The sequence below is a fragment of the Lampetra fluviatilis genome, chromosome 23, assembly GCF_964198595.1.
Source record: "Lampetra fluviatilis chromosome 23, kcLamFluv1.1, whole genome shotgun sequence".
In the NCBI taxonomy this organism is placed as follows: Eukaryota; Metazoa; Chordata; class Hyperoartia; order Petromyzontiformes; family Petromyzontidae; genus Lampetra; species Lampetra fluviatilis.
Genome location: NC_136297.1, coordinates 4,903,207 through 5,047,385, shown reverse-complemented (window position 1 = coordinate 5,047,385; position 144,179 = coordinate 4,903,207). Strand labels below are relative to the sequence as shown.

The window sequence follows — 144,179 nt, the reverse complement described above, 5'->3', positions numbered from 1 at the left end:
GGACGGCCCCTTCGGCTTGTAATCGGGTAGCGAGGTAGGTCACGAGGTGTATCGTGGCCTAGCTGGGTAGGCGCCAGGCAGGTAGGCAGGTGGGTGCTAGGCGGGTCGGGAGTCGTTGGTAGTCAGGCGTCTTACTTGGTAGCTCGGCAGATACTCGCTGTTTGGTTGGGTCGGCAGGTCCCAGGCAGGTCCCAGGAAGTTCCCAGGTAGTTCCCAGGTAGTTCCCAGGCAAGTTCCCAGGTAGTTCCCAGGCAGGTCCCAGGCAGGTTCCAGGCAGGTTCCAGGCAGGCTCCAGGCAGGTTCCAGGCAGGCTCCAGGAAGTGGGGGGGGGGGGGGGGGGGTGAGTGGGGGAGGTTCCAGGCAGGTTCCAGGCAGACTCCAGACAGGTTCCAGGTACGCACCTAGACGATTTGACTCGGGGCGTCTGGGATCCGTACGGAGTACCCTCCCTGCCTTGGGGGGGGGGGGGGGGTCGCGCCCCCCAATTGTGGGGGGTGAGTGGGGGGGGTGAGTGAGGGGGTGAGTGGGGGGGTGAGTGGGGTGGTGAGTGGGGGGGTGAGTGGGGGGTGAGTGGGGGGTGAGTGGGGGGGGGGAGGTGTAAGAGTGGGAGGCACGTGGGGGAGGGGGGGAGGAGGTGGGGGGGTCACGGCCCCCAATAGTGGGGGGTGAGTGGGGGGGAGGTGTGTGGGGGGTGAGTGGGGGGGGTGTAAGAGTGGGAGGCACGTGGGGGAGGGGGTGGGGGCGAGTCAGCGGTTCCTGAATGCTTATGCAGCATCTCGCTGCTGCTGCCGCTGCCGCTGCGATGATCAATGGCGCAGCGCGCGGGAAGTTTGCAAAGTCCACGGGTACACACGGACACACACGGACACACGCGTGTGTGTGTGTACACCCGTGTAAGCGGTGCACCTAGCCTGGCACAGGCGCCGTGGTATACTGTGCAAGCGTAAGCACAGCGATGGGAAACGTTGACGCTGCGAAGGCGGCGATCCAAGTTCGATTCCCCAGCAACGGACATCACCGGTGACGATTATCCGGACCGGTCCTGGGCATCCCCTAGGTTGACTCCGCCTCTGCGTAAATTTCAGCACTGGGGAGACAAAGGCGGCCGGGCGTGGTGCTGGCCACCCACCCACCCCCTCGTGTGCCGTGCCGGCCTTCGTGGGGTGCTGCTCGCTAACAGCACTTGCCCCTACAGTCTGTTAAGGCTACACGGGGGACATTTGCCTTTGTAGACATTGGAGACAAAGGCGGCCGGGCGTGGTGCTGGCCACCCACCCACCCCCTCGTGTGCCACAGTGCTGGCCTTTCATTGGTGCTGCTCGCTAACAGCACTTGCCCCTACAGTTCGTAAAGGCTATAGGGGAAGGGGATGGGGGATCTTTGTCTTTGTAGGTGAGTCCACCTACCCGCGCCTCCCCTGTCCCCCACGCCGTCGCGTCTGCCCCAACGTGCACCTAGCCTGGCACCGTGTGGGCGGTGCACCTAGCCTGGCACCGTCGCCAGCGGTGACGTCGCGGCGTCGTCAACCGCCCCCCACCCCACCATCGGTGCCTCATTTGCCGGTAAAAAAATATGATAATTGTTTTTTTACCCTTTTATCTGGCAACAAAAAGGTGTCAATTTTGTTGCCCCCCACCCACCGCCCCCCCACCCACCGGAATGAATAGGGGCTCGCTTGGCGCCCAACAGGTCGGGTGCCAGGCTACACCGGGGGGCTGGGGGTGTGGAGGCGACATTGGGGGGCTGGGGGTGTCGTGGTGACACTGGGGGGGCTGGGGTGTGGAGGCGACATTGGGGGGCTGGGGGTGTCGTGGTGACACTGGGGGGCTGGGGGTGTGGAGGCGACATTGGGGGGCTGGGGGTGTCGTGGTGACACTGGGGGGCTGGGGGTGTCGTGGTGACACTGGGGGGCTGGGGGTGTGGAGGCGACATTGGGGAGCTGGGGGTGTCGTGGTGACACTGGGGGGCTGGGGGTGTGGAGGCGACATTGGGGGGCTGGGGGTGTCGTGGTGACACTGGGGGGCTGGGGGTGTGGAGGCGACATTGGGGGGCTGAGGGTGTCGTGGTGACACTGGGGGGCTGGGGGTGTCGTGGTGACACTGGGGGGCTGGGGGTGTGGAGGCGACATTGGGGGGCTGGGGGTGTGGAGGCGACATTGGGGGGCTGGGGGTGTGGAGGCGACATTGGGGGGCTGGGGGTGTGGAGGCGACATTGGGGGGCTGGGGGTGTCGTGGTGACATTGGGGGGCTGGGGGTGTGGAGGCGACATTGGGGGGGGGGGGGCTGGGGGTGTCTTGACGACGGCGGCGGTGGCGACGGGGTCCCCTCGCCCTCGTGCACGGAGGCGATTGTGGGATCCTGTTTCACGCTGCGACGCGACACCCACGAGATTAGCCCCCCCCCCCGCCCCCCCCCCCCCACGTGTCTATTGCACGCACGTGGTGGGTGTGCGTTGCACTTCGTTCGCGCCGTACGCAGCCTACCGGGAGGTGGCCTCGTGGGAAGGTTTGCGGGGAAGTTGTGAGACGAGGCCCCTGGCGGCTCGAGCGAAAGACAAAGGCTGGGACGTCAAGCGCAAGCCACGGACTCACACGCAGAGACCCATGGAATCACACAATCACGGACTCACGCAGAGACCCATGGACTCACACAGAGAACCACTGACTCACACAGAGACCCACAGACTCACAGAGACCCACTGACTCACACAGAGACCCATGAACTCACGCAGAGACCCACAGACTCACAGAGACCCACGGACACACGCAGAGACCCATGGACTCACACAATCACGGACTCACGCAGAGACCCATGGACTCACACAGAGAATCACTGACTCACACAGAGACCCACGGATTCACACGCAGAGACCCATGGACTCACAGAGACCCACGGACTCACACAATCACGGACTCACGCAGAGACCCACGGACTCACAGAGAACCACGGACTCATGCAGAGATCCACGAACTCACACAGAATCACGGACTCACGCAGAGACCCATGGACTCACACAGCGACCCACTGACTCATGCAGAGACCCACAGACTCACACAGAGACACATGGACTCACACAAAGACCCGTGGACTCACGCAGAGACCCACTGACTCATGCAGAGACCCGCGGACACACGTTGAAAACCACATGATAGTGGCGATGGAAGTAGTGGCGATGGTGGTTATGGTGGTGACGGTGATGACGGTAGTGGTAATGGTGGTGGTAGTGATGGTAATGATGGTGGCGATGACCGTGGTGATGGTGGTTATGGTGGTGGTGATAATGGTTATGACTGTGGTAGTGGTGGTGATGCCAGCGGTGGTAGTCGTGGTAAATCGTAGTGGTGATAGTGATCACGGTGACGCTGGTGGTAGTGGTGATAGTGGTGATGATAGTGATGATGGTGGTGATAGTGGTGGTGGTGATGATGGCGATGGCGATGACGGTGGTGGTGACGACGGTGGACACAGTGGTGGTGACGATGATGGTGTTGATTGTGGTGATCATGGTGGTGGTGTTGGTGTAGATGACAATGGTGATGGTGTTGATTGTAGTGGTAATGGTAATCGTGGTGGTAGTAGTGATCGTGGTGATGATGGTGCTGATGGAATTGTGAGTTGAGTAGCAGCGATCGTCTCGCTTGACGACTGTCATCCACTCACCGTCACCCTCGACTCAAATAAAAACAAAACATGAATCCCACGTGGTTGAGAAATATCTTCGATCGACAATTTCCATTACCTTCGATAAGCACGGTTAGCTACGTACGGCGCGAAAGAAGTTCAACATACGTACGTCCAAGTACAGGAAGTCCTCGGCTTACAAAAGCCCGACTTACGACCACCCGTACTTACGAACCAGGTTCCATGAAATATTTAAAAAAAAAGTCCACACTGAGCATAACAAAGTTTTGCCCCACTCCACACACACATACATCGTGCACGTTGAAGCCAGTTGGCTGGGGCTAGGGCTGTTAGCGAGCACCTATTAAGGGCGACACTACCACGCCCGGGTAGCCACGCACCGGTGTGGTATGTGCACAAGGCCCTATGAAATGTAATATCACGGGGCCAGAGTAAAAATATTGACCCGCGGGTTTATTGTCATCGATTTGCGACGTCAATTGTTACGTTTTGGACGGGGTTGGTGGATTTACGCGGGGGTGGGCGGAGGTTGGTTTTGGGTGGAGAGTTGATGGACGATGTGATAACGACGCGCTACAAAAGACAAAGATCCCCCGTAATGTCGAAACAGATTGTTAGTTTCTATGAACTAACTCGGTCCCAAATCAGAACGTTCGAAAAACACATCGTGAAAGACACAACGCAGAAGATGCGTCCGTTCAAACGGAGACCCACTAACTCACAAAGAGACCCATGGACTCACACAGAGAACCACGGACTCACAGAGAGACCCACGGACTCACACAGAGAATCGCGGACTCACACAGAGACCCATGGAATCACACAGAGAACCACGGACTCACACAGAATCACGGACTCGAACAGAGACCCATGGACTCACAGCGACCCACTGACTCATGCAGAGACCCACATTATCACACAGAGAAGCACGGACTCACGCAGAGACCCACGGACACATAGAGAACCCCATGGACTCACACAGAGACCCACATACTCACACATAAAAGCACGGACTCACGCAGAGACCCACGGACACATAGAGAGACCCATGGACTCAGACAGAGACCCACATACTCACACATAAAAGCACGGACTCACGCAGAGACCCACGGACACATAGAGAGACCCATGGACTCAGACAGAGACCCACTCACACATAAAAGCACGGACTCACGCAGATAACCACAGATGATAGTGGCGGTGGAAGTGGTGGCGATGGTGGTCGTGGTGGTGATGGTGACGACGGTGGTGGTATTGGGTGGTAGTGGTGGTGTTAGTGATTGTGGTGGTAATGACGGTGGTGATGACGGTGGTGATGGTGATTATGCTGGTGGTGGTGGAGATAATGGTGATGACAGTGGTGGTGGTGGTGGTGGTGGTGACAGTGGTGGTGGTGACAGTGGTGGTGGTGGTGATGACAGTCGTGGTCGTGGGTCTTGATGGTAATGGTCGTCGTGGAGATAGTGATGATGGTGATGATGATGGTGGGAGTGGTGATGATAGTGATGATGGTTGAAAGTGGTGGTGGTGGTGATGGTGGTTGTGGTGGTGGTAATGATGGTGTTGGTGATGATGGTGGTGGTGATAACGGTGGACGTAGTGGTGGTGATGATGATGGTGTTGATTGTTGCGATCATGGTGGTGGTGGTGGTGGTGTTGGTGTAGATGGTGTTGGTGTAGATGGTGGTGGTGGTGTTGGTGTAGATGGTGGTGGTGTTGGTGTAGATGGTGGTGGTGGTGGTGTTGGTGTAGATGGTGGTGGTGTAGGTGTTGGTGGTGCTGGTGTTGGTGTAGATGATGGTGGTGGTGGTGGTGTAGATGGGGGTGGTGTTAGTGTCGGTGGTGGTGGTGGTGGTGGTGTTGGTGTAGATGCTGGTGGTGGTGGTGGTGTTGGTGTAGATGGTGGTGGTGGTGTTGGTGTAGATGGTGGTGGTGGTGTTGGTGTAGGTGGTGGTGTTGGTGTAGATGCTGGTGGTGGTGTAGGTGGTGGTGGTATTGGTGTAGGTGGTGGTGGTGGTGATGGTGTTGGTGTAGATGGTGTTGGTGTAGATGGTGGTGGTGGTGTTGGTGTAGATGGTGGTGGTGTTGGTGTAGATGGTGGTGGTGGTGGTGGTGGTGTTGGTGTAGATGGTGGTGGTGTAGGTGTTGGTGGTGCTGGTGTTGGTGTAGATGATGGTGGTGGTGTAGATGGGGGTGGTGTTAGTGTCGGTGGTGGTGGTGGTGTTGGTGTAGATGCTGGTGGTGGTGGTGGTGGTGTTGGTGTAGATGGTGGTGGTGGTGTTGGTGTAGATGGTGGTGGTGGTGTTGGTGTAGGTGGTGGTGTTGGTGTAGATGCTGGTGGTGGTGGTGGTGTAGGTGGTGGTGGTGGTATTGGTGTAGGTGGTGGTGGTGATGGTGTTGGTGTAGATGGTGGTGGTGGTGGTGGTGTTGGTGTAGGTGGTGGTGGTGGTGTTGGTGTAGATGGTGGTGGTGTTGGTGTAGATGGTGGTGGTGTTGGTGTAGATGGTGGTGGTGTTAGTGTAGGTGGTGGTGGTGGTGGTGGTGGTGTTGGTGTAGATGGTGGTGGTGGTGTTGGTGTAGATGGTGGTGGTGGTGTTGGTGTAGATGGTGGTGGTGTTAGTGTAGGTGGTGGTGTTGGTGTAGATGGTGGTGGTGGTGTTAGTGTAGGTGATGGTGGTGGTGGTGTTGGTGTAGATGGTGGTGGTGGTGTTGGTGTAGGTGTTGGTGGTGGTGGTGTTGGTTCGCCACTAAGTGGCGGTGACGTCACCACGAGGCCTGGCACAAGCGTCGTGGTGACGTCACCGCCACTTAGTGGCGAATGGCGGTTGTTGTTGTAGATGGTGGTGGTGGTGGTGTTAGTGTAGGTGGTGGTGGTGGTGTTGGTGTAGATGGTGTTGGTGTAGATGGTGGTGGTGGTGTTGGTGTAGATGGTAGTGGTGGTGTAGATGGTGGTGTAGATGGTGGTGGTGTTGGTGTAGATGGTGGTGGAATTGTGAGTCGAGTCGCAGCCATCGCCTCGCTCGACGACTGTCGTCCACACAGCCACCCTCGACTCACATAAACACAAAACATGAATCCCACTTGGTTGAGAAACATCTTAGATCGCCAATTTTCATTGCACACAACGCGCTTGCCACAAATGAACCACAATGCCCTGCTGCTGATCTTGTCAAGGAGCAGAAAGCACCACTCGAACTCCTGTGGTCATCCTCACAACAGCAGCAGCAACAGCGACTTTTGGCTGCGGCCGTCTGGAACGCTCTTCCACCCGATATTACGAAACCCCTAGAGCTATGCCTCGTTGTCCTCATCTGGTTTGATAACTCGTTTCTTGACAACTGCTTCTTATCTACAGCTTGTTTTCATTGCCCCCGCACCTCCGATTAGCACGGTTGGCTACGTACGGCACGAAAGAAGTTCAACATGCGTACATCTAAGTACAGGAAGTCCTCGACTTACAAAATCCCGACTTACGACCACCCGTACGTACGAACCAGGTTCCATGAAATATTAAAAAAAGTCCACACTGAGCGTCACAAAGTTTTGCCCCACTCCACACACACACACACAATGCGTGCACGCTGAAGCCCGTTGGCTGGGGCTAGTGCTGTTAGCGAGCACCTATTAAGGGCGACACTGCCACGCCCGGGTAGCCACGCACCGGTGCGGTATATGCACAAGGCCCTATGAAATGTAATATCACGGGGGCAGAGTAAAAATATTGACCCGCGTGTTTGTTGACATCGATTTACGACATCAATTGTTACGTTTTGGAAGGGGTTTTGTGGATTTACGCCGATGAGGGTATTAGGTGGAGAGTTTGATGGAAGTTGTGATAACGACACGCCAGAGAGGCAAAGATCCGCCGTATCGTATTAACAGACTGTTAATTTCAATGGAGTAACCAGATCCCAAATCATAACTTCCTTAAAACACCTTGTTAAAGCCGTAACGCAGAAGATCCCTGGATTCAGTCAGAGGCCCACAGGCTTACACAAAGAACCACGGATTCACACAGAAACCCATGGGTTTAGAGACACCCACTGACTCATGCAGAGATATACAGACTTACACAGATAACTACTGAATCGTGCAGAGACCCAGGGACTCATACAGAGACCCACGGACTCACACAGAGCTCCATGGACTCACACATATACCTACGGACTCACACATAGACCCACAAACTCATGCAGAAGACCACTGGCTCATACAGAGACTCACGGACTCACACAGAGACCAGAGGATCACACATAAACCCACGGACTCATACAGAAACCCACGGACTCACACAGAAACCCACAGACGGCAGTGGAGGTGGAAGTTGTAGCGGTGGTGTTCGTGGTGGTAATGGTGGTGGTGATAATGGTGGTGATGGTAATGTCGTGGTGGTGATAGTGATGACGGTGATGATGGTGGTAGTTGTGATAGTGGTTTTGATAGTGATGATGGTGGTGGTAGTGGTTTATAGTGGTAGTGGTGATGATGGTGTTGATTGTGGTGATAATGGTAATAGTGGGTGGTAATGGTTATTGTGGTGATAGTGGTGATGACGCTCATGATGATAACGAAGGTGGCAGTGGTCTTGATGGTGGTGATAATGGTAATAGTGGTGGTAGTGGTGATGGTGGTGATGATGATGATGATGGTGGTGGAATTATGAGTTGAGTAACAGTGATCGTCTCGCTTGACGACAGTCGTCCACTCAGTCACCCTCGACTCAAATATACTCGGTGGAGAAATATCTTTGATAGCCAATCTTCATTGCACACGAAGTGCTAGCCACAAATCAACCACAATAGCTTGCCGCTGATCTCGCCAAAGGAACAGAAACCACCGACGGTTTTTGTCTGCGAGCCACTGAACAAAGACGGTGGTGGTCACCGCATCGCGCGGCGCTTTCAGATGCGCTTCTGCGACCGTCTGGAACGCTCTTCCTTCCGATATTCCGAAGCCACTGGGAGCTATGCACTTTTACATCATCTGGATTGAAAACTAATTTCTTTCTTTTTAGGTTGTTGTCCTTGCCCAGCACCTCCGATTGGCACGGTTGGCTATGTACGGCGCGTAATGAATTGAAGATAGATACGTACAATCAAAATTTCGATTCAAAGCTTTCGTGACTGCAGGGATTCATCTTCTTGGTTCTTTCGGTAAAGTCACGTAGAAGGGAGATAATACAATAATAAAAATAAAACATTATTAAATAATAAAAATAAAACATAATAAAATACAATTCTCACGACGTTTCGTTGTGGCCGAAACGTCGTGAGAATTGTATTTTATTATGTTTTATTTTTATTATTTTATTATTTCCCTTCTACGTGACTTTACCGAAAGAACCAAGAAGACATACAATCTAGTTAACAAAGTGAACACTCAGCGTGACAAAGGTTTGCCCCCCTATACACACACACACATACAGACAGCCCTCGACTTACGAACACACCGCACTTACGAACACCCCGCACTTACGAACCAGTTTCCATGATATCTCATATTTTTTAACATTGACTTTAAACGCGAACTCGCACTTGCAAATTTAACAGCGGAACTATTTTGTTCGGCTGAGCGATCCTCCGCGAGATGTAAACGAGTCGGCCTCGTGCTAGCAGTGAGTGCGTGTGTGTGGCCATTTAAATAGGGTACATTGTTGTGTCCCAACTTACGGACCCTTCGACTTACGAACGGGCCCGAGGAACGAATTGTCATCGTAAGTCAAGGAACCGTCCCATCGTGCACGTTGAAGCCAGTTGGCTGGGGCTAGTGGTGTTAGAGAGCACCTATTAAGGGCGACACCACCTTGCCGGGTTAGCCACCCACCGGCGAGGCATCTGCACAAGGCCCTATGAAACGTAATATCACGGTGACAGAGTAAAAATATTGACCTGCGAGTTTTTGTTGACATCAACTGTTGACATCAATTGTTACGCTTTCGATGCGGTTTGTGGATTTACGCGGGGGAACCGGCGGTGTGGGGTTGGTATTGAGTGCATGATTTGATGGAAGTTGTGATAACGACACGCCACAAAGCCAAAGATCCTACCCCCCCCCCCCCCGTATCGCATTAACAGACTCTTGGTTTCTATAGAATATCTACGTCCCAAATTATAGTTTCCACCTTGTGAAAGACCCAACGCAGAAGATCCTTGGATTTGGTATTCAACGAAGCTCATGGTTCGCCCTGAACCACATCCACTGCACAAATTATGTAAGATGTGGATGCCTTACGATGGACAAATGGAAAACTCTCCAGTAGTAGCGTGGCGACTGTGGTCATCCAGAACAGAGGCCGTACAAATTGTACCGACGCAATGCCCCGATCCACAAATACGAAGGTAGACATCACCTTAGCGATGATTCACGACTCCTCTGCTACTGCTCCTGACCGCGTTTGCCTGCTGGCTTGACCACCTGAATGTGGCATTTGAGCTGTTGCTTTGCGTCTGCATCATCAGTCATCGAAAAGAGGCATTTAGTTATTACCCCATGTGTTAAACTACCCAGTGGGTAGGCCTTTTGGCGTCGTCTGGTCCAACACCAATGGAGACTAGGCTCTAAGAAAAGCTGTCTCGGGTGTGGACCAATCAACTTCAAGAACCGTGCATATCATTATCATTATCAGAGTTGTTTCTTTTTGTTTGAATTTTGACTGCTTGTGTTGTTGTTATTGCAAACATGATGCCTTGTATAAAGGTGTCAGTTTTTGTACCAGTTGAAAGGGTAAAAACCTATAACTACCCTGTGGGTGTTTTACGTTCTTCGAAATAAACCAAACCAATCCGAGGTAGCCCTTTCCCGAATCGTTTGTGAGCAATCCCCCACTCCCCCCCCCCTTGTTACTAGAAGGTCAATTGCCTGAAACGTCATATATTATGGGGTCACACAATATTTCCTATTAAGGCCACACAGCGTGTTTGACAGATGTGCAGATTTTTGTTAAAATTATTCTCTCAAAAGCGAGCAGCCCGTACGTCATTGTGACGTCACGTCCGTCCCGCCGGAAGTGACGTGACGTCAGCCAGCCAGCCAAACTTGTGGCTTTTACCATTACAAAGGGTTTCTCAAAAGTCAGGAGAACTCGCATATAGGGTTATTTCATTCATTTGTAAACACACGTTCGAACTGACTGCCATTAACATTCATGCGCGATGCATGATCGATGTTATTAAATAAATTTAGGACTTAAAAAAATATTGCAGCCGTGTCATCTTTGAACATTCATCAATCGTGTTTAGTCGTCTCAATAAATTGGTTCCGGGTTCTTGGTGGAGTTTTGTAAACGACGCATTTGAAGTAACCCCCACAGGAAGAAAAACAAACAACAATAATGAGAACAGATGAAGCATTCAACTTAAAGAATACACGATTGCAATGATTAATGGCAGTGTTAAAATAAATTAAATAATCCTATGTGTCCTGACTTTTGGGCCACCCTAGAGTATGAATTAGTTATCGCCATCATCATTGTCATCGTTATCATCGGCATCGTATCATAATCGTAATCTTCGTCATCATTGTCATCGTCTTCATCATCGTCATCATCATTTCATCGTCACCATCATCTCATCATCATTATCGTTATCATCGTCGTCGTCATTTTCATCGTCAATATCAGCGTCATTATCATGATCGTCATCATCGTCATCCGAGTGCACGCAACCATCCTGAAGAAACAAACACGCATCCTGAGATTCAGCGAGGGCTCTGCCGGGGCTGGCACACGCGGCATGATTCTGATCGCACATCTCCCGTCGTCCGGTTTAACTCCATCGAACTCTCAATCGATGGAGTTACAGCCGAGAGAGAATGTTCGTGTGGATACGAATTCAACGCTCCGTCTAAGAACGCGCGCGTGTGTGTGTGTTTGTGTGTGGGGGGCGGTAGCAGAGGTGGGACAAAGTCATTGTTATGCAAGTCCAAGTCGAGTCGCAAGTCATCAAATTCATGACTCGAGTCTGACTCGAGTCCAAGTCACATGACTCGAGTCCACATCTCATAGGTGGGACAAAGTCATTGTTATGCAAGTCCAAGTCGAGTCGCAAGTCATCAAATTCATGACTCGAGTCTGACTCGAGTCCAAGTCACATGACTCGAGTCCACACCTCTGGGCGGTAGTGTAGATGTTAGCGCTACGCTGCGCTACGAACCTGGCGACCCCGGTTCGATTCCCGCTCACGGCCAACAACCAGTGACGATTTTCTGAACCGGTCCTGGGCCTCCCCTAGGTCGACTCAGCCTCAAATGAGTACCTGGTGCGGTGTGTAAACATCGCCACAGGGGAGACAAAGGCGGTCGGGCGTGGTGCTGGCCACCCACCCCCTCGTGTACCGTTTCGGCCTTCATAGGTGCTCGCTAACAGCACTTGCCTCTACAGTCTGTTAAGGCTATACGAGGGATCTTTGTCTTTGTGTGTGTTTGTGCCGCTACGAACCCGGTGACCTGAGTTCCATTCTCACCCACGGCCACCAACACCGGTGACGATGATCTGAACCGGTCCTGGGCCTCATCCCCTTAGGTCGCCTCAGCCTAAAAAAAGAGCACCTGCTGCAGTGTGGAAACATCGCCACTTGGGAGACAAAGGCGGCCGGTCGTGGTGTTGGCCGCCCATCCCCATCGTGAGCCGTGCCGGCCTTCATAGGTGCTACTCACTAACAGCACTTGCCCCAACAGTCCGTTGCAGGCTACACGGGGCCTCTTTACCTTTGTGGCCGGGACACACTCCGCAAGTCACGCTCAGTGAGTAACGCGACGCGGGCAGTTTCTGTTGCTCCAACTCCGGTTTATGGGAAACGCGGTGAGCGGCCAGGGCAGCTGAACACACACACACACAAAGATAAAGATCCCCCGTATAGCCTTAACAGACTGTAGGGGCAAGTGCTGTTAGCGAGCACCTATGAAGGCCGAAACGGTACACGAGGGGGTGGGTGGCCAGCACCACGCCCGACCGCCTTTGTCTCCCTATCGGCGATGTTTACATACCGCACCGGGTACTCATTTGAGGCTGAGTCGACCTAGGAGAGGCCCGGGACCGGTTCAGATAATCGTCACTGGTGTTTGCCGTGAGCGGGAATCGAACCCGGGTCGCCAGGTTCGTAGTGCAGCGCGCTAACCACTACACTACCGCTCCCCTACCACTAGCACACACACACGCACTCTCACACACAACAACAACAACAACCGCCATTCGCCACTAAGTGGCGGTGACGTCACCACGACGCTTGTGCCAGGCCATGTGCACCTTGAGGCCACGTGAAGTGTCGAACGCCCGCTGGCAGGAGGTCACGGGGCAGACCCAGGTGCCACGGGTCGACTGACCGAGATGACCGAGATGACTGGCTGATGCACCACCTGTGCCCCCTACTGTGCCAACTTGCTGTGCTTTAGCCACCCGGCGCTCCGCTCGTTGTTGTGAGCGTCGCTCCTCCGCCCTCCGTTGTTGTTGGAGGGCGACTGCCTCCAACTGCCCAGTAGCGTCCTTCACGAGCCTCCTCCACTGAGGCCGATCTTGACACCGCTGGTACCAGTCATCGGCAAGTCCACTCAGCTCCACGTCCTCCTGTACCACATCACTCCATCTCTTCTCTAGCCCGTGCCGCGCCCGTTTAGCCCCCTCGATCCGGCCGAACAAAAGCTGTTTAGGCATGCGGTGGCTGGGCATGCGGGCTACATGACCCAGCCAACGCAGCCTTGCCTGCCGGAGGAGCTCACTGATGGGACTTTGCCCAGATCTTTCAAGGACTTGTGAGCTCCTCACACAATCCAGCCTGGTTAAACCCAGGATGGATCGTAGGCAGGCCAGCCTAAATGTTTCCAACCGGCGAAGATGCTCCACTAGGGGGGTCCACGTTTCGCAAGCGTAGAGAAGGGAGGGAATGACCGTGGCCGAGAAGACCTGAAGCTTCGTGCGGAGCGACAGACCAGGTAGCTTCCACACAGCGTTACGCAACCGATGAAAAGATATTGCCGCTCGACTGATTCGGAGTGAGACCTCTGCTGATAAACTGGAGCCGGTCATAAGCACACTGCCCAGGCATGGGAAACTCTCCACTCTCTCCACAACTGCCCCATCACCGATTGGGAGTTGTGGGGGTGGAGTGCCCGATGGTACAAAATACCCAGGCAGGTGCTTAGTTTTGGTGGGGCTGATGGTAAGGCCCCACCTCTTAGTGGCACGCTCCAGTCTCAGCAGCAGCGTCTCCAACTCCTCTTCTGAATGAGCAGCTATTACCAAATCATCGGCATACATAACGTGGTTGACCAATAGGGAGCCATCCCTTGATCGCACCCGGGCGTCGATCAGCCTCCCATTATATCTGTACCAAATGGTAATTCCCCCGGTACAGCTATTGAAGGCTTCACGAACTACGCAGTCGAAATAGATGTTAAATAATGTGGGAGCCAGAGGACATCCCTGTCGCACCCCAAGGTGTAAAGGAAAAGGCTCCGACTCCCGGCCACGTAGTTTTACCCGGGCCCGCTCACCATCATGAAGGTCCTTAATGATCGTCAGCAGAGGGTCAGGGACTCCGAAAGCACGAAGAACAACCCAGAGCCCAGTCCTACTGATGGTATCATAGGCCTTGACCAGGTCAATAAAGCAGAGATGTAGGTCTTTTTGGAATTCCCTACACCTCTGCTGTAGCAGACGGACAGAAAATATGGCATCTGTGCAGGACCGCCCTTTCCTGAAACCGCATTGGGGCTCCGCAAGCCTCTCCTCAGCGTGCCTAGCAAGGCGATGTTGAATAATCCTTGCCAGGACCTTACCCGGCACACTGAGGAGTGAGATGCCCCTGTAGTTGTTACAGTCGGTACGGTCCCCCTTCTTAAAGAGGGGGACCACCAGGGCATCCTTCCAGTCCTGCGGAACCCGTCCAGTGGTCCAGACTGTTGTTATGATGTCATATAGGGCAGTCTGTGCACAAACGCCACCCTCCCTCAGCATTTCGCTTGGGAGATCATCTCTGCCCGGTGCCTTCCCTGGTCTCAGACTCCGGATCGCCCTCAGTACTTCCTCAACAGCTGGTACCTCAGCCAGCCACTCACAGGGGGTGACCTCTTCCAATATTTGAGGCACCGCAGCCTCAGCAGGGTTATCCCCACTTTGTGCCATGATGTTTTCCTGGCTGAGAGATTTTCCCTCCCCCAGGACCTCACAGAAATGCTCAGCAAATCTGCAAACCTGTTCCTGGGGGTCGGAGATTGGATCACCGTTTTTTCCTCTAATGATGGTAATAGGTGTGGCGCTGCAGGTTACTTTTTTGATGGAGTTAAATAGTGATTTGTGATCGCGGGCCACTGAGGCAGACTCCATCTCCTCAGCAACCCGCGACCACCACCCATCCTTACAGCGCCTTACGGCTCTCCGAACCTCCGAGCGAAGGCTGCGGTAAACCTCCTCATTCTCTGACGTGGGATGCTGTAGGCGATGAGAGTGGGCCTGTCGCTTTTTCTCAATTAACCTGAACACCTCCTCCGTCAGCCAGGGTTTCTGGGGAGGTCTGGACCGCGTACCCAAAGCAGCCATTGCAGCTGCATGAGTCACAGTCTTAAACCTCGCCCATTAACCCTCAACATCAGGTGGAGTGGGGGACGATGCCAACCCCAGCTGCAAGCAATGATGAAATTCTCGCTTGCAACTTTCATCAGCTAGCTGAGACCAGGCCACTTTTAGTTGGAATGGGGTCCTGGGTGTACACCCACCACCGGAGTGGAAGAATGGCAGGCGCATCTTACAGATGACTAGTCGATGGTCAGAGGTCAGATCAGCTCCACGGTAGGTCCTGGTGTCAAGGACATGGGCTCGCATCCGCTGGTCCGTCACTATGTAGTCCAGCAGATGTTCTTGCTTGGACCCGGCATGTATCCATGATGTTGTGTGGATGCGCCGATGCCGGAAGAGCGTGTTGGTAATTACAAGCCCATGGGCTGCACAAAAATCTAGCAGCCTCCTACCGTTATTATTGAGCTGATCTGGCCCATGCCTTCCAATCACTCCAGACCAGGTGCCAGCATCATGACCAACTCGGGCATTGAAGTCACCCAACAAGATGACTCTGTCCCGAGTGGCCACTTTAGCCAGCACCTGTGACAGGAGGTCATAGAAAGCGTCTGACTCATCGGCTTTGCCTGCATCCCTCCACGGATGTTCGTCTTCGGTGGGGGCATAAGTAACCACGACCACCACTCCTCGCCTCTGGTTGATGGGAAGGCGAGCCCAAAGTATCCTGGGGCTTACAGCTTCCCACACCTCACCGCCACGCTCCCACGCCCCCTTCATTCTTTTGTTCAGAAGAAGAGCCACACCCTGTTGTTTGGCAGTCTCCTGCCCCGAGTAGAGGACTGTCCACCCCTCATGGTGGCAGGAGCCAGAACCGGTCCACCGGACCTCCTGAATGCCACAGAGATCCAGGCGGTACCAGTCCAGCTCCCGACAGAGGAGTGGCAGCCTCTCCTCCGCAGTGAGCGTTCGAACATTCCACGTGGCCATCCGCAATGGTTTTTCGTTGTTTCTGGAGGAGCCCCGAGGGTGAAAATTCAATCTCCTGGCTCCGCCAAATGGGGTTTGGCCAGGAGACGTCATAAAAGCCTGACTCCCCGGGGCCTCCGGCACAAGCTTATTAATTACAGGTTTATGTTTAATTCGTAGTTTAGTGGTGGTTAATTGAAGGTGGAGGGGTTACCAGCCCCTCGCACCCGTCCAGAGCCCCCGTTTAGCCACTGTGGTGGTCACAGACGCCATGAGGGGAGAGGCCAATGGGCATTGGACCTCCCCCCACAGCACTGCCCACGACAGTGTTGCCGTCCGGCACCGCGAGGAGGTAGGAGGTTGTTTTGCCGGACTACGCACACACACACACGCACACACACGCACGCGCTCGTTCACGCGCGCACGCGTTCCAATCTGCAACAACAACAACAAAAACACAGAAAACAACTCCCAGGGGGGGAGGGGGGGTGGGTACGCGCCGTCGGGTTTGCGACGCCTTGTTTGTGGTTTTAGTTTTAGACCTCCTCCATTTGCTCACTCGGGGGTGCGTCGTTCGGCTTAGATCGCCGCGAAGTTGACATCGTTCTGAGTCCACGTCGGCCTGCCGATGGTTGTAATTCGTCCCTCGGGCTAAAGACCACGAGGGGTGTCGCGGCGTTTCCTTACCGACGGTCGCCTCCAGAGAAATATCGCCCGTTGTGTTGAAAACGACATCCTCCTGAAACATCGCCTCTTCAGATTGGCCTTGAAGTCGGATGCTCCGATTGTCGTGCTTATTGTCAATTTTTTTTTTGGTTTGTTCAATTAACTACTTTGATTTCGATTTAAAGCTTTCGTGACTGCAGGGATTCATCTTCTTGGTTCTTTCGGTAAAGTCACGTAGAATGGAAATAATACAATAATAAAATACAACATTATAAAATAATTCTCACGACGTTTCGGCCACAACGCAAGCAGCCGTCCTCAGGTGAAGACCAGGCCTGTCGGGGAGATAGCGTCTGAATGAAACAGCACCATGCGTTGTGGCCGAAACGTCGTGAGAATTATTTTATGTATTATTTTATTATTTCCATTCTACGTGACTTTACCGAAAGAACCAAGAAGATAACTACTTTGAGTTCATTATAATGCTACGTCTGTTTTTTTTTACGCACCAATCCTTCTGTTGTTTCAATTGTGTCAGTCGCTTTTAATTTGTCTTGTAAAGACACTATTGCATTGCATTTCATGTACGAGTTGTCCTACATAAGCAAAGTTGGATTTCGTTTGCGCAAGCCGTACGTAGTCGACCGTGGTTGATGGGAGTTGCGGCGGGAGGGAGAATCTAGTCGTTAAATTTAGATGTTTAAAGTGCAAAGGCTCCCCACACGGGCTTCCGAATATCGCAAGGAAAGAGCGTTCCAGACGGCCGCAGAAGCGCACGATAGTTGGTTTACGTTGGGCTGAGTTCGACCTGTGGGGGGGGGGGGTACAATGTCCGCTTTTGAACTTCCTCTATGATCTTCTTGGTTCTTTCGGTAAAGTCACGTAGAATTGAAATAATAAAATAATACAAATAAAACATAAAAAAAAAAATATTATTTTATTATGTTTTAATATTATTTTTTAAAGCTTTCGTGACTGCAGCGATTCATCTTCTTGGTTCTTTCGGTAAAGTCACGTAGAATTGAAATAATAAAATAATAAAAATAAAACATAATAAAATAATATTAAAACATAATAAAATCATATTATTTTATAAACATAATAAAATGTTTATTAAAATTTGGTTGGTTCAATTAACTACTTTAATTTCGATTTATTATTTTATAAACATAATAAAAGAATATTATTTTATTATGTTTTAATATTATTTTATTATGTTTTATTTTTATTATTTTATTATTTCAATTCTACGTGACTTTACCGAAAGAACCAAGAAGATGAATCCCTGCAGTCACGAAAGCTTTAAATCGAAATTCCTCTATGATGTTTTGTTTTATTTTCGGAATCTGTTTTGCTTCTCTCGTAAACATCTTCTCCGGGACAGCGAACTTTCGAAGCGACGCTTCTAAGATTCCGACTCTCAACATTTTGAATCGCTTCGATCCCGGTCCGCCTTCGACAATTATAATTATTGCCCACAAGGTGATCGAACAAATCCTCCCCGATGCGACCTCACATTTGCGCCAACGTCCGACGGACGTCTACAACCTTTGAGCCGACTTGGTGCCAGTCGTCGTCGGCTGATGTCGGCTAAGATTGTTGCGAGCGGTATAATAATGCCCCTTTTATGGGACCTCCTTTGCCAGGACCACAATATGAGAAGAGGTTTTCCGCTTTTTCTGGCAACAAAAACAGCTGTGTTAAGATGTGCACCGTCCACCGTGCACCCTGCACCCTGCACCGTGCACCGTGCACCCTGCACCCTGCACCCTGCACCGTGCACCCTGCACCCTGCACCGTGCACCATGCACCCTGCACCCTGCACCCTGCACCCTGCACCCTGCACCGTGCACCCTGCACTGTGCGCCTTGCACCGTGCACCCTGCACCGTGCACCCTGCACACTACACCGTGCACCCTGCACCGTGCACCCTGCACCCTGCACCGTGCACCGTGCACCCTGCACCGTGCACCCTGCACCCTGCACCGTGCACCGTGCACCCTGCACCGTGCACCCTGCACCGTGCACCCTGCACCGTGCACCCTGCACCCTGCACCGTGCACCGTGCACCGTGCACCGTGCACCCTGCACCGTGCACCCTGCACCGTGCACCGTGCACCCTGCACCGTGCACCCTGCACCCTGCACCGTGCACCCTGCACCGTGCACCCTGCACCGTGCACCCTGCACCCTGCACCGTGCACCCTGCACCCTGCACCGTGCACCCTGCACGGTGCACCGTGCACCCTGCACCTTGCACCGTGCACATTGCACCGTGCACCCTGCACCGTGCACCCTGCACCATGCACCGTGCACCGTGCACCCTGCACCTTGCACCGTGCACCGTGCACCCTGCACCGTGCACCGTGCACCCTGCACCATGCACCGTGCACCTTGCACCGTGCACCCTGCACGGCAGCTGCAGCTCTGCAACCCGTTGCCCCTTCGAGGTCAGGGCGACTTCCGAGGAACTTGACACAACTTCAGACCGCCACTAAAAAAGATTAACCCGTAAAAACAAAGTTTTTCACTATAAATCCTTTATATGCGTGGCTGCTAGAGTCCTCTCGTCCTCTGGCTTAAGATGGCTGCCACCTATGGGTCAGATGATTGCCTGGCAGCATTAAGCAATTGGAAATTGAATATAATTCTTTTTCCTAAAAAGTGTAAAATTGTGGAAAAAAATTTTCACGAAAATTAATTGTCACGCACAACGAGTCTGTGTGCAAAATGTCAGCTCGATTGGATCACGGGAAGTGGGTTAAAAAACGACCGAAAGATTTGCATAGTCGTAAGCAAGCAAGCGCGCAAGTGAACTTAATATAAAGAATTTAAAAGATCTCCATTCAAATCAGATTTTTCTCCTCAGTTATTTTCAAAAGTCTTTCTCGCTTCTTCATCTTTTTTCTTTCCTCGGTTGTTGTTAAGTTATTTTTTCTTTCCTTGGTTTTTGTTAAGCTATTTTTTCTTTCCTTGGTTGTTGTTAAACATTTTTTTCTTTCCTTGGTTGTTGGTAAACAATTTTTTCTTTCCTTGGTTGTTGGTAAACTATTTTTTCTTTCCTTAGTTGTTGATAAGCTATTTTTGTATTCCTTGGTTGTTGATAAGCTATGTTTTCTTTCCTTGGTTGTTAAACTAATTTTTTCTTTCCTTGGTTGTTGTTAAACTATATTTTCTTTCCTTGGTTGTTGGTAAACAATTTTTTCTTTCCTTAGTTTTTGTTAAACAACTCTTTATTTCCTTGGTTGTTGGTAAACAATTTTTTCTTTCCTTGGTTGTTGGTAAACTATTTTTTCTTTCCTTGGTTGTTGTCAAACATTTTTTTCATTCCTCGGTTGTTAAACAATTTCTTCCTCGGTTGTTCTCAAACTATTTTTTCACCTTTCCGTGGCATAGCGCCACTGAGAATGACCGCTTAAGGGGGGGCGCTTTTTAAACATACATTATTATTCGAGTGAATTCAAACTGCACAGAGCGAATTTGGGCTCTACATATAGGGCTGCCGCATGTATATGGGATTGCGAAATCGCACAAAGTGAACCCCGCATAGAGCGAGGCAAAAACCACGACCTCCTGTGTACCAGGTGAGGTATTTAACATCTCACCACCGTTCCGGTCTTAACCTGGTAAACTCAAACAGTTTTAAAATAGTTCATAGTAATCTGCCCCCTTGTTTAAGGCGATAACAAATACAAAGATCCCCCGTGTAGCCTGTAACAGACTGTTGGGGCAAATGCTGTTAGCGAGCACCTATGAAGCCCGGCACGACACACGAGGGGGTGGGTGGCCAGCACCACGCCCGGCCGCCTTTGTCTCCCCAGTGGCGAAGTTTTGACGCACCCCACCAGGTACTCATTTGAGGCTGAGGCGACCTAGGGGAGGCTCGGGACCGGTTCAGATAATCCGTCACTGGTGTTCGCCGTGAGCGGGAATCGAACTCGGGTCGCCGGGTTCGTAGCGCAGCGTAGCGCTAACCACTACACTACCGCTCCCCCACACAGACACACACAGACATACAGACACACACACAGATACACACAGACATACAACAACCGCCATTCGCCACTAAGTGGCGGTGACGTCACCACGACGCTTGTGCCAGACTAGGTGCACCTTGAGGCCACGTGGAGTGTTGAACGCCCGCTGGCAGGAGGTCACGGGGCAGACCCAGGTGCCACGGGTCGACTGACTGAGACGACTGAGATGACTGGCTGATGCACCACCTATGCCCTCTACTGTGCCAACTCGCTGTGCTTTAGCGACCCGGCGCTCCGCTCGTTGTTGTGAGCGTCGCTCCTCCGCCCTCCGTTGTTGTTGGAGGGCGACTGCCTCCAATTGCCCAGTAGCAGCGTCCTTCACGAGCCTCCTCCACTGAGGCCGATCTTGACACCGCTGCTACCAGTAATCGGCAAGTCCACTCAGCTCCACATCCTCCTGTACCACATCACTCCATCTCTTCTCTAGCCCGTGCCGCGCCCGCTTAGCCCCCTTTATCCGGCCGAACAAAAGCTGTTTAGGCATGCGGTGGCTGGGCATGCGGGCTACATGACCCAGCCAACGCAGCCTTGCCTGCCGGAGGAGCTCACCGATGGGAATTTGCCTAGATCTTTCAAGGATTTGTGAGCTCCTCACACAATCCAGCCTGGTTAAACCCAGGATGGATCGTCGGCAGGCCAGCATAAATGTTTATAACCGGCGGAGATTATACATACACACACAGACACACACACAGACACACACAGACACAGACACACAGACACCCACATAGACATAGACGCACACGCAGACACACACACACACAGACACACACACAGACACACACACAGACACACACACACAGACACACACACACAGACACAGACACACACACACACAGACACACACACACACACCGACACACACACACAAACACAGACACACACACACACACAGACACACACACAGACACACACACACAGACACACACACAGACACACACAGATACACACAGACACACACAGACACACACACACAGACACACACACAGACACACACAGACACACACATACAGACACACGCGCGAGGTGTTATTGAGCACGAAGCCACGGCGCCTTGCACTTGGAGGGAGCATGGCGGGCTTGGGGGGGGAGGAGGGGGGGGGTGTATGGGGCGTAAATAAATAAATAATGCGCGAATAAAGGAAGCGGGTAAATAAATAAATCGACACAAATCTCGGGGCGCCCAGAGGAGCGCCCCGACTTCGACTGCTGCTCCACTCCCCCCATCTCTCTCAAGGCCGTGTGGACACACACACACACAGGTGCACACACACACAGGTGTACACACAGGTGCACACACACACAGGTACACACAGGTACACACACACACACAGGTGTACACACAGGTACACACACACAGGTGTACACACACACAGGTACACACACACACAGGTACACACAGGTACACACACAGGTGTACACACACACACAGGTGCACACACACACAGGTGCACACACACACAGGTACACACAGGTACACACACAGGTGTACACACACACACAGGTGCACACACACACAGGTACACACAGGTACACACACACACACAGGTGTACACACAGGTACACACACACACAGGTGCACACACACACACAGGTGTACACACACACAGGTACACACACAGGTGTACACATACACACACAGGTGTACACACACACAGGTGTACACACACAGGTGTACGCACACACAGGTGTACACACACACACAGGTACACACACAAGTACACACACACAGGTACACACACACAGGTGTACACACACACAAGTACATACACAGGTGTACACACACACACAGGTGTACATACACAGGTGTACACACACACAGGTACACACACAGGTGTACACACACACACACACGTGTACACACACACACAGGTGTACACACACAGGTGTACACACACAAGTGTATACACAGGTGCCTATAAATATACAAGTGTACACACACGTGTACATACATATACAGGTGTGTACAAACAGCTTTAGACATATATAGCTGTACACACACGTGTACACACACACACGTGTACACACGCATATATGTAGGTACACGCACAACACTCATACATACATCGCCTGCACATATGCACCCGTCAATCCACTAATTAATACATATACACGCAATACACACACAGCACGTATACACGCGCTCATTAATATATACACACACATACACGTAATACACCGCACGTACACACATATCACTTACACAGTTTTCAACAAAGACAAAAACACAACTATCACCTTACACACAAAGACCTACACACAAACACATATATATATACATAACAAAGACATACACACACACAGACCTACACAAAAATATCACCTACACACACATATATATAACACACACACAGACCTACACCTACACAAATATATATACAAAAACATATACACACAGACCTCCACACAAATATCACCTACACACAAACACATATACAATCATACACACACACACATCGCTTGTACACACACACACACATATACCCACATACACACACACACATATACTCACACACACACACATCACTTGCACACACACACATATACTCACACACACAACTATCACCTACAAAGACATATACATTCATACACACACATACATCACTTGCACACACACACATACCCACACACACACATACACACACACATATACTCACACACACACACACATCACTTGCACACACACACATATACTCACACACACAACTATCACCTACAAAGACATATACATTCATACACACACATACATCACTTGCACACACACACACATACCCACATACACACACACACATATACTCACACACACATCACTTGCACACACACACACATACCCACACACACACATACACACACACATATACTCACACACACACACATCACTTGCACACACACACACATACCCACACACACACATACACACACACATATACTCACACACACATATCACCTGCACACACACACATATACCTACACATATCACCTGCATCATCATCATCACTTACCGTGTTCCTTTTTCTGTAACCCTGATTAGAGCTTCGTTAACTCCACCGACGAACGAACCCAGCGTTGTTAATTCGTAGCTGCGGTACACGTGGTACACAAGGGACGGATTGTACGTATATGTAGTATATTATGTAGTATATTATGTAGTATATTATGTAGTATATTATGTAGTATATTACGTAGTATATTATGTAGTATATATGTGAGCACGTCTCCTTAATATATATCGGCCAGACTCTAGCAGCTTGGCGACACACAACAGCGGCTACCAAACCACGGTCGTTGGTTCGTTCGTCGATTTCGTTCATTCATTCATTCGTTTTTATAGTTCAATTGTTCGTTCAACGGTTTGTTCAGCCGTTCGATTGTTCGTTCATTGCGTCGTTCATTGGTTCGCTCAATCGTTAATTCGTTCAACGGTTTGTTCAGCCGTTCGATTGTTCGTTCATTGCGTCGTTCATTGGTTCGCTCAATCGTTCATTCGTTCAACGGTTTGTTCAGCCGTTCGATTGTTCGTTCATTGCGTCGTTCATTGGTTCGCTCAATCGTTCATTCGTCCAACGGTTTGTTCAGCCGTTCCATTGTTCGTTCATTGCGTCGTTCATTGGTTCGCTCAATCGTTCATTCGTTCAACGGTTTGTCCAGCCGTTCGATTGTTCGTTCATTGCGTCGTTCATTGGTTGGCTCAATCGTTTATTCGTTCAACGGATTGTCCAGCCGTTCGATTGGTCGTTCATTGCGTCGTTCATTGGTTCGCTCAATCGTCCATTCGTTCAACGGTTTGTCCAGCCGTTCGATTGGTCGTTCATTCCGTCGTTCATTGGTTCGCTCAGTCGTTCATTCGTTCAACGGTTTGTTCAGCCGTTCGATTGTTCGTTCATTGCGTCGTTCATTGGTTCGCTCAATCGTCCATTCGTTCAACGGTTTGTCCAGCCGTTCGATTGGTCGTTCATTCCATCGTTCATTGGTTGGCTCAATTGTTAATTCGTTCAACGGTTTGTTCAGCCGTTCGATTGTTCGTTCATTGCGTCGTTCATTGGTTCGCTCAGTCGTTCATTCGTTCAACGGTTTGTTCAGCCGTGCAAGCGTTTGCTCATTCGTTTCGTCAGTTCATTAATTCGTTCGCTCAATCGTTCATTCGTGAAATAGCTCGTCCATTCAATCGTCAAATTGGTTACTCGTTGCTTCATTTGAACAATAATCTGTTCGTCCGTTCATTCAATCGTTCATACATTCAACAGGCCGTTCGTTCAGTCGTCAATTCGAGACATGAGCAGCCCAGACACTGGGTACGCGAGCGACGAACACGCGTGCCTGCACAGTAACGCACGCGCACAGCCACACGCGCACAGTCGGACACACACGGACACTCACGGCCACACGCAGGCGCACGGTCACACGCGCGCTCACAGTCACACGCAGGGGCACAGTCAGACACAGGCGGACAGTCACACACACACTCACAGTCAGACACAGGCGGAGAATCGCTCGCAAGCCGCTCGGCAGCCGCGTCCGCAGTTGGCGATGAGTTCCTTCAACGCCCCATCCTGGATGGACTCGCATCAACCGCAGGACATGACCGTATCAACCACAGCTGCCACCACTACCACCAACAACAACAGCAACAACACAACAACCAACATCATCAGCATCATCAGCAGCAGCAGCAGCAGCAAGGGCGGCTGCGGCGCCAAACTACGAAAGTTCCAAAATGGAAAAGTTGGCGACATCGAAGAAGAGGAGGTTGGGGTTGTGGCGGAGGACATGGAGGAGGACATTGAAGAGGACGTTGATGATGTGGAGGAGGGTGACGATGATGATGATGATGATGGTGTTGGCGGCGGCGGTGACGATGGGCACGTGGTGGTGTCGATGAGTCGCGCGGAACACGCGCTCGGTGGCAGCGTAGCGACCGGCAACTTGGAATCGACTTTTCTCACAGCGCAGCATCTTCACCATCACCAGCAGCAGCAGCAGCAGCATCATCATCATCTTCAACAGCATAGTCTTCATCATCATCAGCTTCAGCAGCAGCAGCAGCAGCAGCAGCTGGGATCTGTCGGGATTGCGACGCCACTGACGACCGGCGGCGTCGTCGTCGTCACGGCTGGAGCCGGGCCCGGCGCGCGCAGCAAACCGGCGCCGGAGCCGCGCATCAGGAGACCCATGAACGCGTTCATGGTGTGGGCCAAGGACGAGAGGAAGAGGTTGGCGCAGCAGAACCCGGACCTGCACAACGCGGAGCTAAGCAAGATCCTCGGTGAGAGGGGCAGACTCGAGTTCGTCGGGAGAGATTTGGGGAGTGAGATTCATTTTTGTTTCACCAAGTTTAGCTCAGTTTTTTTAGAAGCAACGATGATGCTGTTGATGATGATGGATAGCCGCGCTGCGTGTGCGTGAGTCTGTGTCTGTGTGGTTGAGTCTGTGTGCGTGAGTCTGTGTCTGTGTGTGTGAGTCTGTGTCTCTGTGAGTGTCTCTGTGTCTCTGTGTGTCTCTGTGTGCGTGAGTCTGTGTCTCTGTGTGCGTGAGTCTGTGTCTCTGTGCGTGAGTTTGTGACTGTGTGCGTGAGTCTGTGTCTGTGTACGTGAGTCTGTGTCTCTGTGCGTGAGTCTGTGTCTGTGTGCGTGAGTCTGTGTCTGTGTGTGTGAGTCTGTGTCTTTGTGTGTGTCTCTGTGTCTCTGTGTGTGAGTCTGTGTCTCTGTGTGTGAGTCTGTGTCTCTGTGTGTGAGTCTGTGTCTCTGTGTGTGAGTCTGTGTCTCTGTGTGAGTCTGTGTCTCTGTGTGTGAGTCTGTGTCTCTGTGTGTGAGTCTGTGTCTGTGTACGTGAGTCTGTGTCTCTGTGCGTGAGTCTGTGTCTGTGTGCGTGAGTCTGTGTCTGTGTGTGTGAGTCTGTGTCTTTGTGTGTGTCTCTGTGTCTCTGTGTGTGAGTCTGTGTCTGTGTGCGTGAGTCTGTGTCTGTGTGCGTGAGTCTGTGTCTGTGTGCGTGTGTCTGTGTCTGTGTGCGTGTGTCTGAGTCTGTGTGCGTGAGTCTGTGCGGCCCAAGTTCGATTCCCGCTCACGGCAAACACCGGTGACGAATATCTGAACCGGTCCTGGGCCTCCTCCCCTGGTCGACTCAGCCTCAGATGAGTACCTGGTACGGTGTGTAAACATCGCCACTGGGGAGACAAAGGCGGTCGGGCGTGGTGCTGGCCACCCACCCCCTCGTGTGCCGTGCCGGCCTTCATAGGTGCTCACTCACAGCACTTGCCCCTACAGTCTGCTAAAGGCTACACGGGGAATCTTTGTCTTTGTATTTTTCATAAGTGCGCTGCTCACTAACAGCACTTGCCCCAACAGTCAGCTAAAGGCTACACGGGGGATCTTTGTCTTTGTATTCTTCATAATTGCCGCTGCTCGCTAACAGCACTTGCCCCAACAGTCAGCTAAAGGCTACACGGGGGATCTTTGTCTTTGTATTCTTCATAATTGCCGCTGCTCGCTAACAGCACTTGCCCCAACAGTCAGCTAAAGGCTACACGGGGGATCTTTGTCTTTGTATTCTTCATAATTGCCGCTGCTCGCTAACAGCACTTGCCCCAACAGTCAGCTAAAGGCTACACGGGGGATCTTTGTCTTTGTATTCTTCATAATTGCCGCTGCTCGCTAACAGCACTTGCCCCAACAGTCTGCTGAAGGCTACACGGGGGATCTTTGCCAAGAGTGGGCCGGCACACAACGGCCCACTCTTGGCGAACTACGCCACGGGGAATAGGTGGGTTGTTGCTGCATTCTCGGTTAGCGACGGTGAGAATCGGTGAGGACAACGGGCAGAGCGAAGCGCTGATGCTGACTGCAGACGGTCTCTCTGCTTTTTACGACGGTGCGATTGACGAGATCCGCATTTACGACGCTTATATGACCGTATGTTTTTACTATTTTACAAGGTAAGGCCCACGAAGCGACCTGGCTATCACAAATGATAGCTCAACGAAGTGGCTCGTCGTCACGTAAATGTATAGCAGCCAAATACTCTTCAAGGCAAGTTGATTCTAAATACGGAGGGAGAGAGAGAGACACCGCAGACTCCAAATATACAGCAGCAGGCGTCAGGGTCGGGATCAAACCCACGACCTCCTGCGTACCAGGCGAGGTAGTTAACATCTCATAGCCACCGCGGCAGGCAATGCCACCACGGATCAATGTACGACTTAGAAACTTGCTTTACAACGCGAAAACTTAATTTACAACACCTACGAACGCATTTGAACAGAGTCGGTCTGGTTTCCTACGTGACTCAGCGTGGAGTTTTGTTTTTCTCAAGAGGGTTTTGCTGTTGTTGTTGATGTTTACCGAATAAACTCGGTTAAATAGGGCCGATAAAATGAAAGAGAGAAAACGCAGAGCGGCAAGTGACGTCTCTACTGATGTCGACTGTATGTGGGGAAAACGAGTAGTAGGCTTCGCGACCAATATTATCCATAATAAAGGGGTTTATTGTTGGGGGTTAGAGATGACGTTGATATAAATGTGTCGTTTAAACCCGCCACCACCCGACACAGCCAATTAGGAAGGTTTGTCATCTCTGGCTGTCCACCTGATGAAGCTAGCTGCAATTGCTGGCGAAACGTCGTACTCAGAGTGTAAATGTTGTGGCTTGGCTCTCCAACACACCGGTGGTGCTGTACTAGTATACTACACTATACACTACTATAAACTACACTACTATACACTACACTATACACTACACTACTATGCACTCCACGATACACTACTATACACTACACTATACACTACACTATACACTACTATACACTACACTACTATACACTATACTATACACTACACTACTATACACTCCACGATACACTACTATACACTACACTATACACTACACTATACACTACTATACACTACACTACTATACACTATACTATACACTACACTACTATACACTCCACGATACACTACTATACACTACACTATACACTACACTATACACTACACTATACACTACACTATACACTATAGACTACTTTACACTCCACGATCCACTACTATACACTACACTAATATACACTACACTTCTGAACACTATACACTACACTACTGAACACTACACTATACACTACACTACACGCTAGTGCTGTACTAGTGACGAATTGGCCACGTTCTGTTTACATGACAACCCTTACTAGTTTGCTGTGTCCAGGTGGTGGCGGGTTTTAACGACACATTTATATTTTTACGCGATCTAACCCCCCCCCCCCACCCCAAATAAACCCTCTATTATAGATAAACACAACAACAACAACAAGAAGCAGAAACGAGTTTAACCCACCCACACAGCTGCGGGCTGGCTGGATGTAGGTGTGGAGGGGGCGGGGGTTCAAACAAACTAAAAAAAACAACCCTTGCTCCCCAATTATTTCAAATGCCGTGCCGAGAGAAAGCAATTGAAGCGACGCTTCTAAGATTCCGACTCTTGTCTGCAACCCTTTCAATTCGAATCGCTACCGATCCCGGTCCGCCTTCGACAATTATAATTATTGTCCCCAAGGTCATCGAACAAATCCTCCCCGATGCGACCTCCCAGTTGCGCCAACGTCCGATTGACGTCTACAACCTTTGAGCCGAATTGGTGCCAGTCGGCTCAAAGGTTGATGTCGGCTAAGATTGTCGCGAGCGGTATAATAATGCCCGTTTCATGCGACCTCCTTTGCCAGGACCACAAGATGAGAAGAGGTTTTCCACTTTTTTCTGGCAACAAAAACAGCTGTGTTAAGATATTAAAACACCAAACTGAAACCCTTTTACAAGGAATCATGTCTGCATTAACCACAATTCTAGATTTGAAGCTTTCGTGACTGCAAGGATTCATATTCTTAGGTTTTTTCGGTAAAGTCATGTAGGTAAAAAATTTAAATTAATAAAAGTAAAATACAAATTAAATTAAATAAAAATCACGACGTTTCGGAGGCAACACAAGATTCCGTCTTCAGGTGGAACCGTCACAGCACGATATTTTTATTTAACTTTTATAAATTTTATTTTTTTACCTACGTGACTTTACCGAAAAAACCTAAGAATAAGTAACCACAATACTTGTGGTCAAAATGCTCCAAAGAAAGCTGTCTCTGTTGTGGACTATTTAGTTTCAAAGACAATGCATATACTATCAGAGCATGTTTTTGTTTGCATTCTGACCACAAGGCTTGTGGTTAATGCAGACACGATTCCTTGTAAAAGGGGTTTCAGTTTGGTGTTTTAACATCTTAACACAGCTGTTTGTTGCCAGAAAAAAGGGGAAAACCTATTCTAATGCCCGTTAGTTCAACACCTATATCATGATTGTCAGTATGATTTCGATTTAAAGCTTTCGTGACGGCAGGGATTCATCTTCTTGGTTCTTTCGGTAAAGTCACGTAGAATGGAAATAATAAAATAATAAAAATAAAACATAAAAAAATTTATTCTCACGACGTTTCGGCCACAACGCAAGCAGCCGTCCTCAGGTGAAAAACAGGTCTGTCGGGAAGACAGCGTCTTCGGCGTTGTGGCCGAAACGTCGTGAGAATAATTTTATTATGTTTTATTTTTATTCTTTTATTATTTCCATTCTACGTGACTTTACCGAAAGAACCAAGAAGATGTCAGTATGATGTTTGGATTTTCTTAGACGTTTGTTCGCGTTAAATCGTCTTCTCCAGCGGACCACAGAGCCGCGGGTCGCGCTCAGAGCGAAGGTCTGCCCGTGTCGCCCTCCACCACCCAGCGACGACACAGCCCATCAAATCGAGTTGCTGCCACCGCGGTGAATTGTTGAAAAGCGAGCACCGTTTAGATCGTTGTTGCTCACCCTTCCAAACATTCAAATCCTCACGGGCATTCATTCTGGGAGTTTTGTTGTTGTTGTTGTTGTTGCTGTCGCTGAAAAGAACACCAAATGAATTGACTCATTCATGGGTTTTGGTTGATCTATTTCAGTTTTTAGATATGAAGCCGAGTTCCCCGTGGGCTATCACGGGGGTCTAAATCTGCCCCTCACCCACCAGAATCTGGTTTCGTTAGCAACAAAAACAAAACGATTATTGAAAAGCAAGCAATCATTTTTTTTTGACTGACAAATTTGTCCGAAGTTTCGCCCCGAGATTGCAAACCGCTCGTTTACCGGGCTATTCACAAAGAGCTCAATCTCCGCTTGAATCAAAGAGATTCCTCATCCGGATCCGTGAGTAGCAAGCGAGCCAGCGAGTTGCTTGCAACTTCACCGTTGCTTGTATCCATCTTGAGCTCTGCTTGGTCTTCATGTTCTTCGTCAAAGTATTCAACGGCTACCCCATGCACAGTCCACGATTTAAAATTGCTCGGTGTACAATGGACTTATGTCACCTGGCAAATATCCGAGGTGGTTTGTATATTTTGTTTGCGTACCAGGAATATTCATTGACAACCGCTTGATCAACAAACAGGATAAACATCCGTACGCAGCAAACTTAAAACACTGCACGTTGTTGTTGTTGTTGTTCCCAAGGGATGGCGTTATGCTTGATCAGTGCGCATCCATCCGTGATGGACTAAACTCAATCCGTGACGGACTAAACTCAATCTGTGACGGACTAAACTCAATCCGTGACGGACTCATTTTGTTGTTGTGAGCGTCGCTCCAACTGTCCATGCAGCGTCCTTCACGAGCCGCCTCCTCCTCCACAGAGGCCGATCTTGACGCCGCTCTGTAACCAGTTAAGTCCGCCCCGCTCCACATCCTCCTGTATCGCATCAACGACGCAAATCTGGTCGTTGCATTCAGAAAGTGAATATGTATTTGCGAAACGACGTGAAAGGGGGTGGGGGGGGGGGGAAGACGTGCATTGGATATATTTACATTTATTGCTCAATAACTTTCCATCGCTTCCGTTTAGACCACGGTTATTCGCTCGCAGGGACACAATTCGCGTTTCCCCACCACCCCCTCCCCGTGTAAGACCGCGCGTGCAAGAGAAGGGGCGGTGAGATGTTAACGACCTCGCCCGGTACACAGGAGGTCGACGGTTCGATCCCGACCCTGACGCCTGCTGCTGTATATTTGGAGTTTGCGTGTCTCTCTCTTTCTCTCTCGCCCCCCGTGGTCGCGTGGTTTTTTTTTCCCCGATTCCTCCGGTTTTCCCTCCACATTTCGTATGAGCACCACGCGTTTAGTGTGCTTGGCTACGGTACATTTACACTTCATCGGGCTATTATTTGTGGCCAGGCCGCTTCTGATAAAATAGCTTCACAAAGTTCTAGATTTGAAGCTTTCGTGACTGCAAGGATTCATATTCTTAGGTTTTTTTTGGTAAAGTCACGTAGAAAGGAAACAATAAAATAATAAAAATATAAAACAATATCGTGAGAATGTAATTGTTTTATATTTTTATTATTTTATTGTTTACCTTCTACGTGACTTTACCGAAAGATCCCCAATAATATAATGATGGTAACAACAATAACCTATACTGTATATATAAAAGGGAAATTTGTTCATGTGTGTCTTTTCGAAATGGATTCACTCTTCAACACGCCGGTGGGCTAAAGCAGTGAACTCTTTGTATTTTTTGGTTCTCTCGGTAAAGTCACGTGGGTAGAAAATAATAGAATAATAAATAATAGTGATCTATTATTTTTTTACCTACGTGACTTTACCGAAAAAACTTAAGAATATAAGCTCCACAAAGCTCAGTGGGCCTCACTCGGTAAAACGTTGTAAACGTGGATCGTCGTACACCAGAGACAGCCCGGAGCAGATATCCTTATGAGTATGCTGAACTCCTGCCCGTTAACCTCGGCACACATGCTCAACGCGGCTCTCTTCACTAACCGGGGGCCAAAGCACGAACAAAAAAAAACTCTCCTCGGCGTCTTGCTCCACTCACAAGTGGCGACGTTCACCAATCTTGCGGTGGTCTCATTCGTCGAAGGAGAGCGACGCTAAATGAATCAATCGTGTCAATATTCTGATGCTGCTGCTGATGCTGATGCTGCTTCATTGGTAGAGGTAAACAAGTCCAGCCAGGACAGCCTTTAACAGACTGTTGGGGCAAGTCAGAGGTCGCAACCGGCTACCCGATACCCGTACCCTACCCGATACCCGGCTACCCGTACCCGGCCGGGTAAGGGCTACCTGTACCCGGCCGGGTACGGGTACCCGTTTGCGACCCTGGTGCGGCCGGGTACGGGTACGGGTAGGCCGTGAGTCACCGGTGAGTAACCGTTTGTCACTCATTTCGGGTAGGGAACGGGTAGGGAACGGGTACCCGTACCCGGCCGGGTACGGGTACCCATTTGCGACCCTGGTGCGGCCGGGTACGGGTACGGGTACGGGTAAGAAATCAAAACCCGTTTGCGACCTCTGGGGCAAGTGCTGTTAGCGAGTAGCAGCAGAACCTATGAAGGAGACAGAGACAAAGATCCCCCGTGTAGCCTTTAACAGACTCATTCTAGATTTGAACTTTTCGTGACTGCAAGGATCCATACTCTTTGGTTCTTTCGGTAAAGTCGCGTAGGTGAATAATTATAAATAAATAACATTAAAATAACTAAATTAAATCACGACGTTTCGGAAGCAACACAAGCCTCCGTCATCAGGTAGGACAGCCACAGCAAGAAATATGTTTTTAACAGAATGTTGGGGCAAGTGCTGTCAGCAAGTAGCAGCAGCACATATGAAGGAGACAAAGACAAAGATCCCCCGTGTAGCCTACAACAGACTGTTGGGGCAAGTGCTGTCAGCGAGTAGCAGCAGCACCTATGAAGAAGACAGAGACAAAGATCCCCTGTGTAGCCTACAACAGACTGTTGGGGAAAGTGCTGTTAGCGAGTAGCAGCAGCACCTATGAAGGAGACAAAGACAAAGATCCCCCGTGTAGCCTTTAGACTGTTGGGGCAAGTGCTGTTAGCGAGTAGCAGCAGCACCTATGAAGGAGACAAAGACAAAGATCCCCTGTGTAGCCTACAACAGACTGTTGGGGCAAGTGCTGTTAGCGAGTAGCAGCAGCGCCTGTGAAGGAGACAAAGACAAAGATCCCCTGTGTAGCCTACAACAGACTGTTGGGGCAAGTGCTGTTAGCGAGTAGCAACAGCACCTGTGAACGAGACAAAGACAAAGATCCCCCGTGTAGCCTACAACAGACTGTTGGGGCAAGTGCTGTTAGCGAGTAGCAGCAGCGCCTGTGAAGGAGACAAAGACAAAGATACCCCGTGTAGCCTACAACAGACTGTTGGGGCAAGTGCTGTTAGCGAGTAGCAGCAGCGCCTGTGAAGGAGACAAAGACAAAGATTCCCCGTGTAGCCTACAACAGACTGTTGGGGCAAGTGCTGTTAGCGAGTAGCAGCAGCACCTATGAAGTCCGCCATGGCGCACGAGAGGGGGTGGTGTGGCCGTTACCCACTTCGCCGCGGCCGCCTTTGTCTCCAACACGCGGAGTGAAACATTGACGTCACAGCGATTAGAAATGCCTCGTCCACTGCTGGATGAAGGTCCACCCACATGCCATCGCGAAGCGACCTCACAGGTCCCCGCGAAAGCAGCAATATCATTGCTCCATCTCCCACAAACGCCCCTCCCTCCCTACCTCCCTCCCGCACCACCCGTAGCTCTCATTCCATCACCAGCCTCGTCTCATCGACCGCCGCCGTCACCATCATCGTCGTCATCGCCATCATCGCCACGCCGTGCCCTCACGCCCAAGCGCACCAACTTTTGTTTCAAATTCAACGTGGAAGTCTTTAACGTGCACGCGGCTTCCCCGCTGGAATTCCCAACGCGCGTCTCGCGCCGCTCTTTTCTGTGCGTGCGCTCTCTCCTCTCTCTCTTTTTCTTTACGATCAGTGGAAACAAGAAGATGCTCGGTGTAGTCGGCACTTTGCTTCGTTCATCATTTCGTACTTTTTTTTTTATAACTTTGCTTTACGTAAAACCCCCACCTCTCGCCCACTCTGTCGCCCACTCTGTCGCCCACTCTCTCGCCCACTCTGTCGCTCACTCTGTCGCCCACTCTGTCGCCCACTCTGTCGCCCACTCTGTCGCCCACTCTCTCGCTCACTCTCTCGCTCACTCTGTCGCTCACTCTGTCGCCCACTCTGTCGCCCACTCTGTCGCTCACTCTGTCGCCCACTCTGTCGCCCACTCTGTCGCCCACTCTGTCGCCCACTCTCTCGCTCACTCTCTCGCTCACTCTGTCGCTCACTCTGTCGCCCACTCTCTCGCCCACTCTCTCGCCCACTCTGTCGCCCACTCTGTCGCCCACTCTCTCGCCCACTCTGTCGCCCACTCTGTCGCCCACTCTGTCGCCCACTCTCTCGCCCACTCTCTCGCCCACTCTGTCGCCCACTCTGTCGCTCACTCTGTCGCCCACTCTCTCGCCCACTCTCTCGCCCACTCTCTCGCCCACTCTGTCGCCCACTCTGTCGCCCACTCTCTCGCCCACTCTGTCGCTCACTCTGTCGCCCACTCTCTCGCCCACTCTGTCGCCCACTCTCTCGCCCACTCTGTCGCCCACTCTGTCGCCCACTCTCTCGCCCACTCTCTCGCCCACTCTGTCGCCCACTCTGTCGCTCACTCTCTCGCCCACTCTGTCGCCCACTCTCTCGCCCACTCTGTCGCCCACTCTGTCGCCCACTCTGTCGCTCACTCTGTCGCCCACTCTGTCGCCCACTCTGTCGCCCACTCTGTCGCCCACTCTCTCGCCCACTCTCTCGCCCACTCTGTCGCCCACTCTGTCGCCCACTCTCTCGCCCACTCTCTCGCCCACTCTCTCGCCCACTCTGTCGCCCACTCTCTCGCCCACTCTGTCGCCCACTCTGTCGCCCACTCTCTCGCCCACTCTGTCGCCCACTCTGTCGCCCACTCTCTCGCCCACTCTCTCGCCCACTCTGTCGCCCACTCTGTCGCCCACTCTCTCGCCCACTCTGTCGCTCACTCTGTCGCCCACTCTGTCGCCCACTCTGTCGCCCACTCTCTCGCCCACTCTGTCGCTCACTCTGTCGCCCACTCTCTCGCTCACTCTGTCGCCCACTCTGTCGCCCACTCTCTCGCTCACTCTCTCGCCCACTCTGTCGCCCACTCTGTCGCCCACTCTGTCGCCCACTCTCTCGCTCACTCTCTCGCCCACTCTGTCGCCCACTCTGTCGCCCACTCTGTCGCCCACTCTCTCGCCCACTCTGTCGCTCACTCTGTCGCCCACTCTGTCGCCCACTCTCTCGCCCACTCTGTCGCCCACTCTGTCGCCCACTCTCTCGCCCACTCTGTCGCTCACTCTGTCGCCCACTCTCTCGCTCACTCTGTCGCCCACTCTCTCGCCCACTCTCTCGCCCACTCTGTCGCTCACTCTCTCGCCCACTCTGTCGCCCACTCTGTCGCCCACTCTGTCGCCCACTCTCTCGCCCACTCTCTCGCCCACTCTGTCGCCCACTCTGTCGCTCACTCTCTCGCCCACTCTGTCGCCCACTCTCTCGCCCACTCTGTCGCCCACTCTGTCGCTCACTCTGTCGCCCACTCTGTCGCCCACTCTGTCGCCCACTCTGTCGCCCACTCTCTCGCCCACTCTCTCGCCCACTCTGTCGCCCACTCTGTCGCCCACTCTCTCGCCCACTCTCTCGCCCACTCTGTCGCCCACTCTCTCGCCCACTCTGTCGCCCACTCTGTCGCCCACTCTGTCGCCCACTTTGTCGCCCACTCTGTCGCCCACTCTGTCGCCCACTCTGTCGCCCACTCTGTCGCCCACTCTGTCGCCCACTCTGTCGCCCACTTTGTCGCCCACTCTGTCGCCCACTCTGTCGCCCACTCTGTCGCCCACTCTGTCGCCCACTCTGTCGCCCACTCTGTCGCCCACTCTCTCGCCCACTCTCTCGCCCACTCTGTCGCCCACTCTGTCGCCCACTCTGTCGCCCACTCTGTCGCCCACTCTGTCGCCCACTCTGTCGCCCACTTTGTCGCCCACTCTGTCGCCCACTCTGTCGCCCACTCTGTCGCCCACTCTGTCGCCCACTTTGTCGCCCACTTTGTCGCCCACTCTGTCGCCCACTTTGTCGCCCACTTTGTCGCCCACTCTGTCGCCCACTCTGTCGCCCACTCTGTCGCCCACTCTGTCGCCCACTTTGTCGCCCACTTTGTCGCCCACTCTGTCGCCCACTCTGTCGCCCACTCTGTCGCCCACTTTGTCGCCCACTCTGTCGCCCACTTTGTCGCCCACTCTGTCGCCCACTCTGTCGCCCACTCTGTCGCCCACTCTGTCGCCCACTCTGTCGCCCACTTTGTCGCCCACTTTGTCGCCCACTCTGTCGCCCACTTTGTCGCCCACTCTGTCGCCCACTCTGTCGCCCACTTTGTCGCCCACTCTGTCGCCCACTTTGTCGCCCACTCTGTCGCCCACTCTGTCGCCCACTTTGTCGCCCACTCTGTCGCCCACTTTGTCGCCCACTTTGTCGCCCACTCTGTCGCCCACTCTGTCGCCCACTCTGTCGCCCACTTTGTCGCCCACTTTGTCGCCCACTCTGTCGCCCACTTTGTCGCCCACTCTGTCGCCCACTTTGTCGCCCACTTTGTCGCCCACTTTGTCGCCCACTCTGTCGCCCACTTTGTCGCCCACTCTGTCGCCCACTCTGTCGCCCACTCTGTCGCCCACTCTGTCGCCCACTTTGTCGCCCACTTTGTCGCCCACTCTGTCGCCCACTTTGTCGCCCACTCTGTCGCCCACTTTGTCGCCCACTCTCTCGCCCACTCTGTCGCCCACTTTGTCGCCCACTCTGTCGCCCACTCTCGTTCTGCACGCAGCCCTTCTCGCAGTCCGACGGCCTCCGACGGGTAGCTCATATCAGCCTCTCTCTCCTCTCTCTCCTCTCTCTGTCCAGCTTTCGTTCCACATTGTACGTGAACGCCTGTTAATCTCCACACGGCATTATGGGTAACGTGCACTGGTTGTATATTAATGTCCGCACGGCATTGTGGGTAACGTGCACTGGTTGTCTATTAATGTCCGCACGGCATTGTGGGTAACGTGCACTGGTTGTCTATTAATGTCCGCACGGCATTGTGGGTAACGTGCACTGATTGTCTATCAATGTCCGCACGGCATTATGGGTAACGTGAACTGATTGTCTATTAATCTCCACATGGGTAACGTGCGCTGATTGTCTATCAATATCCACACGGCATTGTGGGTAACGTGCGCTGATTGTCTATCAATATCCACACGGCATTGTGGGTAACGTGCGCTGATTGTCTATCAATATCCACACGGCATTGTGGGTAACGTGCGCTGATTGTCTATCAATATCCACACGGCATTGTGGGTAACGTGCACTGATTGAAACCTCTAGTCTTGTTTCGGAACGTTATTTTAGTTTAATTTGTAATCGTTTTTCCGTATCATCTAAAAACACTCCCGTTCAGCTCCAGACAGTCTCCTTGTAGCCTTCAGTAATAAACCTTCATATATACACGCTGTACGCATGTTCTTCCACAGCGTGTCTCCAACCTGTCCAGTAGTACCCCCATTCATTCAACAACAAAAACCCCATCGTGTGTTACAAGGACAATGCGTACATGATTATCAAAGCACGCTTGTTCTTTTAACCTTTTACCACGAGCATTCGTGGTTAATGCACACTCGATTGAGCCTTGTGATGATTGGTGCCTGTTTGGTGTATGGACATCCAAACACCTCCTGTAATCTTGCCGCGAGCGGGCTAAAGCCGATTTTTGTTTATCATCATCATCAACTTGTTCCTGGCAAAAAAAAAAAATTAAAGAAGGGTCCCGTACAATGGTGGAGCCAGGATTTGCAGGTAGGGGGGGGGCAACCCCTCCAGCAATGAAAAATGATTGATGAGTTGTTAGTAAGTAAGGAGTTGTTAGTAAGTAAGGACTTGTCCCTTGCTTTTTATTCGACGCGTGTGCGGCGATGGCGCAGCCATCGATCGAGGGTCGAATTCGAACTGCGTTGTGTGATCGACATCGCGCTCGCTGAAGGTGAATGCCTTCAGAGAAGTCGTGGACTGCATACGCGACTGCGCACAATTCTCTGAGTCGCTTATCACTGCTTTGCCGTTACTTATTTCCAATTATGGACTCAGACTATTGTCCCATCATCTCATAGAGTCCCTGGCACGTAATAATATACTACACAGTGGCAATGGGGGTCGCAAAATGCCGATTTATTACGAATAAACCCCAATGATCCGATCGAAATTAGGGATTTCGATCGGATCATTGGGGGGGGGGGAGGCACGTGCCACCCCACCCCCCTCCCCCCCCGTCGAAATTTCTCGCGATCATTTTTGAACGGTGGACGGGGGAGATGCCAGGCACGGGGTTGCCAGATTGACCGCCAGTTTGCGTACAGCAGCGGTTGTTCGTAAAATACCAGTGAAACATCTCGACCCTTTTTAAACACCATCAGCTCGGTGGGTTGTGGTGGGAACTGCTCCAGTAACGCCCCGGTTAACGTCGTGGATGCGTTTCCTAAAACGGTGCGACGACGACGACGTATATCGAGACATCGTCAATCGAAGCGCGGCCTAGGGCGGTGGTGGTGAAGGGCTGAGAGACGACGGGTAACGAGGAAGGACGGACGATGATGTGAGCGACGTGAGTGTGGGGCAGGGGCGGGGGGGTTTGAGGCCACGCAAATCGGGTGGCGGGGTTAATAAAGCGACGGCGACGTATTTGCGAAACAACGCAAAAGGGTTGGGGGGGATTGATACTCTTAGTTTTTTCGGTAAAGTCACGTAGGTAAAAAATGAAATTAAAATTAATAAAAATAAAACAATAAAAATCACGACGTTTCGGAGGCAACACAAGCTTCCGTCTTCGGGTGAAACCGTCACAGCAAAATATCTGTAGCTTATATAGTGGTTAAGGGGGGAGGAGGAGTTGTGAAGTGGTCAATTACTGCTTTTGTTATACTGCTGGGTGGTTTGTGATCCGACAAGAACGCGGAGGTGTTACTCGAACGCGCGATCGTTTGTAGGTAGCCGTGTGATGGTGGAACAACTCCGTAGCAAAATGGGGAGTTTGAGAGCGTCATTTGCTCTGCGGGTGTATGAAGGCAGACCGTCACTGGTGTCAGCTGAAACATGAATGTACGTCTCTTTTTAAAACGTGCGAGATATCGGGACGGTATTGGTGGAGATGGTCTTAGGAGAATCTGGAGCGAGAGTGGAACACGAACAAAAAAAAACAATGGTCTTAGAAATTCGAGAGGAAATCCGGAGAGAAAACTGTTTTTTGAAAAACACACACACAAACGCGTTTCAAGTCGGTACAAATCTGGAGGAAAAATCCAAGGAAATGCATGGGAATCTGGAGGATATAAATACATAACTATTGTTTTCATCCGTAGACATCCAGACGTAGCTCTTCGCTTTCGCTATAATGAGATTAAATCAGACATCGTTAGCTCCATGCCAGTCTTGTCTTGAAGACTTGCGCACAAACAGCATAACAAAGAGCGGCTTAATCGTATCTAATTCATTTACCCACCCAGCAGTATAACAAAATCAGTAATTGACCACTTCAAAACTCCTCCTCCCCCGTTGCCCTTCCTGGCTCCTCCCCCCTTAACCACTATATAAGGTACAGATATTTTGCTGTGACGGTTTCACCTGAAGACGGAAGTTTGTGTTGCCTCCGAAAACGTCGTGATTTTTATTGTTTTATTTGTATTAATTTTAATTTCATTTTTTACCTACGTGACTTTACCGAAAGAACTAAGAGTATGAATCCTTGCAGTCACGAAAGCTTCAAATCTAGAATTGTCTTGAAGACTCACCTCTTTAAAACTGACCCTTACCCCCCCCCCTCCTCCTCCCACGCCTTGTTCTGGCTTTTACCCTGCGGGTTCTGTTCGCATGTACCTGACCCTCCATACGCGGTGGTGCATTGACACCTGCTGATAGCGGGGGGAGGGCGCGAGGGGGGCCTTCATCCAGCAGTGGATAGATGTGGATACTGATAGCCGCGCGTGTATGTTTGTGCAGGAACTTGTGAGTGCACATTTGTACCCACTGCACACGCGTGTGCTTCTGTATGGTGAGGAGCGGTGGGGTAGCGGTTAGCGCTACGCTGCGCTACGAATCCGGCGACCCGAATTCGATTCACGCTCACGGCCAACACCCAGTGACGATTATATTATCTGAACCGGTCATGGGCGTTCCCTAGGTTGACTCAGACTAAACTTAGTACCTGGTGGATTGTGTGAACATCGCCACTTGGGAAACAAAGGCGGCCTGGGCGTGATGTTGGCCACCCACCCCCTCGTGTGCCGTGCCGGCCTTCATAGGTGATACTCGCTAACAGCACTTGCCCCAACAGTCTGTTAAAGTCTATACGGGGGATCTTTGTATTTTTGTGTTCACATATATTTACACACACACAATATATATATACACATACACTCTCGTGACCGGTAATGAAATACGTAACAAATCACGATAAACACTTACATGTTATTCCAAATTAATGTTATACCTAAGACGTACGCACATATGTCTTTACGCATATACAAAGACAAAGATCCCCACTGTAGCCTTAACAGACTGTAGGGGCAAGTGCTGTTAACGAGTAGCACCTATGAAGGCCGGCACGGCACACGAGGGGGTGGGTGGCCAGCACCACGCCCGGCCGCCTTTGTCTCCCAAGTGGCGATGATTATACATCGCACCAGCTACCCATTTGAAGCTGAGTCGACCTAGGGGAGGCCCAAGACCGGTTCAGACAATCGTCACCGGTGTTGGCCGTGAGCGGGAATCGAACCCGGGTCATATCCCGTGGTGTATACGCGCACGCTCACAGCACTTGTCCCTACAGTCTGTTAAGGCTACACGTGGGATCTTTGTCTTTGTATACCAGAGTCCATAATGGTATATTGTATTCTACACTACTGGAGTGTGCGTTGTGTTCCGAGGGCAATACAATATCGCACAAAGACAAAGATGCCCCGTGTAGCCCACACATCCTGCTGGGGGCAAGTGCTGTTAGCGAGCACCTGTTGAGCCCGGAACAACGCCGCGCTCGACCGCCTTTGTATCCCCAGTGCTGATGTTTACATTCACATCGCTTATGGCTCAGCCCACCTCGAACGGGGTGCGGACAATCATCACGAAGGGTCGGTAGTTAAGCCGTGGCCAGCAATCGAACTCAACTCAGGAGGGCCCGGGTCCGTAGCGAGGTGCGCTCACCACTGCGCCACCGCTCCCATTCCATAAACACACATCGCGTGATATCTCCAAACACACTCACAGATCCGCACGGATACACAGACGTGTATTGTTTACCTTTACCTCGATGGGAACAAAACAATAGGTGTCATTAGTTAACGACGCCGGCGTAATTTGCGACTTGAACCGCCTCCAATTCGACTGCGAGTGTCCAGTTGCACTACGTACGACAATGGAGCTGCTCTTAGCAAGGTCATTGTCACGTGACACGCGCACGCGTGTGTGTGTGTATATATATAGGTGCTCACTAGTTTTCATTTATTTCATTTTTTCATTTATTAGGTATATAGCCCTGTGAGCCATTCGGCTCTTGAATCGGGTGCAACCGCAACAAACAAAAAAACAAAAACATGAACAAGAAAACATCTTAAAGTGAATATGTGACTGAGTGCAAACAGAAAATCCAAGAAAAGACAGCAAAATATTTCATAAAAAGCACCGTACACCAACGCTGTGTGCAAAAATCCCAGCGGGATGCAAGTCAAACAACAACAACAACAACAACCACAAGACAACTTAGATTAAGGCCATCAGTCTAACTCTGTACTACAACAAACAAACATGGCCAAACCGAAATTTGTTTTAAAAATCACCAAAATAAAGCCATAAAAGAAATGAAACAGTGATCATAGGAACTAACAGCACTTGCCCCAACAGTCTGCCCCAGGCTACACGGGGGCTCTTTGCATGTGTCTTTGCATAGAATGTGTATCGCGATCAACTCGGCTTCGCCCGAATGATTGCCTGACGCGGTGTGTGAACATCGCCACTGGGGAGACAAAGGCGGCCGTGCGTGGTTGCTTGCCACGCGCCCGCTCGTGTGCCGTGCCGGCCTTCCTAGGTGATGCTCGCTAACAGCACTTGCCCCAACAGTCTGTTAAAGTCTATACGGGGGATCTTTGTCTTTTTGTGTTCACATATATACACACACAATATATATATACACATATACTCGTGACCGGTAACTAAATACGTAACAAATCACGATAAACACTTAAATGTTATTCCAAATGAATGTTATTGCAAAGACGTATGCACATATGTCTTTACGCATATACAAAGACAAAGATCCCCGCTGTAGCTTTAACATACTGTAGGGGCAAGTGCTGTTAACGAGTAGCACCTATGCAGGCCGGCACGGCACACGAGGGGGTGGGTGGCCAGCACCACGCCCGGCCGCCTTTGTCTCCCCAATGGCGATGTTTACACGCACCGCACCAGGTACTCATTTGAAGCTGAGTCGACCTAGGGGAGGCCCAGGACCGGTTCAGACAATCGTCACCGGTGTTGGCCGTGAGCGGGAATCGAACTCGGGTCATATACCGTGGTGTATGCACGCACGCTAACAGCACTTGTCCTTACAGTCTGTTAAGACTATACGTTGGATCTTTGTCTTTGTATTCCAGACTCCGTACTATACACAACTGCCGTGTGTCATACAAGGGCCGGGTCCGTAGCGAGGTGCGCTAACCACTGCGCCACCGCTCCCATTCCATAAACACACATCGCGTGATATCTCTAAACACACTCACAGATCCGCACGGATACACAGACGTGTATGCGGGAAATGTTTACCTTTACCTCGATTGGAACAAAACAATAGGTGTCATTAGTTAACGACGCCGGCGTAATTTGCGACTTGAACCGCCTCCAATTCGACAGCGAGTGTCCAATTGCACTACGTGCGACAATGGAGCTGCTCTTAGCAAGGTCATTGTCACGCGAGACGCGCACGCGTGTGTGTGTATATAGGTGCTCACTAACAGCACTTGCCCCAACAGTCTGCCCCAGGCTACACGGGGGCTCTTTGCCTGTGTCTTTGTATAGAATGTGTATCGCAATCAACTCGGCTTCGCCCGAATGAGTGCCTGACCAGATGACGCCAAAAGGCGTACAACTCAAAAACAGCGCACTATCAGAGTATTGAGAGCTCGGGTTTAAGCATTTACACTATGAGACCTCCTTTACCAGTGGAAAAATATAGTACCAGATGAAAGGGTAAAAACCCATTACTATATTTTGCCACAGGATGTGTCCAGTTTCAGTTTCATTTATTATTTTTCAGTTTAATGTATTAGGATTTACCCTGTGAGCCATTTGGCTCTTGATTTGGGTTCAACCGCAACAAACAATACAATTACAAGATGCACATAAAAGTAATTGTACACAAATCTGAACATCACGTGTGTAGTAAACAATAACATCCTATAGAAAAAGCACAACCCGTCCATGCTGCGTGCAAAAAGTGCAAAAAATTCCATTTCGATGTTTGATCCCAATAACAATCATAATACAATACAGGTCAAAATTTTAAGTATAAATCTATACAAAATAAAAAAAAATCGGGCCAAACCAAGCCCCTCTAAAACTTACTAAAACAATGCTATCTAAACAACGTAACAGTTTTCTCAACAAATGTGGTCAAAAGTTGACAATAGCGACACACACAACACACATCGCTAAACCGATCATCTTTCGCGAACTGCATAAGGCAATCCATAACAGCAGGATTAACAATAGCAGTAGCAGCGCACTATAATCAACGACGAGCGGAAAAAAAAGACTTCTTCCTGTGGTTTTCCCACCTGATGATGATTGCTTGTGTTGCAATCGAAACGTCGTGATTTATTTTATTTTAAACCTACGTGACTTCACCGACAAAAACCACGTGTCTCTCTCTCTATGTATCTCTGTGATATCTGCCTCTACTGTCTATATGTCTCTGGTTCTGTGTTTTATCTCTCTCTCTCAAATTTAGCATTCTCAGGAAGAACGTAATCAACCAGGTAGGGTGTTGACTGTTATGTTATCCGACTCTCTGTTGTATTACATTACATTTCTAAGTATACTAGATTTGTGTTTCTATTTCATTTATACCTGATGACGATTGCTTGTGTTGCAATCGAAACGTCGTATGCTAGTATTTAATTCATTATTTTCTCTTTATACGTGACTTTACCGAAAGAACTAAAGAGTAAAAAACCAAAGACTATGGATTCTTGCAGTCACGAAAGCTTCAGATCAAGATTGACGAGCGAAATGTTCGTCCCTGCTACACGCGGGAGGAGACCGGAGCACCCGGCCGGGGTAGGAAACAAACCGGCGCAATGCGAGGGGGCAACACTCGATGCCGTACAGAAAAGGGACGGATGATGACATCGGTCACGACGCTTTGCCCGACTGCATTCTGTTGGCGAGCCAGGCCAGGGTATGGCAACCTCGACCCGTCAACCCCGAATGACAGAGCGTGCGTGTAGCCACGACCGCTCCTTAACAATAACATCTAACGCTATATGTAGTTTTTTGGTTGCATTATTATAATTGTGGATAATGCATACGCATCGTTAACTAGGGCGAGCTAGCTGCATTTGCCGAATTCGAACGCGCGCGGCAATATCTGCTCTCCTTGTTACTTTGTTTGCTGATCCCTGGCACAAAGACGACACGGTGGTGGTGGTAGTGGTGTTGGTGGTGGTGTTGGTGTGGGTGGTCGCGGTAGTGTAGTGGGTAGCGCTACACTGCGCTACGAACCTGGCGACCCGAGTTCGATTCCCGCTCACGGCCAACACCAACAGTGACAATTATCTGAACCGGTCCTGGGCCTCCCCTAGGTCGACTCAGCCTCAAATGAGTACCTGGTGCGGTGTGTAAACATCGCCACTATGGAGACAAAGGCGGTCGGGCGTGGTGTTGGCCACCCACCCCCTCGTGTACCGTTCCGGCCTTCATAGGTGCTCGCTAACAGCACTTGCCCCTACAGTCTGTTAAGGCTACATGGGGGATCTTTGTAGCGGGTAGCGCTACGCTGCGCTACGAACCCGGCGACCCGAGTTCGATTCCCGCTCACGGTCAACACCAAGTGACGATTTTCTGAACCGGTCCTGGGCCTCCCCTAGGTCGACTCGGCCTCAAGTGAGTATTTGGTGCGGTGTAAAGTAAAATAAAAAATATCGCCACTGGGGAGACAAAGGCGGTCGGGCGTGGTGCTGGCCCACCCACCCTCCCGTGTAACTGTTCCGGCCTTAAATTTCGATTTAAAGCGTTCGTGACTGCAGGGATTCATCTTCTTGGTTCTTTCGGCAAGTCACGTAGAAGGGAAATAATAATAAAATAATAAAAATAAAACATAATAAAATACAATTCTCACGACGCTTCGGCCACAACGCAAGCAGCCGTCCTCAGGTGAAGAACAGGGCTGTCGGAAAGACAGCGTCTGAATGTTCCGGCCTTCATAGGTGCTCGCTAACAGCACTTTCCCCAACAGTCTGTTAAAGCTATACGGAGGTGGGGTAGGCGGGGTCTTTGTCTTTTGTTTGACTCTCTTTATCTTTGCAGGCAAGTCCTGGAAGGCTCTGAGTCACTTGGAGAAGAGGCCCTTCGTAGAGGAAGCTGAGCGCCTGCGAGTCCAACACATGCAGGACCACCCCAACTACAAGTACAGGCCTCGCAGGCGCAAGCAGCTCAAGAGGCTGGGCAAACGGGTGGACTCGGGTCTTCTGCTCCATCACCATCACCACCACCAGCAACATCAGCAGCAGCATCACCAAGAGTTGTCTCAACAGCAGCAGCAGCAATTGCATCATCAACATCAGCAACACCATCATCAGCAGTTGCAGCAGCATCAGCAGCAGCATCAGCATCATCCTCTGCTGTCCGGGGTGGATCCGGTTCACGTTGTTTGCCGCCCGCCCGAAACGGCGCTTAGAGACCTGAGCGTTGTCGCCGGGGGACATTTTCAAAATCACTACCACCAACTCTACCACCATCATCATCATCAACAGCACCACCACCATCAACAGCAGCAGCAGCACTACCAACATCAGCCGCACCTTCAAGGACATCATCACAACAACCTTCCTCATCACCAGCAACAGCAGCAGCTCTTGCAGAGCCACCACCACCACCATCAACAACAACATCAACAACATCATCATCACCATCATCACCAGCAGCAGCAGCAGAGCCTGGTGAGTGATGCCGCGTTCGGGCTCCCGACGCCGGAAATGTCTCCGCTGGACGTCCTCGGCGACACCGACGCCCCGACCTTTGCGCAGTCGTCGCCCATGACGCAGGAGGTCGTTCAGGGCCCCTTCCTGGTGGCGAATGCGTCGGGCGAAGGAGGTGCGGAGGACGAGGCGATGAGTCCGCACGTCGTGGGCACGTACCCGTCGCACCACCACCACCACCTACTCCTCCAACAGCAACAACAACAGCAGCAACAACAACAGCAGCAGCAGCACCACCATCTCCAGCAGCAGCAGCAACTTCACAATCAGCATCCGCAGCAGGAGCAACAGATGGTGCAGAACGGATCGACTCCTCTGGGATACGCCGCCGACCTGAGGAGGTCGACCACGATTGTCCACCACTTTCGGGAGGTGGACGAGTCTGGTGAAGATAGTCGAAGCGTTGCGGCTAAAATGTCCAGCGAGCCGCTCGCCCACCACCACCACAACAACAACAACACCACCACCACGAACAGCAGCAGCAGCAGCAACCACCTCCACCACGTCCTACCTCTGTACTACAGCCAGATGTACCACCACCACCAGCAGCAGCATCAGCAGCAGCACAACTTCCATCATCAGCACCATCAACACGGCAATCATCATCATCAGCAGCAGCAGACCGCCAGCGGTTTCCAGCCAATGTCTCGCAGCCACGAGGTAGGCGAGCCGTCTCCTCCTCCCGACCCGCGGCGTTTGTACAGCGACGTGGAGGAGGAGGGGGAGGAGGAGAGGGAGGCTGCGGCGGTGGGACGTGACGAGGCTGTGGACGGAGTGAACGATGACAACGACGACGGTGGTGGTCGTGGTGATGGCGAGGGGCTGGTGATCGTCACGTCTGTGGGTTCAAACGGTGACGGCGGACTCATGAGTCAATATCTACAGCAGCAAGACGTCGGTGGATTTGCCAAGGGTGGACTAATGCATCACCAGCAACAGCAACAACAGCAGCAACAGCAGCAGCAACAGGAATCACTGCCTCAACAGCAGCAGCAGCAGCAGCCACAAATGGCCAGCTTTCTATCCGTGCTTGCGGACGCTACGGCGATGTATTATAGCAGCAACCCGTATGGCTGACGGGCATCCATCCATCCAGCCTCCAGCCGGCTTTTGCCTGGCCACTAACACTGGCTTCGTGATTCGGTGGTGGTGGTGAAGATGATGAAGATGATGCAGCCGAAGTTGCAACGGCCGTTTTCGTTCGGAGACGGCGAGTGGCGGCGAGAGTGACTCTCATTCTTCACCTGAAGACGGCTGCTTGCGTTGTAGCCGAAACGTCGTGAGAATTATTCTATTATGTTTTATTTTTATTATTTTATTACTTCCCTTCTACGTAACTTTACCGAAAGAACCAAGAAGATGAGAGTGACTCTGCTAAAGGTGGAATTATATTGATTTAACAGGTTACGATTCGCCGCGGAGGTATACATATTCGAGGTGCATTTAATGAACTTTGTTTTTTGTTACAAATGTCCGCGGACTGGTTTCTCGTAACGAATAATAATGGTCGTTGAGTTTTTGGTTGACGAATGTTCGTTACGGTGACGGCATTGCTTGTGAGTTCCCAGAGCCAACTGATGATGATTTCTACCCTCGAGTGTGATGGCAGTAGCACTGTAGTTCAGGTGCCTCGGTGGCGAGAAGTTAACTACCTCGCCTGATATACAGGAGGGCACCTGGGTTCGATCCCTAACCCTGACGCCTGCTGCTGTATATTTGGAGTTTGCATGTTCTCCCCGTGGTCGCGTGGGTTTTTCTCCAGGCCCTGTGGGGTTCCCGTCCACATTTAGAATCAACATCACGCGTTTTAGAGTTTTTGGCTGCTATACATTTCCACATAAGCCACTTCGTTGCGCTGTCACTTGTGGTCAGGTCGTTTTTGCAACAACAACAACAAACAAAAGAGCTGTATAGCTCAGTGGGACTTACCCGATAACATTAAAAACAATTGTTTATGTTCTTGGTTCTTTCGGTAAAGTCACGTAAAAGGGAAACAATAAAATAAAATAAAAAATATGAAACAATAAAATTCTCACGACGTTTCGACTGCAACACAAGCAATCATCATCAGGTGTGAAAACCCAAAGCAAGAACATTTGCTGTGGATTTCACACCTGATGATGATTGCTTGTGTTGCAGTCGAAACGTCGTGAGAATTTAATATTTTTTATTTTTTATGATTGTATTATTTCCCTTTTACGTGACTTTACCGAAAGAACCAAGACTACGAATCCGTGCAGTCACGAAAGCTTTAAATCAAAAGGTAACAATTGTTTAGTTTAGATGGCCAATGTATAAGGTCTGCTGGCCACGGCTTCAGTAGCAATAGAGAGAGAGATCTTAGGGCGTAGGTTTCGGTGTGTTGATGACTTGTCAGCCGTGACAATCAAGAGGATCTAATCACGATCATTGTTTTTTTACCCTTCTATCTGGAAACAAAACTGACACCTTTGTTTTCTCAGTTTTGTTGCCAGATAGAAGGGTAAAAAAACAATTATCATATTTTTTACTGGCAAATGAGGTTCCAATGTTGTAAGGAGCTAATCATGTTAAAACCAAAAATCGGGGTATGTTTTCGTGGCGTTATATTTCCAGCCACGATTGAAATTCCACATTTCAGTGGCCGGGGCCGAGTCCCTCCGTCTGTCTCTAAACAGTATATGACAAAAAATAAAAATAAAAACACGCCTTCGTCTTCCCACAAACTGGTACTCAATTTCGCGACCCTCCTCATGAAGGATTTGCGAGTCGGACGTTCTGATGATGATGATGATGAGAGTTGGGAGAAAATGACATCCATTCAATCGCTATATCCATGTGAATATACCGTGTGTGTGTGAGTTATATATTGTTATTAAAGTGACTTAGTCACTGATCAAGACGATTTTTTTTCACGTTTCATACCCCCCCCACCCCCACATCGATTAATCGCCACGATTCGATGTAATAATCGTCACGATTCGATGTAACCATTTGCATGCCTCCTTAGCCGGTGTCGATGCATGCACAACTATTCAACGACGGCCTTGACAATCGTGGTTATCATAATCCGAGTGATCGATTATCGGCCGTGCAACGTCATCCACTGTCCACTCGCATCGACGAGTTCGATATCGAATAATTCGACGCGTTGGTCGGCAACACCCGTGCGTGTTTTGTGCGTGTGGCCTTTAACGTGAAAATAAATAAATATATCATACACGACGTTTCGGGCATTGGCCCCTTCTTCGTGGCACGTGTGACATTCGCGGAGTTAATAAAAAAAAATGTTTTTTAGCTAATCTTCAATTCTCACATACTGTACTTAATACTGCACGTACCTGAATCATAGCTGCCAACTCGTACGGTTTAGCCCGTATCCTCGGGCACAAATCAGTGTTTTGTGTTTGTGTTTCTCCCTTGTGATGGGACTTTGTAGGATGAACGTTGAGATTTATAAGGTGACACGGGGGTGACCAATAATGTCTGAATTGGTCTGTAATATGGTAAAACATTGATAAGGGGTTGACAGGGATAGGGCTAGGGATAGTGATAAGGACAGCATACCTGTCAACCCATTCGGTTCACCCCGTAATTTTTGTCCAGGGAAATCGAGTTTTCAGGTCCAGCCGTTTTAATACAATGCAAAAAAAAAATGTGTCTACGTGTTTGTGCATCTCCCTTGTGATGGGATTTTGCAGGATGAGCGTTGAGATTTATCAAGGGGCACGGGGTGACCAACACGGTCTGAATTGGTCTGCAATAAGCTAGGGGCACTGACAAGGGGTTGACAGCGATGCTGAATTGATGCTTCGCACCGAAACCCACGTCAACTGTAGACATCGATTAATCGTCGCGTGCCCAATGTCAGAATCTTGAGTGTATTTTCCGATTTATACGATGATACCTCCTTTACCAGTGGCGAAATATAGTACTAGGTTTTTACCCTTTCAACTGGTACAAAAACTGACACCTTTATACAAGGCATCATCATCAGAGTTGTTTCTTTTTGTTTGCATTTTGACTGCTTGTGTTGTGGTTATTGCAAACATGATGCCTTGTATAAAGGTGTCAGTTTTTGTACCAGTTGAAAGGGTAAAAACCTATTACTATATTTTGCCACTGGTAAAGGAGGTCTCATAGTGTAAATGCTTACCCCGAGCTCTCAATACTTTGATAGTGCACTGTTTTTGAGTTGTACGCCTTTTGGCGTCATCTGGTCCAACACCAATGGAGACTGGGCTCTAAGAAAAGCTGTCTCAGGTGTGGACCAATCAACTTCAAGGACAGTGCATATCATTATCGTTATCAGAGTTGTTTCTTTTTGTTTTCATTTTGACTGCTTGTGTTGTGGTTATTGCAAACATGATGCCTTGTATAAAGGTGTCAGTTTTTGTACCAGTTGAAAGGGTAAAAACCTATTACTGTATTTTCCGAGTCAAGCCCTTTAAGCTAAGAAGCTAATGTTTTTAAAGGGAGATTCGGCCGGTGGACAGCATCACAGCATTCGACAATTACATATTTAAAAAAAACAAGCTTAATAATAGAAATTGTGTCGTAAAATTGCATTCACACTTTCAACATCAGCGACGATGGTGGCGCTTTTGGGGAATCCGTCGACCAGCGATCTGTAAATGCTTACCCCGAGCTCTCATACTCTGATGGTGCATTGTCTTTGAGTTGTGCGCCTTTTGGCGTCATCTGGTCCAACCCATGTGAGACTAGGCTCTAAGGAAAGCTGTCTCGGGTGTGGACCAATCAACTTAAAGGACAGTGCATACATTATCAGAGTTATGTTTTTTTTTGCATTATGGCTGCAGGTATTGTGGTCTATGCAAACATGACTCCTTGTAAAAAAGGTGTCAGTTTTGTTGCCAGAGAGAAGGGTAAAAAAAACAATTATCATACCGATCTGCTTTGCGAGTGGCATTGCGAGAGGCAGCTGCCCACACGGTTGAATATCCGACCAGTGCCGATGGTGGCGACTTAAAGTGATCGTGGTGATTGGAAACAATCGAAAGCAGACTCAACTCAAAACGAGAAACGAACGCCCCTGAGCGAATTGGCGAAACCATTCCACGTTCCTATGACGGGGGCCGGTCTATCCCATGCGGTTGAAGGTAGTCAGGCAACTCTTTAAGGGCCAGACTAATGAAACTAATACAAGACCTATATTCTTGGTTCTTTCGGTAAAGTCACGTAGAAGGGAAATAATAAAATAATATTAAACAATAAAAATTCTCACGACGTTTCGACTGCAACACGTGACTTTACCGAAAGAACCAAGAATATGAATCCCTGCAGTCACGAAAGCTTTAAATCAAAATTTAATTCAAGACCTCTTTAATTGAACACGACGATAAATTGACGATAAGTTACGTATTCTTGACTTTTGCTATACGTGGTGATGTTCTAAGTGCAGTGCCGTATTGTACATTGTTGATGTAAGTTAATCCTTGACGATATCCAAATTCTACGGATTGTAAGACGCAGCACTTTTGCCCGCGCGTGCGTCTTATAAACCGGTAAGTGTGAAACCCGCATTCGTCTGATGATTATTTAATGAGCGAATGATACCGGGCACAAGTTTTTGGAGGGGAGGGGTGGTCGGAGGGTGGGGGTGAGGTGCGTCTTAATTTCCGGAGCGTCTTATAATCCGGAAAAGACGGCGATTACTGTCACGGTTACGACGCTTCTCCGCAAATTTACTTGAACGATTGTTCGGCCTGTGGCGTATTCGACTTTAAAACGCAGTCAAGGTGAATCGACGGTGAATTCGCCTCCTGCTAACGCGTGGCGCGCGTGCGTGTGAGTATTCTACATATTCGTGGCGTCTATTAACAACAACGACAACAAGGTCTGGTTGTATCGTAGTTATTGTTGTGATTAATGCGCGTTTTGCTAAGGGAGGAATGTTCTGTAATGGATGACACGAGAGGAGTTCTGTGTGGGATGAGACCTGAGGGTTCCTTCCGTAGGAATCATTGCATCTCTATGATGTGTGGTTAATATCCTAAGTACGTGTGTAGCCAGTGCCGGAAAAAGCTAGTGCGGGGCCTGTAGCGTTGCGTTATAAAGGGGCCTTAAATAAAACAACACAAACACGTAAATATTAAAACACAGTAAAGTAATTGTATTTTTTCATTTTCTATACAGCCGGATAATACGACAAATCGCTAACCTTAAACACCTAGTCGTTCATAAAAGTTGCAGGCGGTATAGTACTATAGTAATAGAGCAAGTGCAGAATCACCGAACCGGAATTGATAGCTTGAAAGCATTTAGCGCGGGGCCCCAGAAAGTGCGGGGCCCGTAGCTACTACATGTGTAGTAGCTACTACATGTGTAGTAGCTACTACAAGTGTTGTAGCTACTACACGTGTAGCTACTACATGTGAAGCTACTACACGTGTAGTAGCTACTACATATGTAGCTACTACATATGTAGCTACTACATGTGTAGCTACTACATATGTAGCTGCTACATGTGTAGTAGCTACTTGTGCTACGAGGATAATCCGGCACTGCGTGTAAGTTTTAATGTCGCGTGGAGGTCGTGCATTTCGCATGCCCTGCCGGGTGAACCAAACGCCCACAGTTCGATTCCCGACCACGGCTTTTAAACGTCAGTGGCGAGTGCTACCCGAACCGGTGACGGACACCCCCCCCGCTCCACTCCCACACACCCCCACTAATAAATGAAACTGAAACCTGAAACTTCACCAAGCCGCGCTGAATCAGCGTGGTGCAGTACGGACACACTTCAACAACAGCGTGGAGAAACAGCTGATTGACAGACTTGTGGACATGATCACTACGATTAATAATTAGAATCAAATGGGAAGGGGGGGGCGCATCTCATGAGCAAGTGGTGGAAATTCCACAATCCCTGGCCGGGTGACCGCCAGTCCATTCTATAGGATGGCCACCGTTGAGTTGACATCCCACTGAATATTCTTAGGTTTTTTCGGTAAAGTCACGTTGGTAAAAACATTCAAATTAATAAAAGTAAAATAAAATTAAAAAAATCACGACGTTTCGGAGGCAACACAAGCTTCACAAGTTGCCTCCGAAACGTCGTGATTTTTATTTTATTTTACTTTTATTAATTTTAATGTTTTTACCTACGTGACTTCACCGAAAAAACCTAAGAATATGAATCCTTGCAGTCACGAAAGCTTCAAATCTAGAATCCCACTGAATGGTACTAATTGTATCGACCATGCTGAGCTGATGATTGATGACCGGGGCTGAGTTGCCGGCCAACTTTGGCTCCGATTCTCGAACTCTTGAGTCCATGTCGGCATTTGACGTCGACCGAGCTGTGGTCGATGTCAACTTATTATATAACGTCGTGGAAGGGATTTGAGAACCGCAATTTGACGCAGATGCAGGCGACTCTACGCTTGTAACGACATACATCGCACATTGGAACCGCCCCGATATTCGTAAGCTAGGCTTAGGGAAGGTTTGTACAGCTGTGCTGAGTTGTGTGGTGCAGGGTGCTAAATATCAGCGTAATGAAGACACAGTGTCGACCGTTCGTAACTTTCGAGTGACTGACACTCAAAGAGTGTGACGCCTAAGCGGATAAAAAGCACTCGAGACCCGATGCAGTGAATACAACGGCACATCTGCAAAGGGTTCCCTCGCTTTATGCGGTAGATGTCTTCTAATATAAAAAAAAATAGTGCGCATAAGGCTACGACACGATTTGTTTTTTTAAATCAACTACTTATGTATTTTTTTTATCAGGTAAGGCCCATTGAGCGATAGAAAGCTCTTTTTTTTAGAAGCGACCTGTCCACAAATGATAGCTCAACGAATTGGCTCATAACGTTGACATTTATAGCACTTAAATACTCGAAGCCCACGTTTCTAAATGTAGAGGGGGAAAAAACCGGAGGACGCGGAGAAAAATCCAGGCTACCACGGTAAGAGATCAATATGCGGGCTTCAAATATACAGCAGCAGGCGTCAGGGTCGGGATGAACCCACGACCTCCTGTGCACAGTACACACACACACAGTACACACACAGTACTGACACAGTACACACACACAGTACACACACACACAGTACACACATACAGTACACACACACAGTACACATAGTACACACACATTACTGACACTACACACACAGTACACACACAGTACTGACACAGTACACACACATAGTACACACACAGTACACACACACAGTACACATAGTACACACACAGTACACACACAGTACTGACACAGTACACACACAGTACACACACAGTACACACAGTACTGACACAGTACACACACAGTACATATACAGTACACACAGTAAACACACACAGTACACACACAGTACACACACAGTGCTGACAGTACACACACAGTGCTGACATGGTACACACACAGTACACACACACAGTACTGACGCAGTACACACACAGTACACACACAGTACTGACACAGTACACACACAGTACACACACAGTACTGACACAGTACTGACACAGTACACACGCAGTACACACAGTACACATACAGTACACACGTAGTACACATACAGTACACACGCAGTACACATACAGTACACACACAGTACACACAGTACTGACAGTACACACACTGTACACACACAATACACACACACAGTACACACACAGTACGCACACAGTACTGACACAGTACACACACAGTACACACAGTACACATACAGTACACACGTAGTACACATACAGTACACACGCAGTACACATACAGTACACACACAGTACACACAGTACTGACAGTACACACACTGTACACACACAATACACACACACAGTACACACACAGTACACACACACAGTACACACACACAGTACACACACACAGTACACACACCGTACACACACAGTACACACACACGGTACACACACACTACACACACACAGTACACACACAGTACACACACACAGTACACACAGTACACACACAGTACACACACACAGTACACACACAGTACACACACCGTACACACACAGTACACACATAGTACTGACAGTACACACACCGTACACACACAGTACACACACACAGTACACACACACAGTACACACACACAGTACACACACAGTACACACACACAGTACACACACACAGTACACACACAGTACACACACCGTACACACACAGTACACACACACACAGTACACACACAGTACACACACAGTACACACACACAGTACACACAGTACACACACACAGTACACACACAGTACACACACAGTACACACACACAGTACACACACACAGTACACACACAGTACACACACAGTACACACACAACACACACAGTACACACACACAGTACACACACACAGTAGTACACACACAGTACACACACACAGTACACACACAGTACACACACACAGTACACACCCCTAATGCTCCACGTCCGACCGCATAGCCTCATGTAGAGTGCAATCAAACACCATCGAGTGCATTTGGTGGTAGATACAGTGAGGGATGATGATGATGTTCATGATGATGGTGATGTCGATGATGATGTTGATGGTGATGTGGATGACGATGTTTATGATGATGATGGCTACACTGTTACTGATGGATATAATAAGAACGAAACCCCACAATTTGCAGTTATTTCTCTTGTTGTCCTCTTGCCCAAATTAACAATTTACAACAACAAGCTATATATATGAAGTACCGTTGATGACTCTTGGACACCGTTGGTGAGGCACACGTATTTATTCCGTACAAGTAGTCACAACTGTGGACATACAATACTAGAGGGGGTATTGGCCCCCTCACCCGGCTAGCTGGGAATACACTGCTAGCTATCTCTGACCTACCTCCTAGTCCTCCACTAACGGGCTAGGGGAGGCTGTCTGGCCCGACACTGGTAAGTCGGGCTACGGTACCCGGAGTCCCAGAGCACTAGCTCTGGTTCTCGGGACCACGCCGCTGGCTCGGTCCTGCGCGGCCCTGACAAGGGCGGCGTCCCAGGGGAGTCCAGGGCTCTAGCTGGACGATCTTCGGTCTTCACTGGTTTAGCTTTAACATTCTGCCCCGAGCCCTCTGACACATCCCCCTTTATACTCAACCCCCGCTGAGGGGTGGGGCCCCGGGCTGCCTGGTGCGGACGTCGTTGAGAGCACCCCCCCCGTGCACTCACGTAGCCCCGCCCACTGTGTTTGTTTCCCATAAGCTGCCATGCATAACGGCTCTCTCTCTAACACCCCTACATATATATGCACGTGCACGGATTATCCAAACCTGTCAACCCTGTCAACCCATGGCACTTTGTAGGATGAACGTTGAGATCTATAAGGGGGGAAATAATAAATTAAATACTAGCATACGACGTTTCGATTGCAACACAAGCAATCATCATCAGCTATAAATGTCGTATGCTAGTATTTAATTTATCATACTGGTAGGAACGAAGTGGACCAGACCACCAATAGATTAATGTGTTCGTCCGTCCGACTGTCCGTCTGTCCGACAAGATGGCCGCCCGCTCCCCCTGCGATCTGTGAACTAAACAAGATGGCCGTCGCTTCCGGCGCCTCACGGCGAAACTTTAAACTTCACTTCAAATTTACTTTACTGAAACGCAGCACGTTTTTTTTAACACAGAGACAAGATACATTTATGTTAACACAGACACGAGATACATTTAATCGCCTTATTTGCGAGGCCCACGGGCCAATCAGCACGGTGCTCAGAGCTATTGATGGGCACCGGGATACAATCGCAATTATCTCACCAGATATTTATTGGAGCTATTCCCAGGACTCAACAAATTGATCGTTTGGAAATGAAAGACTACGAGTCTTTAAATCTCACAGCGTTTGTTGTCAAAACAAACACTTTTAATTAACGTTACACTAGAATACAGTATTCTTTTTCTTTAACTCCTCTATACCCGGTCGATATCCCTGTACCGGTACTAAGTATTATTCCTACCAGCCCACCCCGCAGGGTCCTGTTTTTCTCTTTATACGTGACTTTACCGAAAGAACCAAAGAGTAAGTCCTGCAGTCCGTAATAAGGTAGGGGCACTGGCAGCTATGGATTATGTAACGACGCTTTTCAACGCGTGATTGCCCTCGGAGTTTAAAATGATTTACAATTAGCAAAACGGAAGCCGACGACGGGAAGCTGCCAGGGGAAAACGCGATTCGCGTATTTGGCGAAACACACGTGGGAGTTCTTCGTGAGCCAGGTTCGCGTTTTCACTTTTTTAAGTCGGAGGAGGAGGAGGGGGGGTCAAGCCCTGGCCCCCTTTGTCCAGGGCGGTTGCCCGAATGGTTAATGTTATCTGGACGTGCATCGCATGCGGTTGCGAGATGTTAAACCCCTCGCCTGGTGTACAGGAGGTCGTTGGATTCGATCCCGACCCTGAGGCCTGCTGTGTATGTGGAGTTTGCGGCGTCTCTCTCTCTGTTTTCTTGGAATTTCTCTTATTTAATACAGCTATCGTGCTGTGACGGTTCTACCTGAAGACGGAGGCTTGTGTTGCCTCCGAAACGTCGTGATTTTTATTTTATTTTTATTTTACTTTTATTAATTTAATTTGTAATTTTTTACCTACGTGACTTTACCGAAAAAAACTAAGAATATGAATCCTTGCAGTCACGAAAGCTTTAAATCTAAAATTAGTCTCTCTCTCTCTCCCCGTGGTCGCGTGGATTTTTCTCCGAGTTCTCCAGTGTTTTTCCCCTCCACATTTAGAATCGACATCGTCACGCGTTTAGAGTGTTTTGGGCTGCTGTACAATCCACGTGATGAGCCACTTCATTGAGCTGTCATTTGTGGCCACGTCGCTTCTGGAGAAAGAGCTGCTTAGCTCAGTGCGGCTTCCCAGGCGAAATGAAAATATTTTAGTTTCAAGTAAATAAAACATTCACACTACGCTCGTACTGCGTATAGTCGTGTCTTTCTGTCAACCGCAAAACAAAGATCCCCCGTATAGCCTTAACAGACTGCTGGGACAAGTGCTGTTCGCTGCGTAACACCGACGACGGCCGGCAAACCACGCACGTACACACACGCGTACAACAACAACAACCGCCATTCGCCACTAAGTGGCGGTGACGTCACCACGACGCTTGTGCCAGGCCATGTGCACCTTGAGGCCACGTGAAGTGTCGAACGCCCGCTGGCAGGAGGTCACGGGGCAGACCCAGGTGCCATGGGTCGACTGACCGAGATGACCGAGATGACCGAGATGATTTGACATACTATACCGTATGTCAAACCATCAATCAAATAATGCATACGATGACAAAGGTCCCCCGTGTAGCCTTCGCCGACTCTCGGGGCAAGCATTTTGTGTGAGCTGAGCCACCAATGACGTTCGTCAACACGATGCACGAGGCGGGCGCGAGTCCAGAAAACCACCCACGGCCCGGCCACCTTTGTCTCCCCAAGAGATGCAGGTCATCCGATGATCAGGACTCCGGGTTCGGACGTAACTCGTCACTCTGCAGCCAGTGCCGGATTCAGCTAGTGCAGGGGCCTGTAGCATGTGGTGTGTGTGTGTAAGTCGATGTGTGTGTGTAAGTCGATGTGTGTGTGTGTAAGTCGATGTGTGTGTGTGTAAGTCGATGTGTGTGTGTGTGTATGTCGATGTGTGTGTGTGTAAGTCGATGTGTGTGTGTAAATCGATGTGTGTGTGTGTGTAAGTCGATGTGTGTGTAAGTCGATTTGTGTGTGTGTGTGTAAGTCGATGTGTGTGTGTGTGTGTGTAAGTCGATGTGTGTGTGTAAGTCGATGTGTGTGTGTGTGTAAGTCGATGTGTGTGTGTGTTTAAGTCGATGTGTGTGTGTGTGTAAGTCGATGTGTGTGTGTGTGTAAGTCGATGTCTTTGTGTGTGTGTGTAAGTCAATGTGTGTGTATGTATAAGTGTCTTTTTTGCCCGGGCAATGCCGGGTACTTCCCGCAAGTATGTTATAAAGGGGCCCTGAAAAAATATACGTAAATATTAAAACACTAATTTTTTACATGTATGGTAAAGTAATTGTATTTTTTATTTGCTATACAGCCAGATAATACGACAAATCGTCAACCTTAAACACCCAGTTGTTCATAAAAGTTGAAGGGCAGTATAGTACTATAGTAATAGAGCAAGTGCAGAATCACTGAACCGGAATTGATAGCTTAAAAGCATTTAGCGCGGGGCACCTTGAAAGTGCGGGGCCCGTAGCTACTACACGTGTAGCTACTACATGTGTAGTAGCTACTAGAGGTGTGGACTCGAGTCATGTGACTTGGACTCGAGTCAGACTCGAGTCATGAATTTGATGACTTGCGACTCGACTTGGACTTGCATAACAATTAGTTTGTCCCACCTCTGAGATGTGGACTCGAGTCATGTGACTTGGACTCGAGTCAGACTCGAGTCATGAATTTGATGACTTGCGACTCGACTTGGACTTGCATTACAATGACTTTGTCCCACCTCTGGTAGCTACACATGTAGTACACATGTAGTAGCTACTACACGTGTAGCTACTACACATGTAGCTACTACACATGTAGTAGCTACTACATATTAACTATTGTTGTTAATAATACTGATTGTTTGACATTCGTAAGGCACTTGGCCATCCCATGTTGTGTAGAACGTTGCGAAGAGTGACTGAGATGAGTACATACGAAGTGAGGAATGATCGCGTGACGCAGTGAACAACGCTTAACACGGACGACTTCAAATGAAATTGTTTCATAATCCACGTGTTTGACAATACTTACCGTGTGCGCGCGTCTGTGTGTCAGTCACTTTATACAACAACAGCAGCGATGTAGTAACACATTCCTGCGGAGGGAGCTGGTAGGAACACGTTGGGTTGCTCGGTCAATGGCCAGGGTCAACGGCGGCGTGGTGTATTCCGCAAATATGCCCGACTGTGAGGGCGGGCACAAGCCGGCGTGAGTAGGTTAAACGTTGAGTTTTATAAGGGCACCACGGGGTGACCAGCCCCTTCCCACCCAGCCCCACCCCTCCCACCCCCCACCCAGCCCCACCCTCCCCACCCAGGCCCTCCCCACCCAGCCCCTCCCCACCCTTCCCTCCCCACTAAGCCCCTCCCCACCCAGCCCCTCCACACCCTCTTCTCCCCACCCAACCCCTCCCTGCACGACGGACGGACGGACACAATAATCCCCTGTGGGCTGGTGTTAACAGAGGTTCCTACCAGTATAAAGTGGTTCGTGTGCGCGCGCGCGTGTGTGTGTGCTGGAATGGTGTGTGTTCTGGTGTGGTAGAATGGTGTGTTAGGGTGTGATGTAAGTGCGTTAGAATGGTGTGTGTATTAGAATGGTGTGCGGCGAGTGTGCGGTGAGGGTGTGTTGTGAGTGCGTTAGAATGATGTGTTTTGGTGTGTTAGCGTGGTGTGTGTGAGGGTGTGGTGTGAGTGCGTTAGAATGGTGTGTTTTGGTGTGTTAGCGTGGTGTGTGTGAGGGTGTGGTGTGAGTGCGTTATAATGGTGTGTTTTGGTGTGTTAGCGTGGTGTGTGTGAGGGTGTGGTGTGAGTGCGTTATAATGGTGTGCGGTGAGTGTGTTGTGAGTGCGTTAGAATGATGTGTTTTGGTATGTTAGCGTGGTGTGTGTGTGGTGTGAGTGCGTTAGAATGGTGTGTTTTGGTGTGTTAGCGTGGTGTGTGTGAGGGTGTGGTGTGAGTGCGTTAGAATGGTGTGTTTTGGTGTGTTAGCGTGGTGTGTGTGAGGGTGTGGTGTGAGTGCGTTAGAATGGTGTGCGGCGAGTGTGCGGTGAGGGTGAGCGTCACAATGGGGGTTGAGCATGAGGGGTGAGTGGCCGGGCGTCGGCCCAACCCACGCGCCTCTCACCGATGAGAGGGACGTGCAGGCCTCTCTCACCAGCAGCGCTGCTGCTGCTGTTCGCCAACAACGATTGCTCCAGCGAGTCTGTTGGCGGCTACACGGGGGACCTTTGTCTTTGTGTGGCGAGGGAGTGAGTGGGTGTGGGAGTTGTAGTTTTCCTGTTTTGCGAGCCGCAGTTTGTGTTGTTTCTTTCTCCCCCCCCACCCACACACACCCCCCACTCACCAACCCCCCACACACACCCCCCACTCACAAACCCCCCCACGCACCAACCCCCCACACTCACCCCCCACTCACAAACCCCCCCACGCACCAACCCCCCACGCACCAACCCCCCACCCACCAACCCGCCCACCCACCAACACCCCCCACCCACCAACCCGCCCACCCACCAACACCCCCCACCCACAACCCCCCACCCACCAACACCCCACTCACCAACCCCCCCCCCTCCACTCACCAACCCCCCCCTCACTCACCCCCCACCCACCAACCCCCCCACCCACCAACCCCCCCACCCACCAACCCCCCCCACCCACCAACACCCCCCACCCACCAACCCTCCCCCCACCCACCAACACCCACCCACCACCCCCCCCCCCCACTCACCACCCCCCACCCACAACCCCCCACCCACCAACACCCCCCCCACCCACCAACACACCCCCCACTCACCAACCCCCCCCACTCACCAACCCCCACCCACCAACCCACCCACCAACCCACCCACCAACCCCCCCACACACAAACCCCCCCACCCACCATTCTGCCCCCACCCACCAACCCCCCCCCCCCCGTGCCCCCCTCCCGCCACAACACACATTATTTATTTCCACACTCCAAGCCTCTGATCATTAATTATTACATTCATATTCTTTGGTTCTTTCGGTAAAGTCACGTAGATAGAAAAAGTAAAAGTAAATAATAATAATAATATAATAATAATAAAATCTCCGTGACTTTACCGAAAGAAGCGAAGAATATGAATTCCTGCAGTCACGAAACAATATACATTAATAGGCAAGGCACACGCATCATTGTTACTGAGGCGGGCGGGGTGGGGGCGAGGGGGGGGGGGGAGTCGTTTCCGAAGAGACGAGGGGTTTACACAATAATGTGACAAAGACAAATGCAAAGATCCCCCGTGTAGCCTGTAACAGACTGTTGGGGCAAGTGCCGCTACACCTATGAAGGCCGGAACGGCACACGAGGGGGTGGGTGGCCAGCACCACGCCCGGCCGCCTTTGTCTCCCCAGTGCCGATATGAGTACACATCACACCAGGTACTCATTTGAGGCTGAGTCGACATAGGGGAGGCCCAGGACCGGTTCCAATATTCGTCACTGGTATTGGACATACACACACAAAAGACAAATATCCCCCGTGTAGCCTTAACAGACTGTTGGGGCAAGTGCTGTTAGCGAGCACCTATGAATCTCGGCATGGCACTCGTGAGGGTGGGTGGCCAGTACCACGCCCAACCGCCTTTGTCTCCCCAGTGCCGATATTAGTACACACCGCACCAGGTACTCATTTGAGGCTGAGTCGACCTAGGGGAGGCCCAGGACCGGGTTAGATAATCGTCACCGGTGTTGGCCGTGAGCGGGAATCGAACTCGGGGCCGCTGGGTTCGTAGCGCAGCGTAGCGCTACCCGCTACACTACCGCTCCCCACAAGAATATAGAAAAAACAAATATCCCCCGGATAACCTTTAACATACTTTCGATTTAAAGCTTTCGTGACTGCAGGGATTCATCTTCTTGGTTCTATCGGTAAAGTCACGTAGAAGGGAAGTAATAAAATAATAAAAATAAAACATAAGGCGCTCTTCTTCCACCTCCAACCCAGCTTATATATAAGTTCCAAGCTTGGCAGTGTCTCATTCTTCACCTGAAGACGGCTGCTTGCGTTGTAGCCGAAACGTCGTGAGAATTATTTTATGATGTTTTATTTTTATTATTTTATTACTTCCCTTCTACGTGACTTTACCGAAAGAACCAAGAAGGATTTAACATACTGTTGGGGCAAGTGCTGTTAGCGAGCACCTATTAAGGCCTTCGTGACACACAAGGATGGGGGGGGGTGCATGGCTATGAGAGGTGGAGGGAGGGAGGGGGGCTGACTGAGGCAGGCCCATACAGTCAGAATCAGAACATTTATTGATCCTGGAGGAATCCGAAGAGCTATGAAGCTCTCTTTCACAGTCGTCCCGCGGAAGCTCGTACCGAAGTGGCGCTAACCACTGCGCCACCGCTCCTCCCCCCACACACAACGCTCAGCTGCCGCACTGTCACTGGGCGAGGGAGGGAACGCCACAGGGTCAACACCGTCCGACCCAGCCCATCGCTATTGGTCTTCAGGGGCCAATTTCGACTTCATAGCCCGTGAGTGCATTAGGGCCGCCGTGTAAGCCACGCAGCTGCGCACCGCACAGATCGGCCCCGGGGTTAGGGTCGGGTCGTGTTAGGGTCGTGGTTCTCAACACGCTTGTTATGATGTTTGGTACGATGCCCCCCCCAATGAAGACCACTGGTCCACGTGCTCACCATCCCCCCCCCCGTCTATCCCACCCTCCCCCACCCCACCGGCGTACGAAGGACACAATACACAAACAGATCACGGTGTCCAACGCGGTGTGCTTTGTCGCCGCGACGCGCAACTAAAGGTCTCTCCCCCGCAGCCCCCTACCCCGCTCCCACCGTCGCATATTCTATAAAATTTTATTTATCCTGCACAGGATCCACGCCGCAGTCTGCGCCCCCCCCCACTCCCCTCCGAATTGGCTATCGCGCCACGCGAGTTCAGAACCTCTGGGTTCGAGTAAGGCCTCTGACCACGGCAGCTCTCTCTCCCACTTCAGCAACCAAAAATATAGAGTATATATATAAAAAATATATGTTTTTTCTTGCTGTGGTTTTCCCACCTGATGATGATTGCTTGTGTTGCAATCAAAACGTCGTGATTTATTTTACTTTCTAGCTACGTGACTTTACCGAAAGAACCAAAGGGTATGGGTTTCTGCAGTCACGAAAGCTTCAATTCTAGATTCAGGCAAAGTGGTTCTTAACCTTGACTGCAGAATTGCACCCCGTTGGTTCTTAATCGTAAACATTCCTTTTTTTACAATGTTAATAAATACGAAGGGGTTTGATAAATAAAAAACAAATAAGTTGTAATCTAGATTTGAAGTTTTTTCGTGACTGCAGGGATCCATAATCTTTGGTTCTTTCGGTAAAGTCACGTAGGTAGAAAAATAAAATAAAATAAATTAAATCACGACGTTTCGGGCGCAACACAAGCGTCCGTCATCAGGTGGGACAACCACAGCAATAAACAAGTGCTGAATTGTTTCAGCTGAATTGTTTCAGCTGAATTGTTTCTTGCTGTGGTTGTCCCACCTGATGACGGACGCTTGTGTTGCGCCAGAAACGTCGTGATTTAATTTATGTTATTTTCTACCTACGTGACTTTACCGAAAGAACCAAAGAGTAAGTAAGTTGTGCTTACATGCCCGTGCTTAATCTGTGTCTTCGATGATTCACCTTCTAAAAACAAATCTGGACGTGTCTCGCACCCCCAGGAAGGGCATCTCGCACTCCTCAGGGATGTGCGCGCACCCCAGGCTAACAAGAAGAAGAACCTCTGGAGTAAGGCATAGAGAGATGTACAGGGTGGGGTGGAGGAATGGGGTTGTGAAACGAACGCTGGGTCGATTCTTCCATTCGCGTCGATCTGCTGGGCTCGTTCTGAGATCGCGCGATGGTTCGGGTCAAACAACAGACCCGACCCGCACGGATTGAGCTGGATTGGATAGGGGGGGGTTCATTTAGCAGTGGATAGATCAAGGCTGGTAATGATGGAATAATCACTTTCAAAGTCACGCTGATATTCACCCACCACCCACCACCAGAGCCCTCTTTCGTCCCCCCCTCTCCCTCCAATCCACCCCCCACCCCCCCGTGGTTTATTTAACTTAATCTGTCAACACGTTTGACTGATTTGGCTTTTTGTTGTTGTTAATTCTTTACGGAATAAAGGATGTATTTCTTCACGTGATGTATATTTTGGGCCGACACAATGGGGAGAGAAAACGGCCGCATTGTGTTACACAAATAACACTTCAATTGCCCCTTTGTTTGCATTTATGACTTCTTATATCGTAACAATATTAATAATGAATGTTCACCCTGGTTTTTTGTAATCAACTGTTGGATGGAAAAGGCCGTGGGGTTTTCTTTTGTACCGTACTTGACAACAATAAAACTTTTTTTTACTAATCAATCCAGGACAGCGAAACTTTTGAGTCAAATTAACTCTTTTTCAGGAGGTTCCTGTTGCAGTTTATATTTTATTTTAAGCTCTGTTTAGACAATTAACGATGAGTTATTTATGATACAATGTGTTCGGAAAACGGGAGCGCCCAAAGATAGCCCACGCCTTTGTGCGAGGGGAGCTACGCTCTTGCCCCCCCCCCCCCCGTACAGTCGGAATCAACAGATGGAGATTAGTCCACACAGTTTGTGGCTGTACCGTCAGGGACATTTCACAGCATCAGTGCGGTGATCCCCCAACACCCCGCTGCTGCCTGCTCCACACAGTGCACAGGCGGCCACGTGCAGCGTAGCCAACAGGGCCCGTGGGAGCATAGAAGTGCAGTACAATGAGTCCTCGTTTTTGTCGCGGAAGATGCGCTCCTGGAAAGTACCGCGTTAAGCAGTAAAACCGCGTTGAGCGAAAACTGTTTCCCCATAAATAATATAACGGTGAGGTTTGGCGAGACACGATGTGACTGCGCACACGCGGTGAGATGGCGGGACGATTTACTGAGTGTGCGCCCCAGTGTTACTGTACCATTCCGCGCACTGCATCATCCCGCCCAGCCATGCAGCTCAAGAAAGTAGTTCGTCGTCGACCGCTCAGAAACCGTGTTATAACGGGGCGCGTTCCGTGTTGTAACGGGACGCGTTCCGTGTTGTAAATGGACGCGTTCCGTATCGTACTAAAATTGTTCCCAAATGGAAGAATCGCGTTACAGCGAAAACGCGTCAAGGTGTGAACATCGCGCATTAAGCGAGGACTTGTGGCATTCTACAGAGAAACATAAAAGTGCAGTGCAACAATGATTGGGAGCAGTGGCACAGTGGTGAGCATACTACCTAGACTCTGCCAGGCAGATAACGGAAATGACAGGAGTAGACTTTTTTTTCGATGTCGGTAAATTTCAAGAGCCGCAATGCACTGTGTGGTGAATGCGAGACGGTCCTCAATAAATAGTACCACGGAGATGCAGGTTGCTGATCCCTGCTCATGGTAAACTAGACTCGCGTGGTAAGCTGGACTTCCATGGTAAACTTTACTTTCATGGTAAACTGAACTCCCATGGTAAACTGGAATTCCATGGTGAACTGGACTCTTATGGTAAACTAGACTCGCGTGGTAAGCTGGACTTCCATGGTAAACTTTACTTTCATGGTAAACTGAACTCCCATGGTAAACTGGACTCCCATGGTAAACTGGAATTCCATTGTGAACTGGACTCACACGGTAAACTGGACTCCCATGGTAAACTGGAATTTCATGGTAAACTGGACTCTCACGGTAAACTAGACTCCCATGGTAAACTGGACTCCCATGGTAAACTGGACTTTCATGGTAAACTTAACTTTCATGGTGAACTGGACTTCCATGTTAAACTGGAATCCCATGGTAAACTGAACTCCCATGGTAAACTGGAATTCCATGGTGAACTGGACTCCCACGGTAAACTGAACTTCCACGGTGAACTGGACCTCCATATTAAAAGGGGAATTCCATCGTAAACTGGACTTCCATGTTAAACTGGACTCCCACGGTGAACTGGACTTCCATGTTAAACTGGACTCCCACGGTGAACTGGACTTCCATGTTAAACTGGACTCCCACGGTGAACTGGACTTCCATGTTAAACTGGACTCCCACGGTGAACTGGACTTCCATGTTAAACTGGACTCCCATGGTGAACTGGACTTCCATGTTAAACTGGACTCCCACCGTGAACTGGACTCCCATGGTGAACTGGACTTCCATGGTCAGGGCTCAGCAACCAAAATAACAAGAGGAGAGATTTTACGAATTCGGTAACCCCCGCCCCCCCATCAACATTTCAAGAGCCATAATTTCAGTCTGTCAAGAATCGCATGCGGCTCCAGAACTGCATGTTTCCGACCCCCTGGAGCTACACTGTCCCATTGAGAACCCGGCTCCAATCTATAAACTAAACTATTAAACAATGTTTGGTTTTGCCAGGTAAGGCCCACTGAGCTACAGCTTCCAGATTTGAAGCTTTCGTGACTGCAAGGATTAATATGCTTAGGTTTTTTTTCGGTAAAGTCACGTAGGTAAAAAAATTCAAATTAGTAAAAGTTAAATATTTTTTTTAATTTTTATTTTACTTTTATTACCGAAAAAAAAACCTAAGAATATGAGCTATAGCTCTTTTTCACAAGCGACCTGGCCACAGATTCTGGCTCAACGGAGCGTCTTATCGCGTGGACATTCACAGCAGCCAAATGCTCTAAACGTGGAGGGAAAAAGCGAAAGACCAGGAGAAAAATCCACGTGACCACGGGGAGAACGCGCAAACTCCAAATACACAGCAGCAGGCGTCAGGGTCGGTATCGAACCCACGACCTCCTTCATACCAGGCGAGGTAGTTAACATCTCCTAGCCACCGCGGAGCAATCACTAGGGGTTGGGGGGCTGTATCCAGGAATCGAACCACCAGGCCTCTGAGTGATTCCAATCTCAGCGTGATTTGCCCTCTGTGCCAACCAACCCACCCCGGGTCCCCTCCAGAAAAAAATCATTCCGGCAAAAACACTCCCGCAAAAACACTCCTTATCGGGTGCTCTTGACAGCTGGCGGATTTACAAAAGAAATAAGGCAGCCGAATGTACAAATCTTTCTTTCTTCCCCCCCCCTCTCTCTTCATCTTTCGAGCTGATATCACAACGCTGTTTGGGAAAACAGCGTCGTGATGGATGTCACGCAGGCACGTGCCACCCTCCAGGGGGTTGGTCACTCAACAGGTGTGTGTGTGTGTGCGGATGGGTGTGTGTGAGTGTGTGTGCGGCTACGTGTGTGTGAGTGTGTGAGTGCGGATGGGTTTGTGTGAGTGTGTGTGCGGATGGGTTTGTGTGAGTGTGTGTGTGCGGCTGGGTTTGTGTGAGTGTGTGTGTGTGCGGCTGGATTTGTGTGAGTGTGTGTGTGCGGCTGGGTGTGTGTGAGTGTGTGTGTGCGGCTGGGTTTGTGTGAGTGTGTGTGCAGATGGGTTTGTGTGAGTGTGTGTGTGTGTGCGGATGGGTGTGTGTGAGTGTGTGTCTGCGGGTGGTTTTGTGTGAGTGTGTGTGTGTGCGGCTGGTTTTGTGTGAGTGTGTGTGTGCGGATGGGTTTGTGTGAGTGTGTGTGTGTGCGGCTGGGTGTGTGTGAGTGTGTGTGTGCGGCTGGGTTTGTGTGAGTGTGTGTGTGCGGCTGGGTTTGTGTGAGTGTGTGTGTGCGGCTGGGTGTGTGTGAGTGTGTGTGTGCGGCTGGGTTTGTGTGAGTGTGTGTGTGCGGATGGGTGTGTGTGAGTGTGTGTGTGCGACTGGGTTTGTGTGAGTGTGTGTGCGACTGGGTTTGTGTGAGTGTGTGTGTGTGCGGCTGGTTTTGTGTGAGTGTGTGTGTGCGGATGGGTGTGTGTGAGTGTGTGTGTGCGGCTGGGTTTGTGTGAGTGTGTGTGTGTGCGGCTGGTTTTGTGTGAGTGTGTGTGTGCGGATGGGTGTGTGTGAGTGTGTGTGTGCGGCTGGGTTTGTGTGAGTGTGTGTGTGCGGATGGGTGTGTGTGAGTGTGTGTGTGCGACTGGGTTTGTGTGAGTGTGTGTGCGACTGGGTTTGTGTGAGTGTGTGTGTGTGTGCGGATGGGTGTGTGTGAGTGTGTGTCTGCGGGTGGTTTTGTGTGAGTGTGTGTGTGCGGCTGGTTTTGTGTGAGTGTGTGTGTGCGGCTGGGTGTGTGTGAGTGTGTGTGTGCGGCTGGGTTTGTGTGAGTGTGTGTGTGCGGCTGGGTTTGTGTGAGTGTGTGTGTGCGGCTGGGTGTGTGTGAGTGTGTGTGTGCGGCTGGGTTTGTGTGAGTGTGTGTGTGCGGATGGGTGTGTGTGAGTGTGTGTGTGCGACTGGGTTTGTGTGAGTGTGTGTGCGACTGGGTTTGTGTGAGTGTGTGTGTGTGCGGCTGGTTTTGTGTGAGTGTGTGTGTGCGGATGGGTTTGTGTGAGTGTGTGTGCGACTGGGTTTGTGTGAGTGTGTGTGCGACTGGATTTGTGTGTGAGTGTGTGTGTGCGGATGGGTTTGTGTGAGTGTGTGTGCGACTGGGTTTGTGTGAGTGTGTGTGTGCGTCTGGGTGTGTGTGTGTGGGGAGCGGTAGTTTAGCGGTTAACGCGCTGCGCTACGAGCCTGGCGGCCCAAGCTCGATTCCCGCTCACGGCAAACACCGGCGACGATTATCTGAACCGGTCCTGAGTACCTGGTGCGGTATGTAAACATCACTACTGGGGAGACAAAGGCGGCCGGGCGTGGTGTTGACCACCCCGCCCCATCGTGTGCCGTGCCGGCTTTCATAGGTGCACGCTAACAGCACTTGTCCCAACAATATGTTACAGGCTAGACGGGGGATCTTTTTCTTTATCTCCTTCATAGGATCTGCTATTCGCTAACAGCACTTGCCCCAACAGTCTGTTGAAGGCTAGACGGGGGATCTTTGTCTTTTTCTCCTTCATAGGAGCTGCTATTCGCTAACAGCACTTGCCCCAACAGTCTGTTGAAGGCTAGACGGGGGATCTTTGTCATTAACTCCTTCATAGGAGCTGCTGCTCGCAAACAGCGCTTGCCCCTAACAGACTGTTGGGGCAAGTGCTGTTAGCGAGCACCTATGTAGGCTGGAACGGTACACGAGGGGGTGGGTGGCCGGCACCACGCCCGACGGCTTTTGTCTCTCCAGTGGCGGTGATTTTTTTACACACCGTACCAGGTACTCATTTGAGGCTGAGTCGACCTGGGGGAGACCAAGGGACCGGTGTTGGCCGTGCGCGGGAATCGAACTCGGATCCGCGGCTTCGTAACGCAGTGAGCTAACCGCTGCACCACCGCTCCCCGCAGACTCGCGTGCGTACATACAGACTCGTACAAACGGACGACTCACAGAACCAACCAATTTACACAGACACATGAGACGCACACTTCGCTACGAAGTCAGATTTTCGGGCACGGTTAACATCAGTGGCGAGTATGTATTTCACTGTCTGTTGGACTTCTTTCGCACCGTACGAAGCCCACCGAGTGATATTTGAATCAGTCCTGGGCCTCTCCTATCTCGGTCGCTTCAGATCAAACGGTATCCTTTCTGGAGTGCGTGAAGACCAACACTGGGGAAAGAAAGGCGGCCGAGCGTGGCGTTTTGCCACACAACTCCCTCATTGTTCAAAATATAATTGAGCCAACATCCCAATGTAGCAGGACCCTCCTGTATAAGGTGTCTTGAGACTCAGTGAGATATTTATTGGTTAAATTATTAGCGCGACACAGCATTGGAATTTCCACTTTTTCTTTTTCGACATGATCACAATCAAACAAAAGCGTCTTTCCTGGTTTAGACGTATAGCGCGTATGGGTTAGCGTGGTCCTAAAGGGCAGCGGTGGAAATTCCACGTTCCCATGGTCGGCGTATGTGGGCGGGGGAGGGACGCGGGGTTGATCGGCGGCGGCGGCAATTCATCCAAACATCGCAGCCGTAGCCGCAGCAGCGGTAGCAGTGACTGCTGCATTGTCAAGGCGTAATTTATTTAAACATTGCGTGTCTGCGGTCGTAATCTCTGAGTCACTTCCGCGCATTGAGCCGCTCTTCCCACCCCCTCCCCGCCCCTGGGTCTGAGGGCCCAGCGCGCGCCACGCTATCAGGTGCTTCCCAATGAAATCCGCGCGCACGCGAACACAGCCTTGAACCCGAATTAGGAACGAGGAGGAGACACTGGAGGAGACGGAGTGACGGAAGGAGGAGTGGGTGGGTGGTGTGGAGGGGGGGGGGTCAGTGGAAAGTGCAGTGGCTGGCCAGAGATAATGATGATGGACAAAACTAAAGCTATTGTTTTATTTTATTTTACCAGGTAAGGCCCCACTGAGCTACATAGACCTTTTTCAGACGCGACCTGGTCGCAAATGATAGCTCAACGAAGTGGCTCATCATGTGGGAATTCATAGCAGCCGAATACTCTAAACGCGTGATGTTGATTCTGAACGTGGAGGGAAACCCGGAGGACCCGGAGAAGAGTCCACGCGACCACGGGGAGAACATTCAAACACCAAATATACAGCAGCAGGCGTCAACGTCGGAATCGAACTCACGACCTCCTGTATACCAGGCGAGGTAGTTCACATCTCGTCTCTTTGCTTGGGTAGGCAGGCAGGTAAGTAGGTAGACAGATAGGTAACCAGTGAGGTAAGTAGGTAGGCAGATATGTAGGAAGGTAGGTAGATTGGCAAGCAGGCACGGGGGCAGGTAGGCAGGTAGGAAGGTATGTAAGCAGGTTGATATGCTCAAACATAGGCTGACAAGATGACAGACAGACAAATTAAATAAGCAGACAATGTTTCCTTCATATATATTACCTCTCAACGTAAAATAAAAGCTACACGACACTGCATAATGATAAAGACGGGGCACTGGCAGATCGGCATGCGGGTGGGCGGAAAGACGGGAGGACCGCCAGACAAGGTGCTTGGTAGATAGACAAGCCAAGGGGACCGGTCGATAGATATACTGGTCCAGGTGGGTAGGGCGAGAGAGGCGAGCCGATGAAGGGGTATGAAAACAAATAGGCAGGTGGCCTGGGTGACTGGATTACAGATGGACATGCAGGGAGACAGACAATCAGGTTGATGGACAGGCACACCATGGTATACAGCAGAGGTGTGGACTCGAGTCATGTGACTTGGACTCGTGTCAGACTCGAGTCATGAATTTGATGACTTGCGACTCGACTTGGACTTGCATAACAATGACTTTGTCCCACCTATGAGATGTGGACTCGAGTCATGTGACTTGGACTCGAGTCAGACTCGAGTCATGAATTTGATGACTTGCGACTCGACTTGGACTTGCATAACAATGACTTTGTCCCACCTCTGGTATACAGATATGAGATACAGTCACACGGACACGTGGACACCATGTGCCTAGATAGACATACACCACCCATACAAAGATAAAGACGCCCCCGCCCTCAGTATAACTTCACCAGACTGTTGGCGCAAGTGCTATTAGCGAGCACGTATTAAGGCCGGCAGGGCACACAACGGGATGGATGTTTACGCATCGCACTCGGTAGCTCATTCGAGGCCCAGGACAGGTTCTAATATACATGGTATTCGAAAAGGATGGACCCAATTTCAAAGCGGTATATTTCACGACGGCAACATGTTACAATTACACGAGAAGTTACAGACGGTTTAATGAGTTACCATTTCATAAATGATCTATGTGCCCTCCACCCGCTGTACGGACAACATCGAGACGATAGTTGAATTCGTCCCAAACGCCTCTCAAAGTGTCGTCTTTCACTGAAGTCACCGCTACCGTGATTCTGTTTTTGAGGTCTTCCAAATTAGTCGCTAATGGTGGCACAAAACCCGGGTTTTTGACGTATCCGCACAAGAAAAAGTCGCAGGGTGCGATGAAACGCACGCTGCACCGCAATTACGGATTCAGTCTTGCTGAACTGCAGAACGCAAAACGCCCCTTGTGTTGCGGGGTCGTTATCTTGCGAATGACTGAGGCTCAGGGCTGTTTGTGCGCTGAGAGAGGCATCTGGTGGTAATACTTTGAAACTCTATGCCCCGCCCTTTCAAGTGGTAAGAGTTTAATTCATGGGCGGTTCGTGGTTGCAGAGATATAGCGATTTCAAATCGGGTCCATCTTTTTCAAACACCCTGAAATTGGCCACCGATGGTCGTCGTAACTGGGACTCGATTCGTAGCACGCTAACCGCTGCGCCACCGCTTCCCCGCATGTCGCACACATCCGCGCAGATGCACACAGAGAGACAAAGGCCTGCAGTGAGAGTAAATTAAATAAACCACCTGACCCTGACCTTGCAAAGGGAAATATATCGATGTCCCCTCACCTGGTTAAATAAGTGGGATCAATCTCATTGTGGATAAATGGGGAATTTAAATGCGCACACATACACGTGCACGTGCATGCACACCTGCATATACGTACGTATTACAAACATAAAGACACCCCATATAGCCTAAACAGACTGTGAGGGCAAGTGCAGTTAGCGAGCAAATATGAAGGCTGGCACGGCACACGTTGGGGTGGGTGACCAGCAGTGTGGATGTTTACACATCACACGAGGTCCTCAGTTAAGGCTGAGTCGACCTAGGAGGTGAAGGACCGATTCAAATATTCGCCACTGGTCGTGATCGATGGAAATCGAACTCAGGTAGACAGGTTCGTAGCGCAGTCACACGCAAAAACACAACAACAACAACAACCGCTATACGCCACGAAGTGGTGGTGACGTCATCACGGCGCTTGTGCCAGGCTAGGTGCACTCTGAGGCCACGTGAAGTGTGGAAGGCTCGCTGCTGTCAGGAGTTCACGAGACAGACCCAAGTGTCTATGGCTTCACTGACTGAGATGAACGGCAGATGCAACACCTAGGCCCCCCCTGACCGTGCCAGCTTGCGTTTTATTCGCCCGCTGCTCCGCTCGTTGTTGTGAGCGTCATTTTTCCACCCTCCGTTGTTGCTGGAGGGCGACTGCCTCCAACTGCCCAGTAGCATCCATCAGGAGCCTCCTTCACATGGGCCGACCTTGACACCGCTGGTATCAGTAATCGACCTGTTCGCTCAGCTCCACATCCTCCTGCATCGCATCAGCTCCATCTCTTCTCCAGCCCGTGCAGCGCCCGTTTAGCCCCCTCTGCCCGGATAAAACAGAAGCTACTTGGGCATACGGTGGCTGGACACGCGATGGCTGGGCACGTGCGAATACACACAGACAGACACAATTCATACCATTTTCTCAATGTATTTTGATGATGCCAAATGCATAGAGCATGACCTTTCCGTGCGTATGGCTTGTGTAAAGGCTCTCTCTGCGGGGAGCGGTAGCGCTGTGGTTAGCGCTACGCTGCGCTACGAAAGCCGGCCACACCGAGTTCGATTCCCTCTCACGGCCAAACACCAGTGGCGATTATCTGAATCGGCACTGGGGCTCCTCTAGGTCGACTCAGTCTCAAATGAGTACCTGGCGCGGTGTGTAAACATCAGAACTGCGGAGACAAAGGCGGTCGGAGGCGATGCCGGCCACTGACCCCCTTCATGGGCGCGATTCGCTAACAGCACTTGCCCCAACAGTCTCTTGAGGCTACACGGGGCACCGTTGTATTTGTCTCTGCATCGGGCCTGCGTTTGAAGATGTGGCACGTTTTTGTGCTATCGCCGCCCCTAATCTGTGCAGGACATCACTTTTCCGAGGACGTGCGTTCCATCAGTTGTCGCGCCGCCACGTTTCCTGCACACAAAGCGGTGTTGGGCTTGCGAGATTACCGCACGCGCGTGTGTGCGCACGAGTGTGTGTGAGAGTGCGGGGTGGGGGGGTCCTTTAAACCTGCAACGCTGTCCCAACGTTGACCCAACGTTGGCGCGACGTTGGCGCGACGTTGGCGCGACGTGGTTGGAATCGATGGGCCAGCGTTTGTCCAACGTCCCATTTTTACTGATCTTTGAATTTTGTTAATTTCAACATATATAGATACACACACATATCTTGCGTACCGCCTGATAAAAGTGATTCGAAGCGAATGGTCAGCACCCTCTACTTGTTATCCAAAGGTCGCCGGTTTTCGATTCGCTCTCACGGCTCGGCAGCCGAATCAATGGGATGCGAGTTTCTGTCCACACGAGCAGCAAACATGGGGGACACACCAGAGTTAACCTGGACCGAATCTTCAGATATTCCGTCACCGATGTTGACCGGGTTCGGAGCGCAGCGCGCTAACCACTGCGCCACCGCTCCCCGCTTGCACATCCACTGGTATGTCTGTGTGTGTGTCTCTGCGACGTTCTTAAAGTGCACCTTGCGTGGTACAAGCGCCGTGGCGACGTTACCGCCGCTTAGTGGTGAACGGTGGTTGTTGTTCCCCATTGGAACCTCCTTTGCCAGTAGCAAAATATGATAATTGTTTTTTTTACCCTTTTATCTGGCAACAAAACTGACACCTTTTTTTACAAGGAGTCATGTTTGCATTGACCACAATAACTGCGGTCGGAATGCAAACAAAAAACACAACTCTGATAATGTATGCACTGTCCTTAAAATTGATTGGTCCACACCAGAGACAGCTTTTCTTAGAGCCTAGTCTCACATGGTGTTGGACCAGGTGACGCCAAAAGGCGCACAACTCAAAGACAATGCACCATCAGAGTATGAGAGCTCGGGGTAAGCATTTACACCATTGGAACCTCAAAATATGATAACTGTTTTTTTACCCTTTTATCTGGCAACAAAACTGACACCTTTTTTACAAGAAGTCAAGTTTGCATTGACCACAACACTGCCTCTGTCCACGCCGCAGTGTCCATGGGTACGACCAAAGTTAGTTGACCGACAGGACACGAGTGGTGGAGTAAGGTGTGTGTAATGTGTGAGAACGCCCAATACGTATGTCCACTGTGGAAAAGTAGGCCAAATACATTCCGGTGCTACCGCCGGCAGTGGCGTTAGCTAGCAATTGCAGGGATGCACCTTTGCCTCTTAACCTTAAAGGTGATTTGGTGTCAGAGACATCGGGCCAGTACGTTCTGAGTCCATGGGTTAGAATCCTGGGCCAGGGTGTCCGTTTGAGAAGGTTCATAATGGCCATGTCAAGCCCTGAAAATGGCCATGTCAACATAATGGCCATGTGGACAGCTTTGATTTCAGGGTTCAACCCGTAGGTAGGGCTGGATGTCGTGAAAACGATGCTTCTGCTGCTGGTAACAATACAAAAAAACATTACCAAGCTGCGGTGTGTACAACATTCTCTGGCACGTGTCGTGATGGGCACTGCGAGATGCGACCGTGTCCGTCCAGTGCGAGCCGAGCTGCATTGGCATCCAGTTGCCGAACGAACACGTGGTTCTAACGAGGGTCGCGCTCGTTGCGCACACTAAGCGCTTGCCACAGATGAACCACAACTCCCTCGCTCATCTCGTCCAGGAGCATAAACTACCAGCACGCGAACTCCGGTGGTCACCCTCGCAGCAGCAGCGGCAGCGGCGGCTTTTGGGCTGCGAGCCATCGGACAAAAAGACGACGATTGTCACCGCATCGCGGGGCGCTTTCAGATGCGCTTCTGCGGCCGTCTGGAACGCTCTTCTTTCCGATGTTACGAAATCACTGGAGCTGTGCACTTTTAAATCATCATCTCGATTGGCAAACTCATTTTTTTTAAACTGCTTTTGTTGTGTTGAGTTTGTTGTCCTTCTCCCGCTCCTGCGATGAGCACGGTTGGCGACGTACGGTGCAAAAGAAGTTCAACATACACATGTACCTTGCTGATCTCGTCCAGGAGCGTAAACCACCAATGAAACTCCGGTGGTCATCCTCGTAGCAGCAGCGGCTTTTGGCTGCTAATCATCAAACAAGAACGGTAGTCACGGCATCGCGATGCGCTATCAGACGCGCTTTGGTGGCCGTCTGGAACGCTCTTCCTTCCGAATATTAGGAAGCCACTGGACCTCTGCACTTTTAAATCATCATCTCGATTGACAAACTCATTTCTTTAGAACTGCTTCTTGTTGTGTTTAGTGTTGTTGTCCTTCTCCCTGCACCTCCGACGAGCATGGCCGGCTACCTACGGTGCAAAAGAAGTTCAACGTGCATACAGACAGACAGACAGACACGCGTACGCGCACTGACTTGTACAAGATGGCATGTTGACCTCCGATAAGCTGAGGCGACACAGGTGCGAAGATGGGGAGGCCGCGGTGCAGATGGAGGAAGCGGTGGCGGTCTCTGTGCAAACACGGCCGTGCCATGGGGTGTGAGCTGGCCTGCAGATAGGAGGCAGACGGGGGCAGGTTAAGCATACTTCACCTTCCACGGCTCACGTTTGCCCTCACAGCCCAGTTAAGTAAATCAGTAGGAGACCCTCACATTGATCCGCCTGGACACCATCTCCTTGAAAGAACTCCACTTTGTTTCTTTTTTTTTTATCAGACATGGTCGCCCGGATTGTTCTTCATGCTGCACGAAATCTTATTGGGGCAACTCTCGACTACAATTAAACAAAAAACGAATATATTCAACTTCTTGTTGTCGTGCGGCTGCTGATGTAGACGTAGAGCAGCAGCTACAATGTCGCGTTCAGGCGGTGAAGCCAGCAGATAATGATTATGATGGTGATGATGATGATGGTGATGACGAAAATAGTGGTGGTGGTGATGGTGATGATGATGATAATTATAGTGGTGATTATAACAGCGGTGATGATGATGATGGTGTTGATGGTGATGATGTTAATGCTATTGATCGTGTTGATGGTGATAATGATGCTACTCCTGATGATAACGGTGTTAATGGCTGATGTAGATGCAGAGAAACAGCTACAATGCCACGTTCAGGCGGTGAAGCCAGTAGATAATGATTATGATGGTGATGACGATGATGAAGATAGTGGTGGTGGTGATGATGATGATGATAATTATAGTGGTGATTATAACAGCACTGATGTAGATGATGGTGTTGATGGTGATGATGTTAATGATATTGATCGTGTTGATGGTGATAATGATGCTACTCCTGATGATAGCGGTATTCATGGCTGATGTAGACGCAGAGCAGCAGCTACAATGCCACGTTCAGGTGGTGAAGCCAGCAGATAATGATTATGGTGATGATGATGTTGATGGTGATGACGAAGATAGTGGTGGTGATGATGATGATAATTATAGTGGTGATTATAACAGCGGTGATGTAGATGATGGTGTTGATGGTGATGATGTTAATGCTATTGATAGTGTTGATGGTGATAATGATGCTACTCCTGATGATAACGGTGTTAATAGCTAATGATGTAGATGCAGAGTAGCAGCTACAATGCCATGTTCAGGTGGTGAAGCCAGCAGACAACCGCCATCAGGAGCCGTAGCGGAGTTAGCGGCATCACCATCATCATCATCGCTGCGATGTCTACCTTCGTATTTGTGGATCGGGGCATTGCGTCGTTACACGTTGTTACGTTCTCGTTCTGGATGACCACAGTAGCCACACTACTACTGGAGAGTTTGAATTTTACATTTGTGTATCATCAGCCATCTGCATCTTCTATGTTGTATGTATATAAAATGGGATGACAGTCCATGATATAGGTTTTTTGGGGTTAGATAGCGTAAATATATAAATGTGTATCTACATTGTCTTTGAGCTGTACGCCTGTTGGCGTCCTCTGGTCGAGCACCAATTGGGTCGAGGCTCAAAAGAAAGCCGTCCCTGGTGTGGACCAATCAGTTTCAAGGACAATGCACTATATTACCAAAGTTTTTTTTTTGCATTTTGACTGAAAGTATTGTGGCTAATGCAGACATGAATCCTTGTAAAAAGGTTTCAGTTTTGCTGCCAGAAAAAAGGGGAAAACCCCCTATTATTATATAAATGTGTCGTCAAACCCACCACCACCCGGCACAGACAATTCGTAAGGGTTGTCACGTAAATAAAACATACCACATCGAGACGAGTACAGCACACCGGTGTGTTGGAGAGTAAACCCACAACATTGAGAGTATGCGTTTACAACGATCCCGTGAATTACCTTGATCACCATAATCGTGAACTGTGATTTATATCCACTGCTGGATGAAGCCCACTTCACACCCATTGGAACCTGATTTGCCAGTAAAACATATGATAATTGTTTTTTTTACCCTTCTATCTGGCAACAAAACTGACACCTTTTTTACAAGGAGTCATGTTTGCATAGACCACAATACCTGCAGTCATAATGCAAACAAAAAACATAACTCTGATAATGGATGCACTGTCCTTGAAGTTGATAGCTGTATACTTACTTAATAATATATTTGTACAGCTATCGTGCTGTGACGGTTTCACCTGAAGACGGAAGCTTGTGTTGCCTCCGAAACGTCGTGATTTTAATTTTATTTTTATTTTACTTTTATTAATTTAAATTTTATTTTTTTACCTACGTGACTTTACCGAAAAAACCTAAGAATATAACTCATGATGGATATGCGTCTTATAATACGTTTTTTTGTTTGTCTCTGTGTGTGTGTGTGTGGGACCAGGTTGGGCTAACTTTAACTGACTGCTCGTCTGTTATATGCGTCTTATAATCCGGCGGGACAATGTTGGGATAACTTTATTTATCGATCCTGGCTTCTCTTTAGGGACGCGCGTCTTATAATCCGGATATCCCCGTCAACATTATCTGCTGCTGTAAGCAAGCGAATGCACCACGCTGGATGGTTTGTCAAGGTCTCATTAATAAAACAATAATATTCGTTGCATAGTTAGGAATGATTTATTTGGGAAGCTAAATGCGTAACTATGGCCGCCTCGCGTTGCCCGGGTAACGCGCCCTAGCAACCATACCCGCCCCGTCTACAATTCCCACCGCGGATAGGCGAGGGCCGACTCGCCCTACACCGCGCTCCATTGGTCGCGCGCGCGCACGTGGTCGGGCGAAGCCGCTCGCCCATTGGTTCGGAGCGTCGGGTCGAGCGCATGCGCTCTATGGATTTAGCTACCATGGCGGAGCGAGTACAGGGCGGGCCGCTAGTCTTACCGACGCGTTGGTGATGTTCGTGCAAATATATTTTTATGATTAGAAACAAATACGGGAATCAAAATGTGATATTAATGCTCGTGTGTATCAAAAGACGACGAAGAGGGACCAAGCGTGCGCCGTCAAGAGCTCTCGACGGCTGAACGGGAGATATCTGCACCGCGTTACAGGTGAGGCCTGCACCCGGCCTATGCGAGTCTTAGCGACGACAATGTTTGTTCGTCTAAAAACGTTCTGTTTATTGAGCAAATGATTATTGTTATCACGTATTTATTTGTATTGCTATCGATGGGTGGGCGTCGCGGTTAGCGCATTGCGCTATGAACTCCTGAAGCCGTCTCCCTTCAATTGCATTCGCGTGCCAGTTGTCACATCTGTGGCCAGTGGTGACATCTGTGGCCAGTGGTGAAATCTGTGGCCAGTGGTGACATCTGTGGCCAGTTGTGACATCTGTGGCCAGTCGTGACATCTGTGGCCAGTTGTGACATATGTGGCCAGTCGTGACATCTGTGGCCAGTGGTGACATCTATGGCCAGTTGTGACATCTGTGGCCAGTCGTGACATCTGTGGCCAGTCGTGACATCTGTGGCCAGTTGTGACATCTGTGGCCAGTCGTGACATCTGTGGCCAGTGGTGACATCTATGGCCAGTGGTGACGACATCTGTGGCCAGTGGTGACATATGTGGCCAGTCGTGACATCTGTGGCCAGTTGTGACATCTGTGGCCAGTCGTGACATCTGTGGCCAGTGGTGACATCTATGGCCAGTGGTGACGACATCTGTGGCCAGTGGTGACATCTGTGGCCAGTGGTGGCATCTGTGGCCAGTGGTGACATCTGTGGCCAGTGGTGGCATCTGTGGCCAGTGGTGTCTCGCACCGGTCTTAGGCCCCCCCCTCCCCCATCGGCACTCTCTGCATACCAACACAGCGGTGACCAACGTGGTGAAGTATGGTTAAATGTTAAATATTAACCGACCCACGAGCGGCTAAGGGCGTGGGCGAAGCCCCTCCGTTAAGCGGTGGGTTGACAAAGGGAGGAGTTGAGGGGGTGGCTGGCTGTGATTTTCGCAATGCGTTCAAGTAAAATGAGGTCTTCGTTTCAATCGAGCCGATACTTATCGAATTGCTGCTACTTATCGAATTGGGAGGACGCGAAAGCGATTGGGGTTGCAGATGAGACTCGAATGAACGCATGTAAGAGACGTTTTAAGCTTGGTTTTAGTCATGTATTGGTGGTTAAGTTTTTCTTTATTTGAAGGTGGAGTAGTCGCATCGTATTGCTTGCACCGGTCTAATTTAGCATTGGTCTATATCTCGTCGTCATTAAGCGCATTGTGAATGCAAATTAATGTCGCGATGTCATTCGTGACTTGATTTACGAATCGATTGAAGCATCGGTTTTGCTTTAGTTGGAACTTCGTCTCGGGGCTGTGTCTCTCGCTCGCTCGCCTCCACAGTTTCCCCCACCGCCCGTCTCCGTCCCACGTGCTGTACGACAGAATCTCGGTGCAGTTATCTTCTGTCAAGTTTGTCTGTACTGACAGCCTAACTCTCGATTGCCTGCCGCGTTTGTGTTCTGAACATCGCCCACAAGCGTCAACCCAGAAGGCCTCTCCCCTCACTGGACGCCTGGTGAACAAGAGCTTAGTATCGATTTAAAGCTTTCGTGACTGCAGGGATTCATCTTCTTGGTTCTTTCGGTAAAGTCACGTAGAATGGAAATAATAAAATAATAAAAATAAAACATAATAAAATCATTCTCACGACGTTTCGGCCACAACGCAAGCAGCCGTCCTCAGGTGAAGAACATGTCTGTCGATAAGACAGAGTTCAGACTCTGTTCAGACTCTGTCTTATCGACAGACCTGTTCTTCACCTGAGGACGGCTGCTTGCGTTGTGGCCGAAACGTCGTGAGAATTATTTTATGATGTTTTATTTTTTATTATTTTATTATTTCCATTCTACGTGACTTTACCGAAAGAACCAAGAAGAAGAGCTTAGTAGCACACCAGGATAAATAAAGATTCTGACTCTAACGGTCGATGGGGACGATGGGTGCGTGATTCCTGAATGATTCATACGCTGTATTCGATGAGCTTTTACTCGCTAACATCCACAGTTATTGGCTAATGCAAGGGCGTCATTGGGGGTGACTCAATGCAGTCGAGACGCGCGACACTCACGCATGCTGACTTGGCGAGAGACATTCTGACGGTCACTGACAGCTACGCCCATCGACAGGGGATATGATGTGTGATTTATATACGGTGGCAGTGTAATAATGTAATGCACTATCCAGGATATTATATGAAGGGAAAAAAACACATTTAATATCATGGGGGTTTTGTGTTTGTCATTTCGTGATCGGAGTTGAGATCATGGGTTCACTTATTACACCTTAACATACTGTCAGCCCCTTATCAGTGCCCTACCTTTTTGCAGACCGATTCAGACCTTATTGGTCAGCCCGTGCCCTTATAAATGTCATCGTTCATCCTACAAAGTCCCATCACAAGGGACAAACACAAACAAATACACAACTTTTTTTTGCCCGGATTGAAACGGGCTGTACGCCGTATGGATCTGAAAACTTAAGTTCCCGGTACAAGAAACCGTATGGGTTGACAGATATTCCTTAACAACTCCGTTTAAACCATGGGCGGCTCGGCGCTTCCGACTTCTTCTAGCGTATGGCAGCTACAGTGCGTGTAAATTATACGTCCCAAGTTTTAAGTTTGCGAGCCACACGATAGCTTCGGGATTATCGCGACAAATACAGTGCAGTTCAGTCCGCAGGAGAGCGGGCGTAGTTGTTTGACGTTAAGGTCCCACTGCCTTGACCTCTGAGCCACCACCTCTTACGGGTGTTGAATTTAAATACGTGCGTTGGTGTTTGAACTAGACTTAAATAATGTACAGTACTCGCAAAATAATTAAAGTGTACGTCCATACATGAACGTGGAATTGGTGGCGCCTGATTAATTTTTTTTTGTCTGCGTTAGTATGGTTGGCTACGTAAGGTGCGAAAGAAGTTCAACATACATACATTGAGATCCAAAATGGAAGTTTTTTTTGGGCTAGATCGCGTAAATATATACATGTGTCGGTAAACCCGCCACCGCCCGACACAGCCAACTAGTTAGGGTTGTCACGTAAACAGAACGTGCCAATTCGTCACGAGTACAGCACATCGGTGTGTTGGAGAGCCAAGCCGCAACGTTTACAATACATTGAGATGTTTGGCCAATAGCTATTTAAAATAAATCCAGAGTTTTGCTGCAGGTGCAAGGAAACTGTAGAATCTGTTGAAAACCCACACTCACTCCGGGATAATACTGCCACCTCCACTCCGCCTCGCATCCTAGCAGGGTTGGGAGTGTCCCAAGACAATTATGGAAATTCCACGTTCCTTTTACGGGGTGAGTCATATTTTTCACAGACAGGATGTGTATTGTTGATGCCTTGTGATTGATAAATATGCATATGTATCGTTGAATATGTTATGAATTTGTATATGCGTGTTTTCATTAATATCGTGCGTATTTTTAATTTACATAGAAACATTAAACGCTCTACTCTCCTCTGTGCACTCTCCGTTCCAGCAACCAAGGCTTTGAAACCTCTCAACATTCACTCAGTGGAAGGTCGATCAATATCATCTGCTTCTTTTATTGCCTGGAACTCAGTACTCTTGATTGCCTGGTTAAGCCAAGGCATAAAAAAAAAATGCTTTCCTACGACTGCCTCTGTAAAATAAATATGCCCACTCTGTCTGTACATTATCTTGAAATGCAGTTGCATTTAGATGCTGTACAAATCCAAGTTGTATTGCATTGAGTATTGCAGAGACAAACTGTACATACAGCACCCATTATTCGAGAAATAAACAGACCTCCGTGTGTCTCTGCACTTAATTTTTAAAAATATTTTTTATCCGATCAGCCGATAGTCAGTGGGTGTGGTCAGCTTTGAAGATGATGTCAGTCATGTACAGTGGAGATGATGTCAGGCGTGTATTGTTAATGTACAGTTGAAGGTCGATTTATTCCACTCATAATTTCTAATAAGTGTCGTACTTTCTTTTGCAGACTGGAGTTGCTCACCCTGCCATCGTCAGGCCTCTAGCAGCGTGGCCTCAACCGACCCCACCACCGCCACTCTTTCTTGACCTTTATCACTACCGCCACTACTGCCCAGTCTTTACAACCACCACTGCCTCAATCCCTTAACTCTGTCACAACCACCAGCATAACACCACAAAGACCACCACCTTTCCTCGCCCACGAGAATCTCCCATCACCTCACCTCAAGTGACCTTTCTCTCCACCACTGCTACCACCACCACAATTGCATTTCCTCTCTCACTACAACCACGTCCCCTGTCCTTGCTTTTCCCAATACATCCATTCTCCTTCCTTTCTCCACCTCTCTTTTCCACCACTACCACCTCAACTGCCTTCCGGTACCACCCCCTCCATCACTTCGACCAACTTCTGTCTCTCACCTCAGTACCACCCTCTACCACCAGCAGCAGCAGCAGCACCACCACTGTGATCTATCTTCTCCCTTGCCACTTCCCACTCCTACCCTCCTCCCTCTCCACACTACCCGGCGGCCATGTCTCGCGCCAAGAGCGCCGAGACGGTGCGCGTGGTGGTGCGGTGCCGCCCGATGAACCCGCGCGAGTCGGCGGCATCGTACGAGAGCGTCATCACCATCGACGTGCGCGCCGGGCAGGTGGCGATCCGCAACCCGCGTGCCAACGCCGACCCAGTGCGCACGTTCACGTTCGACGCGGTGTACGGCGGCGATGCCAAGCAGCTGGACATCTATGAGGAGAGCTTCCGGCCACTCGTCGACTCGGTGCTGTGCGGGTTCAATGGCACCATCTTCGCGTACGGGCAGACGGGCACCGGCAAGACTTATACGATGGAGGGCGTGCGCTCCGACCCAGAGCGCCGAGGCGTCATCCCCAACTCCTTCGAGCACATCTTCACACACATCTCCCGCTCGCAGAACCAACAGTACCTGGTACGTGAGAGAGGGTGCGCCAGTAACTACGGCGGCGGTGGTGGTGAGAGGAAAGGTGGTGGTGGTGGCGGTGGGAGAGGGAACGTGGTGGTTGTTGTGGTGGTGGAGGGGGATAGGTGGTGATGGCGGTGCCGAGAGGGAGGGCAGTATTTGGAGAAGGGAGGGTGGTAGAGGTAGTGATGGTGGTGGTGGCAGATGGAAAGTGGTTGAGAAGGTTTTGATTGTTTCCCTGGAGGTGGTGAAAAAAGTTGTATCTATGCCAACGTTTCGGGCAACCAATCTGTGTCTAAGCTTGTCAGTCATCATGGCTCTGTTAACCTGTCTGTGCGTCAGCCTACCAGTCTGAGTTTATAATACTTAACCCCACCCGCACTGGCACCTCCCCATGCTCCCCCGACAGGTGCGCGCCTCCTACCTGGAGATCTACCAGGAGGAGATCCGCGACCTACTCTCCCGCGACCAGTCACGGCGGCTGGAGCTGCGTGAGCGCCCTGACACGGGCATCCACGTCAAGGACCTGTCGTCCTTCGTGACGAAGAGCGCGCGGGAGATTGAGCACGTGATGGGCATCGGCAACCAGAACCGCTCGGTGGGCGCCACCAACATGAACGAGCACAGCTCGCGCTCGCACGCCATCTTTGTCATCACGGTGGAGTGCAGCGAGCTGGGCGCCGACGGCGAGAGCCACATCCGCGTCGGCAAGCTGAACCTCGTCGACCTGGCCGGCAGCGAACGGCAGGCGAAGACGGGGGCGCAGGGCGAGCGGCTCAAGGAGGCGACCAAGATCAACCTGTCGCTGTCGGCGTTGGGCAACGTCATCTCGGCGCTGGTGGACGGCAAGAGCACTCACGTGCCGTACCGCGACTCGAAGCTCACGCGCCTCCTGCAGGACTCGCTGGGCGGGAACGCGCGCACCGTCATGGTGGCCAACGTGGGGCCCGCGTCGTACAACTACGATGAGTCGCTCACCACGCTGCGCTACGCCAACCGCGCCAAGAACATTCGCAACCGCCCACGCGTCAACGAGGACCCCAAGGACGCGCTGCTGCGCGAGTTCCAGGAGGAGATCGCGAGACTCAAGGAGCAGCTGGAGAAGCGGGGGGGCGTCGGAGGAGGAGGAGGAGGTGGAGGAGTCGGCGTGGGTGGTGGCGGCGGCGGAAAAAAGAAGAGGAGGGGAGGGAGGAAGAGACCCGGGGAAGGGCCCGATGATGGCGAGGAGGATGATGATGATGACGAGGTGGCGGAGGTGAGGCCGGTGGCTTGCGGTGCGCGTGTTTTGCCATCGCTTTCCGCTTGAGGTGGTGGACGTTTGTTCAAGGTGGCGCTTTTGAGAAAACATTTAAAGTAAAAGTTTGTTCTCATCCTTGTATCTTTCTTTTATCCGTGCCCCCTGAATTGACCTGCAGAAAATCCCGTACTTCCTCAGCGGCGCTTCATATTTATTCATGCTTATCCACACACAGGGTGGAACGGTGGCATAGCAGTTAGTGGACTGCGCTACATATGTGGTCACCTCAGTTTGATTCCTGGCCACCAATCTGCACCATCCAACGTGGTGAAGTATGGTTAAACAATCCCCACGATCGATAAGGCCTCTATCCAGTGCGATATATTGACAAAGGGCTCTATATTGTTAATTACGATGTATATCACGACGAGCCCAGTATAAAGTTATACTTATCCTCAAGTCTCAACTCTTGCTCAGATGGCTCATGTTGAGATGTTTGTCCAAAACCCACAAATACACACGGGGATCACAAATCCCCACTGAAGGCACTGTAGTGCACCGCAGTGTTTAACAGGAAAAAGTGTTTCTTACCTATAAAAGTAACGTTTTGCCTGTCTGTGTGTGGACGCCTTTCCTTGTAACGCTTTTAACTGACAAACTGTTGGGTTTACTTTTTAACAGAGTACACAGATACAACAAACTGAGCCCCCCCCCCCCCCAAGAAAACTCGTTATTTGATTTTGCCCTTGGTCCAATCTAAACTAAGAAAAATCACACTTTGTAACAATGTACGCTGATCATAATGATAACTTTGGCGGCCAAAGCACGCATCTGCGCATGTGCCAACTCGCGGTTGCCCCTAGCAACCGCGAGTTGGCTTGCTTAGTGGAGATGGGAGGGAGGTTTTCCTTGGCGTTAAAAATTACAAAAATAAAAAAAAACATAGTTACTGCTGCAGAAGAATACGCTGAGGTAAATCCTGAGCAGCGTGATGTCCTCTTCTCCCCACTCACCCCAATGTGTGCAGTTACTACTATAGTCCGTAGATACTACTGTTGTGAGTTCAACTGAGTCGCAGACGTACTCTTTGGAGGCAACACATGTATTAACACCAACACACGGGGTAACTGCCCCTTAACAGGACAACAACCCATGGTGGTGACCACCAGGCTAACTACGCTAATTACACCATAACTAGCTACAACGGACCGTACCACAGCTTGGGCCCAGGTCCACTTGTTGGAGACTCTTGTAGAACGTAGAACGTAGATTCTTCAGGATGAATAACAGCGCCGATCCCTCTGGGGGACCCGGCTTATATCCTCTGCGGCGTGGCTGGCTCCGCCCTTGGCCACGCCCACCTTCTAGAATCCTCCAGCAGGATCTCGACTCCGACACGTGACCACCCCTAGCCCCCACTTGGGGCTCCTGTGTAGACTTTACTGGTCACGTGTCCTCTGGGGTCAACCAGAGTGCCATGGCCTTTAGTAACCCTATTTCTCTGGCTGGCACTCCCACACCATATCCTGTATGGGTCGGCACTGCACAATGAGCGTGGTGCCATCCAGCGCTTATCGATCAGCGCTCACCGAGCCCCTCTAGGGCCGGTACTGCACCCACATGTAAGTGGTGTCCGCGATGACAATACAATACATCGCACGCCGTGCCTCTCTCGGGCCAGCATTATGCAGTGACATCCCGGCATGTCACTCCACTACTATAGAGTCAATAAATACTACTATAGATGCAGTAGATACTACTATAGAGTCAGTAGTTCTTACTATAGTTAGTAGATACTACTATAGAGTCAGTAAATACTACTATAGTCATTATATAGTACTGTGGAGTCCGTAGATACTACTTATTTTTGATGTAGGGTGTGTAGGTATATATGCCTGCAAAATAAAATAAAAATTGGGTGGGGGGGGGTCAAAAACATTTGGAAACCTTTTAGATCAAAGTTTTACCCCCACTTTCTATAACTTTTTGATTCAGGACTTTTGACAGGCTCTTATAATTTTGTTGGCGGACAAATGGACAAACGGAACGCCGGGCTTTCATTATAGCTGAGTATTTGTGTATGTATATGTTATGTTACAGGTAGGAACAACAGTTCCACACTACCCACCAGGGATTATTTGTCTGTCTGTCGTGCATAGCCACGCCCTCGATTTGTATTTCATAGAGCGCTTCGGGCGGGCTCAGCACCACGTGACGCGCCGCCCCACGCAGCTTGCGCCGCGTGACACGGATCGCACGAATGCGCTGTCCAACCAAGTTCCTACCTGCGCACTCCGAAGGAACGTGTTTTTTAAGAGAAGACAAGTTTTGAAATATATATATTTCCCCCCCCCGGGCAAAGCCGGGTACTTTCTGATAGTCTTCAATAAAATTCTAACCATGGAAGAACCACATTGTAGCGAAAACGCTACAATGTGGTTATCGCCACGCGTTAAGCAAGCGTTTGGCGTCCTCAAGCGCCACATCCATTCTCGCTGACCCCCGTGCCTAACCCAAGCGCCGCTCGCTATCGCGTGCAGGTGAGCGAGCAGGACGAGGAGCAGCGCCTGGTGGAACGCCGCCAGCAGCTGGAGCGTGAGAGGCAGAGCATCCTGGACGACCAGAGCTTGCTGGCCGGGGAGCGCGAACGACTCATCCGCGACACCGAGCTCAAGATGGACGACCTCAAGCACCAGCAGGATGCGCGGGACTCGCTCGCCACTAAGATCAAGGTGTCTCGTCTTCGTCGATGTCATCATCGTCATCATCATCGTAATCATCATCATTACCTTCAAGCCATTGTATATCCACTGCTGGGTGCATTCACTGTCTCTCAGCCCGGTGCTGCACTCAGGTGTAGGTGTGAGATGAATGGTAGTTCATTACAGGTAGTCCCCGACTTACGATGGTCCGACTTACGATATTTCGATCTTACGATGGCGATAGCGATGACAAAATTGTAAAATATTTTACATTTCGCGCGGCAGGCAAACGCAGCAGCGTACGAGGTACGATACTGTACGTTGGGACGCTGCCGGGATGTACTGTACGCATCTCCCGCCTTGTGTGGTGATGCCTCTCACTCTCACCAGCGGTCGATGGAGTTAAGTTGTTTCGGTATTCAATGCACGTTAAAAGTTTTTATAGCAGATAGGATTGTTTCTTGAAAAAACTTTCCATGAAATTGCAGTTCATATAGGTAGGCTAAGAATTCACCTTGTTTTTTACTTTATATTTTACTGCGAAATACAGTATTGTAATTAATAAATACATACAGTATATAGTTTATACAGTACGGTACTGTAAATTGCTCTGTTTTGCTAAATTATCACTCCTAGGTAGGCTAGGCCATTTTCGACCTACGATATTTTCGACTTACGATGAGGTCGTCGTAACGCATCTCCATCGTTAGTCGGGGACTACCTGTACTTAATTGGGCAAGCCGCCTAGCAACACTGCCCCCTGTTGGCAGACGGATACTTACTGGTCAGTGCTGCGTAAACCTTGTGCCTTTTAGGGACAGCTGCCACCGGAGGCTGTGCCCTGCCACAGGACGCCTTTGGATATCCTGAATGAGTAGTACGTTTATAAATATTAAGTGATGATGGTTGTCGGAGCACTGGGCCGGCACTGCTGGGAGTCCTGGGTTCAAGCCCTGGGTTTGGCTGTCTGTCTCAAAATCTCTCAAGGGAGTGGCTTCATAATGGTGCTGGTCACATGATGCACACGTGTCTCACGTGTGTCTGGTTATGTCTCCGTGTGTATGCGAGTGCCCGTTTGTGTACGAGTCTGTGTATAAGCTGATGTGCTTTCGATTTAAAGCTTTCGTGACTGCAGGGATTCATCTTCTTGGTTCTTTCGGTAAAGTCACGTAGAAGGGAAATAATAAAATAATAAAAATAAAACATTATAAAATAATTATCACGACGTTTCGGCCACAAAGCAAGCAGCCGTCCTCAGGTGAAGAACAGGTCTGTCGGGAAGACATCTATAAACTAAAACTAAACTATCTTGTCTTTCCGACAGACCTGTTCTTCACCTGAGGACGGCTGCTTGTGTTGTGGCCGAAACGTCGTGAGAATTATTTTATTTTATTATGTTTTATTTTTATTATTTTATTATTTCCCTTCTACGTGACTTTACCGAAAGAACCAAGAAGAAGCTGATGTGCGTTATGGCCTTTATGTTTAAGCGAGGGATCTGTGTGTATGTGTGTGTGAGCACAGGCGATGGAGAGTAAACTGCTGGTCGGCGGGAAGAACATTGTGGACCGGACAAATGAGCAGCAGAAGGTTTTGGAACAGCGCAGGCAGGAGATAGCTGAGCAGGTGGGTGCTGCGCTCGTGTCCAGTGGCAGTTCGTAGCTCCAGTTTGAGGTGGCAGCAAAGCCCACCTTGGGTTTCCCAGTCTCGGGGTGATGATGGGTCATGCAGGGGCGACGCGGTGGCGAGATATTAACTCCCTCGCCTGATATGCAGGAAGTCGTCGGTTCGATCCGACCCCTGTCGCCTGCTGTATATTTGGAGTTTGTATGATCTCCCTGTGGTCACGTGGATTTTTCTCCGGGTCTTCCGGTTTATCTCTCCACGTTTTTGGCTACTATAAATTTCCGCGTGACAAGCCGCTTTGTTGAGCTCTCATTTGTAGCCAGGTCGCTTCCGAAAAAGAGCTATATAGCTCAGTGGGCCTTACCTGGTAATTTAAAGATAGTTTAGTTTTAGTTTATAATAATTGGAACTCACAGGCAACCTGTGGTGATGATGCTGAGCAACAGCTGTGCTCCGACCAGACCAGCCCTGGAAAACTGCGTGTGCTGTCCGCATACAGATGGCGTCAATGATGATGAAACCACTGCCAACGCATGCTAATTTTTTACACCCATACATCCACATTATTGTGGATGTGATGATCATTTTGATATTATAATTTTTTAATTTCTATTGTGCCACGTAAATTGTTCACGTGAATCCTGCAGTTGCAGTTGCAGGATTCACGACATTGTTCAGAAATAAATTCTTTAATCAAAAACATGACCGTGGAATTGTGGCAATCCATCGTATTGCGAGGCGGGGGAGCAGGGGAAATAGTCACGTGACAATTGTGTTAAATTGCTAAGCAAGTAACATTTATGTTAGTGTGACAGCATCGTTGCATTGCCATACAGGTTCACAGCTGCTTTGTTACATTACACGGTTACAGCATACTGCTGTGTTGCCGCATGTGTTGCTTCACACGCGACAGTGACGTCACCACGGCGCGTGGTGTGACGGTGGCTGTGTGGCTGTGCTACCTTGTGTCGCTCAGTCTCGGCGCGAGCGGGAAATCCAGCAGAAGATGGAGGCGCGTGACGAGGAGACGCTGGAGCTCCGGGAGACGTTTACCACCCTGCAGCAGGAGGTCGAGATGAAGACCAAGAAGTTAAAAAAGGTTCCAACATCACAATTCTGTACAGCGTTCGCCTTGATTAGATATTATCAGCACAGCATGGGCCCTGCCACTTGACAAGACAAATCGGTACACGTTCTACCTTTATTTACGATCGCCGGTATGCATATAGGTATGTTAAAATTCATATGCACCGTATGTAGCCAACTGTAGTAATCGGAGGTGCGGAGCAAGGACAACAAACGACAGAAAAAGCTGTTGTAAAGAAATTCGATTTCAATCAAAATGTAAAATTTCAGCAGAGGGTGAATAGCAGTGCTACTTCATGCAAAAAAAACATCTGTACAGGTTGCGCCTGTGTTTGCAATCGTCGACACAGTTTAAATGCAACAACTCATACAAGTCTCAACTTGATTAGAATTAATCAGCATAGGAATGGATATCCCTGCCATTTCACGTGACAAATCTGAACGTGATTCTTTCTGTCCGCATTATCACCTGTGCAGTATAGCCAAAGCGAGTCAGTGAAGGTTTCACCTTGAATTAGAGCTCCTCAGGACACCATGGTTAACTCTGCCACTCCGTACGCTGCCGTCACGCAGGCCTCACACTTGTTGGGGATCGTCAGTATCATTGCCACCCCCCCCTTCTTCTCTTCCCAGCTGTTTGCGAAGCTGCAGGCCATTAAGTCGGAGATCACCGACCTGCAGGATGAGCACAGCAAGGAGCGGCAGGAGCAAGAGCAGTCTCAGAACGAGTTCACACGGGAACTTAAGCTCAAGTGGGTCTCATCATCGTCATCATCTCTTCACCTATTAAACTATTTTAAACTAAGGCCCATTTAGCTATATTGCACTTTTTTCAGAAGCGACCTGGCCACAAATTATAGCTTATCATGTGGGTATGTATTGCAGCCAAAAACTCTACATGCATGTTTCTAAATGTGGAGGGAAAAATTGGAGGATCCGGAGAAAAATTCGCACGACCATGGGGAGAGAGACACGCAAATTCCAAATATACAGGCGTCAGGTGTCGGGATGGATCCCACCACCTCCTGCATACCAGGCGAGGCAGTTAGCATCTTGCCACCAATGGCGAGATCTCACGTGATCAATTCTTGTGATCCATGAGATCCATCTCACCATCACTTGTGTCTGTGCTGCAACATCTACTTCCCTTGCCTGTTTTCAGAGTTCAATGTTCAGATCCGTACGTCTTATTACTGTCTCGGCGGTAGAGCCATTATCCCTCCAGGGTCCCTCCAGCGATGATAAAATGAATACCACTTTGTGGGGAAGTCAATATTGGTTGTTCCTTGGATAGACTCGCCCCTGCCATCAGAGTGTGGAATTTTCACCGCTCGATGCTCATATGAGCAGGAGATTACTTGAATATTCCTTTAAAACTATATTCGTGAGATGATGGATGATGGTCAAGAATAATAACATTGGCAGCCAAGGAATTAAATACGTTCAAGAGGACATCCACCAAGGAGATGGAGTGATGAAATAAGTCCGTATGCAGCTGCCGGATAGATTGTTGCATCGCATGATTGTGGGAGGTGACAGTGTTGTTGGGGAGGGCTTCATGGCTGATGGTTTTACTTACGACTTTATTGTGAAAAAAACAGATGGCAGTATCGCCCCCTCCTGGCAGGCTATACTATGTGCATATACGAAATGTATTCATTACAATTGTAGTAAGAGGAGAGAAGGGGAATCAATTCAATCGTTCGAGGAGGGGTATTTGTTTTATGATGATTAACATTTTGCTTGTTTACCAAAGAAAGCCTCACTGAGTCTCCAGAGGGTCCTACCAAGTTTTCGCAGTGGGGGGACCCAGGGAATATTGCAGTGTGTGCGATCCAAATTGCAGGTAACCTTTCAGCATTGGGAAGTTTTGGCCAACACCAATTACATTGTGTGTGTGTGTGTGTTTTAAAGCTATAAAAGGGAGAAACTAGCAGCCAAATACTGAAAACGCATGTTGATGCTAAATATGGAGGATAAAACTGGAGGACCCGGAGAAAAATCCACGTGACCACGGGAAGAACATGCAAATTGCAACTATACAGGAGTTATGATCGGGGTCGAACCCACAACCTCCTGCATACCAGGCAAGGTAGTTAACATCTTGCCACTGCGGCAGACTTGCAAAGAGCTTCTTAGCTGAATGGGCTTTACTCGGAAAATTAACTTCCGAACTTTTGATGAGTAGCCCGAGTCAGGGATCGAGCCCAGTCTCTTGTTGCTGCGTGACACAGGTGTCGCCTCTGTGAATCGTTACGTGACCGAGTTTTCTGCCGTGCCTCAGGTGTCTCATCATCGAGAACTTCATCCCCCCCGAGGAGAAGACGAAACTGATGAAGAGGGTTTTCTTCGATGAGGATGAAGAGCAGTGGAAACTGCAGCCGCTGATTCGCTCGCAGGGGTGAGACACGCGCACAGGAAGCCACGCACACAAAGACAAAGATTCCCCCCGTATAGCCTTAACATAATGTAGGGGCAAGTGCTGTTAGCGAGCACCCTCGCGTGCCGGCACGTGAGGGTGGGTGGCCAGTACCACGCACGCCTTTGTCTCCGTAGTGGCGATGTTTACCTATTGCACCCAGGACTCGTTTGAGTCGACCTAAGGTGAGACTCAGAACCTGTTTAGATAATCGTCACTGTTGTTGGTGACCGTTAGCAAGAATTGAACTCGGGTTGCCTGGTTTGTAGTGCAGCATAAAAACTACTGCGCCACACATACACACGTGCATGCACATAGACACACGTTTGTCTTATACGCGTATGGCAGACACTCGCATGCACGGTCCTCTTATGGCCTACACAAACACATGTAGCTACACACAGACACAGTGATGGCAATGTGGTGGTAGTTGTTACGGTGGAGTTAATGGTAGTGATGATAGCAATGGTGATGGTGGTGATATTGACGGCGATATGCTAATAGTGATGATGGTGGTGGTGTTGATGGTAATGTGATCATAGTGGTAATGGTAGTGGTGTTGTTGACAGAAATGTGGTAATAGTGGTGATGGTGGTGTTGATGGTGGTGATGTTGATGATATGCATACAGGGAGCAGCAGATGATGCAGCGGCCTGCGTCAGCCGTCGGATATAAGAGACCCATTTCCCAGCATGCCCTGGACTCATCAGTCATCGTTCCAAACCCTCGTTACCGGGTATCTATGGCAACCGTGTGTATGTGTCTGATGTGTCTGTGTGGGGAGCGGTAGCGTAGTGGATTCGTGCACTGCACTACGAACCCTGCTACCCGAGTTTGATTCCCGCTCACGGCCAACACCGGTGACGATTATCTGAACTGGTTCTGGGCCACCTCTAGGTCAACTCGGCCTCAAATGAGTACCTGGTGCGGTGTGTAAACATCGCCACTAGGGAGACAAAAGCGGCATGGTGTGGTGCTGGCCACCCACCCCATCGTGTGCCGTGTCGCCCTTCATAGGTGCTTACTACAGCACTTGCCCCTACAATCTGTTCAGGCTATACAGGTGATATTTTTCTTTGTTTGGTTGTCTGCGTGTAACGTGTAGGCCGGCTGACATTACAGAGCTGGCAATACAGCAGCCAGCAGTCCTAAATAATCAGCACTGTCCTGCAAGTGGACATTAGTCTGACAATATCGCTGTCGGTGAAGTTAGGCAAAATGTGAACCGTGACGCCACCATACACGGCCCACACTCTTTTAGCGATAATTATGTTACGAGATCTTTGACATCCTTAGCAGAGACGGCGCGTAGTGTAGTACTTTACACGGAATAAACCAGGGTGGCCGTTGGGCTCTTGAAGGACTGCTTCATGACGTTATTTATTAAGGACCACCGTCTCTTATTCGCATGCATTGCGGCTCTTAAAATATCAATTTTTTGTTATTACCAAATTTGAAAAAAATGGCTCTTGTCACGCGGTTTGCTGTCGCTCGGCCGTGTCACCACCCCCGCCCATCCCCCTTCACCCCCCCCCCCCTCGCTGCGCTGCCGTTGCCCACCGCAGGCGGTGAACGTGGCGTCGCTGGAGCTGGACCCCCCTCACCGCACGACGCGCGACTACGAGGGCCCGGCCGTGGCGGCAAGCGTGCAAGCCGCGCTGGACGCCGCGCTGCTGCAGGAGGCCGACATCCACGTGGACGCCGGCGCCTCGTACGGCCTCGCCGACCTCGCCGGTGTCGCCACGGGCACCAGCGGCAGCGCTTCCTTGCGCAGGAGGGACCGGGCGAGGTGAGGCACCGGGCCGGCGTGCCCAGCATGAGATGAATTGGCCGTCCTGTGTGAGAATGATGCGAGGATCTGATTGGGACACCCTGCATTATGAGAAAGATGTGAGGCTCGGATTGAGACGGTCTGCATGGGAAAGATGTGACGCTCGGATTGAGACGTCCCGCATGATGAGATAGATTGGCGCTCTAATTCAGACACCCTGCATGAGATGGATATAATGCTCTGATTGAGACGCCTTGCATGAGATGGATATGAGGCTCTGATTGAGATGCATGAGATGGATATGACAACCCTGTATAAGATAAATGAGTCACCTTGCATAAGATATATAATAGATGCCCTGCACAAGCTGCTACAAAGACCGATCAGATACAGAACCCCCGTGTCATCGGCTATAGAACCCTTATCTCATCCCCGATTGACCCTCACTTCATCCCATACAGAAACCTCGTCTCATTAGTCGTATTCTAGTCTTATTTCGGTGAACATTTGCTACTTCTGGTCAATCGTACAACTAAAACCAATCAACCGTCCAAATTCCAGTTCAAAACGCCGCGTCAACGATTCGCTTAACAAAACGCGCGCACGCCTCTCCTCATCAACGACGGCTACTTCTCCGTTTTTTTACTGCAAACTACAACCTGGCCATCAGTCGCTGGCTCACGCTCACGCACAACGAGGCATTCATCATCTCTTACGGCTGTCATCGTTTTTTCTTACATTTTTCTTCGCTTTTGTGTTTTTTTTAGGCCCAAAACGGCGAAGAAATCTCCGTCTCCGAGCGGCCATCCTCCCCCCTCGCAGCTTTACCCACAACCCCGGGGGCTCGTGCCCAAATAAGGGTGTGCGTGCGGTCAAGTTATGGGGTCAAGCACAGGCAGGGAGAGAATAGAAATTTGACGGACTCTTGTCGACCTAACGTGTCTCCGCCCGCGCAGCCGAGGATCGCCTTTACTTTTAACTTTGCTTTCACGCTTCTGATTAAAAACGTGAACCGTGAAAAAGCTGTCAGGTGGCTGCGCGAGTGGCTCAGTTGGTCCATAATGGCTTTGTCGGGGGGGGGGGGGGCGGTGGTAACTGAGCCGGCAATGCTGAGAGATCCTGGGATGCATCTCTGTCAGGGGGTGAGTGATTTTGGTCCGTAACGGTCACATTTCGATTATCAAGCTCGAGATACAGAACATACGTAGAATCGCGTGTTCAAGAATCGATTGTACTTGAGTGCTTATGCGTTGTAATGTAATGGGTTCGCATGACCCCCTGCAACCACTAGGGGTGATGCAATGCACCACAGTGTTAAAAGAAAAATAATTGATTGTCAGGTTGAATTTGTGATCCTGAATTGTGACACTTAGCGGAATTTACATGGGGGGGGTGGGGGTGAATTGTTACAACACCCCATTGAGCTGGCACCATTGAGATCTTGGGTGTGTGTGTGTGTTTCTCACGGGATTCATCAGAATCAGAATATTTATACTGGAGGAATTCGATGAGCTATGAAGCTCTTTTTCACAGATGTCCAGTAGGGGCATGGGGCAAGAACTTTGAACAACCAACAATACAAAAATGGCCATGTCGGAGCCATTGAGTGGACCCACCACTGACATTGCGAGTTCAAATCTGGGTTTCTCGGCCACCCATGATTGCAGAACGCTCCTCGAGCGTTAACGAGTCTGACTCAACCCAGTCCCCAATGACTGCACACACATACACACAAAAAAGAAAACCCTCAATCAGATTTAGCGTTTCACGTAAACCCGCCCAGCCCATGCCTCGAGGGGTTAAAATATGTAAATATTTCTGATGGTAGACACGAGACTTCCCAAACCGTTGTACTCACAAACACGCCTACCCCTACCGTAGCCTAATCTTAGCCGGAAATCTGAGAATTTGTCCTTTTAAGTCTTTGGAAACACTTTTGTCCATTCCGTGATGTCCACTATCATTTGTGGGATGGTCCTGGAAAGACTTGATAACCCACTCGAATATCATTGTTCAGAGAGTAGATGAGCGGATTTGAGTGAGTGGATGATTACGTTCATCGTGAGGAGAGGATACAACAAAAACGATCGAAAGTGGATTGTAAAGTGTTCCAAAGAAGCCAGCATGGGTTGCCATCATAAATATCTCCAAGTGGTTTATCAATTTTCCATTTTTTACAGTACATCCCTCATTTTAAGTAATCGTCTTTTTTAATTAGGCAAGCGGAGTGCCCTTAACATCAGTCATCTTTTGCAATAACTGGACGTCAGGGACAACAGCGTGTACTTCCTTTTGTACGTTGGATAGTAATTTTTCGAATGACACTGGCGTGCGCTGGTCTGCGCGCGTGCGAGTAACGACGTCACAGGGTCTTTTGCAATTCCTTTTCATGGCAGCTGTCGCGCTGTGGTTATCAACTATTTCAGTCGCGCGGTAATAATACACCGAGGAGCAGTCGCGGGCCTTCTGAAACTAAAACAGTGCTCCGTTTTTATACCGGTACTACTTTTCCCTCACCAGCACTGCTGCTGCCCTGCTTTGCAGCAGCTCCAGAGCGATAGCTCTCCGATGCGTTTTCAGGTTGTTCCCGCGCCGTTGTTCAGCGTAACGTCCAACGGTTCACTCCATGTGCTGGGAGCTTCTGCAGGAACTCGATTCGGTGCCTAAACGGAAGGGATCTTAAATTTCGACTTAAAGCTTTCGTGACTGCAGGGATTCATCTTCTTGGTTCTTTCGGTAAAGTCACGTAGAAGGAAAATAATAAAATAATAAAAAGTAATTCTATTATTTTCTTATGTTTTATTTTTATTACTTTCCTTCTACGTGACTTTACCGAAAGAACCAAGAAGGAAGGGATCTTGCTGACGAAGCTCGAAGCAATTAGCTGAATTCAGTTCCCGAGGAAGCTCGCAGCACGTGGAGGGGAACGTCGGAGGTCGTGCCAGACAACGTATGATGTTGCGGCCCAAAATCGCTCCGGAAAGCTGTGCAGCACAATTGCAAAAGCCTACCGATGTAGCAGTCCTGGAATTCCCTACTGCTGCCGCCCTCTTGAACAGCTATCCCAGAATTCCTTACGAGTACCGTCGAGTGATCCTCTAACCCAACTGGCTACCATCCGATTTTGCTGGCTGCTCTAAAGTGGCACGGGGAAAATGTTCTTCATATTCAGGTCGACAAAAGTCGCAAATGTTTTGTAATTCCTATTTCGTGGTAAAGGCCTGTGTCACGCTAGGTTTTGCTGGTACCAAAATTGTCACAAATCTTTGCCCCCCCCATTAGCAGTGATTGTTAATGTCTTCGTGCATCTCTTAACAAAAACAGGCAAAGGACTTAGCTGCTGCATTGTTAAGAGATCATCGATTTAGCCGCTGCCAGATAGTAGTGGTACAGCTTGCTAAATTTTTGCGTTACTGGCACAGACAGTTCAGTCCTCACAATCTATTACACGGCGCCAGTAGTAGCAACTCGTAATCCCATCTTAGCGAGCTGACTGGATGGTTCACAGGGCTTATAATGACCATCTCAGTGCACTGAGCGAGCAACGCTAAGATCCTTGGTTTGAGATCAAGCCTACGTTTGTGCAGAGCAAGACTGGGGCTCTCGACTAATTATTCCACAAAAATAAACTGTCATGCAAATGTAGCATGGAAGAGTAGGCCAATTACCCACTGGGGGGAGGGGGGGGCTCTAGCCCTCTCGTGGAGGCCCATCCGCCAGCAGTGGCATGAGCAAAGCAATTATACGGCTGCTCCTTTACCGTACGCGTGCACACAGCTTTCCACTTAATTAAGTCCAGCTGATCATTGAGGGCTGAAATGTGCAAATATATGGGACGAGTGACACACGGTGATGCGCTGTTTACAGATCGTGAAGGTGCGCCGACTAGTGTGTTGGATAAGAGAGGCTTCTGCGCGATGTGACGCCTTTTGAAGTGGCTTGGTAGTGTCAACTTTCGGGGCCCATTCCCTTAGTGGCAGTGTTCTTCACTAATCTTCGGGGTGGGGACGGGGGGCAATTTCGCCGACGAGATAAGTCTGAGGGCCACCACAACACCTGTAAGGGGTGTTTTCAAATGTGTGTATTTGTCGGGGGGGGGAGGTGGGGGCGCACGTCAGGGGCTGCACTAAAGGCCACCTGAGGCAGCCGGTGGCCCGCGGGTTTTGCAATGAAGAACACTGCCTTAGGTGATGACACGAAGATTCTGCCACCTGTAGGAGTCGCCAGAATGGGGTGGGGGGGGGGTGTTTGCCACATACCTCAACTGTCGACAGCGCGATTGGGATGTAATTGGTAGGAAAAAATATATATCTGAAGTTAAATGAGCTATAATGATTGGACAGGTTAGGTTTACCAAAACAATTATCCCTTAGATTTATGTAGCTGAGAATCCAATTTATGATAACAGAGTAATTTACCCGTACGGTATAGCACCTATATCATCCGATACAAAACCTTCATCTCATCCGATACAGAACTCTTGTCTCGGCTGATAAAGAACCCTTGTGTCAATCGACACAGAACCCTCCTTTTATAAAAGGCTGCCTTAGTTTGGCTCGTGCATTGTCTGCCAATTCCGCTTAATGTACAGTTACATAACTCAAAAAATCTTAAGAGAACGCACTATATTAAATAACACTAAAGATTATACACCACTGCTGTTATGGCGACCAGTTTACGATTTAATGTCGCCTCTTATCCAACTTTAGTCAAGTAAGGCTTAGCTTATTTGATTCGGTGTAATACACGTGCAAATATATATTAATCATACGCAGTGGATTGGTTTGTAAGGCTGTTATATACATACGGTGCGAAAGAAGGTCACCGTACATAACATACATTGCTTAAGGCGTCATTAACCTTTACTTCAACACGGCTTACTTTACAAACGTTATAAGGGTAACATTTGTGGCCATAAATATACAAATGGATGCCCTTTCTGCCAGCAGTCGTGTGAGCAGGCAAGCCATTGCAGGGCTAACACTTTATAAACTGTTAACACCACTAGCAGATTTGTTCTTGGAATTTCGTACCCTCTGTTTCCACCTAAATATTTATTATAAAATAAAATGAATACACTTGCGTTGGTGTCGTGAGGAGTCGTGTAAGAAATTGGGTTGTTATTAATGGTTAAAGTAACAAAAATACAGTTTTAATCGATTAATTTAGAGCCGGTTATATTTATTGAGAGTGTTTTCTGTTGATTTTTGTAATGTGCGTCAGCATGTTTGTGACAGATTCCGGATTGACGTATATATATTTTTGTAGATTCACGTTTGGGAAATGCACGCTGCTACTGATCTATTAATTGGCAAATAAACGGATGTTTTTGTTTTGCCTTAATTACCGTGTGTGTGTGTCTGTGTCTCATTGTGTGGGGAGCGGTAGTGTAGCGGTTAGCGCGCTGCACTACGAACTTGGCGACCTGGGTTCGATTCCCGCTCACGGCAAACACCACTGACGATCATCTGAACCGGTCCTGGGCCTCCCCTAGGTCGACTTAGCCTCAAATGAGTACCTAGTGCGGTGTGTAAACATCGCCGCTAGGGAGACAAAGGCGGTCGGGCGTGGTGCTGGCCACCCACCCCCTCGTGTACCGTTCCGGCCTTCATAGGTGCTCGCTAACAACACTTGCCCCTACAGTCTGTTAAGGCTATACGGGGGATCTTTATCTTTGTGTCTCATTGTAACACCACATGTTACAGTAATACGTATTTGCCAAAGAACATTCAACAATTCTCTACCACTTACTAGCAAAATATATATACGATAGGCAACGTTTGGGACAATGCCCCTTCATCATAGTAGATAAATAGAGAAGCCAGATAGATACGAGTTGAAGACTGCACTACACACCACGGGGCCTGATACGAATTTTAAAAAATGTCCAGTTTTTAAATTGGCATATGAATAGTGACGGAATCGTAATAGCCATCTTCGCGCTTATGAAAGCCTGGGTTGCCGTGGTCGCACAGTGATGAGTGCCACTGCTACCATCTGTGGCAAATTATATCTACGATGAAAAAGTATCACTGTGTAATAAAGGACTCTTTCACTGTGTCTGTCTCCGTTGTCCTTTATTTGGGTTCTTACAACTTGTCCCACACGGCCCTCGCTCAGAGCCTCCACGCTTGGCAGCTCGACAGCTGCCGTCGCTCCCGTAGCCTTTCCCCACTCCGCTGCAGCTCCGCTGCAGGCTTCCTCGTGCAGTCTTTCAGCTGCTCTCGCGGCAGCTCCACCGCTGCTCTCCGTTCCACCCGTGCCCGGTCACCGCTGGCCGACGGTGCCGAGTCTCACCGCGTGGCGATCTCGCCACTCTCCACCCTCTGCCCTGCGTGGCCTCACTCTGTTTCTATTCCCATACTCTCCTCCCGTCTCTTCCGGTTCTCTCCCTTAAGAGCTTACCCCTCTCTCCCACGTGACCTAACCCCTCCCCCCGTGACGTCATATCCGCGAGGCCGTTTACGCCCGCATTACAACTGCAAGACGCCTCTGCAGAGTGGAAAATCCTGGCCGGAGGTGATTAAAGATGTGTGGAAGTGGCTCCACGTTTCAGAGAGGCCAAATACTGGCGCACAGCTGTCCGTCCTTCGCCAGGAGCTGAGACCCTCTGAATACATGGCTAGAAGATGGTATGTTTTAGCATCTTTTCACACCTTATCACCGTTTTTCACTGCAGAGGCATCTTGCAGTGTGACATTCCTCGTGTTCTTCCGGTTGCTGAACGAATACGTTATTAAGGTTGCACTCATTACACCCAAAGTGCTTGCTAGAAATGAACCACAACACTTTGCTGATCTCTTCACGAAGCATAAACCATCACGCAAATTCCAGTCATCCTCGCAGCGGCTTTGACTTACCATCGAGTAAAGACGACCACAGCATCGTGCACTTTCAAATGTGCTTCTGCGGCCGTCTGGAACGCTCTTCCGACAGGAAACCACTGGAGATATGCACTTTCAAATCATCCAGATTGAAAACTTATGTCGTTTGAGCTGCCTTTTGTGTTTAGTTTATTGTCCTCCCACACCTCCAATTAGCATGGTTGGCTACGTACCGTGCGAAAAAAGTTCAACATACATTTGCAGTGTCAGCGATTTGGAGACAAGGGTTTCCAGGAGGCACCTGCTTTATTCAACACCTTCACACTTCACCGGTTCACCCATACACTCTCCTTGATTGTCTAGCCTAGCCTAACACAACCCTGACTATGTAACACTGATGGCGCTGACCGGGGCAGCCAACAACTATCCGGCCGCGCAATATCTCGCGAAGACGGCAGCGACGAAGGCGGAAAGACGACAGCGACGACGAGGCGAGTCCACTCCCCAAACCGGCAGCCCTGAGCTCCCGCTCTCAGCTCCTTTTATGCTTCCCTGCGCGGCCTGCCTCCGTCCTGGCCGCACCTCTCTTCTCGAACCCACTAGCAGGTTCCAGGGGCGTCCAGATGGGGTCTTCCATGACCCTTGCCCCAGTTCCTCCGCCCTGCCGACACAGACTCCGTGTATATGCTCACCGGCGTGTGTACTGTTTGTCCACCGCAGTTTCCGCTGCTGGGCACCAGCCGGCGCTATTACACTCCATCTACACGGTGACATTGCTATCGTACATCTTTGTGATCTGGAGGTAAAATGCTCCAGGAATACAATCTTTAGCTTTTGCCACTTTGGGTGGTACCGATCATTCATTGGGTCAATTGGCTCAAGGACCAATATTACAAATACTTCCTAACCATGGAAAAATTACAACATTTGGAAAAGGAAATTTAATTACAAATAATAAACCACTTCGTTGAGCTATCATTTGTGACCAGGTGACAATCTAGGGATACGGAAATTCTATCCGCGATACAGGAAATCTGGAGCAATATATCTCCGGCAGTAGCGTAACTAGCGTGGGGGTAGTGGGTGGCTTGCACCCCCCCCCAGCCTTAACAACCACCATGAGATAATTTTCAATAACGGTGTAAAAGAACAACAACAATTATTTTGCGAAGACTGAGCGCCCCTACAGCGTTAAATGTTCGAGACCGTGAGCGTAACGATGATGTGGTGAGGCAAGAGGACCGTGCAAGATGAATCAAATATTGGGGCCCTACCTGCAGTGTCGGATTAGTTGTATTTTTTCACTTGCTAAACAGCGAGATAATACGACAAATCGCTAACCTTAAACACCCAGTCGTTCATAAAAGTTGAAGGCAGTATAGTACTATAGTAATCGAGCAAGTGCAGAATCACTGAACCGGAATTTATAGCTTGAAAGCGTTTAGCGTAGGGCCCTTGAAAGTGTGGGGCCTGTAGCATATGGAGCTACTTTTGCAACGAGGATAATCCGGCACTGCCTACTTGATCGATTGCCGCACCCTCTGAGCCGGTAATATTGTTGCTACGACCACTGATCTCTGGTGTTCAGTAACGGTAGCTGAGCATACTATTGTAGTGCCATACGAAGGGAGGGGCTGCTGGGGGCTTTGGGATCCTAGGCAGATAAGCCTTGGCGCCAGGCGCTAGGATCCCAGGCACCCCAGCCAGTTAAGTCCCTTGGCGCCACCAACGGGGGGGGGGGGGGGGCTGTGTGTGCTCTGTGGGATATCTGGGGGCGCACACAACCCCACCCCTCGTTGGGGACGAGGCATAAAAGGGCAGCTCCCTGGCCGATCGGGGACAGTTGGAGCTCAAGACCCAAGACCAGCCAGAGTAGGACCCTGGACCCCCTCGTCCTGCTTGTCCTTGTAAGGGCCGGGACGCTGTGAGGGCCAGTGGTGGGACTCTGGGACTCCCGGCTCTACGTCCTTGTAAGGGCGAGTTCCGAGGAAGCCAGAGTCCAGACCCGCACCTTGGCTGGGTCGGGTCAGATTAGCCTCCCCTAGGGTAATTGTAGCCGGAGGACCCCAGAGCGTAGCCAGAGTAGTGTATCTAGGCTTTGTATCTAGGCTGTGTACCTAGGCTGTGTACCTAGGCTGTAACAGAGTATCAGGACTGTTGGAGTGTTGTATTGTAATAAAGAAGTTACCTCTACAAGTGTCTCCGGAACCCATTACACTATTATTGGCGACATGTGGACGTCGGGAATTCCACAACCACGCCGGTCACGCTATTCGCTAAACCGGGACGCGAGTGAGTTGCTCCACAGATTAGGCGTCATCGACACGACGAACGTAATGGAATGGAGTCAATCGAATGGGCAACAACGAGGCAAAAATTAAAACCAGAGCAAGGGTCAACCAAGTACTGAGAGAAGCAATCAAAATAAACATCGGAGCGAAATCAACCAAAACAGGACAAATTTCGATTTAAAGCTTTCGTGACTGCAGAGATTCATCTTCTTGGTTCTTTCGGTAAAGTCACGTAGAAGGGAAATAATAAAATAATAAAAAATAAACCAATAAAATAATTCTCACGACGTTTCGGCCACAACGCAAGCAGCCGTCCTCAGGTGAAGAACAGGCCTGTCGGAAAGACAAACGTCGTGAGAATTATTTTATGATGTTTTATTTTTATTATTTTATTATTTCCCTTCTACGTGACTTTACCGAAAGAACCAAGAAGACAAAACAGGACAGTGCATACATTTGTGGGGGTATATCAACAACGATGGTCACCCCACCTTTGACCGAGTGGCTCATGCCTGAGCATGATCTGTTATGAGTCTTCGGATGCTTCCAGATCAGGTCATGATATCGCGTATTACCTCCACCACACTGCTGAAGTTGGCCTGGGGTCAAGGGGTCAACAAACCCATGACCTATGAATCCTACTCTCAGTTGCTCTTTGAGCTGCAGTGAAGCAACGATTATGTCGATTCCATGTACGAATGTCTGATGTGGCTATTGTTCACAATTGCACCCAACGAAACATAAAGCACGTTTTCTTTGACTGTTTCGGTAAAGTTACGTAGGTAGAAAAATATAATGAAATTCAAAATAATATACCACGACGTTTTTTTCGACCGCTTGTTTTGCGATCGAAACGTCGTGATATATTAAGTTTTATTTCATCTTTCTACCTACGTGACTTTACCGAAAGAACCAAAGAGTATCGATTCCTGCAGTCACGAAAGCTTCAAATCAAGATTGCACGTTTTGTTTGCTTGTCTTACCCACAAGCGTAATGTGTGGTTCATGCAGACTCGATGATGTCTTCTGGTAACAGGTGTCTATTTGGTGTTTCAACATTTTAACACCTGGATTTATTTTATTATTGCTGGAAAGGGTGAAAGCCTCTTCTTTTTTTATCAGCGTGGATTTATTTTTCTTTTTTTTTACGCAGTTGCCGAGCGCAGCGCCTTGTGGCCTAGAACGTCAAACGTCCAGCAACAAACAGCACTGCTATCAAAGTTGTAATAGATAACGAGGTACGGACGTGTTTCTCATCGATCAGCTAACGTGTTTCTTGAATTGGTTTATGTCGCTGTTGAGAAGAGTCGTTGGCCGAAACGTCGTCTCATATAATGATTCTGTTAATGTCACGCGGTGTTGTTTTGCTATTTCTATTTGTGCACCAGATCATGTTTTTTTTATTTTTAAATTAAGCAGGAGTTATAAGGGCAAGGGAGGGGGGGGAAGACGATCTGAGGGAGTGTTTGTTGAAGGGAGTTCCATAGTCTAGCATTGTGGTGAGTGTGTGGATCAATCGGTGGTTCAATTAGTGGGTGGGTGGTTCAGCGAGTGGGTGAATGAGTGTGTAGGTGGTTGAGTGGGTGGGTGGGTGGGTGGTTGAGTGGGTGGGTGGGTGGTTGAGTGAGTGGGTGGGTGAATGAGTGAGTGGTTGAGTGAGTGGGTGGGTGAATGAGTGGGTGGTTGAGTGAGTGGGTGGTTGAATGAGTGGGTGGTTGAGTGAGTGGGTGAATGAGTCGGTGGGTGGTTGAGTGAGTGGGTGGGTGGGTGGTTGAGTGGGTTAGTGGGTGAGTGGGTGGGTGAGTGAGTGGGTAGTTCAGTGAGTGGTTAAACTGAGTGGGAGCGTGGTTGAGTGAGTGGGTGGGTGAATGAGTGGGTGGGTGAGTGAGTGGGTGGTTGAGTGAGTGGTTGAGTGAGTGAGTGGTTGAGTTGGTGGGTGAATGAGTCGATGGTTGAGTGAGTGGATGAATGAGTCGGTGGTTGAGTGAGTGGGTGGGTGAATGAGTGAGTGGGTGGTTGAGTGGGTTAGTGGTTAAGTGAGTGGGTGGGTGGTTGAATGAGTGGGTGGGTGAGTGAGTGGGTGGTTGAGTGAGTGAGTGGTTGAGTGGGTGGGTGAGTGAATGGGTAGTTCAGTGAGTGGGTGAATGAGTCGGTGCGTGGTTGAGTGAGTGGGTGGGTGAGTGTGGTGGATGAGACGAAACAGCCAATTGCGGAGGAGAGCGAGTCCTCAACATGGGTGGAGGAATCAATGAGTCAAGCCGGAGTCACCCATCCTGCACGCGTGTCTAAAAACACTAGCCACGTGTTATTCCGAACCTCAAAGTCGATTACCCTATCTTGCGATCTAATTCCTAACCTCCACACGAAACGAGTGCGTTTCATCTTACAATGTTTAGTTTTTGTTTAATCGATTCTCGGCCTGTTTATTTTCTCTCAGTACTTCAGTAAAATTATTTAAATTTAAATACAGCACGCGCCCCGTTATACATTAACTTTCATATCCTCCTATCCATTTGTGCAATTATTTCTCAACAAGTATGAAAACACAAACCGTTGTCTGTCCCACACGCTTACTACAGAAGACATTATCAATTAAGTGGGGAGGGGGCATCTATTTCCATGGCAATATAAGAGGGCCGAGGGGGGGGGGCCTTGACCCCCAACTTAACCAGCCAATAGGAGTGTCCGTTGACGTGGATTGTAAAACCCAACGCGGATAAACCCTCCCACCCCCCACGCCCCCCCCCCGCACCCTCTCATGCGACGCGTCGGCTTCCCCCATTGGCTGACGGGGCCAAATCGGTCGTAGGCCGCCCGCTTAAGCGCGCTGGGAAATGCAAAGGGAGCGGAGTTCTTGGACTTTCGCGCCCCGCGAACGCTGAGGCGGCGATGTGGAAGTTTCAGGTGAGCGACGTCGTTTTTAAACTTCCACAGTCAATCCCCACCAACCTCACCCTCCCTCCGTAGCGGATGACTGTGGACGTCGTGTTGTTGTTGTTACAGTGCGAACAAAAATATCGCCCGTCTAGCCTGTAACTGACTGTCGGTATACGGTACACGAGGGGGGTGGGTGGGCCAACATCACGCCCGGTCGTCTTTGTCTTCCCTAGTGGCGATGTTTACACATCGCACCGGGTACTCGTTTTGAGGCTGAGTCGACCTAGGGGAGGCCCAGGACCGGTTCAGGCAATCGTCACTGGTGTTGGTCGTGAGCGGGAATCGAACCCGGATCGTCAGGTTCGTAGCGCAGCGCGCTAACCGCTACACCACCGCTCACCAGTGAACCACCCACCCAACCATCCACCCACCCAACCATCCACCACCCACACATCCACCACCCACACATCCACCACCCACACATCCACCACCCACACATCCACCACCCACCCACACATCCACCCACACATCCACCACCCACACAACCACCCACACATCCACCACCCACCCACACATCCACCCACACATCCACCCACACATCCACCACCCACCCACACATCAACCACCCACCCACACATCCACCACCCATCCACCCACACATCCACCCACACATCCACCCACACATCCACCCACACATCCACCCACACATCCACCATCCACACATCCACCACCCACCCACACATCCACCACCCACCCACACATCCACCACCCACCCACACATCCACCACCCACCCACACATCCACCACCCACACATCCACCCACACATCCACCACCCACCCACACATCCACCACCCACCCACACATCCACCACCCACCCACACATCCACCCACACATCCACCCACCACCCACCCATTCACACACCCACACATCCACCACCCACCCACACATCCACCACCCACCCACACATCCACCACCCACCCACACATCCACCACCCACCCACACATCCACCACCCACCCACACATCCACGCACCCACACATCCACCCACACATCCACCCACACATCCACCATCCACCCACACATCCACCACCCACCCACACATCCACCACCCACCCACACATCCACCACCCACCCACACATCCACCCACCCACACATCCACCACCCACCCACTCATCCACCACCCACCTACCCACACATCCACCACCTACCCACACATCCACCCACACAAACATCCACCACCCACACATCCACCACCCACCTACCCACACATCCACCATCCACCTACCCACACATCCACCACCCAACCACACACGACGCTACGATGGTGAGAAATTAACCCGTACTGTATATAATTACAGCGCTAACCAATGCTCTTATTGCCCAACTTGCCATTGTATTTGAAATGGCGGAGCTTTAAAATGCACGTGGGGTTGTTTTTTAGATGTTATAATCCGTCTGTGGCCGTAGTATATGTTGTTGTTTTTGTAACGGATGCAATTGACATGTTTAACCCACTTGCTGGACCGGCGTAGTGACGTGTGGTCATGTTTACCATTGCTGTCAAACCCATAGGGTTTACCCCATATTCATGTACAGGGAAATTGAGTTTTAAGGTCCATACGATGCACAGCCGTTTCGATACGGGCAACTTTGTTTTTGTCTATTTGTTTGTGTTTCTCCCTTGTGATGGGACTTTGTAAGATGAAAGTTGAGAGATATAAGGGGCACGGGGTGACCAATAAGGTCTGAATTGGTCTGTAATAAGGTAGGGCAGTGATAAGGGGTTGACAGTAATGTGTGTGCATCCACATATCAAGCAAGCAGCATCAGCATACAAGATCACAGACAGTAGCATGATAAGTAGCATCATTGACACCAATTATCAAAATGAGAATTAATACATTAAACAGTTTTTCTCTAGTGACATAACTTTTGTCTTTTGTGTTTCTCCCTTGTGATGGAACTTTGTAGGTTGAGCGTTGAAATTTACAAGTAGCACGGGGTGACCAATAAAGTATGAATTGGTCTGTAATAAGATTGGCACTGATAAGGGTTTGACAGCTATGCATTACCCCTCGCAGCCACGAGCCAGCATGGCATGACAAAGGCTCCCATTTAGCAGCGCTTTGAAGTACTCTTATGTTTAAACTACTCCCGTTAGCTACAGGGCGTGGGGTGGCCTTCATCTAGCAGCAGAGGTCGCAAACGGGTTTTGATTTCTTACCCGTACCCGGCTGCACCAGGGTCGAAAACGGGTAACCGTACCCTACCCGATACCCGGCTACCCGTACCCGGCCGGGTATCTGGTAGGGTACCCGATTGCGACCTCTGGGATGAAGCCATGTTGCAGGCGCGGGTGGGTTGATTCTAGGAACTTGAATTGTGAGAAGAGACAAGACGTTGGGAAATGCGTGACAAACGGTGACTCACCAGTGACTCACGGCCTACCCGTACCCGGCCGGGTACGGGTAGTCGGGTATCGGGTAGGGTACGGGTATCGGATACCCGTTTGCGACCTCTGTCTAGCAGTGGATTGTCAAAATGGGCTATAAATCATTCTGTGCCCCTGACTGTAACCCTGACCCTCTCACTGACCGTTATCCTCACCATATGACCCTTGACCTGACTTAACTCTGAACCGAACCCTGAGCTTAACCCCAAGCCTAACCCCAAAACCGAAATGTCAAATATTCCTTTTTCTAGAACCATCGGTGGAAGTTCCACATTCGCGTGACGGGGGCCAGTTGGAGCACTCTTGATCATGTTATTGGGGCCCTAAGCGAGATGAAGGGGCTGAACTTGAGCGTGGCCGAATTAATTAAATAGTTTCCCCTCGACTGCCTTAAATTACTTATACGGAATTTTCCACCAAATAACATATGACTAAGTCACCAGGGAATGTGCCTAATCTCAACACATCTCGGAAGCTAAATACGGTTGAGCTTTCGATAAAATTCTTGTGCGATCACCGTGCACAGCGGTGTGTTGTTATAGGCTGCCGCGTGGCTACGTTGTTGGCGTCAGTGGGAAGTGTGGCAAAATCCATTGTACTGCACTCTCTTATGCTCTCGTATGTCCGTTCACTTTCAGCAAGCCGCACTGATCAGCGTGGTTAAGTTTGTTAATACAATATTTAAAAAATACTTTTTTTTAAAACATGCTTTAATGAAATGTACCGTACTCATAATGGCAGAACTCCACGACTCCAGGAAGTGGCCCCGCAGCTTGCCATAGCGTAAGGGGTCGTGGTGATTTACAGGCAACGTGAGTTGAGCGTGGACAATTAGACCCGTAAAAAAGATTGTTTAAAAATATTTTTTTAATTTTTAATGATAGAATATAGTATTGTCATCAGTATGACATACCTCTACCAAGTTTGCAGTGGATACGACTTTGGAAGACGGTTGAAATTGAGTTACAATATTTGAGGATACGACAACAGAGTGAGTTAAACAAAAGCGTGTAAAATGTTTACAAATATATTTTAATTTTTTTATGATAGAACATAGTCTTGTCATCAGTATGACATAAGTATACCAAGTTTGCAGTCGATAGCACATTGGGAAGTGGGTAAAATTGAGTTACAAGATTTATTTAAGGATACGACAACAGACGGAGTGAGTTAAATAAATTAAAAGCGTGTAAAAACAAGCGCCCGTGACTGCCACGGTGTGGGCGATGCCCTCATCCAGCAGCAGAGGTCGCAATCGGGTACCCGACACCCGTACCCTACCCAATACCCGGCTACCCGTACCCGACCCGTTTGCGACCCTGGTGTGGCCGGGTACGGGTACGGGTAGGCCGTGAGTCACTGGTGAGTAACCGTTTGTCACTCATTTCGGGTAGGGTACGAGTAGGGAACGGGTACCCGTACCCGGCCGGGTACGGGTACCCATTTGCGACCCTGGTGCGGCCGGGTACGGGTAAGGACACAAAAACCCGTTTGCGACCTCTGTCCAGCAGTGCCTCTCACTGGCCATAATCCTGACCGTAGCCCAAAACCTGATAATGACCCTAACTTTAACTGTCACCTAACCCTGACTCTAACCCTGTGAAATCAAAAGTCATATCTCCCTTCCTAGATCCATTGGTGGTAATTCCACATTCCAACGGCAGGGGCCAGAATAGCCATACTTGTACGTGTTGCTGATCCCAAATTTGTATCCAGATAGTCGCTTAAATCTCATCCAGTTTGTAACTACTCATGCAGATTCCAGAAGTGTTCTGTGACGGTTGGAAATCTAAAAGTCGGCACAAATATAGTTGTGTTTAAGTAGACCGATCCAAAAAAGATATTTTTATGGACCCCCCCCCCCACACAATTTCCCAACACCAGTTATACAATTCCAGCTTGAGAGGAATGTGAAGTCACCCATGACTTTGTAGCAATAACAGATTTTGAATCTTGTGTTGACATGTAAACATTTGTACGTGTGTGTGTGTGTGCATGGTCGTTTTGTGCTCGATCACCTTATAACAACCTCTGTGTGGCTGTAGGGGTGGGGGGGAGAAAACAGTGACTGTTACATGCTGTAAAGAAAAGTAAGTGGGCTTGGGACACGGACTCGACATCGAGACTCGCTACGGGTGTGACGAACAAACGAGAGACAACACGCCTGAACCGAGCGTGTGTTTTCCGCAGAGTAGAAGTAATCCGTTCACCTTGTGGGCAGCAGCTAGATCGATTGTTGGCCTTTGTCCAGCAGTGGGTAGAGCATGGCTGGTGATTACATTGACGGGTGCCAGCGGCTGTACAGTGTTTAGCGCATTGCGTTACGTACCCCCAGCGACCTTGGCTCGGTTTGTCAGCCACGGCCAACATCAGCGGTGAGTGATATCGGAATTTGTCCTGGGCCTCCCCTGTGTTGATTCGGCCTGAAATGACGACTTGGTGGTGTGTGTAAACATCAGCACTGGGGAGATAAATGTTGCTGGGCATGGTGCTGGCCACACCACCACCCCCTCCTGCTGTTGCGGCCTTAATAGGTGCTCGCTAACAGCACTTGCTCATACGGCTTGTAGTAGCTACATGGGAGATCTTCATCTTTGGAGCGATGGTGCTGTGGCTTGAGCACCCTGTGCTACAATCGGCAACCTGAGTTCGATTCCTGGCCACGTATCTGGTTGATTTCTGAAACTGGCATTTGCTGGATAAGTTCTGCCTACAATCAGTACTTGCTGCCACGTGATTGTGAACATCGGCACTGGGAGAGACAAAGGTGGCCTGGTACCTGGGTGGTCCTTGACTTTCTATCTACTTGCCGTCTCTTTCCCTGAGGTCCTATAACCTTGCTCAATTTAAGAAATGTGTTCTTATCTGCTGTCGGTGTTCTTAGTTGTTTGCCACTTTGCAGACCTTTCTGCCGGTGTTCATGAAATTAGCTAAAAGCATGATTGCGTACTGTACGTGTGTGTTTGTTTTGGTTTGTTGCGCATGTGTGTTTGTGTGAGAGTGATGCAATGCCTATGTATGTGTATTTATGCGGTAGAGTGTTGGCATAGCGGTTTGCATGCTGCGCTTAGTATCCAGCTACCTGAGCTCGATTCCCGACGATGGCTAATATCAGTGGCGAGTAATATCTGAACCTGTTCTGAACCTCCCCTACATTGACTCGGCCTTAAGCGAGTACCTGGTGCGGTGTGTATGCAGCACTGGGGAGACAGATGGTTGAGCCTGGTCTTGACCACACTGCCCCCTCGTGTGCCGTGCCGGCCTTCATAGGTGCTCGCGAATAGCACTTGCCCAACAAAACCTGTGAAAGGCTACACGGAGGGTGGGAAACCTTTGTTGACTGTATCATTGTTTAATCACAAAATGTATGTCTCTGTGTGTGTCTAACTGAGGAGCGGTAGTGTAGTGGTTAGCGCGCTGCACTACGAGCCTGGCGACCCGGGTTCGATTCCCGCTCACGACCAACACCAGTGTCGATTATCTGAACCGGTCCTGGGCCTCCCCTAGGTCGACTCAGCCTCAAATGAGTACCTGGTGCGATGTGTAAGCATCACCGCTAGGGAGACAAAGGCGGTCGGGCGTGGTGCTGGCCACCCACCCCCTCGTGTACCGTTCTGGGCTTCATAGGAGCTCACTACCAGCACTTGCCCCTACAGTCTGTTAAGGCTATACGAGGGATCTTTATCTAACTGGTTCTGCACACCCACACACACACCTATGTTCTGCATCTTCTCTATCTACATCAGGACACCCTTTGCAGGCCCAGCAGAAAGCATTCACCACCTGTCAATTTTCATCGCTACAAAAGCCACATTTAACATGATATTTTTTTATTGTAGTCATCGGTGACCAGGTTGAGACCATCATCAACTCACTGCATCTGGGGGAACCCGGTTTAATCGCAGGCGGCTGAAACCCGGGTTCGAACCCAGGATGTCGGCGTCGCCGGTTGAGCGTCTCCGACACGGCCCCATTGTGAGCCTCCTGGGCCTCCCAGCCAACGTCTGTACACACCCTTCCCTCCCGCTCACTCGCTCGCGACACGTGCGTACGTGCGTCCATACAGGAAGGAGAGTGTGCGTGTTGGTGAAGGCCGAGGTCGTGATGGACATGATAGAGGATTACTACAGCAAGGAAGACGGAGGCTGGCAGGTAGGGACTTGATCATTCACCTCCCATGTGAGTCGACACATTTTTTTAATCCTTTATATTAAGTTCACTTGCTTGCTTGCTTGCGCGCTTACGACCGGCAAATCTTTTGGTCGTTTTTTAACCCACTTCCCGTGATCCAATCGAGCTGACATTTTGCACACAGACTCGTTGTGTGTGACAATGCATTTTCGTGAAAAATTTTCCAAAATGTTACACTTTTTAGGAAAAAATTAATTATATTTAATTACCAATTGCTTAATGGTGTCAGGCAATCATCTGACCCATAGGTGGCAGCCATCTCAAGCCAGAGGACGAGAGGACTCTAGCCGCCACGCATATAAAGGATTTGTAGTGAAAAACTTTGTTTTTACGGGTTAATTTTTTCACGATTCCGGGTAGCGTGGCGAGATGTTAACTACCTCGCCTGGCATGAATGAGGTTGTGGGTTTGATCCCAACCCTGACGTCTGTATATTTGGAGTTTGCGTGTTCTCCCCGTGGCCACGTGGATTTTTCTCCGGGTCCTGCAGTTTTTCCTTCCACATGCATTTAGAGTATTTGGCTGCTATAAATTTCCACGTGATAAGCCACTTTGTTGAGGTATCATTTGTGGCCAGGTCGTTTCTGAAAAAGAGCTGTATATCTCATTGGGCTTTACCTGGTAAAATAAAAAATATAGTTTATAGTTTTTCAAAAATATAAACCACTAATCCTTATGCCCCCCCCACTCGCCCACCCCGTATCTCCCACACCCCCTCCGCCTCATGTTACTAAGGTCGGAATGCACAGAGAGACCACATGTCAACGTCGCTAGTCAACGCGATGTTAGCAAGGCAGTTTAACACGTAGGCTTTCACGATCAGTATTATCCATAACAGAGGTGTTTTGGGTTAGATCGCATAAATATAAATGTGTCGTTAAACCCGCCACCACCCGACACAGACAATTAGTAAGGTTTGTCACGTAAACAAAGCATGCCACTTGGTTACTAGTTCAGCAAGGCATTTGTATCACATTGCATGTTAGTGTGTTTTCATCACTGCAATGTGGCGCTGACACCCCCCCCGTGCACATTCTAAAATCTCCCCTGCACAGTATCCATGCCGCAAGCTGCGCACCCACTGAAAAGGCTTTCAGGAGTCGCGATCCACTGGTTGAGAAGCGCTACGGAATTAATTCCAAGTCGTGGACCGGAGGTTCCTCAGCCCTGGTGTATATAGGGATAAACGGGGGTCTGTGTGTGTGTATATGTCTGTTTATGTGTGTCATGGGGAGCGACCCGGGTTCAATTCTCACTCACGGCAAACACCAGTGACGATTATCTGAACCGGTCCTGGGCCTCCCCTAGGTCGACTTGGCCTCAAATGAGTACCTGGTGTAAACTTCGCCACTGGGGAGACAAAGTCGGTCGGGCGTGGTCCTGGCTACCCACCCCCTCGTGTACCGAGCCTGCCTTCGTAGGTGCTCGCTAACAGCCCTTGCCTCAACAGTCCTGTTAGGCTATAGGGGGGATCTTTGTCTTTCTCTTCATGGGTGCAATTCCCTATCCAGGTGGTGAATGTGAAGACCAATCCCAACCGGCAATCTCACGGGGCAGCCCCGGATCCGGAGGGTGAGGTCCTGAGGCCCCTGCTGATTGGCCAAAGCAACGTTCTGCAGCAGTTCCACGTGGAGCAGGTGGGTCCAAAGAGTCCGAGTTGAGAGGTCACAATCAGGGACACGATCCTAACGGCGATGCTGGTGATTGGGCCGGCAAAGGCGCGCAGTCCTGCAGTTGCCTGGCTCACGCCACTGCTGGCGGAAGGGCCTCTGCTGGAGGGAGCTCTCGACAATATTTGAGTGATCGGGAATTGATTGTTAATAGGTTTTAACAAGTGCTCGCTAACAGCATTTTACCCCGACAGTCTAAATACCCTACACCAGCGCTATTAGTGTGCGTATGGGAGTGTTTGGGAGCAGTAGTGTGCAGTGCTACAAACACCGAGTTTGATTCCCGCTCACAGCCAACACCATTGACGATTTTCTGAACCAGTACTGGGCCTCCCCTAGGTCGACTCGGCCTAAAATAAGTACCTTGTGCGATGTGTAAACACTTCGCCGCTAAGCAGACAAAGGCGACCAGGCGTTGTGCTGACCACCCACCCCCTTGTGTGGCCGTGCCGGCCTCCGTAGTTGCTCGCTTAGCAGCACTTGCCCCAGCAGTTGGTTAAGGCTGTACGGGGGATCTTTGCCTTTGTGTGGAGCAGCTCTCGCGCCACCTGCCCCCGCGCACTGTGGGTTACCCGTGGCAACTCAAGTACGGGACGGCAACGCACGGCACAAGCCTGCGCACGCTGTACCGCACGCTGGCGCCGCTCAGCTCGCCCGTCCTGCTCGCCGTGCAGGACACACACAAGCAGGTGTGTGTGAGAGAGCCAGTGAGAGACGGGACACATGCAAGCAGGTTGGTGTGTGTGTGTGAGAGCCAGTGTGAGACGGGACACACACAGGTGGGTGTGTGTGTGTGTGTGAGCCAGGGAAAGACGGGACACACGCAGGTGTGTGTGTGTGTGAGAGCCAGTGAGAGACGGGACACACGCAGGTGCGTGTGTGTGTGTGTGAGAGACAGTGAGAGACGGGACACACGCAGGTGTGTGAGAGCCAGTGAGAGACGGGACACACGCAAGCAAGTGTGTGTGTGAGATGGTGCTACCGCACTGGTTAATCCTAACAAGGGTGAAAACGTGTAAGTTAAGTCCTCGCTTTAACACGTGGTGTTCACACTATAACGCATTTTCGCTAATACGCGGTTCTTCCATTTTTTTGCACAACGCAGAAACGTACCCCGTTACAACGCGGACCGTCCACCGTCATGACACTCAACGCATCCCGTCATAACGTGGAACACGTCCCATTATAGTGCGGAACGCGCACGGTTATAACGTGGAACGCGCACGGTAATAACGCGGATTCCGAGCTGTGGACAACAAACTACTTTCCTGAGCTGCGTGGTTGAGCGGTACAGTGATACAGTGCGTGGAATGATACAGTAACGCGGTGGCGGTGGCGGCGTGCCCTCGGTAATTTGTCTCGCCATCTGTCTGTGCGTAGTAAATCGTAACCACATTGTTACATTATTTATTGGGAAATAGTTTTCGCCTTCCGCGTTATTCGCTGAGCGCGGCATTTATACGGGAACGTGTCTGTGACCGCGTTCAATGAGGACTCGCTGCTTGCAGTTGTGTCGTTGTCCTCCGACCACGATATTGGCTTCTCCGGGGTAGGTGGTCTCAAACCAAGGCGGCACCACGAGCAACGCGGTGATGTTTTACGCACGCGGCGTATACAAGGCACGATGGGAGATCGCTGATCTTGCGCTGTTGCAGGTGTTTGGGGCCTTAGCCTCGGAGCCGTTCAAGGTCAGCGAACATTTCTACGGGACCGGAGAGTGCTTCCTGTTCACCTTTAACCCCGACCTCAAGGTGAGGTTCATTGAGCTGCGTAGCTATTTTTGAGAAGCGACATTGGCCTCAAATGATAGTTCGGCGAAGTGGATCATGGCGTGGAAATTTTTAGCAGCCAAATACTCTGAAACGCATGATGTTTATTCTAAATGTGGAGGGAAAAACTGGAGGACCTGGAGAAAAAACACGCAACCACGGGGAGAGCATGCAAACTGCAAATATACAGGCGTCAGGGTTGGGATGGATGCCTTACGAACCCGAAGACCTGAATTGAATTCCCGCTCACGGCCAACATCGGTGATGGAATATCTGAACTGGTCCCGGGCCTCCCCTAGGTCGACTCAGACTTAAATGGAAACCTGGTGCGGTGTGTAAAACATTCGCAATGGGGTGTGGGGGAGACGCAAGCGACCGGGGTGTGGTCCTGGCCACCCCAACCCCCTCGGGTGCCTTGCCGGCCTTCATAGGTGCTTTCGATTTAAAGCTTTCGTGACTGCAGGGATTCATCTTCTTGGTTCTTTCGGTAAAGTCACGTAGAATGGAAATAATAAAATAATAAAAATTACACATAATAAAATCATTCTCACGACGTTTCGGCCACAACGCAAGCAGCCGTCCTCAGGTGAAGAACAGGTCTGACTCTGTCTTCTCGACAGACCTGTTCTTCACCTGAGGACGGCTGCTTGCGTTGTGGCCGAAACGTCGTGAGAATTATTTTATTATGTTTTATTTTTATTATTTTATTATTTCCACTCTACATGACTTTACCGAAAGAACCAAGAAGTGCACAGTGCACATTATCAGAGTTATGTCTTTTGTTTGTATTATGACTGCAGGTATTGCGGTCTATGCAAACATGACTCCTTGTAAAAAGGTGTCAGTTTTGTTGCCAGATAGAAGGGTAAAAAACCAATTATCAGAACCAAGAAGATTCATAGGTGCTGTTCGCAAAGCAGCACTTGCTCCCAGCAGTCTGTTGAAGGCTATACAGGGGATGTGATCCTTTGCATTTGTCGTTTAGGTTTTCCGCTGGACCGGAGATAACACGTTCTTCATCAAGGGGGACCTGGATTCACTGGGGATGGGAAGTGGAAGGTGAGGGAGTCTTGGTGTTTTATTCTTCTCACTCTTGTTTTACCCAATTATGTCCCAGTCTGCCAGTGCCCATGCCTTCATATCATATACAATGTGTACATTGTATATGATATATATCATCGAAGTGCATTCGCATCTCTGGACGCTTTACAGGTTGGAATAAATACGTTTTTGCTTATTTGATCTGCTGCACGGATGGTGATCCCGTTTAGACAGTTTCCTCAGCTATTTTACTCGGGAGAGGGACACCCTTGCTGCTGCTGCGTGAGCACAGCAGCAACAACAAAAAAAGACAAAAACACCGTCAAGATTACAGAGAACGAGTACAGGGTCCTTAAGCGACTGCACCACGGTGGAAGGGAGGTAAGGGGGGGGGCGCATGGAGGAGTCAGGGCAGGGAAACAAGTTCAAGTTCATGTATTAGGTATAGCCGTGTGAGCCATTCGGCTCTTGAATCGGGTGCAACCGCAACAAACAAAAAACTATAACATGAACAAGAAAACATCTTAAAGTGAATATGTGACTAAGTGCAAACAGAAATCCAAGAAAAGACAGCAAAACATTGCAGAAAAAAATTCACCGTACACCAACGCTGTGTGCAAAAATCCCAGTGGGATGCAAGTCAAACAACCAACAACAACCACAAGACAACTTAGATTAAGGCATTCAGTCTAACTCTGTACTACGACAAACAAACATGGCTAAACCAATATACTTTTCGAAATCACTAAAATAAAGCCATGAAAGCAATGAAACAGTGATCATAGGAACTGTGACGGAATTTTGAGTGAGGGAGAGCCACACCGCGGTACAGCTTGGGACAGAGCAAACTGGGCCAACGGGACCAGCGGCCAGGGCGGTGCCATCGTGACGAGTCGCCCTTAAAATGCCGCCGATTGCTCGCTCATCGTCATCATCCCCTCTCCCCCCGTCCCTCTTCCCATTGTGCTGCTCGTCCCAGGGGAGCGTTTGGCCTGTGGCTCGACTCGGACCTCTACCACGGGCGCAGCCACCACTGCGACACGTTCGCCAACGCTCCCCTCTCCACGCAGGAGGACTTCTCCGTGAACCAGCTCGAGGTGTGGGCGTTCCTGTGACGGGCGCAATCCCTGCTCCGACTCCGACCGACCCCCGACGCACTTGGACTCTCCCGTGCTTCCGCTCGGCTGTTGCCGCACACAGGACCACGCCACTGCAGTGGTGCGGTGTGGGAGGGGGGGGGATGGCGGGAAATGGGTGGGTCGGTGCATTATCTAGTTGGCTTATATAGTCAGTACGATGTATTGTCAGTGAGTGACTGAATGAATGGCGTGTGCTGATCTTTAACCAAGTTCTCAATGGCCTAAAGCCACAGACCGTTCTAGTGAATGGTTTGAGGCTACTAAGTCCACGTGCATACATACGTACAACAACAAAAATACAACTACAATGATAGAACAACAATAACAGCTGCCGTTCACCATGCAGTGGCGGGGACATCACCCACAGCACTTGTGCAACGCTCGGTGCAATTGTAGGCCACTTTAATACAAAGACAAAGATTCCCCCATTACAGGATTTTGGGGCAAGTGCTCTTAGCGAGAACCTATTAAGGCCGGCACGTTAATACGAGAGGGTGGTGTGGCCATCGCTACGCCCGGCCAGTCGTGATGTTTACGCACCAGGTACTCATTTGAGGCCGAGTCAACCTAGGGGAGAGCCCAGGAGCGGTATAGATAATCGTCACTGTTGTTGGTGGCCATGAGTAGGAATCAAACTCGGGTCGCCGGGTTCGTAGCACAGCGCTTACACCACTGCTCCCCTCACTTTCCCATACGTACACACACGCACGTGCGTGCGTGCACAGGTACAATTGAAACGCATAGATTCCCGTATCTACACGCGCACAAAACAGATACATATGTGCCTACAAACATATGTTATACTTTATATGTAGCTGATAGTTAATAACGATACTTCTAACCATAAGTTAGAACAACTAGACTTTAAAAAATATATTTATTCCAGCGAGTGATGGCGTTATTAGATACTCCTAACCGTAGATTAGAACAACTAGACTTTAAAAAAAAATGTTTATTCCAGCGAGTGATGGCGTTATGATGCAAGCAAGCAGGTGGGCGAGTGATAGTAGTGGCTGCGAATCGATGAATATATACACGTCGATTTAACATTTGCTGATGGGTAGCAAGCGGGGAGTTGTGATCCAGGGGTCACCGGGTCAAATTGACCTCCCGGTGCAACGGTTGAAACGATGGGACAAGCGTTTTCCTTTTCTTCAGTAGTCCCCCGACCTCGGGTTCGCTCAGCAGTGTGTGAACGAGTTACACCGGAGTTCGTCGATTGGCAGGTCACGTGCGGTGTGGTAAAGTGTGGGGTCCTCCCACCTCTCCTCAGGCGTCGGACCTGTATGGTCGAATAGGCCGAGAAATACCCTCCGTCGTGGCTGTGAAAGAGGGGCACGCTTTGGCTGGGAGTTTGTATTTGTTGGCGTTTAGCGCTAGTGGGTTGGAGAGTGAGGCGCGTTTAGTTGACGCAGTATTATTTTTGTTAATTATATTTTAATTACAAATTTTCTTTTCAGCTTTGTGGTACCAGACGGGGAGCGTCTTGTGTGGAACTCTCACAGAGCATGGCCTCACCCCCCCACCCCCGCCTTCCCCCACCCCACGTGTTAGGGCACAGCCCACAAGGAGGGAATATTTAGCAAAAACCCGAGATCATTTCAAGTGGCCCCACGCTTTCATGCCACGTTTTCCTGCTACAGAGAGAAATTTAAAAAATGTTTATGCACGGCGGTCAAGATGATCGTTTACATTTTTTTTGGAATTCTCAACAGTTGGAATTTTGTTTCCATGTTGAGCACAGAATCCACATTGGACGCATGCTTTTTTGGGGTTAGATCCCGTAAATATAAATGTGTCATTGAACCCGCCACCACCCGACACACACAGCCAATTAGTCAGGGTTTGTGACGTAAACAAAACGTGGCAATTAGTGACTAGTTCAGCACACACCGGTTGTGTGCTGGAGAGTAAACCCACTACAACATTTACAATTCTAATACAGTGATGTTTCGCCGATTTAATTATAACCAGCCTCATGAGGCGACAACCAGAATTGTGCAGAAATCCTCCTCCTGTTTCGGTCTTAGAGGGATAAATGCCACGTCATCACTTGTGAGTGCGAAGACCAGAGGGGGAGGGTTAATGTTTGCATATAAATTACTATGGATGTCTGTTATTGGTTGGGTTATTCACAGTTAATCAGCATACATAATGTTTGTATATTGTGTGTACATTATGTATGTACATTCTGCCGTTTTTTTTTTGGGTCCAAAAATCTCAATACATGTTATTGGCTTCTCACCACCACCAGTGTTAAACCAAACTACAGTATTTTTCCAGTGGTTTTATTTTATTTTAGCAGGAAAGGCCCTCTTGAGTTGTGTCGCTCTTTTTCTAGAAGCGACCTGGCGATCACAAATTAGAGCTCAAAGAAGTGACTTATAATGCGGATATTTAAAGCAGCCAAATGCTCTTAAGCACACATTGATTCTAAAAATGTGGAGGGGAAACCAGAGGACCTGGAGAAAAATCCACGTGGCCACGGGGAGAGAGAGCGAGACGCAAAAACTCCAAATATACAGCAGGCGTAACAGTCGGCATCGGACCCGCAACCTCCGTGTACACCAGGCGAGGAAGATGACATCTCACCACTGCGGCAGCCAAAGCCCAGAATCAGACCCCAGATGCCATCGGTGGCAGCCCTACAGAATCGGAATATTTATACTGGAGGAATCCAATGAGCTTATTAAGCTCTTTGTTCCACAGATGTCCAGTCGTACGTTACGTGGGACCAGCGATCAAAGCTTCGTCCAGATTTGGGCCAACTTCATTTTTGTACGACGACAACGGGGCGATGACCGCCAGCAACGACCGCCCTAACGTTGCCACGGTTACGCAGTCGCAGCTCTTCGTTACGTGGAACGCACACACGTGTACGCACGCACGCGCACCGAGATCTCAATCTTAATTCGCATCGCCTCTATTAACGCAGACGACTTAATCCTTAGTTTGTTGTCCTTCCCTCGCACCTCGGCCGATTCTCGCTGTTGGATACGTACGGTGCGAAAGAAATTCAACACCCACACAAACATCATCGCTTACCGCGTCACGTGGGGGACGTGTGTAACAATCATCGGGCGCGTGCGGCGTGCAAAGAGTTGATTCGAAATGGGAGGAGTCGATTGGTTAAAGCGGAAAGACGGAGCGTGGGTTGTGGGGGGGGGGAGATTTGCGAGGACTTGAGTTTGGGAAACCCGGGCGTTGGGGAAATGTAACCAATAGGTGGTTCAGCACGACACCCCCCCCACACCTTCCATTATACACGTAACTCACGTGACCATAAAGAGCCAATCAAAAGCGAGGGCCGTACATTTAGCTCTCTGCGAGAAAAGGGACAGCAATTGGTGGGGTGGTGGGAGGTGGAAAGAGCTAAACATGTGTTAACTTGTTTTCACTGAAACGGGAAGTGAAAAAAAATAGTGATTTAAGCGTTGTGGGAAAAGCTGAGCAACGCCGCAACTCCACTTTTATTTTAGTTTCGAACATTTGCTTCGTTATTTTCCCCCAATGTTATCCCGTTTTGTCGCTATCGGCGTTACGTCGTCAGTTCCATTTCACCGTGTTGGGGGGAGCTGCCCCCGGGGAAAGCGGACACCTGGGAGCTACTGCTGACAACTGCCCCCCCCCCCCCTTCTTCAAGCGACCCCCGGTCCACGCAGCGTGCGAGACCGACCGCGATCGCTATCCCCACTGCGCTGTGCGTGCGAGGGTGATGTCCGTCGCGTGGCAGCCCCAACCCGTATATGAACTGAAACGTAACCAAATCGCCCAACGCAACGTCTTTTCGACGCGACGGTAGCAATTGCCGCACCGTTACATTTCAGAGCGGCGCTCGCCACCCCCCCCCCCCCCCGCGCGAGTGGGTCGACGGTTCTTCGGTTCTTCGCCGTACATATGTTGAACTTCTTTTTCCACCGTACATAGCCAACTGTGCTAATCTATTAATAATTCTTGACTCGAAAGGAAGCATTCTCTACTCGGTGAATCATTCTCCACTCTCGGAGAGAGAGAGAACACAAAAACTGTGCACTTGGCAAAAAATCCTCAATTATCTTACAAGTTGTCTTTCGTACTGTACGGTGAGATTAGCGACATGACGTGTGGATATAACATCGACCCCCGCCGTGCATTCGATGTGAATATTGGAAGTGGTGGTGACGTCGTACCGCAGTGTTGCCCTTCGAAGATCAGTCTAACACGACCACTAGAGTGAGCTCTCTGTCTCTAGCAAGCGCGTGGACGAATACTAAACTATTAAACCATTTTTATTCTACCAGGTACGGTCCCACTGAGCTGCGTGTAACTCTTTTTCAGTAGCTACCTGGCTATCGGCAATAGCTCAACGAAGTGGCTCATCATCACGTGGACATTTACAGCAGCCAAATGCTCTAAACGCGTGATGTTGATTCTAAATGCGGAGGGAAAAACTGGAGGACCCGGAGAAATAAATCCACACGGCCACGGGGAGAGAGCGAGAAAGAGGCACGCAAACTCCAAATATACAGCAGCAGGCGTCAGGGTCGGGTTCGAACCCACGACCTCCTGTAGTCCAGGCGAGGTAGTTAACATCTCGCTACCGGGGACGCTCCCGCTGGGCCTACTAGGAGCCCCGGGCCTGGCTCCGCCTCCCGGGTCGCGGTCAGACGTTGGATTCGTAATTTTCCCAGATTGTTTTGTACGTGTTGGAAGTCGGTCGCAGTATTATAACAGTAATTATTTGAAAATTGGGTTTAAAATTAATTGAGTTTGCGCCCGCACAGCGTGGGGAAGGCATCGTCCAGTAAGTTTACAAGAGGGCTCTCTCCATGTTCCATCTCATTAAATCAAGTTTGATGTGGTTTCAACCCTGTCTCATCCCATACAGAACTCCCCCATCTTATCCCACACAGAACCCTCGTCTGATCTCACGCAGAACCCTCATCTCATCCGAAGCTGCAGCATCACTAGAACAATCTGTGTCATCTCTTTTTCTATATGGAGGAGGCGGAGGCTGCGTTAGTGATGAATGATGTTGGGTTTGACTGTTGTCTTTCAGTATTGGATTGGACGGATTTTGTTGTAATCTTACTACGCGTACTTAGTAACACTAACACGCACTTAGCACCCCCCCCCACCCCACCCCCGTTTTTTTATACTAATATAATTTAATCGCATCGCTATATTATTTTAACTATTGTTGTTATGGTAGACAAATGAATCTTGACACGCAACCACTCGAGGTGTAAATGCGTCGCGCGTCGACGCACCTTTGCTTCTGTTCTGGCCTCGCCGTTTTGGTTTGTGGATCGATTCCGAAGCTCAGCATTGCGGTGGATGTAGCGGCCTCTCGTGGCTGGCTGGCGGGTGGGCGAGCGCGGGCTTCACGTTTAAGCACTTAAGCAAATAAAACACATGTCTATTTTACCAGGTAAGCGCACTGAGCTATACAGCTTTCTTTTTATTTTTTCAAAAGCTACCTGGCCACCGCAAACGATAACAGCTCAACGAAGTGCCCTATCGTCGTCGTCGTGTGGAAACTTATAGCAGCAGCCAAATACTCTGAACGCGTGATCCTGATTCTAAATGTGGAGGGGGGAAAAAAACCGGAGGACCCGGAGAAAAATCCCACGCGACCACGGGGGAGAGAAAGCGACATGGAACTCCAAATACACAGCAGGCGTCAGGGTCGGGATTGAACCCGCAAACTCCAGCTAGTTAACATCCTGCCACCATGGAGCCCCTTGGTGGTTACAGGCGCGTTGTTTGACCATACTTCACCCGCACTGGTTCAGTGCGGGGTTGGCGAAGGTTTAAGCGGGGCCAGGGTCCAGGACCGGTTCCGATTTCGCTCGCCGTTGGCCCTGGCCAGGAATCGAACTCGTGTCGCCACCGTTGGTAGCGTGGCCGCGCCAACCTCTGACCCCACCGCTCTCACGCCACGCAAAAGAAATGCGCTCACTTCTACGCCCACCCGCACTGGACACCGGGGTGGCGAAGTGGTCGAATACACCCCGCAGGCTTGCATGGCGTGGGGAGGCCATCATCTAGCAGTGGATTGACAAAGAGTCTGCACGTGATCAGAGCAGAGGTCGCAACCGGGTACCCGATACCCAGCTACCCGTACCCAGCCGGGTACGGGTACCCGTTTGCGACCCTGGTGCAGCCGGGTACGGGCAAGGAATCAAAACCCGTTTGCGACCTCTGGATCAGAGTGGGGAGGGGTAGTGGTGGTGCAGTGGTTAGAACGCCGCGTGACCAATTGAGGTACAATTATTCTTAGGTTTTTTCGGTAAAGTCACGTAGGTAAAACATTAAAATTAATAAAAGTAAAATAAAATAAAAAATCACGACGTTTCGGAGGCAACACAAGCATCCGTCTTCAGGTGGAACCGTCACAGCCACGACAGCTGTATCAAGTAAATGAGAGATTGCAAGAGCTACCACTCCGTATATATAGTGGTTGGAGAGGGGGAAGGGCCAAGTACGGCACACTTTTTATTAATATGGTAAGGTGAGGCTACCTGGCCACCGCAAACGATAACAGCTCAGCGAAGTGCCCTATCGTCGTCGTCGTGTGGAAACTTATTGCAGCAGCCATATACTCTGAACGCGTGGTCTTGATTCGGAGAGTGTGCCGTACTTGGCCCTTTCCCCTCTCCAACCACTATATAAACGGAGTGGTAGCTCCTGTAATCTCTCATTTACTTGATACAGCTGTCGTGGCTGTGACGGTTCCACCTGAAGACGGAAGCTTGTGTTGCCTCCGAAACGTCGTGATTTTTTATTTTATTTTACTTTTATTAATTTTAATGTTTTTCCTACGTGACTTTACCGAAAAAACCTAAGAATATGAATCCTTGCAGTCACGAAAGCTTCAAATCTAGAATTAAAGGTACAATTCTGGCAACGACTCACATCAGTGGCGACGGATATCTGAACGGATCCTGCTGCCACTCTCCACCAGCCCCTTCATCAACCCTCATTGACCTGCGTGGTGAAGTATGGTCAAGCACCAGTGGTGGACTGATCAGAAACTAAACTGAACAAAGAAGATTTAAAAAAAAAATTGGGAAGATATCTTGAATTCACATCTTTTTCCAAAAGCAATTTTATTCCAAAGAGTATTTTTATATATTTTTTCAAAAGTGACCATCTTTCACGAGTTGTGCTTTGGTTTAGCGGGGTAAACGTTACATTACGGTCACACGTGGTGACCTGTTACCCCCAGGGGTCGATTATAAGATTACTTTGATAATTGATGACAGCGTTCTTCATTGAAAGGCATCGCGGCCCACTGGTGGCCTTTCGTGCGCCCCCCCCCCTCCTCCTCCCCCCGACAATACACAAATATTGAAAGCACCCAAATCATCATCGTTCTGCTGTTAAACCCGCCAATGGTTTAAAATGTGTGGCGACCCTCGCACGCTGATGATGTTCTTATCGGCGAAAGTGTTCCCCGCTGAAAACGAGTGAAGAACACCGATTGGTAATGAGTTTTAACACAATAATAATTACACGGTATAGTCATACCTGTCAACCCCTTATCAATGCCTACCTTACGACAAACCAATTCAGACCTTATTGGTCACCCCGTGCCCCGTATACATCTCAACGTTCATCCTACAAAGTCCCATCACAAGGGAGAAACACAAACAAACAAAATTAGTTTTTTTCTGCCCGTATTGAAACGGCTGTACGCCGTATGGACCTGCAAACTCAATTTCCCTGTGCGAGAATACGGCTACACCGTATGGGTTGACGGCTTTGTATAGCAGCGCGCAGATTCTCATGGGGCGCCATCAGCAGCCACGAGGAGGGAAGAGGAAAAAAACAAATCACGGAATGGATTCCGGAATGGAATCGCGCGGCTCGTGAATCCGCGACGTGGTCTGATCGTCACAGTTCATGCTACTTGGCCGGACGTCCCGTACACGGCCGCTCGGAATCGATGGAAGTAACGAGAGTGAGGCGGGCGCGTTCAACGAGAGATGGAACAAATGAATGGTTGAAATAAAACTCCACGTTATTTTTTATACGGCGCGTTAAACGGAAAGAAAGATGTCTCGTGTCGTTTGTTCGTGTACCCAGTGGAGGCGATTTGTTTGAGAAGTTATGGTTCTGATTTTTTGCTGCTCCTGCGTTGGTGGTAAGTGGGTGTACAAACAACATCTCAGCACCTTCCCTTTCAACAACTGTGTGTGTTTAATATGACTTTAAACCTCCTACGCATTTCACAAGAAGTACTAATCGCATATCTGCATTTCCCATAAATATGCTAAATTCCTCTTGATATGCAAATTCGTTTGTCAAGGCGCTCTTCCCCCCTCCAACCCAGCTTAAATAGACGCTCCAAGCCTGGGGTGTGTCATTCAGACGCTGTCTTCTCGACAGACCTGTTCTCCACCTGAGGACGGCTGCTTGCGTTGTGGCCGAAACGTCATGAGAATTATTTTATTATGTTTTATTATTTCCATTCTACGTGACTTTACCGAAAGAACCAAGAAGATGAACTGTGTGTGTGTGTGTGTCCTTATAAGGTAACAATGTGACGTTTCGGGTAAGGTCCCTTCTTCAGAGCATGGAAATAAAGAGGCCAGACGAGAGATGGACGGGATAATAAAATTCGGAGACTGCGGTTGACCATGATGCCTTTAATTCTGATAATTGTAATCTATATTCAGACCGGAGGAATCCGATAAGTTTTGAAGCTCTTTAAAGACGTCCGGTGTGGCCGGGTCAACGGGCTCTTTGCTGAGAACTTCTCCAAGCACGGTGTCCGACGTTTCATTCCACGGTGCTGGGGACCCTCTGAAAAATATCACCCAGCACGTGATGCAAAACGTCGGGCATCAGGCCGAATCACCAAAACCAGATTTGAAGATCTCCATGGCCACCTACCTTGTCGATACAACCCCAGGCCGTGTGTTTGCGGCCGTTGTTTGAAGAGTGCCGAATTTAAAACAAACACAACACCCTGAACAGACTTCTAAAGTCACGGACAGCCGCTGATTCCACTGGTCGACACACTTTTTCTGGCATAAGGTATTCCAACGGTTTTAAGGTAATTTTGGGGGGTGCTGATTCCAAATCTGGCATCAATTTTTGTCTATCACATCAGGTTTTTGAGATATCAAATATTGCATTTTCAATAAAAACTGCAGAAGAAAAATATTAAATAAATGTGGATATCTACATAAAATTATATTATAAACACACTATCCTAAAAATACAGCACCATATTTTAACACTAAAGCAGTCACTGACTCGCAACAACTTGCAATCATAAGTGACGGAGTTAATTTCGGGTAAAATCAATGAAAATGGGGTATGCCGATAGCATAAAAATGATGTGATAGAGCAAATCTGAGATTAGATTTGGAATCAGCACCCTGAAATTAGTCTAAAGCAGCTGCAAAAGTCCAGGCCAGAAAAACATGTTTTTTTTGTTGACCAGTGTTCGTATCGCTCTGGTCACGTCACTGCATCGAGGCACTACGGGTGGTGAGATGATAACTACCTCGCTCGGTATACAGGAGGTCGTGGGTTCGACCCAGACGCCTGCATATTTGGAGTTTGCGTGTCTCGCTCTCTCTCCCCGTGGTCGCGTGGATTTTTTCTCCGGATCCTCCGGTTTTTCCCCCTCCACATTTAACATCAACATCCTGAGATTAGAGTAGTTTGCTGCTGCTCAACACGTCCACGTGATAAGCCAACTTCGTTGAGCTATCATTTGTGATCGCCAGGTCGCCCCTGAAAAAAAGTTACGGAGCTCAGTGGGCCTTACCTGATAATAAATATATACATTTCGATTTCAAGCTTTCATGACTGCAGGGATTCATATTCTTGGTTCTTTCTGTGAAGTCACGTAGAAGGGAAATAATAAAATACTACAAATAAAACCAATAAAATTCTCACGACGTTTCGATTGCAACACAAGCAACCATCATCAGGTGTGAAACCCACCGCATTAAAATTTGAAAAAAGTGGTGTTCACACTTGATGATGATTGCTTGTGTTGCAATCGAAACGTCGTCAGAATTGTATTGTTTTATTTTTATTATTTCCCTTCTACGTAACTTTACTGAAAGAACCAAAAAATAAAATATCTAGTTTAGTTTAGTTTCTCTCCACGCTGGCGAGCCTTGTACCCTTTTCCAGACCGCACAGGGGCAGCTGGCCATAGAGGTCCCCTTGGCTCGACTGTAGCAGGGCATTGTGAATGGCTTGCGTTGAGACGTAAGGGCGCTTTAAGTTGCCCTATGAATACAAATCATTTTCTATCTCAAGATCAGCAATTTCCGTATATGATGTCATACATCTCTCCGAAGGGCATCTATTTCAGGTCACATATTCGGCAATCTATCGGTATATGAGGTCACCAATTGATACATTAGGTCCTCTGCATATATTCGGTCATATATCTGTGTATTGTATGCACGTATGGTGAACTTCTTTCGCACCGTACGTAGCCACCCGTGCTCACCGAAGGTGAAGATGACCTATCGATAAATATGAGGCAATCCATCTCTTTCAAAGGGGTCGTCTATTCGCACGAGGCTATTCGTCGAAGAGGTCATCCGGCTGGCCATTCGCGCACCTCGTTCAAGTTCAAGTTCATTTATTAGGTATAGCCCTGTGAGCCATTCGGCTCTTGAATCGGGTGCAACGGCAATAAACAAAAAAATAAAAACATGAACAAAAAAACATCTTAAAGTGAATATGTGACTGAGTGGAAACAGAAAATCCAAGAAAAGACAGCAAAATATTGCAGAAAAAGCACTGTACACCAACGCTGTGTGCAAAAATCCCAGTGGGATGCAAGTCAAACAACCAACAACAACCACAAGACAACTTAGATTAAGGCCATCAGTCTAACTCTGTACTACAACAACACAAACATGGCCAAACCAATACACTTTTCGAATTCACCAAAATAAAGCCACGAAACCAATGAAACAGTGATCATATAAACTGAGCCACGACAAAGGGGGGGGGGAGTAGGCCCTGTGGGAAAAGAAGCTCCTCGGGTAGTGGTTCGCATCAACGTAAACAGCGAGGAAATCAAAATCGCAATATACATTTTTTTTAAATAAATGTTCAGTTAACTATTAGAAAGGGGGACCGGGGAGGCTGTCACGCCACGACTCGATCCATGAATCGATTGGCTATTGACCCGCAAATAATGATGTGTAAATATCGGCACGAGGGGAGACAAAGGCGGCCCGGCGTGGCGTTGACCTCCCACCCCCCTCGTGTGCCGTGCCGGGCCGGCCCCCCACCACCACCACCACCCCACGTTCCGTCAGAGGCTCCCCAAGGCCCCCCTCCGCCTGGCTTAGCGCTGTGTGGTGTGCGGTCACCCAGAAACGCGAGATCGCAGTGGCAACGATGACGCGGTTGCCCCGAATCCACACACGCGCAGGAAGACATCGCGATGATGATGATGATGACGATGCCGCTAACTGACGGCGGTCCGTCTGCTGGTGTGGCCGCCTGAACGTGGCATTGTAGCTGTCCCTCTGCGACCACGTCAGCCAGCCACACCGTTATCATCAGGAGTGGCATCATCACCATCAACACTATCAATATCATCAACATCATCACCATCATCATCACTATGATCATTCCCTGCTGGCTTCGCCACCTGAACGTGGCATTGCAGCTGTCCCTCTGCGACCACGTCAGCCAGCCACACCGTTATCATCAGGAGTGGCATCATCACCATCAACACTATCAATATCATCAACATCATCACCATCATCATCATCACTATGATCATTCCCTGCTGGCTTCGCCACCTGAACGTGGCATTGCAGCTGTCCCTCTGCGACCACGTCAGCCAGCCACACGATGAGAAGAAGAAGAGGAGGTGGTGTTCTTACACGTGCGTGGTGCGTGTGCCTGGTGTGCGTGGTGTGTGTGGTGTGTGTGCGTGGTGTGTGTGGTGTGCGTGGTGTGTGTGGTGCGTGTGCGTGGTGTGCGTGGTGTGTGTGCGTGGTGTGTGTGGTCTGTGTGGTGTGCGTGGTGTGTGTGCGTCCCCCCCCCCACTAATCCTCCACCTCACCCACCAACCCCCCTACCAACCCACCCCCCACCGTCCCCTCCCACTAACCCCCCCTTTCATCCACCCCCCACCCGCTAACCCACCCCCACCGTCCCCCCCCACTAACCCCCCACCTCACCCACCAACCCACCCCCCACCAACCTACCCCCACCATCCCCCCCCCCACTCGCGGCCATCACCACGGTGACGATTATCTGAACCGGTCCTGGGCCTCCCCTAGGTCGACTCAGCCTCGAATGAGTAACCAGTGCGATGCGAAAAAACATCGCCACTGGGGAGACAAAGGCGGCCGGGCGTGGTGCTGGCCACCCACCCCTTCGTGAGCCGTTCCGCCCTTCATAGGTGCTGCTCGCTAACAGCACTTGCCCCAACAGTCTGTTAAAGCTACACGGGGGATCTTTGTTTGTTTGTTTGTTGTTGTTGTAATTCGCACCGGCCAGTCAACCCACGGCACCCGGGAATGTCCCGTGACCTCCTGCCAGCGGGACTTCGACACTTCACGTGGCCCTCGCAGTGCACCTAGCCTGGCACAAGCGCCGTGCTGACGTCACCGCATGCTATTCCCAGTTTAACTCCACGTGGCAGAGAGAGGAACTCTACCCCACGTGGTGCTGCTGGTGGTGGTGGTGGCGAAATACAAAAACAAAGAAACATATCCCCCGTATAGCCGTTGTAGAGTGTTGGGCAAAGTGCCGATAGCGAGCACCTGTTCACGCCAGATCGTCGCACGACGGGTTGGTATGGCCAGCATCCACGCCCGGCCGCCTTTGTCTCCCCGGTGGCGATCTTTATACACCGTACTCATTTAAGGCTGATTCCATCTAGAGGAGGGCCGGTTTCAGATATCACAAGCCACTGAAATTTAGCTATTAGTTGTGAATTGATGGTGGTGCCGATGATGTTGTTGAAGATGATGATGACGCTGTTAATGGTTATGTTGGTGATGATGCTGATGATTGGTCATGCTGTTTGCTTTTTTGACTACTTGTGTTGTGGTCATTGCAAACATGATGCCTTGAATAAAGGTGTCAGTTTTGTACCAGTTAAAAGGGTAAAAACCTACTATTATATTTTGCCACTGGTAAAAGAGATCTCATAGTGTAAATGTTTACCCCGAGCTCTCAATACTCTGATATTGCACTGTGTTTGAGTTGTACGCCTTCTGGTGTCATCTGGCCCTACACCAATGGGGACTAGGCTCTAAAGAAAGCCGTCTCGGGTGTGGGCCAATCAACTTCACGGACAGTGCATATTATCATCTTTATCAGAGTTGCTTCTTTTTGTTTGCTTTTTTGACTACTTGTGTTGTGGTCATTGCAAACATGATGACTTGAATAAAGGTGTCAGTTTTGTACCAGTTAAAAGGGTAAAAACCTACTATCATGCTGATAATGTTAGAATTATTGATGTTGATGGGAGTGATGTTGGCGATGATGGTGTTGGTGATGCTGGTGGCGATGTTGATGGCGATTGTTGGAGGTGATGTTGCTGGTGGTGATGATGTTGATGATAATGATGTTGGTGGTGATATTGATGTGGCGTTGGTGGTGATAGTAGTGGCGGTGATGGAGCTGGTGGTAGTGATGTTGGTGGTGATGGTGGTGGAGCTGGTGGTAATTATGTTGGTGGTGATGGTGGTGGAGCTGGTGGTGGTAATTTTGGTGGTGATGGTGGTAGTGATGTTGGTGGTGATGGTGGTGGAGCTGGTGGTAGTGATGTTGGTGGTGATGGTGGTGGAGCTGGTGGTAGTGATGTTGGTGGTGATGGTGGTGGAGCTGGTGGTAGTGATGTTGGTGGTGATGGTGGAGTTGGTGGTGATTATGTTGGTGGTGATGGTGGTGGAGGTTGTGGAGCTGGTGGTAGTTATGTTGGAGGTGATGGTGGTGGTTGTGATGGTGCTAATGTTGGAGCTGGTGGCTAACATACAGCAAGTTAGCACAGTGGGGGGTCCAGCTGGTGGTGCATCTACCGGTCATCCCAGTCAGCCAACCCATGACATCTGATGGGTCTGTCCCGAGACCTCCTGCACCTAGCCTGGCACAATAGGGGGTACAGCTTGTGGTGCATCTACCGGTCATCTCAGTCAGCCAACCCATCGCACCTGCTGGGTCTGTCCCGAGACCTCCTGCACCTAGCCTGGCACAGTAGGGGGTACAGCTGGTGGTGCATCTACCAGCGGTCATTTCAGTCAGCCAAACCATGGCACCTGCTGGGTCTGTCCCGAGACCTCCTGCACCGAGCCTGACACAGTAGGAGGGTACAGCTGTTGGTGCATCTACCGGTCATCTCAGCCAACCCATGGCACCTGCTGGGTCTGTCCCGAGACCTCGTGCTGTCAGCAGCGAGCATTTGACATTTCACGTGGCCACAAAGTGCACCGTCACTTAGTGGCGAATGGCGGGTGTTGGTATTGGCTGGTGGAGGTGATGATGTTGGAGCTGGTGGAGCTGGTGATGGTGTTAATGGTGGTAATGTTGGAGCTGGTGATGGTGGTGATGTTGGAGCTGGTGGTGGTGGTGGTGGTGGTGGTGATGGTGATGTTGGATCTGGTGGTGATGGTGGTGATGTTGGAGGTGGTGGTGATGTTAGAGGTGGTGGTGGTGATGTTAGAGCTGGTGGTGATGGTGGTGATGTTGGAGCTGGTGGTGATGGTGGCGATGTTGGAGGTGGTGGCGATGTTGGAGGTGGTGGTGATGGTGGTGATGTTGGAGCTGGTGGTGGTGGTAGTGATGCTGGAGCTGGTGGTGATGGTGGTGGTGATGGTGGTGATGTTGGAGGTGGTGGTGATGGTGGTGATGTTGGAGCTGGTGGTGATGGTGGTGATGTTGGAGGTGGTGGTGATGGTGGTGATGTTGGTGCTGGTGGTGATGGTGGTGATGTTGGAGCTGGTGGTGATGGTGGTGATGTTGGAGCTGGTGGTGGTGGTGTTGATGTTGGAGGTGGTGGTGATGGTGTTGATGTTGTAGGTGGTGGTGGCGATGTTGGTGGTGGTGGTGATGATGTTGGAGGTGGTGGTGTTGGTGGTGATGTTGTAGGTGGTGGTGGTGATGGTGGTGATGTTTGAGCTGGTGGTGGTGATGGTGTTGATGTTGGAGGAGGTGGTGATGTCGGGACCCTCACGGGACACGGGGCTGGCAATGCGCGTGTCTCTAAATATCCCTCTCCTCCACGTGCCCGGGTCTATCTGTGGCTCCAAGCAACTTGACACCGTCCCTCCCCTCCTCCCTCTCCTCTCTCAACCCGCCACCCTCTCAGCCACTCGCTCAACTCAGTCGTAGCGTTGATCTGTCGTCGCTCAGTCGACCCACCAGGTTCAAGTCCCCCCCCCCCCCTACTTTCGTCGAGTAACTCTTTTGCTGCTGCTGCTGCTGCTTGTGTTGAATTGTGCAGCGAGTCTGCTCATCGCAAGCGAGCCCCGGTGGCTACTCGGTTGGATTTGGGGGATTTTTTTGGGGGGCGTTTTGTTGCTGTTGTTGTTGTTTTGTCGCAGCCGCAAAGGAGAAGTCGCTCTGCTTTTCTGTTTGATCGTTCACTCGGTGAGTCCGTTCGAGGAAAGTCGCCCGCAACCACCGCCACCACCGCCACCACCGCCACCACCACCACCCAACCACACGACCACACGACCACCGTGTTGCGCTGTTGGGCGAGCGACGCAGCTTTTGAGTGCAGTCTTCAAGAAATGTCCCCGTGTCCTATTTGCAGATCTCCCGTCGTATCGTGGTCGCTCCGAGCTGAATCGCTCGGTGAATAGATCGGTCAACTTAGTCAGTCACTCGAATGTCAAGTGAGTTGCTGAGTGAATAGATGTGTCTGTTACTTAGTCAGCTCAGTGATTAGATCAGTCGCTGAGTGAATAAATCAATCTATTACTCAGTCGCTCAGTGATAATATCAGTCAACTTAGTCAGTCACTTGAATGTCACGTGAGTCACTCAGTGAATAGGTGAGTCTGCTACTCAGTCGCTCAGTGACTAGATCAGTCAACTTACTCAGTCATTAAACTTGTTCAGTAAGTCGCTCAGTGAGTCGATCAGTCGCCCAGCTAATACATCAGTCCGCTATTTAGGGGCCGTCCAGTGAATATGTATCGGTCCGTTACTCAGTCGCTCAGCTGTTGAGTGAGTCGCTCAGTGAGTCACTCAGTGATTCGCTCAGTGAATCGCTCAGGAATTGGCGTCAATTTGTACCAAGGCAGGGCTCGTGAAGAGTTCGACTCAGGCGCAGGGTGAATCTCAGTTACACATGCACGGGGCTAGTTGACTTTCATACACGAATACGTTGAGCTATCACACCGTGGCCACACACACTGTGGATACCAGGTGAACGCGTGAACGGTATAGGTGAGGGGTCGGCAACCAAAATAACAAGAAGAGCCATTTCTTTCCAATTCGGTACAAAATTCAGTATTTCAAGAGCCGCAATGCATCTGAGTACATACTGTACTCACGTACATATTGTCAAGAAGCGGCCCGTAAAGAGCCGCATGCGGCTCCGGAGCCGTAGGTTGCCGACCCCTGGTATAGGTCTACGCGTGTAGTGCGAGTGGTTTCACTTCTGTGTGTCTCTCTGTATCTGTCTCTCTCACTCTGTACCTACGTCTCTGTCTGTCCGTGTCTCTATCTGTCGCTCTCTGTATCTATGCCCGTGTCTCTATCTGTCTCTGTCCCTCTGTGTCTGTCTCTGCCTATCTCTGTGTCTCTATCTGTCTGTCTCTCTCTGTGTGTGAGTCCCTCCATCTGGGTGTGGGGGGGGGCGGTGGTGTAGCGGTTAGCGCTACGAACCTGGCCACCCGAGTTCGATTCCCGCTCACGGCCAACACCCACTGACGATTATCTGAACCGGTCATGGGCCTCCCCTAGGTCGACTCAGCCTCAAATGAGTACCTGGTGCGGTGTCTAAACATCGCCACTGGGGAGACAAAGGCGGTCGGGCGTGGTGCTGGCCACCTACCCCCTCGTGTACCGTTGTGGCCTTCATAGGTGCTCGCTAACAGCACTTGCCCCTACAGTCCGTTAAGGCTACACGGGGGATCTTTGTCTTTGTTGCGTCTCGGGGCAGCAGGGCGGAGATGCAGAAGGACACCACCTTCACCAAGATCTTCGTCGGGGGGCTGCCCTACCACACCACGGACGCGTCGCTCAGGAAGTACTTCGAGGCGTTCGGAGAGATCGATGAGGCGGTGGTGATCACCGACCGGCAGACGGGAAAGTCCCGCGGATATGGATTTGTGAGTTGGGACCCCCCCACCCACCATGCCCCCCCACTCACCCTGCCCCCCCCCCCACTCACCTTGCTCCCCTGCCCCCCCACCCACCCCCACTGCCCCCCTGCCCCCCACTCACCCTGCCCCCCACCCACCCTGCGTTGCGGAGCGTCGGGTGGGCTAGAACGCAGCGAAGGGGACACAGGCAGTGCCGGATTGTCCCAGTAGCACAAGTAGCTACATATGTAGTAGCTACTACATATGTAGTAGCTACTACATATGGAAATTCCTTTGGTATAGCCATGGACAATTCTCGACCTGTACATGGTCAGAAAATACGCGTCGTGGTGCTTGGGACCCAAGGACATCCCTGTGACTCCCCCCCAAACGTCGACGGAAATGTCTCTGATTCCCGGCCACGCGGCTTGACCCGGGGCCTGAGCACCGCCGATGACTGTTCTTAATGATCATGAGCAGAGGATGCAGAAGGGTCAGGACCTCCCCCCCCCCCCCCCCAAAGTGTGGAGAACAATTCAAAGCCCTGACGTCTGGACGGTGGTACCGTCGGTTCTTCTATAAGGCGTGTTTTCTGCACGCGAATTGAATGTTATAACGCGATTTTGAATTGGGTACAACAACGTGATCGAGTGAACAGAACTACGTCGCACGAGGAGGCACAGGCGGTCGTTCGGCTGCCTCTGCCGAGCGTCATCGCGCAATGCATTCTGGATGCTGCCTGATGCTTCCAGAAGCTATCCCACGCGCCTCAGTCTTTGCTCAGCCTGCGTACGCACCTCGGGCGTTATCGCGGACTGTGCTTTACCCCCCCCCCCCCCTGTATTCAATATTATAACGCGGTTTGTCCATAACGCGGTGTTCTTCAGGAACGCAGCTACCGCCGCGTTGCAGGAGAACCATCCCGGATTAGGCACTGGCCATTATACCCAGATGGACACACAGCAGAGGTGTAGGGGTCCTTCTAGATTTGAAGTTTTCGTGACTGCACGGATCCATACTCTTTGGTTCTTTCGGTAAAGTCACGTAGGTGAAAAATTAAAAATATGATTTTTATTTTTCATCTTACGTGACTTAACCGAAGGAACCAAAGAGTATGTTGGGGTTCTGTCCTGTTAAAATCTCCCCATCCTCCTACACCTCTGCTGAAGTAGACGGCTCTCTAGGCGTCTGGCCCAAGGCACTGTTTGAATCGTTGCTGCCTAGTCGGGGGTTTAACCCGTCAGCCCCCACCGAAGCGAAAGCACCTTCGCCCAGTGCTTTAGTCACTGAGCACTCGTGGCTGTGGAGAGAGTACACGGTGGCTAGGAGATGTTAACTACCTCGCCTGGTCCACAGGAGGTCGTACGTTCCATCCCGACCCTGATGCCTGCGGTTGTATATTTGGAGTTTGCGTGTCTCTCTCTGTCTCATCGTCATCACGGTGGCTAGGAGATGTTGACTACCTCGCCTGGTATACAGGAGGTCGTACGTTCGATCCCGACCCTGACGCCCGCTGTTATATATTTAGAGTTTGCGGGTGTCTCTCTCATCATCATCACGGTGGCTAGGAGATGTTAACTACCTCGCCTGGTATACAGGAGGTCGTACGTTCCATCCCGACCCTGACGCCCGCTGTTGTATATTTGGAGTTTGCGTGTCTCTCTCTCATCATCATCATCACGGTGGCTAGGAGATGTTAACTACCTCGCCTGGTACACAGGAGGTCGTGGGTTCGAACCCGACCCTGACGCCAGCTGTTGTATATTTGGAGTTTGCGTGTCTCTCTCTCTGACCGTGGTCGCGTGGATTTTTCTCCGGGTCCTCCCGTTTATCCCTTCACATTTAGAATCAACATCGCGCGTTTAGAGTATTTGGGCTGCTATGAATTTCCACGTGATAAGCCACTTCCGTTGGGCTATCATATGCGATAGCCAGGCCATTTCTGATCAAAATAGCTCCAATGGTCTTTGCCAACTAAAAACAAATCTATATCCTGTACTCTTTGGTACTGTCGGTAAAGTCACGTCGGTAGAAATAAAACGAAATAAATCACGACGTTTCGAACGCAACACAAACGTTCGTCTTCAGGTGAAAATCGCGATAGCCATGAAGTCTGCTGCAAGCAGCACGATGTCTGCTGCCTTTGTTTTATTTCTACCCACGTGACTTTACCGAAAGAACCAAAGAGTACGGATCCCTGCAGTCACGAAAACTTCAAATCAAGATTGAATACATCTTGTAGTTTATCCTCTCGGTTATTTCGGTAAAGTCACGTAGAAGGGAAATAATAAAATAATAAAATAAAACATAATAAAATAATTCTCACGACGTTTCGGCCACAACGCAAGCAGCCGTCCTCAGGTGAAGACCAGGTCTGTCGGGGAGACAGCGTCTGACTTTACCGAAAGAACCAAGAAGATGAATCCCTGCAGTCACGAAAGCTTTACATCGAAATCTTGTAGTTGAGTTTTGTGCAGCAGAGGTCTCACTCCAAATCAGTCGAGCGACGTCATCGTTTATTCACCTGCACGCGTAACGCCCAGGAGCTCTCGTGTCGTCGACAAGATCTGGCCACAGTCCCATCATCGGCGAGAGAACTGGTCCCCGCCGTGGGAATGTGGAATTGCCATCGCTGGCCTGGTGCCGGTTGAAGTCGCGTCCACTGGACCCTCGACCGTGGCGCGTGGCGTCCAGCCCAGACCTCATCAGAGGGTCCGTGTACACGTGGTGCAACGTGGAGCGGTGGCGCCGCGGTTAGCGCGCTCCGCTGTGTGAACCCGACGGCCTAAGTTCGATTCGTGGCCACTGCTGCGTAGTATTGTTGGTGGCTGTGTGTACTCGCCTCGTCCGATGTATGCACACATCACGCACGCGTGCACACACACACACACCTCGTGTATTCAACTGCGTCTGTACGAGTATTCAGCTGTGTCTCCCCATCTGCGTGCATATAGTCACCTGTACACGCGTGTACACGTCTGTGTGTGTGTGCATTAACTTGTGCATGTACACGTCTGTGTGTACACACTTGTACGCGCGTGTACACGTGTGTGTGTGTATTAACTTGTGCGTGTACACGTGTGTGTGTGTATTAACTTGTGCGTGTACACGTGTGTGTGTGTGTATTAACTTGTGCGTGTACACGTGTGTGTGTGTATTAACTTGTGCGTGTACACGTGTGTGTGTGTGTACACACTTGTACGCGCGTGTACACGTGTGTGTGTATTAACTTGTGCGTGTACACGTCTGTGTGTGTGTATTAATTTGTGCGTGTACACGTGTGTGTGTGTGTATATTAACTTGTGCGTGTACACGTCTGTGTGTACACACTTGTACGCGCGTGTACACGTCTGTGTGTGTGTGTATGAACTTGTGCGTGTACACACCTGCGTGCGTTTGTTGTGTCCTCACCTGTATCTGTACTAACCTGTGTGTGTACTCACTGTGCGTCTACCCACCACACCTGTGCACCTGTGCACGTGTACACACCTGTTCGTGTATACTCGCCTGTGTGCACGTGTGGTGTACTCACCTGTACGTGCGTGCCCGCCTGTGCGTGCGCCGCCGCAGGTCACCATGTGTGAGCGCGGCGCAGCCGAGCGCGCCTGCAAGGACCCCAACCCGATCATCGACGGCAGGAAGGCGAACGTCAACCTCGCCTACATCGGCGCAAAGCCGCGCGTCATGCAGCCAGGCACGGACAGGGGAGGGGAGGCCACGTGGGCATCCGTATGGGGAGGGGGGGTGGGCAGAGCTTCATAGCTCATCGGATTCATCCGGTGTAAATCAATATTCAGATTCTGGCCGGGAAGATTACGGGAAGGCCGGTGCGTGGGTGATGGGGAAGGGGGTCACGTGGCAGTATGGGAGGCAGGGTAGGGGTGGATATTTGTAGGATGAACGTCGAGATTTATCAGGAGCACGGAGTGAGCGATGAGGTCTGGAATTGGCCTGTAATAAGGTAGGGCAATGATAAGGGGTTGACAGGTGTGTAGTGTCACTTAGAAGGGAAGTAATAAAATAATAAAAATAAAACATAATAAAATAAAATAATTCTAACGACGTTTCGGCTGCTTGCGTTGTAGCCGAAACGTCGTGAGAATTCTTTTATTTTATTATGTTTTATTTTTATTATTTTATTATTTCCCTTCTACGTGACTTTTCCGAAAGAACCAAGAAGATGAATCCCTGCAGTCACGAAAGCTTTAAATCGAAAAATAGGTGTGTAGTGGTGAGTGTACCAGTGGTGAGTGTACCAGTGGTGAGTGTACCAGTGGTGAGTGTAGTAGTGGTGAGTGTAGTAGTGAGTGTACTAGTGGTGAGTGTACCAGTGGTGAGTGTAGTAGTGAGTGTAGTAGTGGTGAGTGTACCAGTGGTGAGTGTACTAGTGGTGAGTGTACTAGTGGTGAGTGTACTAGTGGTGAGTGTACCAGTGGTGAGTGTAGTAGTGAGTGTAGTAGTGGTGAGTGTACCAGTGGTGAGTGTACTAGTGGTGAGTGTACCAGTGGTGAGTGTACCAGTGGTGAGTGTAGTAGTGGTGAGTGTAGTAGTGAGTCTAGTAGTGGTGAGTGTACCAGTGGTGAGTGTACTAGTGGTGAGTGTACTAGTGGTGATCGTCTGATTGTGTTTCTCCCTTGCGATGGGACTTTGTAAGATGAACGTTGAGATTTATCTGGGGTCACGGGGTAACCAATAAGATCCGCAATACGCTTGGGCACTGATACGGGGTTGACAGCTGTGAAAACGAGACTCCTCGTGCTGCCCTCCTCTTGAGCTCTCTCTCTCTCTCACCTGGCCCAGCAAACCCCGTGACCTGAGTCGTGCCATGCCCATCCCCGTGCCAGCGGCGTTGGCGATGCTCAGACGCGTTGCTTCAGAGGGCCCCTCGGCTGATGGATGAATGAGCGTCGCATTTGGTTTTGAGAGTTGCACAATGCACCACCACCATTACCGTGCATAACCAGTTTTGTGTCTTGTGTGTGTGTGTACACGTGCGTGTGTGTGCGTACACGTGTGTGCGTGTGTATACGTGTGTGTGTGCGTACGTACACGTGTGTGTGTGTGTGTACACGTGTGTGTGTGTGTGCAGGCTATGGATTTGGTGTTCAACAGTTCCCCACGTTTGTTCAGCGGCCCTACGGGTGAGTGACTTGACGCATTGAGAAGTTCGCACAAAGACAAAGATCCCCCCCACCCACCCCCGCCCGTCTAGCCGCCCCGCAAGAGTCTATGAAGGCTATTCGGGGGATCTTTGTCTTTGTGGAGAGCGGTGGTGCAGCGGTTAGCGCTACGCTGCGCTACGAACCCAGTCTCCCGGGTTCGATTCCCGCTCACGGCCAACACCGGTGACGATTATCTAAACCGGTCCTGGGCCTCCCCCTAGGTCGACTCAGCCTCAAATGAGTACCTGGTGCGGTGTGTAGTAAACATCGCCGCTGGGGAGACAAAGGCGGCCGGGCGTGGCGTTGGCCACCCACCCTTCGTAGATGACTTACTTGCCCTAGCGGCCTATATATAGAAGGCTATACGGGGGGCATTTGTCTTTGTTATGCTATAGACACGCGTGTGGAAGGGGCGGTCCATAAATGACGTCACGCACCTGGGGGGGGGGGGGTGAGACATTTGTGACGATGTGTGACGAGGGGGGGGGGTTGAGAAATGTGACGTCACATCAAAATGCGCAACTTTAAATACATATAGACAACACGTTCTACTTAATTAAATAGACTTTTTAATAAATGTTTTCTCCTACAACATCAGAGTGCAGCGGCACATTAAATACGCACTACAATGACAATAGTTTAAAGCGATTTGAAGCATGTTTAAAAAAATGGGGGGGGGGCAGAGCTTTGTGACGGCATATTTGAGGGGGGGGGTCTGACTTTTTGTGACGCCGTGTGACAAGGGGGGGGGGGGGGTAAAAAAATCGTCCAAAATCGCGTGACGTCATTTATGGACGGCCCTTAAGGCACCAGTAATGCGTGTGAGTGTGTGTATGATAAAGACCACACACTGCGTGTTAGTGCATGCTCGTGTGGAGAGTGGTGGCGCAGTGCTTAGCGCACAGCGCTACGAAAATCCGGCGACCC

The 144,179-nt window shown here is 49.9% G+C and overlaps 4 protein-coding genes across 5 annotated transcripts in view; all 4 read left to right on the top strand.

Moving 5' to 3' along the window:
• Positions 1 to 25,690: 25,690 nt before the first annotated feature.
• Positions 25,691 to 64,530, top strand: LOC144940847 (uncharacterized). Its single transcript, XM_078867338.1, has 3 exons — positions 25,691 to 26,078; positions 46,387 to 47,897; positions 64,465 to 64,530. The coding sequence occupies exons 1-3, from the start codon at positions 25,691 to 25,693 to the stop codon at positions 64,528 to 64,530; spliced, it is 1,965 nt and encodes a 654-aa protein (XP_078723464.1).
• A 16,157-nt stretch (positions 64,531 to 80,687) lies between these two features.
• Positions 80,688 to 101,931, top strand: LOC144940625 (kinesin-like protein KIF3B). Its single transcript, XM_078866883.1, has 11 exons — positions 80,688 to 80,893; positions 84,814 to 85,756; positions 86,157 to 87,002; positions 89,525 to 89,716; positions 91,211 to 91,312; positions 92,289 to 92,411; positions 93,032 to 93,150; positions 94,683 to 94,799; positions 95,448 to 95,553; positions 96,383 to 96,606; positions 97,356 to 101,931. The coding sequence occupies exons 2-11, from the start codon at positions 85,343 to 85,345 to the stop codon at positions 97,444 to 97,446; spliced, it is 2,334 nt and encodes a 777-aa protein (XP_078723009.1). The 5' UTR covers positions 80,688 to 80,893; positions 84,814 to 85,342; the 3' UTR covers positions 97,447 to 101,931.
• Positions 101,932 to 108,522: 6,591 nt separating this feature from the next.
• On the top strand, positions 108,523 to 126,254 carry LOC144940624 (oxidation resistance protein 1-like). Of its 2 annotated transcripts, XM_078866881.1 has the most exons (8): positions 108,529 to 108,607; positions 108,814 to 108,940; positions 115,102 to 115,187; positions 116,738 to 116,863; positions 117,433 to 117,585; positions 118,552 to 118,647; positions 119,651 to 119,724; positions 120,686 to 126,254. In XM_078866881.1, the coding sequence occupies exons 3-8, from the start codon at positions 115,140 to 115,142 to the stop codon at positions 120,819 to 120,821; spliced, it is 633 nt and encodes a 210-aa protein (XP_078723007.1). In that variant the 5' UTR covers positions 108,529 to 108,607; positions 108,814 to 108,940; positions 115,102 to 115,139; the 3' UTR covers positions 120,822 to 126,254. The 2 variants fall into 2 exon arrangements, with proteins under 2 accessions (XP_078723008.1, XP_078723007.1); XM_078866882.1 differs by lacking the exon at positions 108,814 to 108,940 and having other exon boundaries at positions 108,523 to 108,607.
• A 10,089-nt stretch (positions 126,255 to 136,343) lies between these two features.
• The window catches only part of LOC144940629 (RNA-binding protein 24-like), an 18,933-nt gene continuing 11,097 nt past the window's right edge, over positions 136,344 to 144,179 (top strand). Inside the window, exons 1-4 of the mRNA XM_078866887.1 lie at positions 136,344 to 136,427; positions 137,949 to 138,117; positions 141,661 to 141,784; positions 143,180 to 143,231. Coding sequence (XP_078723013.1) covers positions 137,959 to 138,117; positions 141,661 to 141,784; positions 143,180 to 143,231 — 335 coding nt within the window. The 5' untranslated portion in view covers positions 136,344 to 136,427; positions 137,949 to 137,958. The remainder of the gene's footprint in view (positions 136,428 to 137,948; positions 138,118 to 141,660; positions 141,785 to 143,179; positions 143,232 to 144,179) is intronic.

What these genes read in the sequence shown, in the direction of transcription:
- LOC144940847 (XM_078867338.1), top strand. Translation starts at nt 25,691, where the DNA reads ATGAGTCGCGCGGAACACGCGCTCGGTGGCAGCGTAGCGACCGGCAAC. An exon ending in GGAGCTAAGCAAGATCCTCG is followed by an intron (nt 26,079 to 46,386) that starts GTGAGAGGGGCA and finishes TTATCTTTGCAG; the next exon opens with GCAAGTCCTGGAAGGCTCTG. An exon ending in GGCTGGTGATCGTCACGTCT is followed by an intron (nt 47,898 to 64,464) that starts GTGGGTTCAAAC and finishes CGGCGTACGAAG; the next exon opens with GACACAATACACAAACAGAT.
- LOC144940625 (XM_078866883.1), top strand. Translation starts at nt 85,343, where the DNA reads ATGTCTCGCGCCAAGAGCGCCGAGACGGTGCGCGTGGTGGTGCGGTGC. An exon ending in CGCAGAACCAACAGTACCTG is followed by an intron (nt 85,757 to 86,156) that starts GTACGTGAGAGA and finishes CTCCCCCGACAG; the next exon opens with GTGCGCGCCTCCTACCTGGA. An exon ending in GGCAGGAGATAGCTGAGCAG is followed by an intron (nt 91,313 to 92,288) that starts GTGGGTGCTGCG and finishes TGTGTCGCTCAG; the next exon opens with TCTCGGCGCGAGCGGGAAAT.
- LOC144940624 (XM_078866882.1), top strand. Translation starts at nt 115,140, where the DNA reads ATGGACATGATAGAGGATTACTACAGCAAGGAAGACGGAGGCTGGCAG. An exon ending in AGGAAGACGGAGGCTGGCAG is followed by an intron (nt 115,188 to 116,737) that starts GTAGGGACTTGA and finishes TTCCCTATCCAG; the next exon opens with GTGGTGAATGTGAAGACCAA. An exon ending in TGCAGGACACACACAAGCAG is followed by an intron (nt 117,586 to 118,551) that starts GTGTGTGTGAGA and finishes GCGCTGTTGCAG; the next exon opens with GTGTTTGGGGCCTTAGCCTC.